Source organism: Erpetoichthys calabaricus, chromosome 4, assembly GCF_900747795.2.
Source record: "Erpetoichthys calabaricus chromosome 4, fErpCal1.3, whole genome shotgun sequence".
NCBI lineage: Eukaryota > Metazoa > Chordata > Cladistia > Polypteriformes > Polypteridae > Erpetoichthys > Erpetoichthys calabaricus.
Genome location: NC_041397.2, coordinates 114,877,850 through 114,999,767, shown reverse-complemented (window position 1 = coordinate 114,999,767; position 121,918 = coordinate 114,877,850). Strand labels below are relative to the sequence as shown.

The following is a 121,918-nucleotide window of genomic DNA, read 5'->3' as shown; positions in this document are numbered from 1 at the left end:
CATCATCTTTGAATGTTGCAAGACTTTCGCCTTGTATGTAGATCGGGGTAATTACATTCATTGCATTCCTAGTCTGAATCACAATCTGATTGTATGGGTGGTTACCTGGCACTGTAGGGTTGCCACCCGTCCTTTAAAATACGGAATCGTGCCGCATTTGAGAATGAAATTGCGCGTCCCGTTTTGAATCAATACGGGACGGGATTTGTCCCGTATTTTTTTTATCATTTTTTTTAAAGCAGCGTCTCATGCAAATCATCCCACACGCATTTTATGAAGATGCCTCCTTTCCTACTTATGATTGGGTAATACTTGATGTCATCGTTAGTTTGATTGGTCTTTTTAACTGTCCAGTGAGGAGGGCGGGTCTTTTAAGTACCAGTCTGCAAACTGTTGGCACTCAGATGTGGCACCCGCTGCAGTATGCGTCCCTTATTTTTTTGTATTAAAAGTGGTAACCCTACATGGCAGGTAACACTTAAGTTTGGTCATGAAGTCGTCTAAAATCCGCCACGTGCCCTCTTTTAATTGCGAGAAGCAGATATATATAGCCAAATTCTCGCGGTTCGTTGCGGCGAAGTACGGCTTTTAATTTTTTAATAAGAAAAGAAAACCTTTTTAAACGGATCGAAAATATACCAATAACAATTTGTTAAGGATCAGTTTTTTTGTGAATCTCGCTTTTCACAGCTGTCGCGCTACGGCGTGTGTTTAGTTTATTTGATAGTATGTAGATCGTGGTAATTACATTCATGGCATTCGTTTTCTGAATCACAATCTGACTGTATGGGTGGTTACCTGCCAGGTAACGCTTTTGGTTGGTCAGGAAGTCGCCTTACATCCGCCACGTGCCCTCTTTCTGTTTCCAGAAGCTGATCATAGAATGGATTTAATAGTTTACTTTCAAATAATGCAAAGAGTATGCGACATGTGTTTCTCCCTAATTCTGGGCTCATCAGGCATACACACTCACTGCATCACCTCTCGTGAATCAAATCTCTATCGTCAGCGCCAGAGTTGAAGCCCCTAACGTTGCGGTCAGCAAGTCGGCTAACATCCGCCATGTGCCGTCTTTCAGTTGCGAGAAGCAGATCATAGAATGGTTGAAACTGTTGCCCCTAACGTTGCGCCACGGCGTGTGGTTCGTTTATACCTCATGTCTTCTCATTAAACTATTATCTCGCGAATATGTTATTGCAATCCGCAGCGGGAGCGTTTCTATAAACTTAATTTAAACTTACGTTTTACACCGTGCTTTGTTTCCCTTATGAACATGCTTGTATGCTTCACTCACTCCCTTCTGAATTGTTTAATGAATTTTTTGCTCTTCGCTGTTTGCGGCCCTTCCGTCATTTCCCCCTACTTCGTTCTTTTATCTCGCGAATATGTTATTGCAATCCTTAACGGGAGCGTTTCAATAAACTGATTGAAAATAGTTTTGCATTTACCTTTTTAGTAAAAGGCGAGCTTTTAAGCCTGAGAAATCACCCCGTAAATGCACACGTTTAATTGCACATGTGTTAATATGTATGGTTACACAGTATTAAAAGACAGTGAACAACGTCAGTTACCTTTGTTCCCGCGTTTGATAAAAGGCGAGCTTTTAAGCCTGAGAAATCACCCCGTAAATGCACACGTTTAATTGCACGTGTTAATATGCATGCTTACACAGTATTAAAAGACAGTCAAAAATTAACGTCATTTACCTTCGTTCCCGCGTTTGACTCATGCTGTAAATCTCTTCCTTGTTTTTAGTTCACGTGATTACGTAGGAGGCGTGATGACGCGATACGTGACTCCGCCTCCTCCATTACAGTGTATGGACAAAAAATATGTTCCAGTTATGACCATTACGCGTAGAACTTCGAAATGAAACCTGCCTAACTTTTGTAAGTAAGCTGTAAGGAATGAGCCTGCCAAATTTCAGCCTTCCACCTACACGGGAAGTTCGAGAATTAGTGATGAGTGAGTCAGTCAGTCAGTCAGTCAATCAGTCAGTCAGTCAGTCAGTCAGTGAGTCAGTGAGGGCTTTGCCTTTTATTAATATGTATAGATATATGTATATATATGTAGATATGTATATTTATATGTGTATATATATGTAGATATGTAAATATGTATATGTATATATATATGTGTCTGTATGTGTTTATATATATATATATATATATATATATATATATATATATATATATATATATGTGTGTGTATGTATGTATGTATGTATGTATGTGTGTATATATATATGTATGTGTATGTATGTATGTATATATGTATATGTGTGTGTATGTATGTGTATATATATATGTTGATATGTGTATATGTAGATATGTATATATATATGTTTATGTATATGTGTATATATATGTTTACATAACCTCTTTAACACACTACTTCTCCGCTGCGAAGCACGGGTATTTTGCTAGTGTAAGATATTTTTGAAGATGTTATTTATGAAATTTGTATTTGTATTATTGGTGCTTGCAATTTATGTCTATTTGTGATATGGTGTTGCCAGCCTGTTGACTAGGAATGTGCCATGTGTGACTTTTATTACCAGAACGGTATAAAGGTCATCGTCACACACTATCTGTTTTTCAAAGTTAGTGGATTTGTCAAACAAATTAAAACTTAGGGTTTATAAATGTTTCAATTACATTCCTGATTATGAATTACTTTCTGTTTCCTGACTGTGAATATACAGTACCTCTGCTGATGATTCAGTATGGACATTTCATCAGTGATGCTCTTGGGATCAGCATCATTCAGTCTCCTCTTGGTGACGCCCACCAGGCTTGATCAGACCCCTGGGTGTGTCCAGACTGCTAGCTACACTGACCCAATGTCTCCCTCTCCTGAGCCACAGCCATCTTGAGGCTCTCTCTGCCCCTTCGATGGTGCATTGACAATGATTCATGTCTTTTGATGTGACCCTGTTTCTTGATCCTCACTGGTTTTTGACTCTCTCCACATTCTTTGATGGTCCTGTTACCTTCTAGTTAATTCATTACACAGAGATCTTTCTTTCCGGATCATTTTCATTTTTCATGTGAGTAAAGTTTTACAACAACCAAATTCAAAAGTAAAAATATTCAAAGCAAAAATTGCTAACTTTGGGTTATGTTTCTCAATTCAGAAACCACTTTTTCAAAATTCAAACTGAGCTCTGTCTTCAACACACCCCATAATCCTGTGCAGGGAGGATTTGAATCATATTCTCTCTCTCTCTCTGACAAACAGGTATTTTTTAGCTAACTAGTAATGGCATTGGTATGCAATGCAGTACATTTCAATACATGTTCACACAGAATGCATTCTTTTACCATCCACTAAGATGAACAATAAATGCCTGTATGTTAGTAACACTTGCACAACAAAATCTAGTCAAAATGATTTAGCACTGTCAACATTGACAGTCTGAACAAAGATTTTGCCTGCTTCTTTAATGAAGTTCACATATTTTATAATTAAAGGGATACTCAATAAAAAGCATACCCATAAACATTCCATTCAATGTCAGTGGGTTTGAACAATAAATGAGGAAATCTTCTCTTTAATTAAAGCTTTGTAGCACCTCTCTGATGTATGCTCATCTATGCCTCCAATCTTATGATAAATATTGTGAGAGCCTAAATATGCACAGGAATTCAGATTTAGTATTGCAGCATTTCCCAGGCTAAACTTTGGAAGGCAGACTGGAATCAGGTACCCTCATATGTGCTGTCTGAGTAGTTTCATTTTTCCTTCCCTGGGTAGCTTAATTAGAAGCAAATAACCAGCGTAAATGAAGATGTTAAATACTGTGTTATTATTGTTTCATTGAGGAATTCCCACTGTGATAAAAACAATTAAAAGAATGTTTCTGGTAAATGGACAAGAACAATAGTTTAAATTGCAGCATAGCACAAAAGGGTACTTGGCTTTAAAAATCTGTTTAATTAAATGACTGACTTTAATTATTGATTATCTTTCTGCCTGAAAAAAGGAGAAGTTTATAAACTGTCTGGCATTTTAATGTGAATTCTTCTATTGAAATTCAATAACAAAAGCAATAAATATAAATCAAAAACTAAAAAGGCACTTCTTGTTACTGATCAAAATCTGAACATTTTAGAACATTTCTACAGCACTGGTTCCTACTTCTGATGTTAAGTGTTACATGATGTATCATTATGACAGGATCTTCAAACATTTACCTCCTTTGACCATTTTAGCATGTTACCCTATGAAACCTTAATATATTAAATTTCCTTTTATTGTAAAGGATCCATAACCAAAAATGTTTTAAATTACAATACAATTTTACGGATGCACTACTTTTAAACTAAACTGTGTAAAATCCTAGTGTTTTTCTCCAGGTACTCATTTTTTTTGTTTCTTTTATGCAGGATAGGTTTATTAGCAGCTCTCTGATGCCATGGTTTGATTTGAATATTTTCTTTTTTTTTCCTCTCACTCTTCAGCTTACATAACATTTTTAGAAGTCAACATTTACTTCTATATATTGTGTCCAGGAAACCTGCATTATATCAATTGGACTAAAGAAATAAACCACCACAAACTTTTAGAACCTCACAGCACAGGATAATGAGGAGACCAAAACTAATTGAAAGTAGTATTATGATAAAGTCATATCAGTTTTGACGTTTGACTTACAGTAGTTCTTCTGTTTCCTATGCTGACAGACAGCATTTTATAAATCTATTCTGATATAATCTTAAATGTTCAAACATTGTACTTAATAGTTACTTTTTTGAAAATTTTAGTTTATACTGTATCATCTTGATGAAGTTGTTTATAATTTTAATATAAATTCTGGCAGTCACTAGTGTTTGTTATTACTATTTGAGGCAATGGTCCTCTCTGCTTCATACTTCCCAATCGCCTTCATTCTGATCTGCTTATCCAGGAAAGACTAGTGGAAAGGCAACCTGCAACCTCTATGGAGCAATAAGCCCATCATAGGATGGCTGTCTATTGCAAGGCATGCTCATTTTCATCAGGTTTACTGCACTTCTTTGAAATATGGGAAGAACACAAACAAGTTTGAAACACTACAAAGCCATAACACCCAGAAATATGAAATACTGTTAGGGGCAAAGCTACCATTGTGGACTAGCCACTATAAGTTAGCACAGATATATGAGTGTGCCCTACAGTGGCACAATACATCATCTAGAGGATTTCTATGTTGTGTTTAGGGTTCAGATACCCTGTGAAGAGAGCTGGGAAAATTCTGCATAAACAAGGGTTCAGGGCTGGATGGAATTAGCATCAGGGTACTAAAAACATGTGCCAGCCATCTCTACAGGGTCATTCAGTACTTGTTCTCCCTTTCCTAAAATTTGCAGATGGTTCCACATCTGTGGAAAACATCCCATGTGGTCCCGGTGCCAATGAAAGGGAATTAAAGTAATCTCAAGGACTTCAGACCAGTTGCTTTTACTTCATACATCATGAAGACCTTTGAGAGGCTGGTCCTAAAGCAGCTACAACATCAGGTTTTAGAACATCTGAATCTTCTGCAGTTTGACTATCAGACACATATAGGTGTGGAGGATACTCTCATCTACATGCTCCACTAAAACTACTCCCACTTGGACAAAGCCAGCACCACAGTGAGAATAATGTTCAGTGATATTTCCAGTGCTTTTAACACCATTCTGCCTCAATGACAGGCAAAAATCTCAAGGCTTTGCATCTTAAAGCCCCCATAATCTCATGAATCATGTGCTAAGTGACCTACAGACTGCAGTTTGTGAGGCTCAGGAACCACGTCAAAAATGGTAGTGTGTAATACTGGAGCACCTCAGGGAACTGTCCTGTTTACCCTCTACACAATAAATATCCCTAAGGGCATAGGGATCCCTGATACTGCAGCTGGCCCATATAAGGCCTTAGATGCCTTAGCCTAGTACTTTGTTATTAACTCCTGCACAGGTTGTTGTCGCGGAGCCAATGAAGGTTCTGATCAGGGTTCTTGAAAAACGGAGCGAAGAGTCTGAGTGTCTCGGCTTATGAGTGTCCTGGATAAAAACCAAGATCCAGATCTTTAATGCCCTCTTCGGCACAGCCATCAGCAGTATGTCTGTCTGCGGAAAGAATGCTGACTGTTTTAAGAAGTTTACTTACCTTGGCAGTGACATTCATGTCTCTGGTGACTCTTCCTATGAAGTCAGAAGATGGATTGGGAGAGCATGGGGGGTCATGAGGTCGCTAGAAAGGGGTGTGTGGCGCTCCTGATATCTTTGCAAAAGGACAAAAGTCCAAGTCTTTAGAGTTCTGGTGCATCCTGTCTTGCTATATGGTTGCAAGACATGGACACTATGCAGTGACCTGACACGAAGATTGGAGGCCTTGTGTTTCTTTGGAGAATCCTTGGGTACCATTGATTTGACTTTGTGTCAAACGGGCGGTTGCTCATAGGGTCCCAAATGAGTCACATTACTTGCATTGTGAGGAAGCGCCAGCTACAGCACTACTGCCATGTGCCGTGATTCCCCAAGGGTGATCCAGCTCGTAAGATTCCCATTGCTGAGGACTTGAGTGGCTGGACCAGGCCAAGGGGACTCCCATGTAACCCCTGACTGCAGCAGATAGACGGTCATTTATAGAGGGAGGGACTGGACAGCGTGTCTGCCTGGGGGGGCTGCCAACCAGAATCCCGAGCTGTTTCATCGTGTGGTGGGTGCGGCAACTCACTGTACCTGTGCATGCTCCCCAACCTGACCTGACCTGATGACTTATTTGGTTCTTTACTTTGTATCTCCTTTTCCCTTGTGGTTTCTGTAATTTATCCTTTGATTCATTAGTTAATGGTCTTTTCATTCTTGTTATGGAGTTCTGAATTTTGATATGGATTTTATTATTTTTTGGGATATAATTATTATTTGGATTTTGAATACTCATTTGAATAAACTTTATTATTATTACTAGAAAGACTGTTTTATTCTTTGAATCAAGAGTCTTGCAATTGCCCTCTCCTCTTTTGACCTTACACACTTGACTTTGAGTGTGCAGGTGAAAAGCCTGTTTTTTGAGTTTCAGGGCTGGGCCTACTTTGCATTTCATAACATTTTTTAGAGTTGCCTTCGCACAGTGAAGCAAGAACAGATTCTGGATCTATGCAATAGTGAAATGAATTAAAAAGGGACAACAATGGATAGGCCAATTTTGGACTTAAATAATCTTTTTATATGTGTGCCTTGATGCACCAACACCTACAGATGCCAACCCAGGAAGCACTGAAATGGCACATACACATACTCGGTTTTAATGATACATCATGGAGAACAATTTTAAGGCAACTGCATCCTTGTTATCTAATTGCTTTTCATCTGTGTAAACTTAAGAGTTTCCAACACAGTGATCAAATACTTAGACAAACGCAGTATTTTTTTTCTTCTTTAAACATGTTTTTGTCAAATAAAACAATGTCATATTCAATATTTGAGTTTCAGCAGTTTACAAAAATAGGACAAAGCACAAAATTTCACTTCAGGATTTTTTTTATTCTGTACAAATTGAAGAACTAGTCATGGGTCTTGATATTTTTGCAAGGTACTGTCAATATAACTGAATTATACCATTTACTTGTTACATATAAGTTGCCCTTGTTAAATAAAATACAGTTACTCTTATGTTTCCTCAGTTGTCATTGTACCATGGTGATATTCATGCTTTCTTTAACTATTCTGGTGTTGTTTCTTGCTTTCTGTTTTGTTTTTTTGTTGGAATTACAGTGTTTGCTTAAACACAGTGGTCAAAACAACAGATACATTCTCAACAAAGTCAACAACACAACATGCAAAACCATGATGTGTTTTGCTAAACGCTTCATTTTCACTGCTTAATTGACTTTGCCAATCATAATTACTGTATAAATACATGCTGCTAAACTGCATAATCCCCTCAAACAGTAGCACATACAAACATTCATTGGGTAATCAGAGGAGAAACACTAAGCATAGCCCTCACAAGCAGTGATCTGTTTCACATGGCCGTGCCTGTTTCTTACTGCTGTGCAATGCACTGTAATCCACCAAAAATACTGACAACAACTAAAATCATCAGTATGTAGGCAGATGGTCCAACTAACTGAAATGCAAGAATGAGAACAAATATCTTCACTGTAATACAAGCCATTTTATTGTACTGCATGCTGTAAAGGCACTCTAGACGTTTCAAGGCTTGATCAATCATTGATATAATGACAGTGTCGATGCTATGGAATACAGTGAAGTATGCAATGACAGTCGTCTTTATTTCATGCAGACATATTACATTGTTCTCCAGCATCACTGAAATGGTTTCCGATTCTTTTCACCATTAAATATCTTGTCTCATCTGCCAGCTCGGGATCTTCTTTCAAATCTGTAAAAGTGGTATGTTTCCACTGAGGTCATTTACTGTAGCACACAACTTAGGGAAGCAAAACAACACTGATTTTTCAGAATATGTATATGGGTGTCAAACTTGATGACTGTGTACTGTTCATGGGTGCAAATATTGTTTGTGTGCCTCATTGATTCTCCCTCTAATCAATGCCACACATGAATGTGGCACCCTTAAACCAGCCTCGTGCATTGAGAAGCCATGATTTATGACAGAGTCTGTAATGATTGCTCTGGTTTCATTGGAGACCTCATTTCTGTACACAACCTTCAGCAAAAAGTCTTCTTTTTTATCTTCCATGTCCTTTTGTCCTGGAGGCGGATTTTGTATGTTGCATTAGATTTTCCATATGCAATAAAGTAACACATTTCTTTTTACGCGTGTTATGGTGCTACTTGGAGCAAAGATAGATCTGCTGGAAGTCATTGCATGAACAAGCCAATTTTTGACTTAAGTTTACAATTGCATTATATCATGAATTGCTTTAATTGATACTTGCATTGGATGTTTCATCGGGTGTCTAGTGTGCCTAGTGTGGTGCAAATATTCATTAGCATTTGAGACGGACGTACGTACATACAATGAGAAACGGATTCATTCTTGTGCAAAACAAAATGTGGTTTTGTTCATCTGGTGTGTGTGCACCTGATTACATGCATAGCGGGTCTGATCAACTTATCAGTCAAGAAAAACTGTAAGAGGCCCAACGTAAACTTCCAATCCTCTCATTTTCTGCACCCGCTTATTAAAAATTATGACGGTATTTGTCAAAGCAGTGCAAGGGTGGACCGAGTCGAACATACATAACAAAAAAGGCACCGACTAACTAAAACTGTGAAAAATAGACCGTCCGCTTTAGACGGCGTCTTACGGCTGAAACTCTTTGTGGTGCAGCACGTGAAAGAGACAGGGACAAACACGGGCGCTGCAGTATTAACCGAGTAAGAAAGAGACAGGGACTGGCATACCTGCTGAAGAACAGACCGACCGCCACAGACTTGGCTTTGGCGTTTGCGGCGCGCGCTCGTGAGACTGGAGAAGCCCACGCAGCTCTTGAAGGCACGTGACTTTTACCCGTCAGGCTGCTTGCGCCCATAAATCATTTTTCTAGACTGTTAATTGTGAGTGTAGTAACGCCAGAGGTGACGGGTACAACATTTTCTTTAGCAAATTAAAGTCGTTACATTAATAACACTGAACACTGCTCCACTCAAATGCCTTTTTGTAACTTTCTTCCGTTAGAAAACATTACGTACTGTAGGCTACTGGGAAAATAATGCTGTTATCATAATCTCAAACACACCGAAGCTTCGACATGCTTTTCTTGTGGAGCTTTCTTAAACCACTTTAAAACGATTTCATCATGTATTTAAATGCCTTTTTTAGGCGCTAAATTTGCCAGGTATGTGAGTATGTGCGCTGCGTTGGATGCTTCCTTACGATCAATGCTGCCGGTATTGGGATTACTGACTGAGCAAAACGCATATAGAGGATGGGTGGAAGGATGGGCATTCAGGCGGTGAGCAACCTGCCTTTGAAAATCGACGGAGTGTCTTGTAAGTTGCGATCATTAATTACTCAAACATTCCTGAAAAACAGAGAAAGGTTTTTAGTCGAACGGAAATTGAAATGGAGCCGATTCAATTTCTTGCAAAAGTGTTGAAAGTGAAACAGACAGCAACATTTACAGCTGATGGCTCATCTGAAATGACGCTTTTGGTATGTTAATGTCAATATAGATTTTCCGAATGAACCAAACAATGCACACATACGTGAATACAGTACATACATTGTAAAACAGCATCGACTCGAGTTTTGAAAGTGTCACTCTCTACCACAATACTTGGGAATTTATTCACAAACTCCAGTTTAAGTCATTATTTTTACAGGGACAGGCTCCACCTTCTGTTCTAGATAAGCGGGTTTAGAATGCGGATGGATCTTAAAGATTTTAAATACTAAATAATTAATACATTGTTTCTCAGTTTCATTAGTTATTATCTTCTGTATTATATATTAGCAATTAATTTGGACCACTTTGCTTTAAAAAGTATTTTTCTGATGTTCAATACCAATTTAACTTCACTGTACCTTTTATGAGCATTGTGTGTGTGTGTGTATATATACAGTATATAGATTGATAGAGAGTTGAGCAAAAGTATGTTTACAGTTGTGAGTATGCAGAGTTTATTCTTGTATTATTATTTAGCTATTAATTATATTATTTGTATTATTTGTCTTATTATCATTGTTATTATTTTGCATTCTTACTTAGCAAGTAGACTACAAGAATGTGTAAATAATGAAGTCAGGCAATTTGAACACTTATGATATTGTACCTAAGTGCACTGTGCCATTGTGACATTCTGTTGAGTTAATAAAGATATTGTTATAATCATAACCTGCATGTCTTTTTCCATACAAACAATTGTAAACCTTTTGTCCACCCCTATATATATATATATATATATATATATATATATATATATATATTATATATATATACTGTATATACAATATAGAAACTCCAATTTCATACTAACACCTGCAACCTAAATAGAGTAGGGCACTATTATAGTACGTAATAAAGTGCTGCAATATTTTCTTTTTTGTCAGCTATACAGGCTAAAATATTGCAGTCCTTCAGTTCTGCAATTTGCACACTTTGTGAAGTTATAATACACAGAAATGTACAATGACTGACATGCATATACTCATATTTTCAGCCTGTTACTTTTCTGGTAGTATTGACCATAACACACAAGTTTTGATGACTGAACTTACAGTATATGATTTGTAAGATAATTAATGCTCGATATTATAAAGCACAATGAATTAAAAGCATTGATACAGTTTGGCTAGTTTTAGGTACTACTGTAAAGTCATGCCTATGAATCAAAGAAATTTTGTTGATAGATACTACATTGTTTTAAAGATTGGGGATGAAAAGCAAGACTTTCAAATTCTTTTGGAGAAGAGGCGGGACTTTGGCTTGGAGTGGGCCAAGCACGCCCTGCACAAATGGGGAGGGGTGTCACTTCACTGAAAAAGCCTTCAACTAGAGTAGGGCATTGAAGTCTGGATTCAGAGCTTCACAAGATCTTCTTTGCACCACAGGTGCACATAAGGTAAGCAGCATTGCTTTGTTCTCTAGGACTTCATTTTTAACACTCCAAGATTGTGAACAGTCTGTGCTAGGTCAAGTGCAGACAATTAATATTTTGCATTTCTTAATATGAAGTTAATAAATTATGTTTATACTGTCTAATCTGAGAAAAGTCAATGCTATGCATAATAAAATAATAAATCCCAATAGGTCAAATTACATCTACAAAGTGATTACTCAGTCCTAAAATACCAAAAGATGTATGCATAAATTAGTAATTTGAGTGAAAAAATTCGTCAATGATGCCCAAAATTTCAGTGACATTTGACTATCTGTTAGCGTAAGCATTTTCTTTTAAATAGTTGTTTTTGAAAACAAATTTAAATTAGCAAAGCAGGTTACAGAATATAAGAATTAATTTTCAAATCATCCCAAAGATGGCTGCACTTACAATTGTAGAACATGTACAGTTATAAAACATATTAATGTTTATCTACATCAAAAGCATATCGTGTTTGAAGGTCTGATTGTTTTACAGAATTGTGATCCCCAAATGCTGAATTGCTTTTAAGTTTCCAAATCCTTCCTGAAAAGTTTGCCATCTTCCTTCTGAACTTACAGCAGCTTGTAGGTACACCTGCTCTAAAATAACTGTGTGATTTAATGAATTATGTGTAATTTACTAGTTGACTAATGATGCAAGATGAGTTTTTCATGCAAGAATACTTCCAGCTATATATACACAAGTAAATACAGTTTTCCATTAAAGGCTTACAGAGAAAACACTGCATTTAACGGCTTAATTTGATTTTCAATATGTGTCTCTCATTTATTTCTAATTAGCTTTTAAAATGAGGTAATCTGCAATGAGCAGGCACACAGTGTACCATATTAGGCTGTATTTTGCAGGATACATTGTTATTTTTAATTTTATCTATTTATTAAAGTTTTTCTTCTGTATTAATACAGTACTGAGCAGTCCACATGATTATTGTATGTTAATTTTGAAACAAAAAACCATTAAGAGAAAAGACAACAGTTAAACAAACTATTTTATAAAATAAGGAGTCCAGTCAGTACAAAGAGCCTAACTATAAGGTATCCACTATAATAATGCAACCCAACAGACATAAATCCAAAAGCATGGTTATGCACCTCTCATGTACAGTCATTGTTTTTATTGCTAGCAAACCAAGACATAATGCCAAGTACATGGTAAACACAGTAACTTTAAATTTCATTCCTCAATATTTGGAAAGCACTTAATCCAATATCATTTGAATCTTAGTCATGGTCCCTGTCTGTGTGAGACTTTCTCTCCAAGTATAATGGATTTCTTTCCATATCTGGAGCAAGCGAATGTGATTGTGAGAGTAAGAGTGCCACATGAAACATTAACAGTGCTTCCAGGGTTGATTCCTTCTTTGTACTTGAAACTTGTAGTCAAACTACCCTGAGTTTTGAACACATAAGAAAATAACAGAATTGGTAATTAAAATATTTTATTTTTAGTAGTGAACACTTCTGCTGTGGACTGGCGCCCTGCCCGGGGTTTGTTTCCTGCCTTGCGCACTGTGTTGGCTGGGATTGGCTCCAGCAGACCCCCATGACCCTGTAGTTAGGATATAGCGGGTTGGATAATGGATGGATAGGGAACACTTACAAATGTCATCTTAAAATAATAAACTCTATTGCAATTAATAATTAGAATAAGAAGTGAACATTGAGCATTTGAGTTGATGTTGAGGCCAGTAGAGGGCGCTTACCCTGTGGTCTGTGTGTGGGTCCCAAGGCCCCAGTGCAGTGACAGGGACACTGTACTGTAAAAATGACACCGTCCTTCAGATGAGACATAAAACCGAGGTCCTGACTTTCTGTTGTCATTAAATGTCCCTGGGCATCCTTCATAAAGAGTAGAGTGTATCTTGATGTCCTGGCTAAATTGCCTTCCATGGCCTAATCATCCCCTCTCCCTAATTGGCTCTCTCACCCCTTAACCCCTTATTAGCTAATGTGTGATAAGCGTACTGGTGCAAAATGGCTGCTGTTGCATCATCCAGGTGGATGCTGCACATTGGTGGTTGTTGAAGTGACTCCCCACTCTCTGTATAAAGTGCTTTGAGTAGTGAGTGCTATATAAATGTAAAAAATTATTTTAAGTAGAAAGCATATTGTGCAGTAACATGAATAGAGCAATGAAAAAAGCACAGTGGAAATGAAAAATGTGCATTTGCTTCAATATAGGATTGCAGTTCTGGTTTTTGTTTAATTATAAAAGTATACATAGTGTGAAGTATATTGCAGGATAACATCCTCTGCCTCACTGGCAAACTAAGTAAATGCAGAGATGTTTTGCTTTCATTGCCCATGACAGACTTCACCGATCGCATACAACACTTTCTTTCATATTCTTTTTGAAGTCTCATTTTAAGGCTGGGTCTTACTTTAAGTCATTTCTTTATGATGTGCTTTTTTGCTGTCTGTAGAGGGAATCTAGGTTATAGCTTAAAGTACAGACAGCAAGGGCCCACCATACTGCATATAGGGGACTCTGCTGATTATTGGGCAAAAATGCCAGTCCATTTAAATGGGAGCTGAGGCTTAGGACTGCAGGGGCACCTGAGACACCAAAGAGAGATCTAGCAGGACTGCATCAAGGGTTCAACAAAGTATTCCACCGCAGAACTGATCCCTGGCTAGATCTTAAAAACTCCTTCTATAAAGACCACTGGAGAGTGTGAGTTGGGTAGAGGGGAATAACAAGTGCATAACACTTGAGTGGAAAAGAAGGAGGTCCTTGTAGGGTGGTACTTCCAGGTGGCAGATCACATTACTTTTCAGTCAGTGTTGAATAATACATTTTTAGGTAGGTCCAGAGGGCAGCAGGTTTTAGTTTTCTTAATGTTTGCTTGAATACATAACTGCCCTTTCTTTGTTTAACCCTCCCAATTATTTATTTGTATTCTTGGTATTCATTCTGGGTTCAGGAATGACACGAGAGCACCCGTTAGTTTTCACTTTTTCTCATTATAAAAATACATTTATATTTGAGGCAGTTTTTTGAGCCGGGTACCATAAGACCTTTGTTTGCTCATTTGTTATTTATTATTAACTAATTAGCTACACTAAATGTTATAGTTTTCAGAAATAAAACTACTAAATATGGGGCATGTGTGCTAATTTTGCTTTAAAATGAAGAGAAGGAAAACACTGGTGATGACTGAATTTAAGTCCTCTAAAAGGACAGTATGGTATACTAATTAGTTTTAATAATTTAATACAAAGAAAGGTTTACAGTTGTGCAGTTTTTTTTCTAACATTATAATCTTTTAAAATAATATATATTCAGCTCTCGGTTTTAATTCACATTCTTGTTTTTTTTTCTTTTCAGAGACTGCCTGCTTATTAACTTTGAACATTCATTGGGTTTGTGATGTGGCAAACAACTATGGCAAGACTAATTTTGTACCTCTGCATATTCAAGAAGGCAACTGGAGACCTCCAGGAGAAATTTAAAGAAATTAATATAGAATTCGCAATCAACTTCTATCAAATGTTAAAAGAAACTAAGAACAACTCCAATGTAATTATTTCTCCAGCTGGGATTTCTGTCTCAATGGGGCTTTTACAAATTGGGGCGAAACGAAATACATTCTCACAGCTGGAAGATGTTCTAGGCTATAATATTAATGGTAAGAATGAGCTTTTACACATTATCCAGCTATACTTTTACACATTATCTAACTATACTTCTTGTTCTTGATGTAATGTACGTGTCAGAATCCCTTGGATTACTGTTACTAAGTAGTTTACTGTTGTCTCATCTTGGAGCTTTTTATTATAAAGCAAAACATGAATATTGTGTAAGCTATTACTTTTTGATTGGCAAGTTTGGCAAGATGCTTTACTTCCTTATTTAACAGATATAAAACAGGAAGGTGCTTGGCAGCATGTTGATCAATCAATAATATTTCCCATACGTGAAGAGCAGCCACAAAAGATATTGAAATTAGAATCAAGTATAAAGGCAATCTCTAGTAAATATTGCTTTAAACTAACTGTAATAGTTTCTTTTTTTAACAGATCACAGAGTACTAGACTACTTGCAAAAGATGTATGATGGCTTGAATAACTCAAGTCAAGCAGGGATCCTACAACTGCTCTCTGCTGTCTTCATTCACAGGGATGCTGTGATCTCACCTGCCTTTGTTCAGCAGCTGTCATCCTGGGTAAACAGTAGTCTTCAGCGTACAGATTTCAGTCAACCTGACCAGACACATAGACAGATCAACCAATGGATGAAGAGTCATACTGGAGGTAAGCATCATCACATAAAAATCAGAAAGAGACTGCACAATGGTTTACTCCTTAATGCAACTTACTTAGAAACAAAGATGAGGAAAACACTGCAAATTCTAATGCATTACAAATAATTATCATGTTAATTCATTGAAATGTCATGTGCTTCTTATTTTATTAAAGTGTTTTCCTAATTTTAACAGACTACACTTTGCCTTTTGTAATTTAAGTCATTCTGTGACTTTATGTTAGACATTACCTTGTACTGTTGTAGGAGATGTGGGAAAAGAAGAAGAAGAGATTGATGTTAATGAATTAATTGTCAGTTTTGCTTTTGGCAATGGCAATAATTAATGAAACAAATAGGTAAGGTTTCCACATTATTTTCCAAACCTTCCTCTGAAGTTGGAGTTCAAAGCCATTAGGTATTGAAGTGCACTTGTTTTAAGAAACAGAATGCAATATATTGATATACTGTATACCCACATTAATTAATGATAGATTATGGGGTGGAGTCTAAATTCCAGATTTTGAAATGTTGCATTGAGCTTTTATTCTGCTTCCGATTTGGAGTGTGAGAGAGAGCTAAACTGCAATGTTGTGACTCAAGGCGATTTTTCTCCCGAATACCTTCTACAGTTGATCATTAGCTTGTTACACAGTAACAACCAAACCTGAGAAAGCAGGTCCTCTGATGGCCGTTTACCAGCTACTTACAGTTCTAATTTATCTTGGCACAGATCAAAGCCTTTAAAGGATGATGTCCAATGCCATGTGGTGCTGTGAGTCATTGCTGTGGGTTCAAGTGAAGGACTCTGCATGCAGTGGAAAGCACTCTTTGCCTTTGTCTGTGATGTGGCATTTTCATTGATGTGACTCATTACTGTGCAATTCGAAGGAAAACATACTAGATAAAAAAACCTTTTTGGTACAAATTACTTTGATTCCTTAATTACCAATAAGCTTTATCAATTAAGAAAAGTTCTCATTTCAATCCCATTATTCTTGGCATTCATTTTTTATTTTAAAGAACATCTTAAAAGTTTCTAATTTTCTGTTTAAGCAGAGTAATGCACTGTAAATGTAGTTCTCCTTCCTTAAGTGCTTAGTAGCTAATTTGGTATTTTTATTTTTACATTGCAGGTGAAGTAACAGATGTCATATCTTGTGAACACATAGGTTCCACTCTTGCACAGATTGCCATAGTCAGTGCTTTGCACTTCAAAAGTACTTGGCGAAGACAATTCTCTTTCACAAACACTCAGAACCTGCCTTTCATCACTGCAGATGGATCAACCATTAAAGTTCCAATGATGTACCAAGCAGCTGAAGTCAACTTTGGTAAAACAAATGTTTTTAATACAGGTGGATCATAAATTACGCACTATTTTACAGGAGCAATTTAAGGATTTACTAGCAAAAAAAAAAATCAGATGACAGTTCATAATACAAACGTAGTCTTTTTTTTATGTGTTGACTTTTATGAATGACAAATAGAACAATTAATTCTAAACTGTTAACATATGCCTACAACCAAATTGTACAGCTGTTTATTGGCAGCAGGTTTTTCACTACTATCAATTTCTAAGTTTACTCCTGACATTTCTTAAACTATTTGTTTAACTATACTTACCATTGAATAGTTTCTGCACTTCCCAGCTGAACTTAAAATGAATGGGTATAATTGAACAAGGGCTTAAATTTAAAGCAGGATATACAGGAGCCTCTACATAAAGATGGTTGAAGTAAAAGCCTGCTATTGTGGCCTCCTGATTTATATATTTATTAATATAAAAGGAATGCCATTAAAGCCATTACTACAAGGGGAGTAGAATTCACTGTTTTTAAAGGTCAAACTAAAGATAATTCTGTCAAGGCTCCCAGGAACATTTATGCTACAGTTCAGTGAATGTGTTGTACGCTGTATGCTTTATACAAGCAAAGCATCTAGCCCAGGTAGTGGTACACCCTGCACACTTAAAACCTTTACTTATCTATGAAACCCATGGACATTTGCCAACACAATGTGATCCTGTCTAAGTGCATACCAGTACCATGCAAAGATCTAGGCCCAGACATTGCCTTTGTGGAGCCTGCACAGGAACTACAAGTTAGGGTAAGTGGTGACATTCAGTTGGCTAAATAAGAGTGAGAGTGCCAAACAATGGATTGGTTGTCACATTGTACTCAGTGCTTTGAGGATAGGGCTTTGGTTCCTGGAAACTCTGTATTGGATTAAATTGTTCAGAAAATGAATAGATTTTGTTTTCTGCCATACATGTACACTTTAAAAAATACAAACAAGCATAGTGCCATTGACAAAGAAAATATGCCTAAAACATTCATCACCATAACGTACTTAAACAGGTTTATATTTTTTTACACATTAACAGCTCTGTTACAGTTGTCCTTGTCACACTTCAATTAGCTCAAAAAGTTGACAGGCCTATGGATAACATATTTTCTGTAGCCCACATGCTGCCTTTGAGGACAACCTTGGAAGTCACACAGTAGGATGTTATTCATTAATAATAGTTCTCTCTTCAACAAAATCATTGCATTCACATGTGCTTTAATAATTTGTAATTAAGTTTATAAAATGTCATGTATACCCTTATTCCAGATGGAGAAAATAGGATATTGGTCTCTGAGAAACCGGGTTAACACATATAAATTTCTCTGTGAGTTACCCGGTTATGTGGACATGTAAACACTTAACCACGTTGCAGTTAAGAATATTGTAGATGCACTTGTCCATTGCACTGTTAGTTTGCATTTGTTTAGCACATACATCTAGCAGCAATAGGGAGAAAAGGGTGGAAGCGTCCACAAAGATAAATCGTCTAGGTGATCACATTATTCCTTCTCCAGGTTGATATAATCTGTCTCAGTATTTCAAGAATTGATAACTTTATGTTGATGAACTGAACGTAGTGCTTAGATCAGCAGCACAATGTCGGGAGACACAGGTTCCATGCTTGTTTTTGGATTCACGGCAGCCATTAATGATGTTGAATCTTTTTTTAGCACATTTTTATGACAGTGGAGTGTTTTGCCAAAGAAGAACTCCATAAGTAGCCTTACACATGTAAACTGTTTTTTTAAAGAAACTAGGTTTCTGCCTTAACCAGGTTACTCACTTCATCCCAGATTTGTGTGTGCATGTAAACACACTCAATGGTTCATCCATCCATCCATCCATTTTCCAACCCGCTGAATCCGAACACAGGGTCACGGGGGTCTGCTGGAGCCAATCCCAGCCAACACAGGGCACAAGGCAGGGAACCAATCCTGGGCAGGGTGCCAACCCACCGCAGCACTCAATGGTTCACTTTAATCTAATCTTGTGTGGGCCTGTAGAACTCCACCTGCAACCTGGCACTAGATTTCTTAACATGTAAATATTATTTAATTAACTTAGGCAACATACCTTCATCTATGCAGATTTCAAACACCAGAAACTGTGCTAACTGAACATAATTTTCATAATTGATTGTGAAGTCAATATATACAATCTCTTATCCATAGCCAGTCAAAATACTGACAGATGTTGGTCTGATGCACAATTCTTTTAATCTTTCTTTAGAAGCTGGCAGTACATACAGTCAGTCATTTTACAACTTGAGCCTGTCCCAACTAGCACAGGGCGCAAAGGCAGGAACAAACCCCAGACAGGGTGCCAGTCCATCGTGGGGCAAAGACACAAACACACACACACACACCCCCAGCCACACACAAGGGCCAATTTAGGATTGCCAATGTCTTTGGACTGGGGGAGGAAACCAGAGCACCTGGAGAAAACCCAAGCAGACACGGGGAGGACCCGGAATTCGAACCCTGGTCTCCTTACTATGAGGAAGCAGCACTACCACTGCATCACCATGCCACTCGTACATACATATTTTATAAAATGCCTTAATAAAACAAAACTATGTGAAAACTCATTAATGAAAATGAAATGTGAAAACTCAATAATTATAGCAAGCCTAAAATTTCTCTTGGTCATTTGCAGGTCAATTTAAAACTCCAGCAGAGCAGAGACTGACAGTCTTGGAGCTTCCCTTTCTTACAAATGAAGTCAGTCTGTTTTTAGTGCTTCCCACTGAGAGGAAAATCTCCCTTACTCTTATTGAACCTTACATCACAGCACGAGCAATTTCACAATGGACAAGTGGCCTGAGTAAAATTAAGTTGGATGTTTTCCTGCCAAGGTTAGTATCACTAGCAGAAAAAAAGCAATCACCTTTTAAAATAGTACATGTATTTATAATTAAAATATTTCTAGGTCATCTTTTATTAAATATTAGTGTGAATCCTTTATTTTCAAATGCCCCACTTTTCAGATACTGAGGAAAATTATTTAACAATTGATCTTCAAATAAGAGACTAATATGATAAAATATCTGGTGAGAAAGTGTTATTTTGACTTTTTTTGTTAAACTAATGTGTTTCTAGTTATTTTTGCATTAATATTTCATTTCAACAGTTTCATAGTATACATTCAAGCATATAACATTTGCAGAACCAATACAACAAATTATTTCAAAATCAACCTATAAACACCTGAGCATTAATAAAACAAATAAAAAGAGAAACAACAAAACATAACAAAATCATAATTCAGCCCCTACCTGAGAGAAAGGAGAGCCAATTGCATAAAATCACAATAAATATCAATTACTGGATCTGAGAACTTTTGATGTTCATAAATATAACAGTGGGGTACTAGATGTATAGGAAAATGAACTACAAGTTCCTTTTAAGGCAGCAAAATCAATTCTGATATCATGCTAGTTGTTAGAATACGGTAATATAACCACCTAAAAACACATGCTTTTAGAGGACAATTGCACATTTGAACGATGACGGCAAAAAATCTCTCAACTTCCAATAATTTCTTTGTTTTAAGAAAAGATAGTTACATTGGGAAAACAACATTTTCAGGTTAGTAATAAGTAATACTGTGGTGGGTTGGCGCCCTGCCCGGGATTGGTTCCTGCCTTGTGCCCTGTGTTGGCTGGGATTGTCTCCAGCAGACCCCCGTGACCCTGTGTTCGGATTCAGCGGGTTGGAAAATGGATGGATGGATAATAAGTAATAATAATCACTTTATAACACAGTTTGCTTACCTGCAAAACATTACATATTATATAACTGAGAGGTTGTTATCTTCCTAGGTTGTTGAGTTATTAATACAAGTACTATATACTATATGCTGTAAATAAATTCTGACACTGCAGAATAATATTCAGCAGAAGCAGCCGAACATCTAAATACACATAACTTCAAAAAACAAAATTTATAAATTAAAATATTAGATGTGACTTATGGGGGGTGCCTGTGAACCAATCCCTGACTTAAAATGACCCACAGACACCACCCAATCAAGTCACAAGGTTTTTTGTTTATAGAACAAAAGGGTTCCTGGCAGATACAGATTTACATAAAGTTAAAACAATAAACACTTGCCACCTCAGGACCCGTCTCCACAATACATAATATTGTGCCCCTGGCCTACCTTTCTCCTCCGCTCTTCTGTCTCAGTAGTGATACTGACAGGTTTCTCTCCTGTTTCTCCACTTCCTTGCCAGGTGATCCCTTGCCTAACACTTCACTCGCAATTCCATGCTCACCTGGCCATAGCCCTTGACTACTTCCAGAGTCAAGGCCAATTGGTTGACCAACAGTTCCAGATCATCCATCTACTTAAACAGCCAGGCTCACCTAGATTTGGTTGCAACCTGGAAGTAGCTTTCTGCTGCTCCCTGGAGGACTGATAGACGGAGTCTAGTCCTCCTTTGGCCACCTTCATTACTCTACCTGTCTAAGCAGAGTTCCCGCCCAACCTGTGGATGGTACATTGGCCTACCTTCAGGAAAGCATTCCCAATGAGCTCTCGGATGGCACATTGGCTTTACCAACCAGCTCTCTGACCGCACAAAAAAACCTACAGCGCATCTCCACACCCTGCTGCCCTTCACAGAGACAAAGACAATTTTGTTGGTGTACACTGTAAATAAGGACTGTAGAACCCTTAAAATGTTATAAGCATTTTTTATTAAAAAGTACCTGCTGTTCAGGGGGAACATATTCATATCATTAATTTATAGTGAAAACATGTAAAACAGATAGCCTGTGACTAAATGGAATTAAAGATGATTAAGAATTTCATGTGTTTTCTTCTCAGGTTTAAAATAAAAAATAAATTCAACCTAAAGGCAGCCTTATTTGCTCTAGGAATCAAAGACCTTTTTGATCCCAATAAAGCTGACTTTGGAGGAATTTCAGGTACACTATTTTTTGTTTAACAGTTTAATTTATTTCATTGTATCTTTAGAAAAATAAAAAAACACACACATATCTGTGTTTTGCAGAACAAGACAGCCTTTATGTGTCAGAAGCTATACATGAAGCGGAAATTGAAATAACAGAACATGGAACCAAAGCATCATCTGCTACAGGTTATTTATGTAATCTTAACATTTTAAAATTAAATTAAATTAAATGTTTTTGAGGGTGTGCTGAAAAATGAAATATGCTATATGATTTACATTTGTAAAGTGAAAATAATGATCTGAATAAGTATCTTGTTGTGTTGCATTTTTGAAAAGAGTGATTTTTTTTTTTTTTTTTATAGTGACTTGTTGATTGTAGTATATTATGACAGCACCTTTATACTCGTGGTGCTTTTAGTTCTAGAATATCTTGAAAGTCACTTTGTCACATTGTTTCCTCATCAGCCATGGGCATTAGGCAGGAACCAACCCTGGGTAAGACACCATCCACTTCACAACATACTCATGCAAATGGCATCACACACTTCCAGTTATATTTTGATTTAACAAAATAATTTTGCCGCTAAATGTTTACTATCTTTTATTTACTAATCGCAGTCCTATGTTTTATAACACTAGGATATAATCTCTAAACACATGAAATCCTTAATTCCATTAAGCTTTGCGAACAAACAGAATTGATTACATCATGTAAAATTCTTCAAAAGGCACGTAAAACAGCTGGACTAGATTAGAGCACAAGATATGTTCTTCATAATTGGATACTACATTTGGTGCCAACTATGTACTTTGAAGCATAGAATAATTTTTTTTTTCTTTTTTCTGAAAGAATTCTAATTCCTTATACATTTCCACACACGTTTCCATCAGTTTTTCTTAACCATTTTAACAGACTTAATTAACAACCGTTTTAATGAAAGGTCAAGTTTCTTGCTTGTTGCTACTTTAGCTTTGCTTTGATAATTCTTACACATAAAGTATAATTAACAAAATGTGTGTTTTTCTGGTATTGTCACTAAATGTTTAAGCCCAATAAGAATGAACACACTAGGGTACAAACTGTACCAATTTTTGCACTTCACTGTGGACTGTCTTCTTGATTTCTGGTCGGTAAGGGTTCAAACTTTAAAAACAAGTGACCTAAAAATAGAAAAAAAATTAGGCTTTGTAGACACACATTAAAACCCTGGACTGTGTTCAGATACTGTAAAGAAACTTGCATTATTGACATTTTCTGTGTTTGAAGACAATGTGCCAGAACGAGGAAGCTAATGAAGTGATATAATCAGCTTACAGGACAGACAGGTTTACAATTGAGATAGTTTTTTTAGAAAACATAAAGCAGTCAAATGGGGGAACAGAGTGAAGAACCCCTAACTTAAGATAACCACAAATGTTTAAGCATCTGTTAAGAATACCTTTTACTGTTACTGTCTCTTGGGATTTTATAACAGCAAGAAAAAACATTTTAAAAATAGGATTTTTGGTCTCGTCCATTTCGGGAGATGAATGTCTGAGACAGAACTCCATTAGCAGCTGTGTTATTTTTCCTTTGTTTTGATCATCCCGAGTTATCCTGTATTTACTCAACCCGAGGGGCTTCAATTCAAGTATATGCAAGCATATACTGTATAAGCATGAGTGCAAGAAAAAAGGCTCAGAAAGAAAGCACAGATCTCTTTGGACCTGACGCTGCAGCATCGCCTCCCGCTGAGAGCAAAAGTGGCAGCAAATGTGCAAGTGAGTCAGACCAGGAGTACTTGCTGATTTCAGAAGGTTCATTGAAACTGAAAATGGCCTTACTTTCTGCACTGTCAACTACCCCCCGCGAGCCAGCAACACCAACTCCAACTGGGCTTGCTACTGCACCCGTGGAGCATGGAGAAGACCGTCCAAGCAGAAAATAACAATCGCTGGAGTGATCTTGTCTCTAAAGGAGCTAAAGAATAATATAAAGAAGGTTACAAATGATACAAATGATATAAGGATAGATGTAAAGGGCATACACAAGACAAAAAAGAAGCTGCTTCAGGATATTAAAGACCAGGAGAAACATTTAAGTAATCACTTTGAGGCATCCTTTAAAAGGTATGCTAGAAAAACATTAGGAAGAAAATACAGGAAAATGATTCTAAGTTTGAGAATAAATTTAGAGAACTTGGTGCTCAGTTTGAAGACAATAAACAAACATTTACGACTCATATTGAAATAGCTGAACAACTGGCATCTACCACTGACGGAAAAGCAACAACTCTGCAAATTCCGAATGCAAAGTGCTTGGAGACAGACTAACACTGGATAATGAATACAGAAGGAATAATATCAGAATCGAAGGTCTCCCTGAAAACCATGAAAGCCCAAACCCAGTGAAATTCACTGTTGAACTATTCTCTCAAATAATTAGGGAGGACTTCAAATCAGACACCGAGATATCAGCAGCTTACCGCATACTTGGATCGAATACCTCAAAACCGAGAAGCCTCATTGTGTGTTTTGACAAATTACACTCTAAATTAAATATAATGTTACTTCATAGGCAGAGACGAAGATTATATTTGAAAATAACTGCATTCATATCTTACCTAATTTCTCACTTTCAACAGCTGCTAAACATGCCACGTTTTACAGCATTAAACAAAGTTAACGGAAAGCCGAGATCAGATACACTCTTATATTCTGCTAAATTGAAAGTGGACATTCAAGGCAAGTTCTAGGTTTTTACTTTTCCTGAGGAAGCAGAAAAAGAGCTAAGAAAATTGATCCTGACACCTTTTGAAATACAACCGTGAGTTGCATCGTGTCCTGGCAACGCAAAGAAGATCTTACCTGCTGTTTGATCCATTCACAATAAGACTATATACATCCTATTTCCTTCTTGACCATTTTTTTACGTTTTAATTACCATTATATATTTTTTTCCCCCAAAGGGGACTATTTAACATCATACCCTTGGCTTATTGTATTAGGACTTACTATCACACGTTATCTGTTTATCCATGGCTGCTGTTTGACATCATTCCCTGGGTTTACTCTTTCAGGACTGTTTAAGATTATATTTTATGCTTATAGTATTTGGACTAATCTGTCTATATATAGCTCTATTTTAATCCTCATACACCGCTGCTGGTGGGCTTGTTTTGTTTTGGTTGTGTTCTGTCTCTAGATATGTCAGAGGATTGGGACTTTGTTTGGTCTGGCCTCATGTGGGGAGGCAGGTGGTAGAGAGAGAGCAAGCTATTTCTAATCTATCCTTTTAATCCTTACAATTGTAAGTGCCAACGTAACAATAGACTTCATCATGCCAATAACTCCTGGAAAAATTGGAAATTAAGGTCAAAGCTATCTTATGTAATAATGTACTACCTTAATTTAAGACTACAAAATGTTAACAAAAGTTCAGTAGCAATGTTTCCATGACCAAACAGTTAACTTTGTAAGCTGGAATGTTAAAGGTCTCAATCAAGAATTAAAGAGAAAAAGTATTCTGTCATCAAACATGTCTAAACTCTACAATAGTACGCTTAATAGGTGACCCAACTATTAAGCAAGGATCAGTTTCCTTGCACAGAGATTGGACTGGACAAATATTCCACTCCAACTCTACAAAGAAAACTAAAGGTGTGGGAATTCGTGGGAATTCTTATACATAGAACAATTTCATTTGTAGTATCAGATGTAGTATCTGATTCTATAGGGCTATATGTGATCGTCATGGGTAATTTATTTAACTGTAAAGTGATTTTGATAAATATCTATGCACCCAATGTGGATGATAGGCACTTCATCCAAAACGTATTTGCATCCATTCATAATGTGAACACTCATAAAATTATAATGGCTGGAGACTTTAATTGCGTTTTAAATCCAGACCTGGATAGGTCTCCTGCAACAGGGGCGATGACATCTAACACTGCAAAAACAATTATACAGTTTGTAATTGATCACAGCTTATCAGACCCATGGAGATTTGTAAACCCAAAAAGAGCATATTCCTTTTTCTCACCAGTACATCACTGTTACTCAAGAATTGATTATTTCTTTAAAGATAACAATTTCTTGCCCACAATTAAATCTTGCAAGTACGATGCTATTGTTATCTCCAACCATGCCCCTTTGACCATGGAGCTCAAATCATTATGCCCCACATACTCATCTTGCAGCTGGCAATTTAACCCACTTTTATTAGCAGGCAAGAACTGTACAGGGTTTATATCCAAGCAAATCTTTTTTTTTTTTTTTTTGAGAGACAAATACATCTTCAGAGGCCTCTCTGGAATACTCTGGGAAACTCTGAAGGCTTCCTTAAGAGGGCAGATTATTTCATATCTCTTCCACAAAAATAAATCGGAAACCAAGAAGGCATCAGAGTTAATGAGTGAAATTACCAGAATAAATCAAGAACACGCCATGTTTCCAAATTAGGCACTTTATAGGAAAAGACAAGCTTTGCATTCAGAACTCAACCTCTCGAAAACAACAGAAATGGAACAACTCATTTTTAAATCACAACATCATTATTATGAACACGGAGAGAAGGCTAATAAGATCTTAGCTCAACAAATCCACAAGCAGGTAGTTCGCAATGCAATACCAGTAATTACTAACACAGATGGAGACAAAATCATTAAAATAAAAATATAATGCATGCATTTAGAAACCACTATAAGTCCTTATATTCTACTCAGTTTAAAGAAAACAAGACACAACTTAATGTGTTTATGAAGCATTACAGATACTCTCAGTGCAGAGGAATTGGATAAACCTCTTGCACTCTCAGAATTACTAGATGCTATAAACTCACTTCAGAGTGGGAAAGCAGCAATCCCTGATGGCTACCCTGCCGAAATTTTATAAAAAAGTTTCAAATTAATTTAGCTCCTGGAGATATTATCGTTGAATGCAGAAAAAGCATTTGATATGGTTGAATGGGACTACCTTTTCACTACATTGGTGAAATTTGGGTTTGGTCGGAACATATATGTATGGATCAAACTACCGTATACCAGTCCAGAGGTTCAGTTTGTATTAACAACATTATTTCAAACTACTTCAAACTAGAATGTGGTACTAGACAAGGATGCCCCCTGTCACCACTGCTATTTGCAATCGCCATTGAGCCACTGGCAGTTCACTTTTTAACTGCTTATGAGATAAAGGGGCTTATAAGAGGACTTGAACAGAAAATATCACTATGTGCAGATGATATGGCACTATATATATATATATATCAGATCCACAAAATACTGTGCCTGCAGTCCTAACAGCACTAACAGAATTTCAAAAGATTTCTGGACTCAAAATTAATTTGAATAAAAGTGTGCTCTTTCCAGTGAACTGTCTAGCACACAATATTAGATTGGACACCTTCACTTTTATCATCACATATCAGTTTAAATATCTAAGGGTAAACATCACAAGTAAATATATCGCTCTTTATCAACAAGATTTTGCTATCTGCATGGAAAAACCTAAGCAAGACTTACATATAGTGTCTACCCTTCATCTCACTTTAGCTGGGAGAATTAACATTGTCAAGATGAATATCCTTTCTAAGCTTCTTTTTCTATTCAAAGCATTCCTATATACATAAATAAATCCTTTTTTAAGAAGTTAAATTCAATCATAACCTCTCGTTTGGAATTCAAAATATCCACGCATCCAAAGGGCGACCCTACAAAATCCTAAGGCAGAAGGTAGCATGGCTCTACCTAACTTTCAGTTTTATTAATGGGCGGTAAATATAGAAGCTATAAAAACCTGGACATTGACACAAGTAGATGAACACACACAGGCTTGGTCTGCAATAGAAGTAAAATCCTGCAGTACATCTTTGTGTTCTTTGCTTTGTACCCCAGTAAATACAAGTTATAGTATACTAACAACCCAATTGTGATTCATCAGATAGAATATGGAACCAATGAGGGAAGTACTTCAAGACAGAGAAGCTTTTATCTGTGGCACCTCTGCATGATACCAACCTTCTTCCACCCTCTCAAACGTACGCAGTATTTAATGTTTGGAAAACATGCAGGATTAAATCACTTAAGAGATTTGTATATAGATAATGTATTTGCATCCTACAAACAATTACACTCCAAATTTAATTTTCCATCAACACAATTCCTCTACTACCTCCAAATCAGAAACTTTGTTAAACAAAATCTGCCCAATTTTCCTCACCTCCCACCTACTTCTGTTCTGGAAGAATACTGATCAGTCTTGAGGACTCAGAGAGCATTTCTGTAATATATAAAAACAATTTAAAGTCCCTTCCTTTCAAAGATCCTAGAGTACAGGGGAAAAGGATATCTTACTCAACATTTCAGAAAAGAGATGGAAGACAGCCATGCAGAGAATTCACTCTAGCTCCATATGCGCAAAGCATACAATTATTCAACTTAAAATCTTTTATCGAGCACATCTGTCTAGTTTAAAATTGTCCACAATGTTTCCAAGGCAAGATCCAACAATGTGAACAAGCCATGATGAGCTATAGACTATACTAATGTTTAGTGTTGCTGTTTCAAAGTTCCAGGATACTGTGATTAAATACCAACCTGGTTGATGTCTTTGGGGACTTTCTATCCACCTGCCAAAGATGTACATGTTAGATGCGAGTTGTTGGGATTGTGACTGTACCCTCTCCAGGGCTGGTACATGCCTTGTGCCCAGTTCTGTAAGGATACAATGTCAATGTCAATTTATTTATATAGCACATTTAAACAAACATAGTAATGCTGTGGCCAAAGTGCTTTACAAAAATAGAACAAATTAACATAAAACATAAATAGAAATAAAATATATGAACATAAAATAAAATACATAATAAATAGAAGTAATGTTATATACATAAAAAATAGACGTAATGTAATATAATCACAGAGGAAGCCATCAGTATTACTGAAGGTCACTGAATGCAAGTGAGTAGAAATGAGTCTTTAGTCTTGTTTTAAACAGTTCAATTGTAGACGACTCCTTTATGTGATGAGGTAAAGAGTTCCACAGGCGAGGTGCGACAGCTGCAAAAGACCTGTCCCCCTTGGTTATACACTTGGTACAAAGGACAACCAGAGATGGCTGATGTAAAACGCACAGTTCAGATAAATAGGCAGGAGCAAGCCCATGTAAAGATTTAAAAACTAGCAGCAGGATTTTAAAATCAATTCGAAAACTGACAGGCAGCCAATGTAAAGAAGCTAAAATGGGAGAGACAGAGTCATACTTTCTTGCCCCAACCAGAAAGCGAGCGGCAGCATTTTGTACCAACTGCAACCTGTGTATCAAGGATTTGTTAATCCCAGAATACAGCGACTTGCAGTAATCGAGGCGAGAAAAAATAAACGCATGAGTAGCTATCTCAACATCCCTAGAAGATAAAAAAGGCTTTATCTTACCTAATAGACGAAGTTGGAAAAAGCAACTCTTGACTACAGAATTTATTTGTTTCTCAAAAGAGAGGTTACTGTCAAAGGTAACACCAAGATTGCGGACTTGAGGTTTGGAAAAGACAGAGAAAGAGCCGAGAAGACCAAGACCAATTTGGGCTTCAGCTGATGGACTCACTATAAGCACCTCCGTTTTATTTTGATTTAGATCAAGAAAATTATTAGCCATCCACAGATACACTCCAAATCCCTGCAGCCCTAAACCTGTTCTGCACTGTTTTAGCAAACGTAAGATGGATTTGAAGAGATTTAGGGAGATTTTATATTTGTATTCAACAGTAACATCCAGAACATATTTAGTATTATTAAGAAGAGGTGAACAACAAAGAAGCATTTAGAGTCTGTATTATGTTTCAAAGACAGAGATTATAGTATTTTGATTATGAATTAGAACTTACATTTATTTCTGGTACTGCTTGCAGCCATGGTGTTATTAAAAAGATCACGGGCTCCTTTATTTAAAGCAGATCGACCATTCTTCTTCCTTTTGAGACATGCAGGTACAGGTGAGTTCTTAATATTCTTTGTAGTTTGTAAATATTTTATGCCTATACAGTAGTAGAAGGAAGCCTCAATGTGTAATGTAAGGAGATCAGTTGTAGATGTATAATAATATCTTAAATACCTGGGAGAAACTGCAATTCCCTGATCTATCAGCACTACAACAGCATCATTCAATTCAGTAAAAATGTAACTGCTGAATTTGTAACACTAGTCTTTGAAGGCTGACTGGATACAGTTAAGCCAACTGAAGTCCATTAGTGTGAAAGAAAAATTGAATTATCGCATATACTTACAGAAAATCACAGAAAAGAGATTGGGGCAAGGTGATGTAAATAAAGCAACTGTAGGTAATGTACTGGGATTTTTTTAACAAATACTGTCTGTTTGCTTGAATTTTTAATACCAGTGAACAATGTGTGTTTGTATAATTTTCAGCCTTGCAACAGCGCCCTATTTTTTATGGGACGTTATATAATGTACGCTGCAATAATCTGGTAATAGTTCTGCATTACTTTAATGCACTGTTACTGAAGCAAAAGCTGTTAAAGAGTATACTTAGATTGATTTTTGCTTTCTCTGAAATTTCCACAAATGAAGTAAATAAGGATCCTACATTTGAACTTGTAAAATCACATTTGCTCCCAAACACTACCAATGTGCAGCCCTAAATGACAGTAATTCTGCTCCGTACTTGTAAAATTTTTATTTTTATACTGAATTGAGGATTTGTTCTGTTCTGTGTAGTGTATTGTATTGCCCCCTTCTTTTTGACACCCACTGCACGCCCAACCTACCTGGAAAGGGGTATCTCTTTGAACTGCCTTTCCCAGTGTTTCTTCCATTTTTTCCCTACAAAGGTTTTTTTGGGGAATTTTTTCTTGTCTTCTTAGAGAGTCAAGGCTGGGGGGCTGTCAAGAGGCAGGGCCTGTTAAAGCCCGTTGCGGCACTTCTTGTGTGATTTTGGGCTATACAAAAATAAATTGTATTGTATTGTATTGTAATGCTGAAGCATGTAATTGGATAACAATGAACTACCCAGATCCCCGTTACCCTGTGTTAGGATATAGCGTGTTGGATAATGGATGGATGGATGAACTACCCTTTTAAAGTGTATTATGACACATTTTGAATTAAGAAATATTTTAGCTTAAAAACTAGACATTTGGGCTCCCTCTCCAGTGGGCTTTAGTCAAGAAGCAAATAACAGAAAAAAGATGACACACTTTAAAGTATATGCTACAGAATAATATGGAGCAGACTCCACAGAACAAAGGAAATGCAGCTTTTGACAGTTCAGTATCACATCAGCATAAGCACAGTATTTGTTTTAAAATTTGATATGTTAAAATGTATACCATAAAAAAAACACAGCAACATTTTGGGAGTATCATTTTATAATTCATATCTTGTTAAAAAGTACACAGTACCATAAAATAATTTCATCATTGAGTTTTTTACATTTTTAAAGTTTTATATGTTTTGGTGAAAACATGCTTTTGTTTTTATAACTGTTTTGGCACTTTATTTTAAATAACATGCTTTCATGTGTAAATCAGACCTAGGAAAACAGAAGTACATTTGAATGACGGGGTGGCAGATACTGTATACTATTTAATATGACATCAGGCATTCCTGTTTATATAGTAATGTGTAAAAATGTTGAAAAAAATACATATAAATAAAAACTTGTAAATAATGACAACTAACTTTTCAAAATAATGTTTATGATAAATTCAGAAAGGAAATGTGTTTAATATAGGCAAATGCAAACAAAGTACACAAAAAAACACTAAAAGAGAACAAGACATTTGAAGTAAACTGACTTCACTGTATCTGTGCTTGTATGACACTAACGCCATGCTGAGTAGACACAGTAATGTGTACAGTGCACACACTGTATACACATGCTATGCAGTCCAAAATTCAGAGAACTACTTTAGTGACGTGTTTGTAAAAAAAATAATACCCAGACTGGAAAGCTTATCCATTACTGTAAATTTGGCCACTGACTTTGTCTACAATTTAATATTCAAAGCACAGGAAGGTTAAATGACTTGTTCAGGGTTACCTACAATCCAGTGGCAGACACCGAATCAGAAGCCTTGAGATTTACAGCCCAGTTCCTAACTGCAACACCACACTGCCTGATTAATGATTATTTTGTGGACTTTAAATGGCTTCACTGAGCCCCCAGACAATATTATTCAGTGACTTAAGATAACACCTATAATGCATTAAAGCAGAATGTAAAAACGTAAGGAAACAACTAGATACATTATAATATGTTGCCCTAATACTTTATATTTTACTTTTGAAGTGGTAAAGCAAGCAGCAGATAATACTACTTGCTAAAACAAAGTTGAAATATCAGAGGTTAGGCGAAGGTATGAAATATCACAAGTATTTTATATATAAACACTGTCGTCATTTCCCTACAGGTTCTGTTCTCTTTATTGGGAGGGTTCAAAATCCAGTGGAATCCACATTGTGAAGCACAACCATCATTGTAACAAAATTAATGGACTGTTGATGTGAAATTCTAAACCATTATTTATTTTGGCAACTAAGGAATATGGACAATAGGATATATTGTATATATTTGTAAATAAATTTTGATTACACTTTTTTACACAATGTTTTTATAATTTTACTTCATTTGGTTATATTTATTTTTAAACTCTATGCAGAAGCAATGATGTAAAGTTTGTTTTTATCGGGATATTCAAAAATAGAAAAACTATGTGCAGAGCAGACTATACTGCATAAGGCACATTGCTCAAAAATGCAATTCTAAGAAGTAATACAGTACATGTCTATCATGGATAACAACTGGGCTTTGATTATTACTGTAGCCAGCATAGTGTATATGCCATATCTACATTAATGGATTTGTGAAGACGGTAATTCAACAAAGTCACTGGTCTTACAGGTGAGTACAAACCTGTGCATAGAAGAGGCTTTGGTTAATGCCTATTCCTATGTATTATTTATTTTTTATGTTTTTGCATTTACATATACAGCTGCAAGCAGTATTTCTGTTTTGCCTGCAACTCGTTATGTAAGACAGCTGCCTGCTACATTTAAAGATGTGTAGAAATGATTGCTGCAATCTGGAACATAAATGATATAAACAGTGATATAAAGAAGGATATAAATAAAGAAATAATGGATATAAACAATAAGAATGAGAAACAACATCAAGATATAAAAGACCTAAGGAAACGTTTAAGTAATTAGCTTACTACAGCCTTTACAGAAATTCTATGAAAAATTGATGAAAAAAAATACAACAAAATACAGTTAGAGAGTAAAATTAAGAGTACTTGCTGTTCCATTTGAAGATGTTAAGGAAATATTTATGACTTGTATTGAAATAGTTGACAATCTGCCACTGACGAAAAGGCAATGGCTGCAAAATTAGAATGCAAAGTGTTCGTGCACAAACTGGCTGCGCTGATAAGTTATAGAAGGAACAACATCAGAATCAAAAGGTCTCCCTGAAAAATGTGAAATTCATAGCTGAACTACTACTCTCTAAGATAACTGGAGAAGACTTCAAATTGTACACTGAAATCTCAGCAACCTACCCTGTATGTGGATCGAATGTCTCAAAACTGAGAAACATTATTGTCCACTTCGACAAAGTACAGGCCAAACAAAAATTCATGTCCCTTCTTAAACAGAAGGTGGAGATTATACAGTATACGAAAATAACCGCATTCATATTCTCCCAGATTTCTGCACTGCAACAGCTGCTAAACTCGCCGTATACTACCGTATTAAACAGTGTCTGTGCAGTACTGATATCAGATACAGCCTCTTGTACCCTGCCAAATTAAAAGTGAATACATAAAGTGAGTTTTACATTTTAGCTCTCCGAATAAAGCAGAGAAAGCTGAGCAAACTGATCCAAACATCATTTTGAAACATGATCATGAGTCATACCATGTTCTGACAAGGCAAAGAAGTCTCTTCTTGGAACATTTGTTATTTGACATTTGCCATAACTATACATTGTTTTCTTTTCAGCTACCTTTCCCTTTTTTTAACTTCAATTATATATATATATATATATATATATCTTATATTGAAATCTCTTTCATTGAATATATGTACTTTTTGGTAACTACAAAGTAGTTAGTTATTTACAGTTTTTTTCCATTTCATATCCTGAATTTATTGTATTGGAAATTTGCTATTATAAGTTAACTCAGTCTCAGAACTGTTTAACATCATTCTCTATGTTTATTGTATTGGAACTGTACTTTCAAAAGATACCTCAATTTTAACTTTTCTACACCGCTGCAGAGGGATCATTTTGGCATGTTAGAGGATTAGTGTGTGGTCTGCCTCACTCATACAGGCAAAAAAAAGAGGTGGGGGTTGTGTTAGGGGAGATAAAGTAAGACAACTTTGCTATTTCTCATTTATCCTTTTTACCCCAATAACTGTTAATGCCAACACAAACACAAAAATAGGCTTCATAGCCGGAACACTCGGCAATAATAGGATATCAGGTCAAAGCTATCATATGCAAAAATGTAATTCCTTAAGAGTACAAAATGTCAACAAAAGGTTCAGAAGCAAGGTTTTTATGACCAAACAGTGAACTTTGTAAGCTTAAATGTCAAAGATCTCAATAATGAATTAATGAGAAAGAAAGTATTCACTCATTTAACAGGTTTAAATGCCAAGATAATCTTTTTACAGGAGACTCAACATAATAAGTAAGGTCCAGTTTTGGCTACAAAGGGATTGGATTGGCCACATTTTTCACTCCACCTATACAAAGAAAACTAGAGGTGTGGGAATGTTAATACACAGAACTATCCCTTTTGTACTGTCAGACATAATATGTGATACTAAAGGGCAATATGTCATGGTAATGGGCAATTTATTTAATATTAAAGTGATTCTGATGTTTATGTAACTTATGCAGATGATAGAGATTTCATGCAAAATATATTCACATCTATTCCTAATGTGAAGATTCAAAATTTATAATGGCCAGACCTGGATAATATCTAATGCTACAAAAATAATTACACAGTTTGTAATGGATCAGAACCCATGGAGGTTCTTAAATCCTAACCTGAGAGCATATTCCTTCTTCTCACAAGTTCATCATTACTCAAGAATTGATTATTTCTTTATAGACAATAATTTTTTGCTCATTATCAAATCGTGTAAGTATGACACTACTGTTATCTCCGACCACATCCCTCTGATCATGGAGCTCAACTTACAATGTCCTACATATTCATCTTGTAGCTGGTGTCTTAAACCCCCCCCCCATCATTAGCTGTTGAGCGTTGCACAGAATTCATATCCAAACAAACTGATTATTTTCTAGAGACAAGGCGTTTTTAAGAGGACAGATTATTTCATATCTTTCTCACAAAAATAAATTGAAAACCAAGAAGGCATCTGAGCTAATCTGCAAAATTACCAAAATAGATCTAAAATACACCAGTTCTGCAATCAGAATTTAACCTCTTGACTACTAACGAAATGGAACAGCTCATCTTTAACCCGCAACATCATTATTATGAACATGGAGAGAAGGGCAATAAGGTTTTAGCTCAACAAAATCCAAAATCAGTTAGTCTGCAATGCAAGATCAGCTATTATCAACACAGATGGAGATAAAAATTACTGACCATAAAAATGTAACCCACAGACTTGGGGCTTCATGTATAAACGGTGCGTACGCACAAAAAATTTGTGTACTCCCGTTTCCACGCTCAAATCACGGCATAAAGCCATGCACATTTTCACGCTAGCTAAAACCCCGGCGTACGCAAGTTCTCCACTCGGTTTTGCAAATTGGCAGCATCCAGCATCAAAACAGTGCTTTTGTTCCAGTGTGGTTTCCCTTTCTTTTTTAGATCCACATCCCTGACGTGGCTTTATAAATACACTGAAATTAACTGCATATTGTTTATTAGTTTAAGGCATCTGATTGTAATTAACCTGTAACAATATAATGGTCCACAGAATGGCCAAACAATTCCAAATACCACAGCTGCTTTAGCGTTGTTACTCTCACTGCACCTTCTTCTTCTTCTTTCAGCTGCTCCTGGTAGGGGTTGCCACAGCAGATCATCTTTTTCCATATTACTCTCACTGCACTACTCGGAGTATTTATATCACTGTATCTGAGTGGGGAATCACAGCTCTACAGCAGCTGATTAGAAAGAGAATTATCGGTATACAGCATCAAGCACACGCTGCCTCAGCCATGCTGTCTATTGAACTGCTCTCATACGGCAAACGCTTCAGAGCCTTTCCTCGCAGTTCAGAAACAGTTTCAACCCAAGAACTATAAACGCACTCAATCAGTCCATCAAGTGCTCCTTGTAGAACTGTTTGTACTTATTAGTACAATCACCTCACTGTAACTGTAAACTTGCAATACAGTTATAATATTGCACATCCTGAGCCACTTTATAAAGCACGTATTTACATATGATGACAATATCATTTTTAAGATGAAATGCAGCAAAATATGTTTATTAAACGGATAAAACTTTAACTTCATTTAAATAATCTATATTGTTAATAATTAAACATGTGAAGTTTAATGTGAAGTTGTGAAGTGTACATGTGAACACAGTGCCGCAGCGCTAGTGAGGAGCTGGCGCTCCATTCACGGATTGTTCCTGCCTTGCACTGTATTCTTGCTGGGGCTGGCACGACACTGGAAGGATAGATGGATAGAATAGTTAAACATGTACTACGAAGATATTTCAATGTTCCTTAAAAGTTTTGAAGAATCGACGTTCAAAGCTTACAGATGGCTTAACGTCTATTACAGAGCTGATTGTGTGGCGATTGGGTATTTGGAGAAAGTAAAGTAAGGACAGGGGTTAGTACGTTTGAAAGAGACAGTACTGCTGCAATAAATTATTTCATCGAAGGTTGCGCACGGCACAGCAAGCATCTTGCGTGAGGCATGAACAATCACTGCGCCACCGTGTTCCCATGTTTAATAACATGCTTTAACTCCTATCATCATGAAAATGATATCAAGTATACATCTCAGTATTTTAATTATTCAGAGAGCTGTAATATCACGAATGTAATGTATTCTGTGTCCTGTCGGAGGAAGAGAAAGCCCGTTTAAGAAGCACATAGTGATTCACACACATAGAGCACATAGAAGATCAAATACAAAACAAAGCATTTAACATGCTACTTTAGTTATGATGGGATTTGAGAAACTAGTAAATTAAATGATTTTAAGATGAAGTTTATGATGTTCTACTTTAATGACAAAATAAACTACGTGCTTAAAGTGCTTTTTTCCCCACTGTGTGCCTATTTTTTTTCTCTGTACCCTAATAAGCTTTCATATGACACTCAGATGGTGGGCTACGACTCTACTCCATCTCGAGTCTATTCCCCCCATGCTTTTGCCATTGTCTTTTCACAGAACGCTGAGCTTAAGGGCTATTTATATTGATTTGCATATTCAAAGAGGCATAATTCTGGAAATTTGGGGAGTCGCAGCAGGCACGTGCGTCACTTTTCACACTGACCGGGATTTATGGAGCAGAAGAACGTGGAAGTTGGCGAACGCACAGATTTATGCATCTGGATTTTTTTGTGCATACAAACATTTCCACTTTTGTCCTTACGCCATGTTTTAGTGTGAATTCTATACACGGTGTTATGCATGAGGCCCTTGGAGAGTACTATAAGTCCTTTTATCTTCTTTAGACTGAGTAGAATATGACACAATGTAATGAGATTTTTGACTCAATACAGACAACACAGCTAGATACTCGCAATGCTGAGGAACTGGATAAACCTCTGACGCTCTCAGAATTCCCAGACCCTATAAACTCAATTCAAAGTGGGAAAGCAGCTGGCTCTGATAAAGACCCAGTGGAATTTTATCAAAAAAAAAACCAAAAAAAACAAATAGGTTAGCTCCACTACTAATAGCAATGTTTACAGAAGCTAAAGACAACAAAATTCTACCAAAATTCTAACTTTTTGCCAAGCATTAATTTTAATCTCTCCTCAGAAAAATAAGGACTTACTACAATGTGCATCATTCAGATCAATCTCACTCTTGGAATAATAATGTTAAGATACAAAGTTCTAGCTAGAAGGCCTGAGAATGTGCTTTCTTTTGTAATATCACAAGATCAAACCAGATTTATTAAAGGCAGACACTTAGCTTCTAATCTTCGACAATATATTCACTCATTAAATCTAACACACCAGAGAACTTACCATCTTTGGATGCAGAAAAAGCATTTGACATAGTTGAATGGGACCACCTGTTCACCACATTGCACAAATCTGGGTTCAGCCCAAACATATGTGCATGGACCAAACTACTTTATATCAGTCCAGAAGCCTCAATTCGTATTAACAACATTATTTTGGACTACTTCAAACTAGAACACAGTACTTGACAAGGATGTCCCCTATCACCATTGCTCTTTGCAATCACCATTCAGCCATTGGTTGTTTACTTTTGAAATGCATCAAAGATAAAGGGGACTTTCAGAAAAGGACTTGAACAGAAAATATCAATATAAGCAGATGATATGGTACTGTATATATCTGACCCACAAAATTCAGTGGCAGCAGTCCTAAAAGCACTAGCAGAATTTCAAAAGATATCTGGACTCAAAATTAATTTGAATAAAATTGTGCTTTTTCCAACTCTCTAGCACATAATACTAGACTGGACATCTTCCCATTTATCTTAACAGATCAGCTTAAATATCTAGAGGATAAATATCATAAGTAAATATAAAGCTATTTTTCAACAAAATTTAGCTGTCAGCATGGAAAAAATGAAACAAGATGTGAATAGATGGTCCACCCTCCATCTCACATTAGTAGGGAGAATTAACATTGTTAACATGAACATCCTTCCCAAGCTTCTTTTTCTACTTCAAATCATCCCCATATACATTAATAAATCTTATTTTAATAAATTAGATTCATTCATAACCTCACTTATTTGGAATTCTAAACATCCACACATCCAAAGCACAAATCTACAATGACCTAAAGCAGAAGAGAACATGGCACTACCTAACTTTCAATTTTATTACTGGGTAGCAAATATACAGGCCATAAAGACCTGGACATCTACACAAATCAATTAACATATACAAGCCTGGTCTGCAACAGAATTAAAATCTTGCAATACTTCTTTATATTCCCTGTTCTGCGCCCCAGTAAATACAAATTATCAGCAATATTCTAATAATCCAATTGTCATTCATTCATTCAGAATATGGAACCAATGTAGGAAGCATTAAGACAAAGAAGCTCTTATCTGTTGCACCTCCACAAGATAATCACTGTTTTTCCGCCCTACCAAACATACACAGTATTTCATGTTTGGAAAATATGTCTGGGATTAAAACATTTAGAAACTTGTACATAGATAATGTTTTTTGTATCCAACGAGCAATTAAGCTTCAAATTTAACTTCTCATCAACACAATTTTCCCACTATTTTCAAGCTTGAAACTTTACTAAACAGAACCTGCCCAATTTTCCTCACCTTCTAACTATTTCTATTTCAGAAGAAATATTGATCAGTCTTGAAGAATCAGATAGCATCTCGACAATTTATAAAAACATTTTAAAGTTTCTTCCTTTCAAATATCTCAGGTACAATGGGAAAAGGATCTTTAATGTAATATTTCATCAAAGGAGTGAAAGGCAGCCATGCACAGAATTCATTCTAGCCCCATTTGTGCAAAGCACTCAATTATTCAACTTTTTTATCGAGTGCATTTACCTCGACTAAAACTATCCAAAATGTTTCCAGGGCAATATTCAACCTGTGAATGTTGCAATCTAGACCCAGCCTCACAGGGCCACATGTTTTGAGTGTGCATCAAATGAACGTTGTTTTGGACAAAAATCTTTGAATTTCTATCAGACAGCCTTGGTGTCACAATCCCTCCTAATCCATTAACAGCCGTGTTTCTTGTACTCCCAACAAACAAACAAACTGTGATTGCCTTCACTACACTTTTGGCACGCAGACTTATCTTGCTCAACTGGAAGAACTCCACTACACTACTTTTAAGTCAGTAGGTAACTGATGTCCTATACTATTTGAACTTGGAAAAAATCAAATTCTCATTCAAAGGATCTGTTCAATTTTTTTTAAAAATATGGCAGGATCTAATCAGTAATATTTTAGAATAAGGTTCTTATCGGAGAAAACAATACTTTTCCTTCCTTGCTGCTTTTAAAGATTTGCTTTTTTGGCTGGCTTTCCTCACTTTCTTTTGGGTGGGGGTTGAATTTTGGTTTTGTTACATTTAATTTGATTGTATGGATTGTTATTTGATTACCAATAATAAAAAAAGAGACGTGTGGATCTTCAGAGTGCCAGAATGATGGCTTTAACCATTTTACTAAAACGTCACTCACAATTTGTAGTAGAAAAATAAGCTTTAATTTTGTCTCAGTACAAAATGTTTCACTGCCCAGTTTTAAATAACAGAATGCAGTAATTAATTGTTACGTCAATAAAATTTCTCTACTACAAAATATTACATGTAGGACACTTGGGGACAATTGTTAAGTGTACGATGAGGAACTGCCATTAGAAGACACCTGAACTAATGACATATTACTTGAAGCCAGTATTGCTGACCTGGAATTTTTTTTTTTCCCCAGGGCCTGTCGATTCAGATGTTTGTAAAACAAGAAGGAATTTCATCAACATTTAAGTCACTGGTGAGACCAGACTGGGAAGACAGAACACCAGGTTACAACTGTTGCCACTAGTTATGTTAAAATTCAGGCCCTGTCAATAGTCTGAATAAGCCCAAAGTTGACTATTCTCTATGGCTCCAGCAATGCCTTTCAAGCATATAGGATTAAGAAAAGCTGAAAAATTCAAATTTCTACAAAAGAGGCACTTCTCAAATATAAAGAAACTATGGTATTATTTAAAGTAATTTTTCCAAAGGACTGGTAAGGAGTTTATGCTATATTTGATACATATTACCTAAATTACAATTTTAGTCTATATTTCATTTAGTGCTATCATTAAATACTTTTAACATTCACTTGAACACATATTAACATATCACACTTGCTAAATTAATCACAGTGCGTCGAGCAGATTTTAAAGTCTGGTCAAATTCTTACCTTGACAGTAGCTCATGTAATTCAAAGAGCTGTTGTAAAATACAGACAAATACAGTATCGGCCAACAAAACACTCTCGGTCTCTAGTCCTCTGTGAAAGAGCCAGGCATGCCAAGTAGTACTTACCTTTTCTATATCCTAGTCAGCAGGACCCCAGTACTGAAGGGCTCATGTGCTGCTACATAGGAAACTAAAACTGACGCTTTTCCAGGCAGCCAGTTTCCTTCTCTTTGTGGTCCCAATCCATGTGGTTTGTCATATGGTGGGTGCGGCAACGCTGCTCCCAACCTTGGTCCACTTCCCCTTTAAAAATTATTTTTAGGGCACTTGCTGTAACAAGTCATTACACCACATTTTAGATGCTTCTTACTGTCTGCTAAGATTACGTCACTGGTCTCTTCTCATAGAATTCAATACAATATTCAACAGTGGTATTTTACTAGATGGTGTTGTGGTAACATCTGGAAGAACCAGAAAACATCCAAATGTCACAGATTAACACTCCTTTGTTATCTGACCCAGTAACAGCATATTCAAAGAAGCAGTATAACAGAGATGCGGAAGAAAGTATATGAAAATTAAGAAAAGTGCATCATTGTGGGTGTGCTAACGGATAGGCCAACTACATTTCAGGAAGAGAAAAAAGACTTTTAGTTAGTGTTAGTTGTGTTGACAAGTTTCATTATTTTAATTTTATAGTCTATATTTTAAAACAAACAAACAAAAAAAAGTCTTTCTTGGACCGGAATATCTGGCGCCATCTGGTGCACAACCATTACCTATTTTTCCTTAAACAGATTTATGTGTACAAATGCTTGGGTTATTTTTTCTAACCGTTTTCAATGGAGAAACTTTACAGGTGTCACTAGGAAGAAAAAGTGACGGCCAAGAGGTTTTTGCTTAATTTTTGGACATTCTCTTGAAACTTCTAGCAAATAAAGTTCACAATCGATTCAGTTTAATAATTATCTCCTGTTGGCCAAGTAATTATAATTGTACAATTATTAAACTAAAGAAAAAGAGAAAAATGTGCAATACGGTGAGCATTCAAAACAACATGGTGTTTTAAGTTACATATTTCCAATAATTAAATAGATGTAAAAGGCTTATTTCCCCAAATACTTCCATCTGCTTTCCAATTCGACCTAACTCTGGGTCACAGAGTGCTGAAGCCTATCACTCTCACATTACACCAGTTAAGTTAACATGTACATGTTTGGGATGTGGGAGGAAAACAGGAGAAAAATACTTGGAGACATGGGAAGAATATGCACACTCCACACTGACAGTTACCTCACAAACTGTTAAGCTGCAGATCTCACTACTGTTCTACTTGAAAATGAGTGCAAAAAAGTGCAATAAATTATTTATCTGACACTGAATATGAAAATAATATGTACAGTGCATCCGGAAAGTATTCACAGCGCATCACTTTTTCCACATTTTGTTATGTTACAGCCTTATTCCAAAATGGATTAAATTCATTTTTTTCCTCAGAATTCTACACACAACACCCCATAATGACAACGTGAAAAATGTTTACTTGAGGTTTTTGCAAATTTATTAAAAATAAAAAAATTGAGAAAGCACGTGTACATAAGTATTCACAGCCTTTGCCATGAAGCTCAAAATTGAGCTCAGGTGCATCCTGTTTCCCCTGACCATCCTTGAGATGTTTCTGCAGCTTAATTGGAGTCCACCTGTGGTAAATTCAGTTGGTTGGACATGATTTGGAAAGGCACACACCTGTCTATACAAGGTCCCATAGTTGACAGTTCATATCAGAGCACAAACCAAGCATGAAGTCAAAGGAATTGTCTGTAGACCTCCGAGACAGGATTGTCTCGAGGCACAAATCTGGGGAAGGTTACAGAAAAATTTCTGCTGCTTTGAAGGTCCCAATGAGCACAGTGGCCTCCATCATCCGTAAGTGGAAGAAGTTCGAAACCAACAGGACTCTTCCTAAGAGCCTGCCGGCCATCTAAACTGAGCGATCGGGGGAGAAGGGCCTTAGTCAGGGAGGTGACCAAGAACCCGATGGTCACTCTGTCAGAGCTCCAGAGGTCCTCTGTGGAGAGAGGAGAACCTTCCAGAAGGACAACCATCTCTGCAGCAATTCATCAATCAGGCCTGTATGGTAGAGTGGCCAGACGGAAGCCACTCCTTAGTAAAAGGCACATGGCAGCCCGCCTGGAGTTTGCCAAAAGGCACCTGAAGGACTCTCAGACCATGAGAAAGAAAATTCTCTGGTCTGATGAGACAAAGATTGAACTCTTTGGTGTCTATGCCAGGCGTCACGTTTGGAGGAAACCTGGCACCATCCCTACAGTGAAGCATGGTGGTGGCAGCATCATGCTGTGGGGATGTTTTTCAGCGGCAGGGACTGGGAGACTAGTCAGGATAAAGGGAAAGATGACTACAGCAATGTACAGAGACATCCTAGATGAAAACCTGGTCCAGAGCGCTCTTGACCTCAGACTGAGGCGACGGTTCATCTTTCAGCAGGACAACGACCCTAAGCACACAGCCAAGATATCAAAGGAGTGGCTTCAGGACAACTCTGTGAATGTCCTTGAGTGGCCCAGCCAGAGCCCAGACTTGAATCCGATTGAACATCTCTGGAGAGATCTTAAAATGCCTGTGCACCGACGCTTCCCATCCAACCTGATGGAGCTTGAGAGGTGCTGCAAAGAGGAATGGGCGAAACTGGCCAAGGATAGGTGTGCCAAGCTTGTGGCATCATATTCAACAAGACTTGAGGCTGTAATTGCTGCCAAAGGTGCATCGACAAAGTATTGAGCAAAGGCTGTGAATACTTATGTACATGTGATTTCTCAATTTTTTTATTTGTAATAAATTTGCAAAAACCTCAAGTAAACTTTTTTCACGTTGTCATTATGGGGTGTTGTGTGTAGAATTCTGAGGAAAAAAATGAATTTAATCCATTTTGGAATAAGGCTGTAACATAACAAAATGTGGAAAAAGTGATGCGCTGTGAATACTCTCCGGATGCACTGTAACTGGCAATAGAAAAAAAGTCTCCAAACATACAGGTCACTCAAAAGGAAGCATGCAGAATTTGAAAAATTACTTTCTGTACATTTGAAATTCTAGGAGTATAAAATATATTATTGTACAGTATAATATACATACAAGTTCATTGGATGAATCTGTAGCATAATTATATTAATCTTATAAAATGCATTCTCTTTATGAATATTAGGTGAATATAAATACATGGTATAAAATAGAGGCTTTATTGACGTAAATAATTACAAAATGATGTTTCCTTATTTAAATAGTTTCCAAAATGTTATTTACAGTTTTACAATATATTCAAAATACCTTTACATACCTGTGTAACAATTTTCTCCTGTTGCTAACTAATTACAAAGTTTTAAGACAAAGGTTGCTATGAGTAGAAAAGATTATTTTGGCCACATCAGTAAAACCCAAGGGGCTCTGGCATACCATTAAATATGTAGTCCTTTCAAAAGAAGTGTTAAACCAGATAAAAAATAAAGAATACCGCTGCCAGGCTCTAATAAAAATGATTTTATATTTTATATATATATATATATATATATATATATATATATATATATATATATATATATATATATATATTACATTTGTTACAAAGCGGACACTAACCTGATGGACACTCAGCAAAAATTAGACAATGGCCCCACAACTGCCGCGCTTAGACGGCACAAGAATGGAGAATGCTTAGACTTCAGTTGAGAAGCTGTCGCTGTTCACAAAAGTGTATGTTGGCCTGATGCACTTGAATAATCTATTCAGCTCCACATACCTATACAACTATTTTCCTGACTATTAGTACAATCTTCTAAGTTTGTTTAAATTTTCCATCATTTAGAGATTAGAGCTACAAACATCAATAAAAATGTAACCATATATAACTTAGGTAATCTTAATAATGGCTAGCATTTTTTGCTTTGCACAAGTTTCCTCATAAACTTTTCCAACAGAGTAAACAGGTAAAGAGTTAAACTCAAGCATAAATAATATATTATAGGAGTAAAATGTGACCATAGGATTTCATAGAGGTGGACACTGAATTCAGGCTGTGGTAGATTCTTACACTGGAATTTAACAGAAATAATTATATTGCTACAAAAATGCAGTGAGCGAAGCGTTACACATGAGTCACTTATTTAGCATTTCCCACATGGTTTATTTGACTGTACCGCTGGTGGACTTCTTCCAAGAAGCCTTCCAACTGCTCTATCAGGACTTTCTTTTTAAACCTGAATAGAGAAAAAAAAGACAAAAAAAAAAGAGATGTTAACCATAGCGATATATCACTAATAAATATAATTAATAATTGGTTTTGTAAATGACTTGCTTGCTGTTCCAGTAATGAGTTTGGGGAGCCAGAAAAGATTTTGATTACTGAAAAATATTCAGGCTTTCCCTTTATAAAAGGAAAAACAATTTTAATGACGTGATGATTTGCTTTTAAACTAGCACATAAAGTAATTAGTTTGCCTCTAATCGATTACTCCCAGCCCTTTGCACTTCACCCTGTCTGCCAAACTATAGTCCGTCAGGGTCAGACGTGGTTCTCAAAACGAGAATATTTCAGGGGAAAACTTGTTTAGAAAGCTTGTCGTGAACACCACCACTGAAAAGGCTAAGCCTACAGGGTTTATTCCTAAAACACCCGCTATTAATTCCTCCAATCTGTACACTTTAAATCTCTGGTGTTTTACGGAAAGAGCAAAAGAAACTGAAAAGACTTGATGCTGGGAGAAAATAAAAACGCTAAAGTTGCCGTCATCAATTCAGCAGCTCAGCAGGACAATATAAATGAAGGGTAATGATTGATTTGTACATTGTAATGAGCGTGGTGATGGAAGACAGGCGCACACACACGCACGCACACACATACACACACACACACACATACACCAATGGACGATATCTTTCTGCCATTTTGACTGCTGCATCACTCAATGGCAGAACAACAATAGAGTTTAGAGAAGCATTGTGGTCTATGTGTATACTATGTTTTAAAATGCTGCAGCCATGTTCTGGCATTGTATGTTTGCATTTCCATTTAGACAGCAATGTTAACTTACTTTAAAAATAATAATTCTTTACATTTTTCTCAATACTCAAAGCACTTCATTGAATGGACAGCCACTTCAACCACAGACTAATGTGTAGCATCCACCTGGATGATGGGACAGCAGCCATTTTTGCGCCCGTACGCTCAACACCCATTAGCTGTTAGGTGGTGAAGTGGTGAGAGATAGTTAGTCAATTAGAGATAGTGGATGATTAGGAGGCCAAAATGAATAGGCTGTGGTGGGCAATTTAGCCTGGACATTGGGATACACCCTACTCTTTACGAAGGATGCCCAGGGAGCTTTTATGACCACAGACAGTGAGGACCTCGATTTTACATCTCATCCAGAGATTGGATCCACATTCAGACCACAGGGTAAGCACACCCTACTGGGCACAGCAACACCTCTTAGAGCAGCAACCCTAGATGGTCTCTCTCCCAAATACTGACCAGGCCTGAACATGCTTGGCTTCAGGTGGATTACCTGTTCTGAAGTGCATGTGGTACAGCTGTATTTAGTTATTCATTTAGACGTGCAGTCAGAAGGTGGATGCTGTGCAGCCATGTCTGTTGTTCTACTGGTGTTGTTGGACACATTTACAGATTTGGATGTTTTGAGTATCTGCATCTCCTGTGGTTCTTCATTATTAACTCTTTTGACATGGTTTGACACATCATTTACTTCAAATGCATATTTTGCAATTCATATTTTTATGAACACAGCTAGTGGTTCTTTAAACCTTACATTAACTCCTAAATTATTGTCATAAGTAAATAACAGAAACCCAACACAGTAACTGTGACAATGCATAATTTTTACCACTAGTCCACTAATGTCTTTAAACATTGAAATGAATGGCAGTTCAGTTCTGAATCCTTTTTGCTTTGCTTTTACTTTCACACCACCTCGTCACTCTCACCATCTTCGCACAAACTGCTGTTGAGGTACTATGAAACTTTGCTGTTTAGGTGCTCACAATCACAGCGCAAGTAGCTGATTACAGGAGTATTTAATACAACCCACTTTTATTTTCTCAGTGTTTCATATATATTCAGGTGCTCACAGGTGCAGATATAAGGTAGCCTTCTGGTCCTCTTTGTGACCCTTCCTAAGTTCACAGCCCATTTGAAGTGTAGTCAAGACAATGTTTGCGTTGAGTGCAGATCATCGGTAAATTTAAAATCCATTTATCCAATTTTTAGGGGCTACTATCAGTAACAAGCCAGAAGCCTGATCAAAATCAAATCTTAATCGAGACTAATAACTAGTAAAACAAGTTCAGAAACAAAACGAAAAACAGGACGCTTCTATAAAAAAGATATTGGTTGCACAGCACCCAGAAATAAGAGATTAACAGCCAGCATAATTTGTTTATTAAACACACGTTTAGTCTATTCATATCTGAAAAGAATATGAGAAATGTGCTTTCAATGCTACTATAATGAAGTCATTTTAAAATGTAGCATGAAGCCACACATTTGGGAGTTACAAGCTGAGTTCTGGTACAAAATGTACTTACAATCCTGCTCAAAGCAGATACTAGTAAAGCACCATATGCTTAAGTAACAACCCTTGACAGAAATAGAGGATCTGACTTACTGTGGCACTTGGCAGCCACAAAATAAAAAAGGCACGTGCAGCGAAAGACAGTGCAAATGAATATAATATCTATTTACAGCATTCCCCTATATTCTAAATTGGCTCTGTGTGAGTGGGCCCTGATATAGACTAGCACCCTATTCAGGATTACTTCCTGCCTTGTGTCTAGCGCTACTATAATAGTTTCCAGCTCCTATCGACAATAAAAACTCAGTAAAGTAAGTTTGAGAATGTTATGTTATTTACAATACGGAGTTATATGATTGTCCTAAGTATCTATGTACAGTAATCCCTCGCTATATCGCGCTTCGCCTTTCGCGGCTTCACTCTATCACGGATTTTATATGTAAGCATATTTAAATATATATCGCAGATTTTTTGCTGGTTCGCGGATTTCTGCGGACAATGGGTCTTTTAATTTCTGGTACATGCTCCCTCAGTTGGTTTGCCCAGTTGATTTCATACAAGGGACGCTATTGGCAGATGGCTGAGAAGCTACCCAACTTACTTTTCTCTCTCTCTGTCTTGCGCTGACTTTCTCTGCTCCTGACGTAGGGGGATTGAGCAGGGGGGCTGTTCGCACCCCTAGACGATACGGATGCTCATCTAAAAATGCTGAAATATAATCTTCACGTTGCTCCCTTCTGTGCAGCTGCTTCCTGAAGCGACATGCTGCACGGTGCTTCGCATACTTAAAAGCTCGAAGGGCACGTATTGATTTTTGATTGTTTGTTTTTCTGTCTCTCTCTCTCTCTCTTTCTCTGCTCCTGACGGAGGGGGTGTAAGCTGCCGCCTTCAACAGCTTTGTGCCATGTGGTGCTTCGCATACTTAAAAGCCAAACAGCCCTATTGATTTGTTTGCTTTTCTCTCTCTTTCTGACATCCTCTGCTCCTGATGCGCATTCCTTTGAAGAGGAAGATATGTTTGCATTCTTTTAATTGTGAGAATGAACTGTCATCTCTGTCTTGTCATGGAGCACAGTTTAAACTTTTGAAAAAGAGACAAATGTTTGTTTGCAGTGTTTGAATAACGTTCCTGTCTCTCTACAACCTCCTGTGTTTGTGTGCAAATCTGTGACCCAAGCATGACAATATAAAAATAACCATATAAACATATGGCTTCTACTTCGCGGATTTTCAACTTTCGCGGGGGGTTCTGGAACGCGACCCCCGCGATGGAGGAGGGATTACTGTAGTTTGTTCTTAATACCATAACAAAACAAAGGTTCCAACACTAAAATATTTATTTATTAATTTTCAACCCTTCTTCAGATTTTTGAACAGTTTTATCTAGTACTTGTTTACTAGAAGCTGAAGTTAATCCCATAGAAATCAAAAATAAATCTAATGGTTGAAGGCATCAAGTGCAATTCAGTGCCGATTTCTAATCAAGCTGCTCACAATGCCTTAAAGTGGTGACACGCATCATTATAATTTTATAAAATCCCATTATAGCCTATGATACTCTGCAGGAAAAAAGTAGCAAAACATCCTCAAAAACACCTATGTAAATGTAGTCAAGTTACATTTTATTGTACTCTGTTTTTATGTAAGCTATAAAAGCAGAGTTCTGATCTTACCTGGTTCATCGTTTTGCTTAGCAGTCATAATTATGACATTGATTCAACATACTTTGTCTCTTAAGTTAATCTAGACTAAGTTTCTGTGTGAAAAATTTAATCTGAACTCACTGGAGTTGGGCTGATCTTTGATATTAAAAGTGGGGTCTCTGTGAGCCTGAAATGCCTAAGAAGGTTGAAAAAAAATGAATGAATGAATGAATGACTTAATTTTTCAGCCTGGAAAATGGCTCATCTGTATGTACAGCCAAACTTATGATTTTGTGCTCAGAAGACCATCATGTTTAGTAATTTTGTGAGCAAAAATCTCATTACTCTTTTTATTTGTGTAAAAAAAAAAAAAACACACACACAACAAAGTTGACAGACTGTGACAAGCAAATATGTTTGTCCAAAAAGGAGTATTTACTGGCGGATATCATTTGACACAGGTCTGGAGGTAAGAACAAGCGAAAGAAAGCATTAAATAAGCTAATTTTTGTTTGGTGGAAGTATCTGTGCAAAATTGCTTCTAAACAGCTTAAAATTGCCACATGGTTCTTAAGAGCTTCTATTCATTAATTATTGTAAATTACAGTATACTTGCCATTATTATATGGATACATAACTGGATAATTAATGTAAACAAAAATTTTAATTCAGAGAATAGACTTATGACTGATCTTCATTGTTTTTTTTAATAATATTACCATCTCGACCTGTAATATTACATTACAATAAGAATCACCTCATCACTGCATCTCTTTGTTTCTTCCTCAAACTGATGAATAAAAGGATATTCTTCTTGTGGAAGGTGGACATGTGCATTAGCTTATAATAACAGTAAATTTCCTTCCCCAGCTTATTTGGAATTTAAGTGTGTTATGTTTACATCAGATACCCTGAACAAGGGGTGACAGGTTTGAGGGGATTAAGCCAGTACTAGAAATGCCAAAGCTGCTTTCTTCACAGCCCCCTGAGAACTATTTTTGACCTTACCCCCAACTCTAACCACCACTATCAAAACTGCTTTTTCAAAATTACAAAGTTAAGTACTCTTGATTCTGTTTATTTTTATACAGTATACCTACTGAAGACAGAATTTCTTTGGATTACTTTCTGTAACTGCCAAAGGTAACCAAATAATATAAACACAGGTACTGTATATAACTGTAGACACTTTGAGGGTTCTTGATGGGTCAAGTGTCATGTACTGTGTGACACAATAAATGTGCTAAAATGAGAATTAAAATCTAAACTCAAATGAGAATTCTTGACTTTCACAGACAGAAGAATGACTGGGCATTTAAAACAAACAGAAGCAGTGAATAAAGAATAGAGTTATTCGATTATAATGTTAAATTAAGTAGTTTAATTAATTTTAGCCTGGCAAGCGTCCTGAAGATCCTACAACAATTTCTGAATGTACCTTGCTGTAGGGCTGGGCAGTATGACCAAAATTCTATATCACGGTATTTTTCAAAATTATACCGGTTTCACGGTATTCAACTGTATTTTTTTCCTATGCATGAGTGGATGTTAACCACATTTTCCACTTCAATTACTGCAGTAGACTGACTAAGAATAACCTATTCCACTGTCATGAGAATTGTACATTGTACAAAAAAACATTTTAATGTTCACACAAGTATTAATACAGGTTTGCATGGCCCCATAAAGTGATAGTTTTCAAGGGAGAAACTAGAGAAGGAATCACATTGCATGACAGTTGCAGTCAAAATATAGAACCTTTTTTATTGAACAAATTTTGCAAACAACTTAAAACTATAATTCTGACAACATATTTTCAACCATCCAAAGAGGCATTTAGACTTAGTAAAATATCCAGAGGTGCTTGTCAAAAGTTGTATTGCACTGAACATATTTTAGAAAAGGAATAAATAGTAAATATTTTTTGTAAACCAGCTACACTTTCTGTTAATGTTAACAATCTCTGTCCACCGACATGTTAGCTATATGGATTGTAATGGCGCTGGTTATCTTGATCCACTGCTTGCTTTTTTTGTCATATCTAATACCTCTAGCAAACACGTCTACAAGTGACGTCTGACTCAAGTATCCTCGAGCTGTTTCAGTTTTACCCGAGGACGTGGAGGGTGCCAGTCTTAGTTGCATACATTCAGGGTACTCCAAAGCATGTTTGTGGCTAAGGTGGTGCAGCAAATTGCTCGTGATGCTGCCTCTGGTGACAACTTTAGCTCAACAGCATTTGCAGTAAATAGTTGTTTGGTCCACGTCCGACATTTTAAAGCCAAAGTATCTCCAGACAACAGACACGATTCCTTTTTTCGGCAAAAGTTCTTCTGTGTCATTATGTTCAACTTTATCGTCTGCTACAGCTTCAGTTTCGGAATGTTCTCTGTCCATTTTCACCGCGCAATACCTCCACTAGCACATGTACTCCGTTGCATGCGTGTTTAGCATTGTAGCAGTGATAAAGGTCCCCCCTTAAACAGTTTCCCGCTGCGCCACGTTCTGAACATTGTTTAGGCTATTTAAAACAGTATTGCGGTATAAGAAAAATCCATATCATAACAAAAATAATAAACGGTTTTCGGTATGAAACGGTATACCTCCCAGCACTACCTTGCTGTGAGAAAGTTTTTGCCCCTTCCTATTATCCTCTTTTTTTTTTTTGCATATTTTACACAATGAATAACCTCAGACCTTTAAACAAAATGCAATGTAAGCCATGATTGGCATTTGTTTAATTTTTTTTTCCTGCCTCAGTAAATTCTTTCTGGTTCTGATTCCTGATTATTATTTTTTTTAATTTCAAATAACATTTTGAGAAAGCTGTCTTTGGTATAATGTTGATTCTGAATAAGATTATTTCGTTTAATTTCTTGTTTTAATATATACTGCAACATTGCTTTTGTTTTGGTATGTACCCTGCTATATTTGCCATCCATTAGCCACAAGCAGCAGCTGGTTGTCAGGGACATGTTCAGGGGTTCACACCACATGACATCAAGAATATAATGCTTTATATTTATGCACAGTGAGCATGTCTGTATCTGAGATTCCAGATAATCATACTTAAGAATTGCTTGTGTGTTTTTAGTTTGCTTAATGGTGAAACAATCTTGCTCTCTACTTGACTTTGACCTTGTTTCACATTCAGGTACAAGCGTTCTATTTAGTTTTGACTTTCAGTTTAGATCTTCAGATGTTTACTGACTATGACTTTGTCTTGTTTATTTCTTGATCTCTCATATATATGAGGGTAAATCAAAAGGCAGGTTTTACTCCCTCTGCCCAAAATATTCTCACTATGGCATGTTTAACAATGCTGCATTTCCACATTGGAGCATCCATGTTCATTTAACCTTGGCTTCAACTAGACCAACGGCAGAATGCTATGCTTTGCGTGTTTGAACTACCCACTAGCCATCAGAAACATGTTCTGTTGTGTCTGCATCTATCCATTGCGGCTACCATGTTACTTTCAAATTGCCTTTACTTTCTGATTTACCCTTGTATTTCCTTTCTGCCTCTCTTCAGCCTGGCACTACAATATTAGAAAAAGTGAACCTAAGAAAACACACAATACAGTTTATAAATGGTTAATTATTTATTAAAAAAACAACATTATCAAATACTTCTAACAATAAAAACGTAATTGCCTCCATAGTTTCAATACTTGGTTGCAGCACCTTTAGAACCTATATTTACAACTAAGCACTTCCTATAACTTGATAACAGTTTTTCATATCAGTGTTAAAGGATTTTAGCCCACTCTTTGAAAAATGTATATAATCCAGACCAAATGGGAAGTTGGGGAGTCTCTTCTCAGGTTGTGTGGACCGCTCCCTATTGGGTTCAAAACTTTAATTTTCTTTCTTCTGAGCAATTCAGTTGTAGGCTTGCATTTGTGTTTTGGGTCACAGTCCTGCTACATAATTCAGTTACACTTCAGCTTCAGGCTATGGACAGATGACCAGACATTCTCCTTAAGAATATTTTGGTAAAGCGATGAACTCATGGTTCTGGTTTCTGTGACACCAAAGCATCCCCACATCATCATATGATGACCCCTATGTTTGGAACACTGTTTTAGATAGTTGGACCTGTATAATTCAATTTACTTTTAGGTTGTCTGTCCATTGAACATTATTCCAAAAGGCTTGAGGATCACCCGAGTGTTTTTTGCAAATATGACATGAGTACTGTTGTTACTCATGGACAGCAGACGTTTTTGCTCTGCTGCTTTCCCATTACTCCCATTTTTACTTCTTCACTCATTGTAGAGTCATGACCACTAACCTTAGCCAAGGCCAGTCAGGTCTGAGCACTTTTGATGTTCTTTTGGAATCATCTGTGAATTCCTGCATGAGTTATCAGTGTGCTTGAGGTTACTTTTCCTGGGAAGATTTACCACTGCTCTAAATGTTCTCCTTTTGGAGAAAATGGCTCACCTTGAGTCTTACAGATAGTCATTCATCTGTAAATTTCAACACCTTTTTTCCCTCATTTTCTCTGGAATTTCCTTTGATTCAGAAACAGCGTTCATCTAGAAAATTTGTGATGACTATTTAACTCTCATGGGAGCAGTCAATATAAGGTTTAGATTCAAAAACTCTGGCTGTAATAAGGCCTGGCTGTGTTCAGGTAGCCGAAATTCATTATCAATTAACTTTGACCTTGTGTTGAGTAAGTAGCTAAGGGGACAATTACCGTTTCTTATGGTAAATACAGGCGTTGGATCTCTTTATTACCTAAATACATATCTTAGCAACTTTGAAATTGTGTTACATGTGTATTTGGGTTCCCTTCATCTAATACAACATTTTGTCTAAAGATTAGATGGGAGTAACATTTTACTGCACTGTATATACAGTATTAGCACTGAAAATGTAATCATACAATAAAGAAGCGCTTACATACCTGGCTGCCTCTTTCATGATATTCTGCAGAAACATTATCCTGGTTTGTAATGTACCTTGGAGTTGCTCCAGAAAAAAGAAGATTTTCTCATATCCTTTAAAAAAGTGAAGAAAACTGGTAAGAAGACGATTTTTTTTATTTTCAACATACTGTAACAACTAGGCAGGTATCACAGTGGAACAAAAGTTACTGCTGCAATCCCATGTATCCAGGGTCTTGGGTACAGTTTTCAAAGGCAGTCATTGTTACTATTAATGCTGGTTCTCATTCCCTCAACTGTATAATGGATAATACATACTCATAAAATAGACATAAGGCTACAATTAACTTTTAATCCATTATGTAATAATTTATGCCATGGAAAAAGCCAGATATGAAAATAAACGGGTGGATGAATGGATGGATTAAATAATGAAATCATATGACCTTGAGATACTATTTTAAATCTTATCTTAAATCTAACTGAACAAATTAAATAATGACAGAGTTTAAAATGTCTTCAATAAAAAAACAAAAACAAAAAACAGTTCCCGTAATTGATACTTTTTTCCCAATCTGTTTTTTTAGGACGGATACCAATCTCCAATATTATTTTACTGGATCGGCTGATTCTGATACCCCTTGTCTGTTTAAAAAACATGTACACTAAGCTCCTGCATAACCAGATGTGGAAGAGCCTTATGTTCTATATTAAAGTATAGACCACAGGCATTACCTATTCATTTTTCTCTGACAAAATGAAATTCTGTAGTACTAAAATAAATAAAATTTGTTTAAAATACATATGTTTTAAACTAATACAATATGTACAGAAAATATACATATGGCATTGAAGAAAATAAAATGCTTCTCATAATTACAAGCTGTCATATGTTTAATTTCTTCCGCAATATACTTATTTGACATAAAGCTTAATTTAAAAAAAAGTAGTTTTCACCATTTGTCTAACATAAAAAAAATATTCTCATACATTGATTCAATTAATGGACATCTGCAGTTAAACACTGTAAAAAAAACTGTAAATATACATGCAATTATGTTTTGATCCCTTTTAAAAAATTGTACTACATCTTTTTTACTGTTAAAATATACATTTACTGTATTTATACAGGTGTTTTTTTTAATTTAATTTTTTTTAAAAGCCTACTAGCCAGACATACCAAATTCTTGAGGTGTAATTATAAATATGGATTACCAATTCAATTATGTATTTATTGTTTTTTTACCAAAACTTACACTTTATGACACATGGAAACAAATAATAAAAACAGTATAAACCTTTTAAAAGGTTTTAAATCAATCAAATGTTCATAAGTTGTTTATCAAGAAGATAAAAGGCTAACGTGCTTAACAAGTTTACTAGTAAAATGGATAAACATGCTGTTGATTCTATTGTTTACTAAGTACCAATGTCTAATTCTTCTTTATCTCTTCTTTTCCTAATTGGAAATGTGAGCTGTTGCACTTTCACAAGCAACAAAAGATGTACACTCGCTCAACTGCTGTAATACCTCATGTAAAGATGCACTACAACCAAATTACTGGAAAGCTTAAAAGAGCTGGTGAAAAAAAAATCTGTTCTTGTGATTAGCCAATTTACCGATCACTGATTGTAGTGAAAACTGGCCAATTTATCACAGTATCAGTACTATTCTATGTACGATAAAATAAAACATGGAAAAGGCATGCTATTCACAGTTCCCACAGTCAGGTTGTACTGGACTGTATAACATGAGAATGCTAACTGTGCCCTTGCAATATTTTCAATTTCAACATGTTTCTGGATCTAAATTGGGCCACAAAAAAATAATCTAAAAATAACAGTGAGATGGGCAGTTAAGATGCTAAAGATACATATATAATATATATATATCCAAAAATGAGAAAAACAAATAAAAACACAGCCACATTTATATTCCTGGGTTTTTATGAGAATAAATATCCATTCATATTTTAAATCTGTTTCATCCATTTCTAGATCATGCAAAACAGATTTTATTCCTAGCGGGATTTTGCCCAAGCAAGGCAGAAGTATACTGTAGACCAGATACTTCCTATCTAAGATCACACTCACTCATCCCAAGCAAATTTAGATTTGCCAGTTAACCTAACATGCAGGGTTTACAGCAACAAGGTCAACTAGACCAAGGAGGAGACAAAGACTAAGCAAAATTATCACAACTATATTACATAGAAAGAAGGAAACACCATACGTTGTTTCTAATTAGTAAATAATATGGAACATTGTAAGCAAAGCCTGTAACAAAAATTGGGATATTTTCTTAAAAAATGGAGTACCCTCCAGCAGTATTCTATCAAAAAATTGATAACTTCAAATAGTAAATTAGACAACAAAATACTGTGTATACTTTTTACATTTCGTAATGTTTACTGTATACTGACAGGTTATCTGGAAACTCTAATAGGTTCTGTGCAAGTATGTGGCCTTGGGGGATGCTAAATCTCATACCCACACTGTCACCTGTAGGGTCCCACAAGGATCAGTCCTTGGGCCGACCCTTTTTAATATCTATATGCTACCCCGGATCGCATCATCCACAAGCATGGAGTTTCATTCCATTGCTATGCAGAGGATACGCAGCTCTATGTGAGACTGGATTCGACTTCTTTTACACCTCCATCAACTCTTTCCTCTTGCTTGGATGAGACTGAGGCCTGGATGTCCAAGAACTTTCTTAAGCTCAACAGCACTAAAACTGAAGCTCTTTTAATTGGCACCCCCCATCAACTTCGTTCCTCTGTAAATTGTATTTCCTTTTCTGACCGTACCATTTCCCTCTCCTCTTCTGGGTGTCAAGTTAGACTCCCATCTGTCATTTGATACACATGTCCATCACCTTTGTAAAATTGCATTCCTTCATCTCCGAAACATAGCCAAACTCCGTCCCTATCTCTCCCTCTGTGATGCTGAAAAGCTGGTTCATGCCTTTGTCTCATCCAGGCTGGATTATTGTAAAGCACTCCTCATAGGGATCCCCAGCAAGAGCCTTCAAAAGCTCCAACAAATTCAAAATAGTGCTGCAAGAATCCTGATGAGAATCCTTTGGTCACTTCATTGGCTCCCTATTCACTTCCGTATTGAATACAAACTCTGTTTGTTTACTCACCATTGTATCCATGGAAATGCTCCACAATATCTTAAGGAACTCCTTATACTACAATCCACTACAAGAAACCTCCGTTTTGCAAATACCTACCACCTTCACCCCCCTGTGACCAAACTTTGTACAATGGGTGACCGAGCCTTTGCAGCCGCTGCGCCACGGCTCTGGAATGCCCTACCAGAGAGCCTAAGAACACAGCAGATTGTGGGCTGTTTTAAAAAACAGCTAAAGACTTTTCTGTTTAGGAAAGCTTATTAACAAGAATGCTACTAATTACTGTCGTCTTATCTCTGTTTTTTCTTGCTTTGCCTTTGTCTAAACCTTTTTATGTAGCACTTTGAGATTTACTACTAATGTAAAGTGCCCTATTAATAAAATGCATTATTATTATTATTATAGTATGGGTGAGGATGTGTGCTTGATCACACCACCCTGTGATGGTCTAGTGCCCTGTACTAAGCTGATTCATACATATGTTATAGCTTTCACAAATCTGAACTGTACTGAGCAAATTTTAATAGTGACTGAAAGAATGAGACTGCAAGTACAAGTGGTCAAAATGTGGTTTCTGTGCAGAGTTGCTGTGCTCCCTCATTCTACCATGAGATGTTGAGGAGCTTGGAAACACAAGACCTCAGAATAGAACAGCTGCTTCTCCAATCAAGAAGAGCTAGTTGAGGCGGTTTGGGAATGTAGTTAGAATACCTTGTGGCAACTCTTGTCAGGACATGTACCAGTCTTAGCCCAATAGGAAATGCCAAGGGATAGACCCAGGACACACTGGAGGGATTATATATTTTTAGAGGTCCATTACTGTCTGGATATTCCCCAAGAAAACCAGAGGATGTTACTGGAGATAGGGGTGCCTGGTCAGACCAGCTTAGTATGTTGCTTCAGTGCTGTTAACAGAGATGATTCTTGCCCATCTAAAACATTTGTGAAATGAAAAGACTTAATAGGTTTTGCAAAGTATATGTTAGTAATACAGAAGTTCCAGATTATAGAGGTACTAGCAAATAGAATGTCTGCAGCCGCATGGGGTTTTCTCCATGTACTCCAGTTCTCTTCTGACACTTTGATGATGGCCAGCTTAGGGTAACGGAGTCTTAAATGAGTGTGGCTGTGTGCATGATTGCACCCTAGGATAAGCTCTGCTCTAATGACTCTCTACTGCATGAAGCAGTTACAGATAATGGATACATGTTTAGAACAATAAATAACTCTCCCACCCAGTCAAATACTGCACTTACTTCTGCCAGGTTTTCTTATCTCTCTGATAATCAAAACTTTAAGTTCTGCATTATTTTCTTGACATCTTAATTCTTTCATCCTTTTAATTTTGCTTGGAGACTGTGCAAATTTTTGCTCGTCTTCCAGATTTTCAATGAACATATCTGGGTAGAGGTCAATGCAAACGTCCTCTATATGATTTTCCACTTCAGATGGAGACTCAAAAGATGAGTTTTCTGAGTTTATGGAGTCACATGTGTCATCCAGATCTTGCTTCTGTTCATTCTCAATGTTGTTTTCAGGCACGCTATTCAAATAAACAACAGGGCTTGTTTCCAAAACTGAAATATGATAAAACATATGTTAAAACATTGTTCATAAAACATAAAACTATACAAATATTCTATTATTTAATTTTTAATTCACTATTGCTACTTCCAAGTGGTCATGTGTTCCAGTATCATCTTAAGTAGCTAGTGGTTTTGAATTTTTTTTTTGAAAGATTCCCATGACCATATCTCACCAAAGGATTGTTTGTCACACATACATTTTGATATTTCCAGGAGAAACAAAATGTTTCAATGACTCTACTTAACCTCCTTAGCCAAAATAGTGAATGGTGTTTAGGAGGCAGATGTCTTTCTTTCATTTGCTTACAATCACTTTGCCTATCTGCCGCTCAGGTAGACACATTCACACAACAGGAGTCACCAAGCATATTATGGCGGTTTGGTTGTACAGTGCCACATGCATCAGTTTTCCTTTGAAGTTAAAAGCAGTTCAGGTGAGGTATTGAAACTGTCCATCTTGATCAAGCAAAGGGTCTGCCAGTGACAGCAGATGACATGGCAAAGCCATATTGACTGAACTTGCCATCCTTCTTGATACTTTACATTAATAGAGGGACCAAGTTCCAGAAGTACGGAAAGCATGCTTTCACACAGCATGTAGAACTTGATACTGGATTATGCCTGTTTAGATGCAATGTACTGTACTGTATCCAAGACAGCCTTCCCTTGTAACTCATGAGGCTTTCAGCAATACTTATCTCATGATTGTGAACTTGCACACCTTCTGCATATTTTTGATTTTTTCCTGACACTTATCCCACAGTTTGTACAGTGGTGCTGGGTGATTGGCTTCACAATGCTCATCGTTATTAGTTAAATGCAGGTATTTCATAATGAGTGAAAAACGACATTCACACATAAGTTTACCAAAATTGGGTGTCTACAACAACTGGTTTATGGACCGGTACCATCTCTGGACTGGTTTATCCACTATGGCCCACAGTATCAGTAGACTGAAAAACACCCATGTCATTGCAACAACTGGCAACCAGCGAATGTGACTTTTCCGATAGTACTCAGCATAGTGTTTCGTTTCAACAACTATTTTCTCCACTAGAATATATTTATCCAACCGTGAACATCACTAAAACTTAACAGGTCGAAATCTACAGGTGTCAGTTTCATTATCTATGTCAAATCTAATGACCAACTCATGTCATCATCACTATCGTTTTAGTTTCAATCTATTCTAAGACTGGCTTTACTGCCTTTTGTTTACCATTTTGTTTTTGTTTGAAGGCTCCACTCAACTCATGAATATTGATGAGTTACCATAAAAGAGGTAAAATGAATAAAAATATTCATGATTTTTTAAAGGAAAATGTTATTTCTTCCACTAGATGGCAGCAGAATACTGTCCTGAGAATTATTCCGATCATTAGCAGGTCATTAGATCATTCAGTGGATCATTAAACATTACCCTGCATCTGTTTCAGTCTTAACCGTACTTACAAGCCCAAGTCATGCTCAGGGTTAAAGCCAAGGAGGCTGCAGAGGTATCACAAACAAAACTTAAGATTATGGGAAAATGTTTTGTTCTGTTTAATTAGTAAATGAAGTCTACTAATACAAGACTAGTTATGAAAAACTTGAATAACACATTTAATTAGTCAATACTGCAAAAACAATTTGCACTGGGGCATTACAGTGGCTCAGCAGTTTGCACAGTTGCCTCGTAGCTTCAGAACACTAGCTTCAAATTATGTCATCAGTGTTACACTGGATTTTCACTTGACCCTCCAATATTCCTCCCACAGGTACAAAGTGATTCTAATTTTACCTAGTTTGAATGAGTGTTTTTGTGTTTGCTTTTAGAATGACTGCTGCCCCATTAACAAACTGGTTCTTACTTTGAAGCCAAGATACACACTGGTTTCCCATGACCCTGGCTTGGGATAATCATGGTCATAAAACTAATGGATGCATGATTCAAAGATTTAAATAATTTAATGTTAGATACAATTTGATCACAGGTATAATAGAGAAAAATTAATGTAGCACATTTTGTTCTACTGACACGGCATTATAGAAAATGTAGAAAATGCATTTTTAGAACACAATTTTACATGGGACATGACAATGGGGATAAAGAGACTACAGTACAAGCAGAATGCACAAACTAGCAACCAACCCTGAACCTGACATAACTGACATACACCATCTCATTTAATAATGTTTTTCTACATGCTGTCAATCATAATTATTTTAAATATAACATATTTGTAATAAAGTGGAGGCATTGAAGCTCATGGTAAGCCTGTGCAATTACAAAAAAGCATTTAACATTTCCATTGGAAAAAGTATTTGGTGCTGCTGCCTTATAGCCTCAGATACTCCTGATATGACGTCAGGTCTGGCTGCTCGTTCTGTGGAGTTTGGGGTTGCTTACATTTTCACTGCTAATTGTACATACAATCCCATACAAAAACATATATAAGGTTAAAAGACAACTCTAAATTGCAAAATATCCTGCACTCAAGTAAAAATACTACAGAGTTTTGTTATCTAATTTCTCTCTCACTTGTGAGTCAGACCTTATCTACTACACCTATGGGACTTTTGTATACCATACAGGTTATTATTGCTCCTCTTATATTCATAACCTACCTTTAGCGTTACATACAGAGTTTTCATTGTTTGTTTGAGTCGGTTTTGCAGGTGAAGCAAATGATAACTTTCCACCTGTGTGGTTAGTGACTCCTTGTGGAGAAACAAGGTTTGCTCCCCTTAATAAAGGAGACATGCACCTTCGCCTCTTCAGCATTCCCTGCATGTTTGAGTCTCCGGGTCGCTTATTTTTATTTTGAGGACCAGTCACAAACTCATCAGCTTCATCAATCATCATTCCCTGTACAAAGGCAATAAATGGAAAAATAATTTCAAACTATTGCATTAAGAATGCATTTAGGTCTAATGCACAACGGGGAGTGAAAACTGCCTACCCAAGGAGAGAAATCCACTGCAAATTTATAAAGATGAGGATTAAATTATTAATTGAAACATAAATAAATGTCTTTGCTGTATATAAATCCCGATTAAGTAAGCATTTGAGTATTCTGAACAATAATTCAATTCGACACAGAAAGGGAAGCATGTATTTATTATGCAACAAGTTTGCTGAATTACATTTAAAGTTTATAAATGTGGAGCTTGTTTTTTGTAGATTGTATGCTTGAGCCTGTGTTTCTATTTCTCTAATGACATCTTCACTATGCCAATTTATTAATCACAGACTTCGTTGAATTTCATTACTTACTCTACACCAACTGATAAAATGTTCCATTCAAAGTGACTCAAATATCCATTCTGACCACTCATCCGTTCTATGTTTCTGATTCATTTGCACTCACACTATCCATTTATTTTTCTACTAATGCTGTGGATACTCTGTGGATTTACATTTCTTGATCTTCAAAAGAAATTAATCAATACATATGAGACACAACATTATGACCCTTAAAAGTGTAGGTCTTTCATTTTGAGAGAGAAAAAAAAAAATCGAAGTGTCAGTGAATATGGTGTCCTACACAATCCAAAGGCAATTGGAAACTAGAAGAAACTCTGATTGGAAGAGATCTGGAAGACCCAAAGTCACAACCCAATCAGAAGACAAGTTTCTGAAGGTCACCTGCTTGCGTGATAGGCACCTCACAGTAAAACAGCTTCAAGCACAGCTTAACAGTGGTTGAAAAAAGCAAGCCTCAGTTTCTACTGTAAAGAGGAGACTTTATGCTGCAGGTTTGACAGGGCTAGTGGCGGTAAGAAAACCATTCAATAAATGACTAAATAAGAAATCGAGGCTTGCCAGGGCCATGAAATACCAGCTGTGGACTACTGCAGACTGAAAAAAATTCTTATGGGCAGATGAATCAAAATTTGAAATCTTTGGTTCATTACACATGGTGACTGTACGCCGTTGAATTAGGACCTCAGTGTGTGACACCAACTGTCAAACATGGTGGGGGAAGTATGATGGTCTGGGGTTCTTAGTGACTGGCATTCTGAATTGCGAGTGTTATCGCATCATTTTACAGCACCACGCAATACCTTCTGGTCTGCATCTAGTAGGTCAGGTGTTAATCCTACAGGAAGACAATGACCCAAACTATACCTCCAGGCAATGTTTGAACTAGACATTAAATTGTTTGCATTTCCATAAAAACTGAAAAAAATGAGGTGTTCTAAAACTTTTGACAGGTAGTATATATATATCATTGTGCTTACAGTGTTCCAATATTCAGGGCACTGATAGTCCATGCCACAGAGTTTGTATCACAAACTGATCTTTGAGACCTGGCAGCCACAGCCACAGCTCACACGCCAAGTCTGAATATAGAATATTTGCTATGAAAAAAAAAACTGCATATTTCACAGGTAATCACTACTCACCACTACCTTTTTCTCCACTGCCTTGTTTTCCTTCAATATGCTACATTTTGATATTCTCCCTACTTGTTCTCTTTCCCTCACACTTTTCTCCCCATGATTTCTTTGTGATATCACCAACCCTCCTTCTAAATCTAGGACAACTACTTGTGCCTTGATTCACCAACTACATCTCTTCTCAAACCTTGCAGTAGTGAAATTGCTCCTTTCAGCAAGTTCACAAATTTTTGCTGTAACTAATTTATGTAAGTCATTTGATCATACTTACTTTTAATATTTACAGTAATCCCTCGCTATATCGCGCTTCTACTTTCGCGGCTTCACTCTATCGCGGATTTTATATGTAAGCATATCTAAATATATAACGCGGATTTTTCGCTGCTTCGTGGGTTTCTACTTGGACAATGGGTCTTTTTACTTCTGGTACATGCTTCCTCAGTTGGTTTGCCCAGTTGATTTCATACATGGGATGCTATTGGCGGATGGCTGAGAAGCGACCCAATCAGAGCACACAGTTAAGTTCCTTTGTGCTGATTGGCTCAGCGACGGAGCACCAAATTCGATTCCACTGCGTTAACCAGGAAGTCTCGTCCCACTCATTCAGCATCAACGTGTTTTGCTGTGTAAAGAGTTAACTTTTGTGCTCTTTTGTGTTTATCTTTGTGCATAGTCAAGCCCTTCGTTATGAATCCAAAACGATCTGCTCCTGCTACTGCTTCAGGGGCCGTGCCCAAGCGCCAACGGAAGATGCTAATGATTGCCGAAAAGGTAAAAGTTTTGGATATGTTGAAGGAAGGGAACAGCTACACCGCTGTAGGATGCCATTACGGCATCAATGAGTCCACGATTCTTTTTATTTAAAAAGGAGGAAAAGAATATAAGATCTACGGCCGCAGTGTCCTTTAACCAGGGCACCAAACAAGTTGTAAGTGGACCTAATAAGGTGTTAATCCAGATGGAATCTGCTTTAGGGATTTGGATTGAAGACTGCTGGAAGAAGAACAATGGTGGTGCTACACAGTTGCCTGAAGAAGCTTCTTTAGAAGAGCTGTAACGCTCTCCTTTGTTGTGCAGTAAAATTAAACTCATCGCTATCAGACAAATCGTTGTGTCATTGTTGGTGAGTAGCCATAATTAATTTTCTACGTACAGCACTTAGTACATGTACATAGGTTTAGTGTCACTGTACACACATTTTACTGTATACAGTTTTTCTTGCTTTGTACGTATTTATTGCTGGTGGCCTGTCTATTGTAATGGCTGTAACATAACATGTAACATATGTGATATCGGAGACGCTCGATATCTTATCTATAATATTTAGGTTTTACTGTATATAAACAGTGTGTTTACATACATAATTTCAACAAATCTTACCTAATATCTAAGAGAATACAAAGGGTTTATGCGAAAAAACCCTGTGATGGGTATAACTGTGCTGGAAATGTTTATAAGAGTGTGGGAGAGTTTATAAGGGCTTAAAATATATAAAAATAACCATATAAACATGGTTTTTACTTCGCGGGTTTTCACCTTTCGCTGGGGGGTTCTGGAACGTAACCCCCGCGATAGGTGAGGGATGACTGTATTATATAATATGATGAGCAAGGGAGCATATAAGTTTGTGCTGCATTAATTAATTATACATTTTGTACCTTGTACTTTTTTTTTTTAACTGTTTAGTTCATATATTGATGCTGTACAGTAATCTTGTATGCTTTGCAAAGTCTCTTTTTTAAGGAATATTTCACCCAAAAATTATACTTTTTTATCTATTAATTACAACTTGTTTAAATTGTTTAATCTTATGTTTTCATGGAGAATAGAAATGACACATTTCCTGATACATTGGGCTTCTCCTCTCATTTGATGGTCCTTTAGCCACAGAACCACATTTCCAGGTTTTTCAATGGCATACTGTGAAACTGTAACAATGAATTGACCTTCTGCTTGTCAAAGCATCTCCAATATGCACAAATACAAGACATACTTTTTTATTTGATCATTCTATGATGGGTTTAAATAGCACTGTTCATTCATGTGAGCAGTTTCTTTGTCAGCAAAATTGATACTATCCGCTTTGGCATTGTTCAAACTGGCTATGAACTTCCTACTTTTAAACAGGGCACTGTCTTAGAATCCTCTGATCTAGTCTCACTTTCACAGTTAAAAAGAACTATTGACATCCTTAAACCAGCTCCCAGCCCTCTCGATATTGTTCCACCACATCTCTTAGTGGAAGCCTTTGATGTTTTGGGCCCATCTTTACTAGCCATTATCAATGATTCTATAAGTGCGGGGGTTGTACCCTCATTTCTTAAACATGCTGCGGTGCGTCCCTGTCTAAAAAAGGCAGAATTAGATCCTGGAGTTTTAGCCAATTTTCACCCAATTTCCCAACTGTCATTTCTGGCTAAAAATTCTAGAAAGAATTATTTATAATCAATTGGTCGATCACCTTAACTCCAATAATTTATTTGAAACCTACCAATCTGGCTTTAGGCATTTTCATGGTGTTGAAACGGCCCTCCTGAAAGTATGCAATGACATTTCTATTATTACAGACTCAGGTGACGCGGCAGTCCTTCTCCTCCTTGACCTGTCCGCTGCCTTTGACACTATTGACCATGAGATATTGCTGATGCAGCTTGAACATCTTGTGGGGCTTAAACTGGTTCAGGTCATATTTAACTGGTAGACACTTTCCAGTGACTTTAAATTCCTCTTTTTCGTCTACTGCTCCTCTTAAATATGGTGTTCCTCAGGGATTCATTTTGGGTCCTATTTTATTCTCTATATACCTTCATCCTATTGGAGCTATTTTTAGGAAATTTAACATTGCTTTTCACTGCTATGCTGATGACACAAAGGTTTATATTCCTGTCTGCAACTCTGCAATAAATCAACTACACAACTGTCTTTCTGAACTAAGGTCCTGAATGGCTAATAATTTTGTTGATCTGAATCAAAATAAAACGGGAGGTGCTTATAGTGGGTCCATCAGCTAAAGCCCAAATTGGTCTTGGACTTCTCGGCTCTTTCTCTGTCTTTTGCAAACCTCAAGTCTTTGACAGTAACCTCTCTTTTGAGAAACAAGTAAATTCTGTAGTCAAGAGTTGCTTTTTACAGCTTCGTCTATTAGGTAAGATCAAGCCTTTTTTATCTTCTAGGGATCTTGAGAAAGCTACTCATGCTTTTATTTTTTCTCGCCTCGATTACTGCAACTCGCTGTATTCTGGGATTAGCAAATCCCTGATACACAGGTTACAGTTGGTCCAAAATGCTGCCGCTCGCTTTCTGGTTGGGGCAAGAAAGTATGATTCTGTTTCTCCTATTTTAGCTTCTTTACACTGGCTGCCTATCAGTTTTTGAATTGATTTTAAAATCTTGTTGCTAGTTTTTAAATCTTTACATGGGTTTGCTCCTGCCTAATTATCCGAATTGTGTGTTTTACACCAGCCAGCCAGAGTGCTTAGATCTTCTGGTTAGTTGTCTCTTGTTGTCCCTCGTACCAAGTGTAAAACCAAGGGGGACAGGGCTTTTGCAGCTGCTGCTCCTTGCCTGTGGAACTCTTTACCTCATCATATAAAGAAGTCGTCTACAACTGAACTGTTTAAAACAAGATTAAAGACTCATTTCTATTCACTTGCATTCCGTGACCTTCAGTAATACTGATGATTTCCTCATTGTGATTATATAACATCACTTCTATTTATTATTTATCCATCCATCCATTTTCCAACCCACTGAATCCGAACACAGGGTCACGGGGGGTCTGCTGGAGCCAATCCCAGCCAACACAGGGCACAAGGCAGGAACCAATCCTGGGCAGGGTGCCAACCCACCGCAGGTATTTATTATTTATTTTATTTTTATTTATGTTCATATATTTTTATTTCTATTTATGTTATTTGTTTGTTTTTTCTTTTATTCTATTATTGTAAAGCACTTTGGCCACAGTATTCCTATGTTGTTTTAAATGTGCTATATACAGTTAGGTCCAAACAGCAACTGAAAGCCATTGCAGTAAAGGCCTGGCAGAGCATTAAAAATGGGAGGAAACCCAGCATCTGGTGATGTCCATGAGTTCAAGACTTCAGGCTGTCATTGCCAGCAAAGGGTTTTCAATCAATTATTAGAAATGAACATTTTATTTCCAGTTATTTAAATTGTCCAATTACTTTTGAGCCCCTGAAATGAATGGATTGTGTTAAAAAAATGCTTTAGTTGCCTCACATTTTTATGCAACCGTTTTGTTCACCCCACTGAATTAAAGCTGAAAGTCTGCACTTTAACTGCATCTGAGTTGTTTCATTTAAAATTTATTGTGGTAATGTACAGAACCAAAATTAGAAAAAAGTTGTCTCTGTCCAAATATTTATGGACCCAACTATAAATAAATTGACATTGACATGTCTTCAGTTGCTTCTCTTTTTTAATCTGTAGACCTCTCTCAGACCATACTCTGCAATGCTAATATCATATGAAGTGCCAGGGTAGCTAGTAAATAAGATATTACTGAGCAAAACTCCTGACCAATGAATGAAGGGGAAGGCAGGTCTTCAAGTCAAAAGTTGATTTTCATCTGTGCACTCTCCACTTTCATTTACAAGAGGAGTTTTCCAGAAATGGTTTATTTAATAATATTTTAGCAAAAACGCATGTATTTGGAACATTGTGAGCATACAGCTAGGCACTTATATGCGGATTATTCAACAAGGTAATCTGAGATTTTTCCATAAAGGTTTTTATATTGTTTGCTGTTGTACAACACTGGCCCTCATTGAAGGTCACTGAATCAGGAACCTTATTACCTCCACTTTCCAAGAAAACATGAAATTAAACATTTTACTCAACAATCACTATAAACTACATGAGGTAAATAACAGATAAATATCACTTTTGGGTGGGGTATTCCTTTAACAAATAAATGGCATTCATCTAGACATCTCTATGGTCTTGGAGATGCCTTACAGACTTAATATTTTACTTAAATTTGGACAAAGTTACATAATTAAAATTAGAAATCACTTTTGATTGTGCAAATATACACTTGCGTTCATCTCTATGAACAAATTATGAGAACTAGCTAACGTTCAAAAGTATAACAAGCTTTATTTTTTAACTGGCAAAGTTAATGACAATTGTAAATGGGGACAATTTCATCCAAAATATTTTTTTTACCTTTTTGTCTAATTTAAAAGGATTTCCAAATGTATGCAGTCTTTTTGGCTGATCAGGATCCACTTCACGCAATGGAGAAGGACAGCTCTTCAAGAATTCTTGATAATTTCCCATCTGTGCAATGGTGATACTATGTATTTGATCTGTTCAGCAAAAACATGAAAAGATAACACTTAAATTGGACATACTCAAGAATTCCTTGTTTTCTGTGGCTCCACCTTACACTGAATGTAGCCAAGTCCTTAGCACATTGAAATGTGAAAATTTTACTCTATATCTTCTGTGTTAAATTTATCCAATACTAACCACACAAAGGTATTTTAAATTTAAAAAATATCTTTAAATGTTTGATTTAATAAGAATTCTGAAGATACTAGCAATGTAATTCAATAAGCAAACAAAAATAAAGTAATTCCATGTTCAAACCTGACAAGTTGACAAGTGTGGGAATTTTTATTTTATTTTGATAATTGATAGTAGCTGTCACATCAAATTTATTCATGATGGGTTCACTAAACATTTGGGCCAATCAGTGTTTGCACCAGCGTTTTCCACAGGCAAGAGGCACACCCTATCCAGTCGTGACATGCACAGACTTCAACTTGTCCAAACACTAATAAACTGATGTTCAGATTTTTACATAACATATAACAATGCACTGAGGTAAAGAAATACTTACTGAAGCTTAATTTGTCAGAATGCATCAATGTAGGGTAAACATATTTTTAAAACTACAAATTAATAAGTAAACCTTTTATTATATGATGAATAGATTTTTTTCTCATTTATTTTTTCACAAAACTTTTATAATTTACCTAAATGCAATACATTTGGTAACTGAAATTGGTGATCCAACCTCAACTTATTCCTTCAATGGTTTTCATTGCAATGGACTGTTGCTTTGCACAAAGATGTGCTTGTGATCTCAACAGCCAGAAACTCATATTCATTAATGGAAGGCAAAGAGCAAAGACTTATTGGAAAAAATCCCCAAAAAGCACAAATATCAAGCTGATTTTCTCCAGTGTAGTTTTATAAGCTTGGTTATTGATGAGCCCAATTCACTACATGTGTTTTGTGCTCAGAATTCTTCACACATAGCATCTTAAAACCTGTTAAATTAATTTAGAAACAAGGCATCAAACACGGGCTAAAACAACTGAATTCTCCTGCTGTGAACATAACAAGTCAAACATGTAGTGGGAAATCAAAACTAAAAAAAGGAAAATTCCCAAAGTACAAATAGCATATTTAATAGACAAATGCCAAAAGCCTTACACGGTTAGTGAGGACTTTGTTTTTCTGGCCGTTACCATAAGTAAAATCATGCATGGTGATAAGCTTGATCACCAACTTGAAAAGAAAAATTATTCTGCTCTGTTTTACAGTTGCACGATGAATCAATACCTCGACACAAGACACTGAATTTCAGCTTACTGAACGAAAGAATTGCCACAATAAAAGTGCCAGTTATATTTGTTTAACAGAGCTGGTAATGTAGCATCAGAACTAAAAAAAAAGGCAGCTGCAAAGTACCTTTATTGTTTTAATACATGTGTGCTCAAGAACTAAAACATTTTTATTTATTTCAAAATGATGAAACTTCTTTTCCAGGTGAATAAAAGATAAAATTCACATTTATGTAATAATAGTAGTATTCTATTATTAGTGCCTATTGTATATGCATGAGAAGAGTTTGCTTTTTGTTAACCTATAATAAAAGTCCTGCTACACTTATTTAATTGCTCATTTACAATCTCAAACAGATGTACAAATGTAATTATAGCTCTTACTAATGAAATCTGATACTGTGGATTATAACAGCTAGTTTAATTGTAAATGATTTCATGCATCTTAAATATAATAGTTTATAATTTTTTAGTTGGCACAACTCTGTGTGGGGTTTTATGTTGCTGAATTTTTTATTTATAGCAGTGTTAATTTTGTAAGAGGATTTTAAAAACCATAGGATTGTATTGGCAGACTTCTGACCTTTTTGTAAACTATGGAAAAACAATTATATGATGATAAGAAAACAATGGCAAAATTTTGAAATTTTTAAGTTGTGCCAGCTTGTTGGTAACCACTGCTGCATCACAGGTGAAGAGACCCAAGTTAAAATCCTGACTTGAACATTGTCAATTGTACTGTTTGCATGTTCTTCCAGTATCTCCAAAGGGTTTTCTAATAGTACTTTATATCTCAATGATATACAATATATGATAGTTTGAGTGGCATTTCTAAACAGACCCTGTATAAGTGGGTAGTGAGTGTAGATGTGTGCAAGCTTAGGAAAGTGAACCAATGGACTGCTAAGAAAACTATTAATGATTCTTTCTCAAGTCAGCATGTCCCCCATCAAAGTCAAAGTACCTTCATCTTGTCCTTTTAGCAGTCCTCGAGCAGCTTTTAAAAGGTTTAATCTCATTCTTGTTAACTGATCCAAAAGATTTCTCCTTTGTATGTCATATGCATTCCGAAAACTCTGAGGCTTAAAGTCCTATCAAAGAGGCAAGAGAAAAGAACTGACAATTGATAGAAAAAAGTAACTGGTCAAAATGGACACAATTTTACAAATATGTATGTTAAACTTTTACTGGAACTGCAAGATTTATAGATACCTATACCATCAATGTATACTCTTTTTAACAAATCTAATGGTTATAAAAAGTATTCAGGCTCTTGTACTTAACATATATTTATTGCAGAATATATGAAATCATCTATATATCAATGTATCTATATAAATACATTCAATCATCAACAAAAACACTATTTTCCATTTTGTTAAAAAAAAATTGGCAAGATGGTACATCTAGGTCAGTAGGTATCAGCCAAGAAAGGACATCTGAACATATATCAATATTTAGGGATAAACACTCTCCCTCCCACAATAGAAAAAAAACTAAATATCCCAAATTCTCAAAAATGCCTTAACAGATTCTACTAAAATTTGGTAAAAAAAAGACAATTAACTGACATGTTTTTGTATTTGTTGATATTGGTCTATAGTAATGTTGTACTGAGGGGTCTATTCTATTTTCTCAGCCCAGCCACTAGCAGAAGAGCAGCACAAGCAGTAGAATGGAAGAAGTGAAGATGGTGAAGTGTTCTGCACAGGAAAGGACAGGAAGACCAGGGCTTGAAGGACCCTTCGATTTCATATACTAACTGCAACACACTCTGGTCTGAAGCCTCCCCACTCCTCGATGTCTTACTAAAATAAAATAAATTGCTCCAATCTCCAAGGAGGACCACTAGAGTAAAATGTCACGTAAAATTTATAACACATCACAATTGGGAAGAAGATGTTGACAACACAGACTATATTTGCTTTCAAATTTCACTTCAAACACTGGACAGGATGAAAAGTGATGTGAGCAGTTAAGTGAAAGTAGGAAGGTTTGGCGAAGCTCAGAGAAAACGTGTATAGCAATAAATCTAGAGTTGTGTTGCAAGATTGGGAGGAATACGGGAGAAGTGGTTTCCTCATGTCCAACAAAAGCAGGCAAGTACTGTGTCAGTTCAAATACTAGCACAGCTCAGTTAACACGTTCCACACAACCAAAAAGGAGAGGGGTGGACTGCTGTACATATCCAGTAGTTCATGAGATTATTTCTTTTTATCTATTCTCTTCTATACAATCTTTACTTCTCTCCTGTTTTGAGCCTCACTCCTTCATAAAATGTTCTTCCCTTTGTAGTTTACATTTCAGACTCCTGTGTCTTCTTTCCTCTACCCACAGAGGTGCCACAGAAATATATTTACTGGAAGAAAACCAGTGCTTGAAGTGAGCTGGTATGTATCCCCCAGTAATCACTTAAGAAGCCTCCACACCATAGTACTAGCTGTTATTTTGTTCTATTTCAACCACTACATAAAATAACCCCAAAATTAAAAGTGTTAATTGCACCAAAAAAATGTACAGCCGCTAAATAACATTGCCATTTGAAATAAGCTAAAGTACAACATGATTCAATGTTAAAACTTTATTGTCTAGCTATAGCTAGGGCAAAAAAAAATAGAAACTTGAACATAGAAATGATGCAAAAACACGAAAGTTAATACTCGTGCGAACGTCATAAACAAATGAAAATCATGAACATATAATAATCAAAAACCCAGATTCTTACTGATTAACTCTAAAATTTCTTTCTCTAAAATTGCATTTTGCAGTCACCACCAAAGAAAGGCAAAGTCAGTCACCATAAAAAGCAAGAGCTGATCAATGGCAGGAATGTTTTAGTTTGGTGCAATTGCACGTAGCATATTCAACAGTAAAAAGATCCATCCATCCATCCATTATCCACCCTGCTATATCCTAACACAGGGGTCTGCTGGAGCTAATCCCAGCCAACACAGGGCACAAGGCAGGAACAAACCCCGGGCAGGGCGCCAGCCCACCGCAGGGCACACACACACACCCACCCACACACCAGGCACAATTTAGGATCGCCAATGCACCTAACCTGCATGTCTTTGGACTGTGGGAGGAAACTGGAGCACCCGGAGGAAACCCACATAGACACGGGGAGAACATGCAAACTCCACGCAGGGAGGACCCGGGGAGTGAACCCAGGTCTCCTTACTGTGAGGCAGCAACGCTACCACTGCACCACCGTGCCACCCTAAAAAGATCCAGTTAACTAATATTATTCCCTGGTGTTTTTAAAACACTAAAACAAATATTATATTATATATATACACATACACACACACACAAAAATATATACAAAAAGTACTGAGTTACTTGAATAGAAATCCTGATACATCTAATTACCCAACAGCACAATAATCAAGGCCCTTTGTCTTTGAAAATGTCCTAGTAACATAGTTAGTTGCATATGATTTCAAATTATTTTGCTTCTGACCAGGTCAAATGTATTATAAACAAACTGAATTCAATGGAATCCACCTTTGTGCAGTGAATGCATTTAATCTCATTTGAGTTTACAGTGTAGCAATTCTTAATATTAACAGTGCAGGATAGTACAGCTTCAAGCAAAAATTAGAGTATAGTGTACTAAGTACACCCCGTAGACAAAATAATCAAAGCAGCACACCTAGTAAAGCTACTGAAAGGTGTAAATCGGGAGGATATTAGTAAATTTCCAAGGCACTAGAAATCCCGAAAGCCTAGTAAAAACTCCATTGTAAAGAGAATGTTTCATGTGTCAAAACAAATTATTCTTGGAAAGAAAATGTACTAATCCGAGACTCCATCAAGGTGCCTAAGGCAAATCTAAAAGATTAACAGTCTTTCATGGATGGAACAAGAGAAACGATGAATAGCATTGAATTGTGTAATTGTATAACAAATCTGAGTTTATAAAAGCATTATTTACAAAAGCTAAAATCCAATATAAACAGTAATATACAAGAGAAAAGGTGTTGGGCTATGAGACTAAGTGAAAGAAGAATGGTTTGATTAATGAAAACCTAAAATTTTGCCTCAGTGCTAAACACAAAGTACAGGTACTGTATGCTACAAATATAATGCCACATATGAGTCTAAGCTTTAAGAAAAGGAGTTGTGTATAATGATGCAGAGAACATTTCTTTATCAGAAAGCAAAATGTTAACAGGAAGTATACGGATAGTTTCTAAAGAAGAATATAATTGCTATTAACCTACAAAACTAGGAAGACTAAGCAATTTTGAAAAGATGATTGGGTAAAAAATTTAATATTGAGATGCACAAAGCTGATAGACAGTTATCCAAAAATTTTTTTTAACTGATTGATTCAAGGAGGCAGAGGGCAGATGTAAATACAGAATCAGTAATGTTTTTTATTTGTAATCAATTTACAAGGACCTTTAGAATTTTACTTTTACTTTAATGTTTTTTTCCAAAATGTAACATAATGAAATGTAAACATTTTCAGGGAAGGTGATTATTTTCATAAGCCCCTCTCAAAATGACCAAATTAGAAAATGTAGGCATTGCGTAACTTGCAGGTGTGTTTGCTGACTAAGTTAACTGATATAAACTTTGGAGCATTTCACATTTTTTATTTATTTCATCCAAGAATCAGTAATCTCATTTTTGTTTATTAAACATTTTTGTAACAATGAGTCATATTCAAAAATAATAGTTATAACAGAATGCAAAGACATATGTTAACAGACTCATCAAATAAGTAGTTTTTAACAGCACTTTACAATGGAGTTAAGAACGGATGGCAATTTATCTTATGGTGGCTCAACAGCTTTTACAGGCAACACATTCCAATTTGAGTGATTTAAAAACGGGATCAACTGACATGTGTTTTAACCAGATTGTTTAAATGGAATCTTGGAAAGTGAGAGGATGCCTGAGGAGTGGAGAAGAAGTGTACTGGTGCCGATATTTAAGAATAAGGGGGATGTGCAGGACTGCAGTAACTACAGGGGAATAAAATTGATGAGCCACAGCATGAAGTTATGGGAAAGAGTAGTGGAAGCTAGGTTAAGAAGTGAGGTGATGATTAGTGAGCAGCAGTATGGTTTCATGCCAAGAAAGAGCACCACAGATGCAATGTTTGCTCCGAGGATGTTGATGGAGAAGTATTGAGAAGGCCAGAAGGAGTTGCATTACGTCTTTGTGGACCTGGAGAAGGCAGGGTGCCTCGAGAGGAGTTGTGGTATTGTATGAGGAAGTCAGAAGTGGCAGAGAAGTATGTAAGAGTTGTACAGGATATGTGCGAGGGAAGTGTGACTGTGGTGAGGTCTGCAGTAGGAGTGACGGATGCATTCAAGGTGGAGGTGCGATTACATCAGGGATCGGCTCTGAGCCCTTTCTCATTTGCAATGGTGATGGACAGGTTGACAGACGAGATTAGACAGGAGTCCCCGTGGACTATGAAGTTTGCTGATGACATTGTGATCTGTAGCGATAGTAGGGAGCAGGTTGAGGAGACCCGGGAGAGGTGGAGATATGCTCTAGAGAGGAGAGGAATGAAGGTCAGTAGGAACAAGACAGAATACATGTGTGTAAATGAGTGGGAGGTCAGTGGAATGGTGAGGATGCAGGGAGTAGAGTTGACGAAGGTGGATGAGTTTAAATACTTGGGATCAACAGTACAGAGTAATTGGGATAATGTGGAAGAGAGGCAAAAAAGAGAGTGCAGGCAGGGTGGAATGGGTGGAGAAGAGTGTCAGGAGTAATTTGTGACAGACGGGTATCAGCAAGAGTGAAAGGGAAGGTCTACAGGACGGTAGTGAGACCAGCTATGTTATATGGGTTGGAGACGGTGGCACTGACCAGAAAGCAGGAGACAGAGCTGGAGGTAGCAGAGTTAAAGATGCTAAGATTTGCACTGGGTGTGACGAGGATGGATAGGATTAGAAATGAGTACATTAGCGGGTCAGCTCAAGTTGGACGGTTGGGAGACAAAGTCAGAGACGCGAGATTACGTTGGATTGGACATGTGCAGAGGAGAGATGCTGGGTATATTGGGAGAAGGATGCTAAGGATAGAACTGCCAGGCAAGAGAAAAAGAGGAAGGCCTAAGAGAAGGTTTATGGATGTGGTGATAGAGGACATGCAGGTGATGGGTGTAACAGAACAAGATGCAGAGGACAGAAAGATATGGAAGAAGATGATCTGCTGTGGCAACCCCTACCTAACCGGAGCAGCCGAAAGAAGAAGAAGAAGAAGATCAACTGTTGTTCCATTTTCTTAAACATAACATTTTTGAAAGTATACTCAATAGAGTTTACAGAATAATTAGCAAATGAAAAATAACTATTAATACAAAATGACCAATTCTAGCATAAATCACTATCAATATTACCATATTAAAGGAGAAAAACAACTGAAACAAGTTCCCCATCTAGCTATTAATATTAGTTAAAACACAGTTATTCATAAAAAGCATATAAATAAATAAGATTCTGGAAACAAACGGATTTATTGTATAACATAAATATTGTATAAACCATAATGTACAACCAGTCTGCTGTACATTATACTGGTGCAAACTGTAATCCTGCCCTATCCTTGCTGTTAGCAGCCAGCGTGGCCCTTGTAATATATGTAAAGCACACACAAGAACAGCAGTCAGCTGGATGCAATCTTTACTTCAAACACTGTACAAATAACACCTATACTTATCACAGTGCTATCTACTGACACCGCCAGGTATCATGTACAGTATGCTAATATCTTAAACACTTAACATACATAACAGTCCCTTTGAATGCCTAGCTGCTATACTCATCTGCTTACATATCAACTGCAGTTCTATTTCTAACCTTGTCCTATGGTTACTGTATATCAGTTGGGGTTTCTGCACCTTTCTCATGTAATCAATTAGTTCAAATTTTGCTTAGCTGCATGTTGATAACATCAGTTCTTTACATTAATCTGCATATATTAAAAGTTCAATCAATTCAGTCTTATACAAGTATATGCTAACATTATTGCATTTCCCCTTCCATTCATTTCTAAAACAACAACTTTTTTTTGTGGCAATTCTATGGTTAACTTACATAATCCAGTACGAGAAAGGTGATACTGTGTGAGCTGCTTGCTCACATTGCATATTCTCTCTGGCATAACTTGCATTGAGCATTAGATGAGTAAAAGAGGTAAATATACAAAATATATGTTCAAGCAACCTGCTCACAAGGTAAAATTTTAACAGTACACTAATTCATAGCTGAAGTTGTACAGAGCGTTTCTCTGTTTAAAGACAAATTTTTGCCAATGCTTTTAGGAGATTTAGAAATTTCAGAACTTTGTAGTATGATTGGTTGCCACATTTCAACAAAACTGATCTATTTGGTTGTTGGCCCAAGATGTCTCATGTGGACAGACAGACAGATCTCTCCCAAAATAAATTAAGAATATGATACTTTCTAGTGGCGGCACGGTGGCGCAGTGGGTAGCGCTGCTGCCTCGCAGTTGGGAGACCTGGGGACCTGGGTTTGTTTCCCGGGTCCTCCCTGCGTGGAGTTTGCATGTTCTCCCCGTGTCTGCGTGGGTTTCCTCCGGGCGCTCCGGTTTCCTCCCACAGTCCAAAGACATGCTGGTTAGGTGGATTGGTGATTCTAAATTGGCCCTAGTGTGTGCTTGGTGTGTGGGTGTGTTTGTGTGTGTCCTGCGGTGGGTTGGCACCCTGCCCAGGATTGGTTCCTGCCTTGTGCCCTGTGTTGGCTGGGATTGGCTCCAGCCGACCCCCGTGACCCTGTGTTCGGATTCAGCGGGTTGGAAAATGGATGGATGGATGGATGGATACTTTCTAGTCAAAGCATACCTTATTAAGGTTGGCTATTTGAAATCCAGAAAACTCTTTCATGTTGATCTCTAGTAGGTGGTGTTGAGCTTCAGCATCTATCCCCTGAAGAAGCTGTCTGAAGTTTCTGTGTTGAGCCAAAGATAAGACTGAGAATTTGTTTTTTACTCTAATTCCAGTTTCCTGCACAAGATTTTTTCCAACTGATGCAATGACACGATCAGATTCTATTTTAGCCTAGCAAAAAAAAAAAAGAAGAGAATACATCTTTAATTTATGATTATATAATCATTGTTATATAATGATATAATTGCCAACCTATAAAAAAACAAAAGAAAATGAAAAGGACAAAAACACAACAGTCATAATATCTGCCACTCTGTATTAAAAATGTTTACATTGCAGATATAAATTAAACATCAACTTAGCATATTAATGATATCCGCATATTAAACATGAAACATAAAACTTTATATCTAACAATTAAAAATTAATAACAGAGAGAAAACAAAATTACTTATTAAGATCAGCATAATTTTATAAATAGAGAAATTAATTTACAATATTTTGAGAAAGTGCCATCACTGCAAATAAGTATTGACACAGCAGTAAGTATTAATACAATTTTAAACAAAAGAAACAGGATTAAAAAGTACATTACAGTATAACTAAACCATCTGATATACGATTAAAATTGCATTTTAAATTATGTGTAAAATTGTTTATGAAATAATATAGGCTCTTAAATCTAAAAATTGAAAAACACATTAAATATGTATTTAGAGCTGGGTGTAGTGAAAAGTCAAGCAAAATGACACCTTTTATTGGCTAACTAAAAAGATTACAATATGCAAGCTTTCGAGGCAACTCAGGCCCCTTCTTCAGGCATTTTGCTTGACTTTTCACTACATTCATAATGGCTAACACGGTACAACACCCTAGTACTTTAGAGCTGGTGTAAGACTTACTGGCCAGCAAAGTACAAAAGTTCAGTCATTTCAGTGGCCATTTAATGTTGGTTTTAAGCTGTTTTTTTCTGTTAGTCCCCATGAATGGAAAGTGTGCATTGGTGGATGTACTAATATACTGTAAGTCATCAATTATTATTTAAAAACTATATTCTGTTACTTTTCCATTTACAGTATCTGCATTTGTCCCAATATTTTCTAAAATTTGGTTTCAGCTTTCACAATGAATTTTCATTTCATTGTATCACTAACTTACATGTATTTTTTCAATGGAAAATACCTTAAGTTTCCTTCAATAATAACTGAAGTGGCCTGTACATGTTTAGGGAGGTTTTACATGGATAAAATATAAAAGGTACTGGGAGCCATCAAAAATCTGAAATAATCATAATTAAATTGCATGATGGTGTTATCTGCAGGTACAACTACATTTGCGTATTCCCTGTGTAGAAGACGTGTAGGATTTAATGTTAAAGAAAAAATAAGTAAAAAGTAACTGCATAACATAGGTTTCACAGATGTACATTATCTTGCTGACATTTTCATTGCTCCTTTATTATTCACTTTTTTATTTGCCCTTATAAAAGTAGAGCTTTAAAAGTATATTGTTTACTAATTTTAAAGGTAATACTTATTTTAAAAACTGACTGTATGCTGGAACAATTTCTTAAATTTTTCTCATCATTTAACATATAACTTCATCTAAAATTATGTATAGTACACATTGGTAAAATTTTTATATTTAGCAATAATTTTATATTAAAATATGGGCATTTGCAATGTTTTTGGCTTCACCATTTGTGCAAGGCATACTGTAGGTTTCCCTTATTCCAGCAAAAAGCTCTACACTGAAAATTGGAATAGTGAGTGCACCGACTGCTTTTCATGCTCATATGATTTTTAAGAATCGATTCAATGAAGGGCCACCAGCAATAGATGTGTCTTCTTAGCAAAAAAAAAAAAAAAAAGACTCCTGCAACGTTATAGTGATGATATGCATAACCAGCAGATGGCACAGTGCTGCGTTTGTCCAAGCATATATTTCAGCTGAGCAACAATTGACAAAAATGCAAGCACTTCCACTTATCTCCTGATAACTCTTTGATAAGTAGCCTACATATTTATTTTTCCTTTTTAATAATCATTTACTTGAAGGAGTGCAGTTTAACTAAAAGAATTTTACCATTTTCAAAAACATTTTAACAACAATGTAAATAAATTATATACAGTAGAAGAGTTTATTTTGATGTCAGATATAAGTATTATTTTGCATGGGTAGTAATAAAAATATGTTGGCTGTTTTAACAAATTTAAATCTCACCCCTCAGGGAGAGAGATTGAGGTATGCTGCATTTGATGAATGGCCTAGTTTGCTAGGCACAAGTGCACAATAATAATTACTATTTGAAACCAATGAAGCTTTTGGGATTTTTATTTAGATTCTGATTAGAAAAGAAAAATGTTTGTACATGTGTAAATCCAAAAGAAAGCTGTAAACAGAGATTACACCGGATTTTTCCATTTTATGTTTGGAATTTAGGCATTTAAACAGGGAGTTTTAGCAAGTAATACAAAAAATGGCAGTTGCAGTTTTGCATTTAACGTTTTCCAAGTTTATGCACATGATTTTTTCAAACAAAATTTGAGAAAAAAAACATAGCCCTATTGAATTCATAGTTCAATTATTATTTTGTACTTCTATCAATAAAAATATGTGATCTTCTTTTATGACTTTATATCTAATTTCAATGGAGGGGTGTACAACATGCAGGTTCCTGTCAATCATGGAGAATCCTCTGCATCCACTAAACAGTATCATCTCCAGACAGAAGAGCGGCTTCAGCGAGAGACTGCTGTCACTGCCCTGCTCCACTGACAGACTAAGGAGATCGTTCCTCCCCCACGCTATGCGATTCTTCAATTCCACCTGGGGGGTAAACGTTAACATTATACAAAGTTATTGTCTGTTATACCTGCATTTTTATCACTCTTTAATTTATTGTTTTTTTTTATCAGTATGCTGCTGCTGGAGTATGTGAATTTCCCCTTGGGATTAATAAAGTATATCTATCTATGCTTTGTCAATGATCATAGACCCATTTTGCTAGAAGTGTACAATAATAATTAGAACTTAAAATCAATAAGGCTGTAGTTTGGTTTGTTTAGATGTACATACTAAATTTGTTTGAAATTTAATTGCCATGTATATATAGTACAACACACTGGCTCCCAAAGTGTATATGTGTGTGTGTGTGTATATATTATATATATAATATCTAGTACCTGTCAAAATCTATAAATCTATAGTATTGATATGTACATTTTGCTTACAGTTTCCAATGAACGGCATGGATATTTACAACTTTAGGTTAAGCTCTTCTTTAAAGTAACTAAATTATATTTTTAATTTTTTTCCCCCAAGTTTACTATACTTTTTTATTTTTCACTTAATTTTTACGTTTACTTAATAACATTTTTTAATAAGCAATAACATATTAGCTTAAGTGGATTTTATTAGTACTCTTTCACCTCTGTGCCCAAGATTTTGGAAAGTATAAACAGATTTGAAAGGAAATTAGTAAACCTGGGTTGACATCACAAATGGTTGTTAAACTGGTGATGTTAATGATGACCTATACTTCAATTATTTTGTAAAGGCTATATATTAAAGAGAAATTAAGTTATATTATTATATTGTATTTTATATTAACATACACTTGTTTTACAGTAATTTAATTTGAGCATTTAAATATTAATCTGACCTAAACTCTTAATAGGTTCAGGTTTGCTTGTTAGACTAGAGGATTCACTGAAGAGTAAAGCTGAGTTAAGAACAAGAACTACAGTATCACAAGGTTTCAGGCCTACAACATGTAACCAAACCTGCTCAGGGGTCTGCAGGCTGAGAGGTCCTGAGGACTCCCTGCCTTTCCATGTTTTCACTCCTAGGCCATAGAAAAGGAGATTGAAAACCTAAGTTCCCAGGCCACCCCCTTAGGCATGGCCCTATACAGTAAGACACAAGAGCCTGCAGAACACTTTGCAGCTTCAGTATGTAGTTCTGTGGTTTAATAATGGTAATAACTTCCAATAGACACCAGTATATACCTCTTTATCAATGTAATACCCTCACTGTGAAGAGTAGTAGTTTTTTCTTAAACCACAGTTGAATAGCAAAGTAAACACAAAAGCAGAAATAATTTGTGCTAAATGAAAACAAAATACAGAAAAACTATAAAATTGTGACTTTACCTGTTGACTTAATTTTTTGAGATAAGAAACAACACTATAACTTAAACCATATTCCATATTCTCAGCAATTACATTAGAAGCTCCCATCATCCTTAATGCCTTCTTTAAGGGCTACAGGAAAACATAAAATACAGAATATCATAAACACGTACAGTTCAATGACACAGATGTAGACATAGTCAGCTGCAAAACTAGTTAAGTTATACTTAATAAAACTTAAGCTACTGAAACATGGTTTATAGTTTTAGTGAATACTGGATTCCTAATTTTAAATTACAGTAGTGAGAACATTAAAGCAGGGAAGTGGTTAGCTGTTCAATCCAAAATTCACACTACGGTGTGATCAAGCACAAAAATTAATTTCTAGCATTTGTGGCTTGTTCACAGACACAAAGGACAATAAAAATGCTATAAAATAATTACTGCATTCCATAGCTCTTCTTTGTTTACACTGATATGCACTGTAACAATTTTAAGATCAGTTCATTTTGGAATGCCTTCATAAAGTAATAATTAAAGTAATGACCTAGATAATTGTTAAAAAACATGTAAAAACAAAAAAACTGAGAAAATTAAAATTTTTATTACATATTTTTTTCTGCTTTTTTATTAATGCTTGTGCTCACATATAATACATTTTCTTAAAAGGACACCTAGATATATTATTTGTTTTTCAATGCAGATATAAATTACCTGGCATTAAAATTATCTTGATCTGTTTGTTCTATAATGTATGCATATGTAATGCAACAAGTTAAATTGTTTCACAACACCCTCAACAAGAGGGCTATTTGTTTAACACATTAACTCCATTTCAAAATGCACTTAATTAACAGACCACAACATTTTCTAACACTAAGTAAAACTAATCATGTAGTAGAGATTTGGGTTAAAGTAAAGGCTTTCAAAAGCTTGTAAAGATCTATCAGCAGTTAGGAGGAATATTGTATTAGACAAAACTGAAAGTTAATTATTTCACTTTAGCTTCTCTTTGCAGGTGCATCAACTGACATTGTATTTCATTTGCCTATACTATAATCTACGGAATGTATTATTATGGATATCAAATTTATTACATGTTACTTGCATTTACTATTACTTTTACCTTTCTGGTTTTCTGCGGACATCCATGTAAATGTTGCTTACTGTTGATTAAAATTTTAAAGTCACAGAATCAGTTTATTTTGCAGATACTGCAATAATATTTCTTCAGTGACAATATGTGTGCACTGCATATACTGTAGGTCTTGCATTTTGACATTGGCTTACACGTTGTTTTTACTGATTTGCACTATGTCCATATGTACTTTATGTTCCGTGTTGCTGCTGTAGCATTGTAATTGTCCTTCTAGATTCAATAAAGTATGTATGCACTAACTTACCATTTATTTATCTACATATTAAATGAAAGTTACTTCGACACTTAGCATTGCAATAATCTGTGCTACACTCAGAGCCAAACTAATAGAAAGAGTGCCACACCAAATATTTAACCGAAATATTAATATTCAGTCTACTCTATCCTATTATGACATTATCTACAGCCATTTAAATGTCCATAGACATTTTCATATGCGCCTACTTAAAGTCCCTGTTTCATGGAAGTATCATGGAGAGAGACAAGCAGGAAAATCACATAGTTTGGGAACCATAAGACTTGAAACTTTTTCAAAATAAACTGCCTGAGGTTTTATGAAGCATTTCATGAACTCTGAGTATTTATTCTGAATAGCAACAAAGGTTTAGTATTAATAAATCAAAGAAACATGAGTTCCATCAATCTCCATTCATCTGGCATTTGTAGCTGCTTGCCTTTCTTCTGAATCAATTATACAAATCCCCAAAAATATCATTGCATACAATTTTACTTATTTTCTGTACAACTTAATACTAAATACTATTGGTGCTGTATAAAAAAATAATCTCTATTATGCTGATCTATTCATTTAGAAATTGGTTTTTATACAGTGACTTACCCCAATATAATATGGAGGCATGCTCTTCAAATAAGTCTCAAATGACTGACGCCATTTTAATGACGGCTTAAGTTTGTGAACCTTGAACAAATCATCTAAAATAAAACACATTTTCTGTGATCAAGATAATGTAGAACATATTTCCATAGGGATCAAATACAGTATTTTTTGCCACTTATATATATATATATATATAAAACCCCTTTATTCTGGTTTTTTTTTCCAGAACTGTTCCAGATTTTCTCACAATGACTTATACCAGGGGTGCCCAATATGTCAATCCGGTAGATCGGAAAGGTAGTGCAGGTAGATCGCGTTTCATTCAAAAAAAATTTTTTTAAATGTTATTCTATCATATATCCTCCCTATGGCATTTGCCACTTGATTGACATACAGGATGACCAGTCTGAGATCTCTTTTCTTCTAACACACTGGTCATCCCGCACGCACGATCAAATGCACGAGCTACTGCAAAACTCCGGCTATCTAAGTGATCTAGTTAGCATTCTAATTTTTACATCAACTAAAGAAGGGATTTAAAAAAAAAAAAGTGTTGTTTTAGGGGGAGAGGGTATGGGCTGGATGTGGAATTGGAAGACGATTTTTTTTTCTCACAATGTCACAATCAAAGTGCGTTTGTCTGATCTGTCAATCTATCACTGATATTCCAAAGAAGGAAAATGTGGAAAGGCACTTTCGAACTGTTCAAAAACTATGAAACTGACTTCCTTCCGAAAAGCAATCTGAGAAAGAGAAAGGAGAGGGAACTAAAATCAGTTAATCGGACAGCCGTCATTTTTCACTCGGCTGAATTCAAAAGCAAAGGCAGACACACCGATGCATTGTTCCGGGTGAGTCACTCAATCATTAAGCATAAGAAGTCCTTCCAAGATGGAGAGATGATAAAAGAGGCTTTCGTTGAGGCAGATGGCTAGGGAGAAATTCCTGCTGAGATTTCGAGACCCCTGGCTGGAGAAAAAGGAGTTTCTCCTTGTCATTAAATATGCAGAATACAAGCAACTTAATAACGATCAAAGGCTGCTAGATTTGGTATTTTTTTTCCCGATCTGACCAACATGTTGAATGAGCTTAATTTATAGCTACAAGGAAAAGACAAAACCATGGTCAATATGATTAACTCAGTTAATGCTTTCAAACGAAAAATGCAACATCTGTCCTCAAAGCTGCAGCGCCTTGATTTGGGGAACATCCAAAACCTCGCTTCAGAGCTGGAGATGCAATGGAAGGCGTGTGCACAACTTGACAGCATACGCTACACAGAGCACATTGAAAATCATCTGTCAGACTTTGACAGACAGTTTCAAGACTCAGCTTTACTTGAGCCAATCGCTACATTTAAGTGCTATCCATTTAGGGAAGATGTTGAGGGTGATTCACCCGCATCAAAAATTGCAACACTGTTTCACCTAAAACTCCTGTACAGTGAAGGATGAGATTTTGACACTACAGGATGACTTTCAGCTGGAGTATGTGGCTCATGGACAGTTTTGGAACTTACTCATAGAGGAAAAGTACCCAAACATGAGGAAATGTGCTGCCTCCTTGACTGCATTATTCAGCTCTACTTATTTATCCGAGTCAGCCTTTTCCCACATGAAGATTATTAAATCCAAATACTGTAGTGACCATAAACGTATTGAATTGTTATTATGCCATAAGGGTTATTCAGTTATGCAAGGTACGGCAACATATATTTTATGTATAAAGTATACTCAGTATATATATCATTTTTAATGTAGGTAGATCATTTCGACCTGGTCATTTTAAAAGTAGCTCGCAAGCCGAAAAAGTGTGGGCATCCCTGACTTATACTATTATGGTAATTTTTATCACTCCATTATATTCATACTATTATTTATGTACTCTTTCACAAATATACTAAATAATTCCACATCCCAAATCCTATAGAACAGTTTTAAAATTACACATCTCCGTTGTACACGTTCTCAAAATCTGCTCTTTGCCTTTTGTGGCCTAATATCATAAGGGTTAAAAGATAAGAGTTTTGTTAGTTGTATTTTTTATAGGTATACTATAATACAGTATAGCGAATAGATTATGATTACAAGCTGTTCATCCTATAAAAATCACTGGTTTATTAACCTGTTTACTCAGGTTAATACTTTCACTCCCCAAATTTTTCTCATCGCCTGTCATAAGATCCATTCTTAACATATCATTTGATATCACCATCAACCACATCTGCAGTGGGTCCCAGTGGGCCTCATTCCCTCAACTTCTCCATGGTGCACATGTTCACCCAGTCATTCTTTGCCTTTGGCACCACATGCCCAAACCGCCTCAGCCAGATTCTCCTCAACCAAACATCTATTGCCTCTATAACTCAGTGTTTATCTTCTCAGCTTCTGACACTCCACACAACCATCTGATTATGCTCATCTTTGTTCTTTCCAGATTTGTTTGATCTTCCACTTTTATCAACCATGTCTTATTCCCATACAGCATATGACTCATATTGCTGCTTTTATAGACTTTTTCCCTTTAATGCCAGAGAGACACCTTTAGAAGTTAGAATGGGGGACAACTTCCAGAATTTATTCCACACACCTCTCACACCATTGCCATCATTTACACCCCTGTCTGCACTCGACATATCATGTAAGTAGGACAACTTCATAGTTCATATCTAGGTTTACACTACCCACATCCAAATTCTGCACCCCTCACATACACTTTCCACATATCACTGAGGGTATCTGAGTTAAGAGTAGAAAGAGGAACAGACAGAGGAATGTTTTAGATCCTAACAAAATGGTCAGAGTAAAACAGTAGTTTTATATAAACAATGAAAATGGCAAGTTTAGACAGGAAGGTTATTGTCATGATTGTTTTAGACTATATTTACACTGCATGTGTAATCCTCCCAAATCTAATTTTTCTGATATCTTAACATATGTGATATGTGATACAGATTCTGAAGGCGGCAAAAAATAATTGAGCCCTTGAAAGGAAACTGAGGTCCACATTCATATGATACAGATTCTTATGACTGAACAGATATCTGAATTAATTTTCCCATTGTCATACTATGTGATACAGCAGGTAAGCCTTTCAAAGAATATTATACTGATAATAAAACGTATATACTTTGTCAACATTCTCCAGGGAACAATTAAAAGAAGAAGTAAAAGCAACTATAGGCCAGTAAGCTTAACATGCATCACAGGAAAATTAATGGAAGGAATCATTAAGGAAACAATTTAGCAAAACATAACAAGAACAAGAGGTTATTACTAACATGCTGGAAGAAAGCAGTAATAGAATATGAACAAAGTTGAGCATATGATATTATTTATCTTGACTTCAAATAGCATTTGATAAAGTGCCACATGAGAGGTTAAGTGTCAAACTAAAAGAAGTGGGAGTTCAGAGTGTAGTATGTAAATGGGTAGAAAATTGGCTCAGACACAGGAAGTAGAGGGTTATGGGTATGAGAAACCCTATTCAATTTGGCTGATATTAAGATTAGTGTCCCACAGGGTTAGTTCTCGGGGTGCTGCTTTTTTAATATATCTATATAAATGATTTAGACAGGAATATTAAGAGCAAGCTGGTTAAGTTTGCAGATGATACCAACCTAGATGGATTAGCACACAATCTAGAATCTGTTGAACCATTACAGAAAGACATGGCCAGCATATAGGCTTAGGTAGATTTGTGGTAGATGAAACTGAATGTCAGTAAATGCAAAGAATTACACATAGGAAATAAAAATGTTAGGTTTGAGTACACAATGGGAGGTCTGAAAATAAAAAATACACTTTATGAGAAGCATTTACGAGGCATAGAGTCTCATCACTATCCACTGCCAGACACTGTTCAGAAGCCATTAAGAAGACTAACAGAATGTTATGTTATATACTCCAGCATAATGTATAGGGTACAATTCCAAGGAGGTTATGCTCAAGCTTAATGACGGACTGGTTAGACCTCGCCTGAAGTACTTTGTGCAGTTTTGGTCTCTAGGCTACAAAAAGGACATAGCAGTGCTGGAAAAAGTTCAGAGAAGACCGGCTATGCTAATTGCAGGGCTACAGGGAAAGAATTATGAGGAAAGATTAAAAGAGCTGAGCCTTTTCAGTTTAAGCAAAATAAGATTAAGAGGAGACATGACTGAAGTGTTTAAAATTATGAAGGGAATTAGCATAGTAGATTGAGATTATTACTTTAAAAAAATGTCATCAAGAACATGGGGGCACAGTTGTTAAAGATAAATTTCACACTAACATTAGGACGTTTTTCTTTACAAAACGAACCATAGACACATGGAATAAGTTACCAAGTAGTGTGGTAAACAGTAGGATTTTATGGACTTTCAAAGCTAGACTTGAATGTTATTTTGGAAGAATTAAGTGGACAGGACTGCCAAGCTTTGTTGGGCTGAAGGGCTTATTCTCATTTAGACTGCTCTAATGTTCTAAAAAAAAAAAAAAGAACATTTCTACTGCTTTCATTATAGAAATAATGAATGCTGAAATCCTATTTTAAAAATGTAATCTAAAATAAAGTTGATTTTAAAGGTCTCATATAATATTTTTTATTTAACAATGCTACCATTAAATAATATTACAGATAAAGTAATAAATATAAACTCACCAAGAAGTGGAAGCAGCACTGGAAAATTATATGGCATGACAAATAGATTAACACAATTCAAAGCTGTGCTGGCCTTTAAATAACCAAAGGGCTGGCCAAGGTCAGTGTATTTTGCACTATTTCCAACAAATACCTTGCAGAAAAAATAGAAAGTTTAAGAACTATTCAAAATTATACTCAGTTTTGTTCAAGATAATAAAAAAGTACTTTAGAAAATTAATTTCATAATCTCATAAATAATATTATACCATATGTGGGTCTATTTTTCTCACATCATTTATTCATATAAAATTATAAAAATATCACAGTACAAGAATTAACAATTTCACTCTTACTAATTCTAGATATTGAGTTGGTTCATGTTTGTTTTGAATACTAATTGCATTTAATCTCATGGTTTAGGATTATACTAGGTTGTGTTCCAGTTAAGAAAATACTCTATTTCCTCAATTCAGCCTTAAATAGAAAAAAAGCAAACAATTCACATTTAGACACAGATACAAAAAAACTGGTAGCTGTATGCATGATTTCTATCTATCTATCTATCTATCTATCTACTTAAAAAAGTCTTACCCTTCACTGTATATGTAGTTGCTGATGAAATTCAAAGATGCCCCAATATTAGTTTTCCTGTTCCCTCTCCTTGCTCACTCTCATGATGTTTTTATAAGCATAATGAGAAGTGTGCACTGTGATTGAGGGAGCAACAGAACGGGGAGGTTAAGTTTGATTAGGACAAACACCTGGCCTTTTCAATTCTGCCTAGAGTAGTCTTAATTCAATGAGTATCAGACTAAACCTCTATTTCAAATTAAACAGTAAATGACCCTTTAAATAAGCTTTGCATTTTCGCATTACGAAGTGGAAAATGTGCATGACTGATTACTCCATCGCAGAATTTGTTTTTGAGGGGATTGCACCAACTACATACCTGCCAGCAAGTATGTGGGGATTTCCTTTCCAAAATGTACTGTGTGAGCGGAGATGGTTCAAGTTCATATTTATCAAAAGGAAGCTTGTCAATTACCATAGGCTCTGAATCCACACAAGAGAATCTTACCAAAGGGTGGGCGCTACGAGGTGGCTAAAAAGAAACAAGACAAAACACATTTTATGATTTTTTAAATTTCTATTCCGCTTCCATTTTTCAGTTTTAAACATTTTTATAAATGACCTGTGCATGAAGATCACAATACATTTAGGACACATGAGCAGGACAAGTCTATTAAACATTAATAAGTTAGAGAAATGTTAAAGATTTTGAACTGCTGAATTACTGCTCTAGCACCATTATTTCTTACAAGATTAACAAGTTAAAACTTTTTCTTAAAAAAAGTTATGTACAACATTTCTGGTGTGTATATTCCTGCTGTCTTTTCAGTGGTGTCCCTAACCCTTCTCTAATTTTAGTTTCATTCAGTGACAAACTTTTTTATGTTTTCTCTATATAGTTCTTCACGGCTCACTTTCTGCATTTGCTTTTCTACATGCCATATAATGCTATGATATTAGCTAAATGCAGGCTCTAATTACCTAAAATGTGAATTATAGTAAAACACATATTAAGTGAGCATTGGCAGGAGTAGGGCTAAGAATAATGTTATGTTAATTTTTTTACCTAGTGTTACAAACAATTTTGGTTTAAGATTTCATTCTTGGTAATTATACACATACACAATGGTATTTATTTTTCTACAAACAGACAATTGCCATGCCTTTACCTTCATGTAGAAAATATATTGAAATCAGCATGAAGATAATAATTTTAAAACAATTTTAAGTACTCACCAGTGTTGGCGAATTTTGGTCTGGCCAGAAAGACTCAGGGATTGGCCAGTGACCAATAGGTAACCCTGTTTTAGGATTTGGGCGAACATAAATTAGCCGGTGACAGCTATGCCAAGGCTGAAGATTAACTTTAGTGACATCTAGTGACCCATCTGATAGGGAAGAAAAAGAAATGCAAAATGAATCAACATAGATAGATAGATAGATAGATAGATAGATAGATAGATAGATAGATAGATAGATAGATAGATAGATAGATAGATAGATAGATAGATAGATAGATAGATAGATAGATAGATAGATAGATAGATAGATAGATAGATAGATAGATAGATACTTTATTAATCCCGATGGGAAATTCATCCAATGCACAATAGCACAGACGCTGAAAACAAGTTCCAAAGGTTTTTGTCTATTTATTTATTTAAGTCCAACAATTATTCTATAACAGGCTAAGCCCTTCACTATGTTTTGGAGAGCTGTTTTCTATCCCAACTGTACTGGGCAGAAGGCAAGACCTAGCAACAGTGGGAAGACAGTCCATTGCATAATACATTCAATACAAACACACACACACAAAATACCAAACTTATATGCACATCTCTGTAGTAAAATGGTTTATGAGAAGATAACCTAGATGTGTATAGGAGAATGTGCAAAACTTCAACAAGCAACTAGGAAAGGACTAAGTCTAATGATTACACAACCAGAAAAGGACAGAACCTAAAACAAATTTACAAGGTTTAGAATGAAACCAATAATAGTAATAGTTGATCATAAGCATGTTATTATTAGATGAAACATAAACTACAATGTGTAAGCAAGCTGTAAATCTATTGACTTATAACTAGCAATTAGGGAATCCATTCCCGGGAATGAAACTGCTGTAATTCCCGGGAAAACGGGAATGGCCAAGCTCACATATATAGCGTGTAATAGTGTAAAAATCGATCAAGAAATAACAGAGTTACAGTTGAAAATATTTAAGGTGGCGCCATTGCTGCAGCTTGCACTTCTTCAGACAACAGCTTTAAACAGCAACTTGGACTTGCAACGTGTCAGTCTGTTGCATCCGCATTATCTGTGCCAAGAAACTTGCCATCACAGAATGATGACAAGAAACTGGATGCATCAGTAAAAGCTGAAATGGCGGCGTTTCAGAGCAACGGCAAGCGCGGGCGTTGTTTAGAACAAGTGTATCAGTATTTGAGGATTGTGCCGCCTACTTCAGTGGAGGTAGAGCGTGCTGTCTCAGCGGCTGGTGTACTTCTGCACGAAGGTGCGCTCTTGCCTGGACGACCGCACGCTCTACACATTAATAATAATAATAATTCATTACATTTATATAGCGCTTTTCTCAGTACAGTAATCCCTCCTCCATCGCGGGGGTTGCGTTCCAGAGCCACCCGCGAAATAAGAAAATCCGCGAAGTAGAAACAATATGTTTATATAATTATTTTTATATTGTCATGCTTGGGTCACAGATTTGCGCAGAAACACAGGAGGTTGTAGAGAGACAGGAACGTTATTCAAACACTGCAAACAAACATTTGTCTCTTTTTCAAAAGTTTAAACTGTGCTCCATAACAAGACAGAGATGACAGTTCCGTCTCACAATTAAAAGAATGCAAACATATCTTCCTCTTCAAAGGAGTGCGCGTCAGGAGCAGTGACTGTCACAGAGATAGAGAAAAGCAAACAAATCAATAGGGCTGTTTGGCTTTTAAGTATGCAAAGCACCACGGCACAAAGCTGTTGAAGGCGGCAGCTCACACCCCCTCCGTCAGGAGCAGAGAAAGAGAGAGAGACAGAGAGATAGAGAGAGACAGAGTTTGTTTTTCAATCAAAAATCAATACGTACCCTTCGAGCTTTTAAGTATGTGAAGCACCGTGCAGCATGTCGTTTCAGGAAGCAGCTGCACAAAAGATAGCAACATGAAGATAATCTTTCAGCATTTTTAGACGAGCGTCCGTATCGTCTAGGTGTGCGAACAGCCCCCCTGCTCAATCCCCCTACGTCAGGATCAGAGAAAGTCAGCGCAAGAGAGAGAGAAAAGTAAGCTGGGTAGCTTCTTAGCCATCTTCCAATAGCGTCCCTTGTATGAAATCAACTGGGCAAACCAACTGAGGAAGCATGTACCAGAAATTAAAAGACCCATTGTCCGCAGAAATCCGCGAACCAGCAAAAAATCCGCGATATATATTTAAATATGCTTACATATAAAATCCGCGATGGAGTGAAGCCGCGAAAGGTGAAGCGCGATATAGCGAGGGATTACTGTACTCAAAGCGCTATCCACACAAGAGGAACCGGGAAGTGAACCCACAATCTTCCACAGTCTCCTTACTGCAAAGCAGCAGCACTACCACTGCGCCACCTGTTAGGACGTTGTGCTTTCTACGCTCTTATTACCACAACTAAAGATATATGTACTTATATGACAGCATGAACTGCTAGATAAGGTTAGTCTTTTATTTGTGTCAACATATTGCAGTAGTTTTATTAAAAATAAGTGTCGGTCATTCTAATACCGTTCACATGTGAGATGCCCGTGCACTGTGTCATCCCTGGGAGCCCAGGATTCCCGGGAATGAAATGCGGGATTCCCGAATTCCTGGGAATGAATTCCCTACTACAGGCATGTCAAACTCACTACCATTGGTGGGCCGCTTCGACTGCCATACGTGTGTCAGCGGGCTGTACTGTAACAAATACTATTATACTATTATACAAAGTTACTGTAGCTTTCTTTCCAATACTGAAAACTTTAAAAAATGTAACACTTAAAGTTTAAAGTTTAAAGAAAAGCAATTTATTTCCATGCAGTCTCCATACAAGAGTGTAGAATTAGAGTCTTAACCTCTTAGCTAGGTCCTTATTATATTACTAGGCTCACCCGCCTTTTAAGGCGACCGACTTTTATCCTCAATTTGTGTGCGCTCCATGTATACAGGCATGTAAGTGTAGGGAATGAGAACATCAAAGTGCCCATTCATAACATCTCCCGAAAACCTACGTTTTTTTATCCCCTGAAGTGCCTGTCCAAACTTGGAGTGTAGGACTCCATAATAATATACTTGAAACTCATTGAGGAACAACTCTCCCGCTGCCATTAGCTCAGAAATGGTACCATAAGTTTGAGACTTTGACATTTCAGTGAGATACTGAAGCTCATTTGTATAAGAGATTCCTGACCGCATCATTGTAAATGACTGAAACCTTGACCAATTACTTAAAACATGTCGTACAATGTCAGCCCGAATCTGTACCGCTAAAGACGGAGTTTCATGCACTAAATAAGCTATAGTTGAGAATAAGCATGCACCATCTCCCCTAATATTTACTACGCGGTGAGGCATTTGTACTCCATCAACATTAATTATTTCCTGAGACATAATTTTGTCTATTTTTCCAGCGCATCGTGCACAAAAGCAAGGGAACGATGGGAGCACCAAAACTCTGCTCACATCGCGTCGCTTCGTACCGCAAGCCGCAAGTAGTAAGTCTGTGATAAGCAGAATACCGCTACGCTTTGCACTCACGGGACGGAAGGACAATCCCGACCGCTTTTATATAGTGTCTTGATGATTGATATTCATTATATTATATTCATTGCTTATATAGGAGCCTTACAGTGTGAGATTTATTTCTTTTGTCCCAACACTTGGCATCTCTTGTTAGTAACCAGTTCGTCAATATCAGGCTTGAAATCTTGTGCAGCTGCAACTTTTATGAGGGATGAAAGGTGCTCAACGGTAAGTCTTGAGCGATATGGGGTTTTGGTAGCTTTCTTTAACAAAAACAATTGCTCACAAATGTAAGTGCTTCCGAACACTGACAGTACTCTTGATGCCAACTTACGGATCTGCACATATGAGGGTGGCAGGTAAGCATACAAGCCTGGCACACCAACTTCGTTGGATTTTGCCTTCAGAATAGAATCTGACTGCACTTCAGTCAATTCCATTTGGATATTCTCAGGCGCATTCTCAATGTTGTAAGAGAACAGCACAATGCCGTTTGTGTGAACTGATATCACGAAAATGCTCACTGAATTCATTGCTCAGTAATTCAAGTTGGAAAACCAATCCTCCAAAAATCTAATTTTACTTTACTAAGTTTACTTCAAAGTTTAAATTGTAAAATAAGCCGATATGCAAAAAGCCACCTGACCTACAATAATTTTACAAACTCAAAATCACAAAAATATGTTAATAAACAACTCACCAACTTCTCGCGTCCACTTCAGATCTTCAGCTGTAGTCTGCACTAACTGTTCGTTACAATACTAGCACAAAATTACATGAAACTAGAGCAAAAAAACGTGAAAATATGTGGGCTATTACTACTCGTGATGGTCAGTTCTGCCCAGTGGCCAGTCTCAACAGCCCAGTCAGTAGTGTAGCCTTAGATGGGGCGGCTCTAGGCTCGTGGAGGCCCTGGGCAGAGAAAGAATCGGTGGCCCCTTCGCCTGGCAATGTCAATACGGTATCTTATGCATGGCGGATGGACACATCCGTTGCGGACACTGCATAGCCGCCTCGTGCTCAGGACACGCTTCTATATACGCGTGTTAGTAACTTGAAAACCAAGTGGCGGCCCATGATATTCTCATTAAGGCAAAATATTATAATACTACATATAGCTTACTGCTCCAACTCTAGTGACATTAGTAAATACAGCGTACTAATTAACAAGAAACACAATGTTTTTCGGTCACATTGTCGTCAGCTGTGTCGTTATTTTCCCTTTCTGTTTTATATTCAATATATATTGGTGTGGTGGCCCTGTGCAGGTGCACAGTTTGCACATGCCTAAGGCCACCCCTGCTGCAGCCTAGCACTTCAGTTGTGACGCTGCGGCTCATTAACTTTGGTCAAGGCTCGTGGCTATACTAGCAGATGACGTTTCCGGTACCGTAATGCCATGGGAAAACGCGCTTTTGTCAGAAGGCAGAAGTAAGAAAAGTCAATAAGTAAAACCGAAGATGCAGAATGACTCAATCACAAACGATAGTAATCATTTTGTACAAGTTCAGTGCTAACTAGGATCTGTCATGCGGGCCGCACAGATTTCTGCTGCGGGCCGCATGCGGCCCGGGGGCCGCGTGTTTGACATGCCTGCCCTACTAGCAATACAAGCAGTACAAAAGTATTACATTTCAAATTGCCCTTTTCTTACTACTCATGGTGTGCTGATATTAGCGGCATCTCTAATGTAATTTTGAGTAATTAAAGCTGCATTACTGAGGTCTAAAATTAAAAATCACTGATATATTGAAATACATTAGAAATATCTCTAATTGCAATTCTAAACATTCAAAATATAACTACATTTCTACTTGAAGGCTCACTAGAAGTTAATAGAAAAAGGCTTTCAGTTTTAAGTATTAAAAGTAAATTACAGGTTTTTTTTTTAATTTGACCAGTCAAAATATAATGGGAGAAAGTTAAAATGGTTTTGCATGGCAAGTGTTACTTGGCATGTGCAATGATTTTTATATTTTAGCTAATGTAATTTTATTTGGCTAAATAAAATATAGGTTTTTCTAGCAGAAGAAAACAATTAGTAGGATCCTTGAGAAAATATCTACTGTATAAATATAAAACTAACTTAACATTATCTTGAGCTAAAAGTCCACATTAATTTACCTTCTAAATTTTGTAGATCAGGTCCTGTCTTCTCAAAGTGTACCACTACCCCACTCTGAATTTTTTGTACTAGCGACTCCAGACATTGATTTAACATTTTCTGTGAACAAATGCTATATGAGCGACCTGTAGAAAACATTGGAAAAGGATGATTGTATTTCAATTTTAAATAACTGGATTTGCACAGTACTGTGTAGTGACAATAAAAAAGAAAAATAAAGGTTTAAACAGTTTATGTATGAAAATCAGAAGCTATAAAAGCAGAAACAAATACATTATAACCATGGTTTGCAAAACAACAAAAATGCAATATTGTATATTGTAATTTTATTATAAAACAAACTTTGAGACATCTTGCAAAGGTTGGAGCTAGTGCAATTTTAAACCTAGGCCAAAAACCAGGCTGATTCTCATGGCTATCATGTTTGAATTTCTTTCTGGAGACTCTAATCCAGTGCCGGAACACAGACCTCCCCAGGGAGGATCCTAAGGTCACCCTCCCTATTCACCTTTATTATGCAGACCTTAAAAGAATACCCCAAATCTCATTTTCGTATCACATTGTCAGGAATGTATGACGTAGTTCAATACTTCCTTCCGCCTTTCTTTTACATCTGTAACCCAAGGCAATTAGACACAGTACTAGAATAGGCAGGAGAAAAAGTTATACAATTATTGAACATTACTCAAATTGATAGTTCCAAAATGAAAAGCTAAATAACACCATATAACCTGGTATTGCTAGATGTATAGTCTTTCCAGGCAGCCCATTTCTTGCATGCCTTGAAGTGTCAGCAGTAACTCAGCTCTTCTTGGCTTCATTTCTCCTTTCTTCTGTCTTTTCTCAGATTAGTGTTTTTTTAAGTATGCACCCAGCATGTCTGCAGCCAATCCTGGTCAGACAATTCTCCCAATACACCACCAAGTTCAGTGTAATCACAAATCCTCTCATGCATGCATGCACGCACGCAGAAAAGATCCATGGTGCGGCCTCCACTTCTGAAACCCCACCCCCAAGTAAAACCACTCCCTGAACTTTCTCTGGGCCCTTACATGGTGTGGCGGACAGCCAGCAGCTCAGGGGCCAGGACGCCCCTAAGATGGATGGAGGGGGGAAGGCAACTTTTCCAGGATACTGCCTCCCCCAAAACACTAGAATGCAGCTCCCCTGGAGAGTAACAGTGCCCCAGACTCCTGCAGGGCATACTGGGACTTGGAGTGCAGTTTCTCAGCCCTGTTGGGTACCAGGAGGATCAGTGAGAGGACCGGAGGAGGCATGTCTCATCCAAAGCCTGGAAGTACTCCTAAGTCATGAGGACATCTGACCAAAGACTATATAAAGGACTGCTGATAACTCAGCAAGCGAGCCGGAGTCAGGACGTGTAGGACAGAGCTTGCTGGGAGGTGTGGAGGACAGAACTTTTGTTATTATTATTATTGAGAATATTATTGTGTATTCACTTGCCTGTTTATTGTGGCTGGGATGCATTGGAGGAACTGTTTAAAATAAGAAAAATGTATATACTTCAGAGTGCTTTTATCCTGTGTCCTGAGTGTCTGGCTGTTGGGTTTAATTGGCAACTAGCGACCCCTAGCGCCTTACAATGGCTAACTACCATCTCACCTGTCACTGTTCTCAATAGGCAACAGAGCACAGCCAGAATGTTGACACCTCCCACAGACACTTGCAAACCACTCACGCTCACACACACTCGTCTGTGAAGCTGTCCGGCCTCTCACGCTGGCACACCATGCTGCACCTGTACAGTCATTAAGTGTTCTTTGCCAACATTCTGCTCTGCACAGTACCCCCTCTTCCATTGAATTTCTTTCCACTTCTCAAAAATATTCTTAGTCAAAGTCAACACTTTCCCTTTCATATCAAGTACTGCCTACACAATATCCCACCTGCACTTGCTGAGGTATGGAACAATTTACCAGAATCATTTTAAGGCTACTAATAAAAAAAGAACCATTCATTATTATATTATGTATTGTATACAGTATATAAATACAAACATAGTTAAACACAACTAACTCTGCTTGATTAACAACAAATTACAAAGTAGAACCATATGTTTCAGGTAGAATATAAATTTAGATTGAAAAAATCTGTCTCACCTCCTGTGACATCACACATTGGTGTAATAGGCGAATCATCCAGGGGTACACCAAACACTTGCTCCTGTTCTACTGTCATTTTACCGGGGATCCTGAGCACAAGTGCAAAAAGACGCTGGTCCCAGCGAAAGGGTTCTTTTGTTAACTCACTTCCAGGTAACGGTGTGTTCAAAGGAAGGTGCAGCTTTATTAAAAAACAAACAAAAAAAAAATTTTTTTTTTTTTTTTTTCAAATCTGTGAATAATGTTAAGGTAGAATTATTTTTGTGTAATTATTCTGAAACCACCAAACTGTACTTGATTTTATTTCCTAGAAATTAGGAGAACATGATTGGAAAGCTTTCAAGAATTGTGAAAATATGAATTAAGTCCTCACTTAGCCACCTTCTTTCAAAATATTTCCTATAGATCAGCGTGATGTATGGTTCATACATGATGAGGAAAGGAAGTTGGGAGGAAAAGGAAATGAGGAAAGGAAAGAAAGATCTGCAAAAAAAACAATTCAATTCATCTGCCAAACCTCCATCCATATGCAAATTTGCCAAGAACTAGCACAAGCTTTGGTTTGCATGCTGAACCAGGACAATAATTTTACTGAAGCCATAAACCATTTTGCTAAACATTAATTTAAGTTGTAAGGGTAAATTATGAAACATTTCTCTGTCAAACTAGATTTGTGGTTTCTTTCTAACACAAATATATACATAGTAGCAAGCCAGACAGTGTATTTTTGCACAATTTGAATTCCTCAGGTTTGGGGTGGTTTAGTCTTCAAATGAGACATTTCAGGTGGCTGAAGTGAAATATGGAGAGTCCTCCTTGAAATATAAAACAAAAGCGAATCTCCAATAACAAGTCAACTAAACTGAAAACCACAACACCTATTCCCTTTTTTCAAATACATGTTATGTTTAATAAAAATTCTGTTCAGCTGGCCTACTTTTTCATTACGGCCCAGGAGGTGAAAGGCTTACGAGATAACCTTACATATGTTACAGTTTTATTTGACATTGAACCCATTATTCCTGTGTTTACTCTGTAATACTTAATTTCATTACCCTACTGTCCTGCTGATATAGTTTGATGTAATATTTGCATATATTGGGATTTATTTACTAATCTTGCACACACATTTCTGGAGAACACACGCAGATTCAGTGATCCTATCTCACTGAAAACCAGAAATTAAGAGTTTTCACAGAAGTGCAAACAGTTACATTTGCATTTTATTTACTAATTAGCTGTTCTTAGAGATAGAGTTTAGAGAGATACACAATATGATCTTTTAATTCATAGTATGAACTTTTATGGAAGACCTGCTTGATAATATATTCCAACAGGACAATGCCCAAACATATACAGGTGCTGGTCATAAAATTAGAATATCATTATCATGACAAAGTTGATTTATTTCAGTAATTCCATTCAAAAAGTGAAACTTGTATATTAGATTCATTCATTACACACAGACTGATGTATTTCAAATGTTTATTTCTTTTAATGTTGAAGATTATAACTGACAACTAATGAAAGTCCCAAATTCAGTATCTCGGAAAATTAGAATATCAATTAAGACCAATGCAAAAAAAGGATTTTTAGAAATGTTGGCCAACTGAAAGGTATGAACATGAAAAGTATGAGCATGTACAGCACTCAATATTTAGTTAGGGGCTCCTTTGGCCTGAATTACTGCAGCAATGTGGCATGGCATGGAGTCGATCAGTCTGTGGCACTGCTCAGGTGTTATGAGAGCCCATGTTGCTCGGATAGTGGCCTTCAGCTCTTCTGAATTGTTGGGTCTGGCGTATTGCATCTTCCTCTTCACAATACCCCATTGATTTTCTATGGGGTTAAGGTCAGGCGAGTTTGCTGGCCAATCAAGAACAGGGATACCATGGTCCTTAAACCAGGTACTGGTAGCTTTGGCACTGTGTGCAGATGCCAGGTCCTGTTGGAAAATGAAATCTGCATCTTCATAAAGTTTGTCAGCAGCAGGAAGCATGAAGTGCTCTAAAACTTCCTGGTAGACGGCTGCATTGACCTTGGACCTCAGAAAATACAATGGACCAACACCAGCAGATGACATGGCACCCCAAACCATCACTGACTGGGGAAACTTTACACTGGACCTCACACAATGTGGATTCTGTGCCTCTCCTCTTTTCCTCCAGACTCTGGGACCTTGATTTCCAAAGGAAATGCAAAATTTACTTTCATCAGAGAACATAACCTTGGACCACTCAGCAGCAGTCCAGTTCTTTTTGTCTTTAGCCGAGGCAAGACGCTTCTGACGCTGTCTCTTGTTCAAGAGTGGCTTGACACAAGGAATGCGATGGCTGAAACCCATGTCTTGCATACGTCTGTGCGTGGTGGTTCTTGAAGCACAAGTTTCAGCTGCAGTCCACTCTTTGTGAATCTCTCCCACATTTTTGAATGGGTTTAGTTTCACAATCCTCTCCGGGGTGCGGTTATCCCTATTGCTAGTACACTTTTTTCTACCACATCTTGTCCTTCCCTTCGCCTCTCTATTAATGTGCTTGGACACAGAGCTCTGTGAACAGCCAGCCTCTTTAGCAATGACCTTTTGTGTCTTGCCCTCCTTGTGCAAGGTGTCAATGGTCGTCTTTTGGACAACTGTCAAGTCAGCAGTCTTCCCCATGATTGTGTAGCCTACAGAACTAGACTGAGAGACCATTTAAAGGCTTTTGCAGGTGTTTTGAGTTAATTAGATGATTAGAGTGTGGCACCAGGCGTCTTCAATATTGAACCTTTTCACAATATTCTAATTTTCCGAGATACTGAATTCGGGACTTTCATTAGTTGTCAGTTATAATCATCAACATTAAAAGAAATAAACATTTGAAATACATCAGTCTGTGTGTAATGAATGAATCTAATATACAAGTTTCACTTTTTGAATGGAATTACTGAAATAAATCAACTTTGTCATGATATTCTAATTTTATGACCAGCACCTGTATGGTCATTATTTTTGGGGGTGTCTATTTAACAAAAACAATGCAACAATAACACCATTTCTGCCCTGATGTGTCCCTGGACTGATAAAGCATGTGCGTTGTTGGTTATACCACAGAACACCAGGTATGGGTATAGATCCAATGTACAATGCATAACAATCTCTGTTGCCAACAAAGGAAGTTTCAGTCCTTGTTCAGTTTTGTAATTGTGATGGATAAAAATACTTTGTGGCAGGTGACAGCCAAATGGCAGTAGCTGTTATCAGCAAGAATGTCTGTGTCATATTGTATATGGTGGCTCTAACAAATAAGAAATAAAATTTTAAAAAAACTCCAGTACAAAAACTGCAGGATACACAACTTCTGATGGACTGAACTAAATGTAAGAGGTATGTGAAGAGGTATCAAGGACAGTACAATAAATGATAAGCAACAATAGTCAAAACTAAATTTAGCCAGAGTAAATAAATCAATAAAATAAAAGCAATAAGTATAAGATGACACTGGACATTGAGAGTTGGTCTTGTGTATAAAACTCTGAAGCATCATGAAATGTGTTTACTTGGTTTTTGGTCAAGCAGGCAATTGCCATATCTTCCCTCACCTGTGACTTTGCATTTATAATTATTCTCTGCAAAAGTAACAGCTTTTTCTGAATTTTTCTCTTCCTTCATGCCATGCCAAGAATTTACCCACTCTGAAGGTTACTTCTACTGTAGTTTTACTTAAGTGCATTCTTCCATATGTTACAATTTCTTTCAAAAAGCCAAGCAAAATGACACCTTTTATTGGCTAACTAAAATAATATGCAAGCTTTCGAGGCAACTCAGGCCTCAAAACAGGAAAAGATTTACTTAATTTCCTGAATTAGCTTAATCCAATTTTATCACAACACATCCAATTTTTTAACGCAACTAATATGAATTTGGGTTGTGGAAAAAAAAAGGTATTCACATATGCAATATAAAATACAAAGAGGTTAAAATAAAATTCTGAGTTTAGATATATAAATAATCGTGACTGAACAATCTGATGTTTAAACTTAAACAACCTATGGTGAGCAGGGCAGGAGTCCGCTTTATTGTACAGAATTGTACCATGTATGTATTCAAGGAGTATACCAATGTATTAAAGATGCTTACCTCATCCTGAACTCCACTGGTACTTGCGAGTTTATTCCCATCTGTGATTGTAACAATAATTGCAGGCTCGAGAAAGAAAGGATTTCGACCCTTGATAATGGGGAAAAAAAAGTGTTAAGTGACAGCTAAAAAAATCAACAAGTCAATTTGAGGATAACAAACTATTACAAGCTTATGTAAATAATTTGTAATGTAAACAATACACCATCTGTCACTGCAAAGGTGCCAACAACAAACAAATAATGTATGTGCAAAACAAGGTCAAACTGCTCAAACTCCTACCTCCTTTGGCATATAAAGTTACATTTTTTTTCCAGTCTAAATATTGACTGAATTTAAAGTGTGGGGGTGGCTATTTAGCTACATTTTCAAAATACGTGGCATGTTTCAATTTAAGCGCCTTTTCACTGCAGTTTAGTGAAAGTTGCTTGCTGTACGCTGACAATGGACCATCTGTCTGATGGTCCATTGTGGCCAATGAAATCCCCAGAATAAGTCATTGACAAGTGAGGGAAGGGAAAGCTGACTAAAGGATGAAATGATCATTGAAATCCACAGATTCAACCGCCTACAACGAGAGGTTCTTGCACATGCGCATGAAACAAAGCACATTCCTAATCAAATTTATGACCATGAAGTTTAATAAATATACCGGCAAATACACGTTTACATGTAAATTATGTACAGAGCCTTGTGTGGTGAAAATCAAAATTAAAACTAGATTTTTTTTCTCTAATTTTTGCTTAGTTTACAGATATTTTTTCATTTTAGGTTAAGTTAACAAAATGAATATTTTTTCATTAACAAATATTTAAAATTAGTTTTTTTTAAGTGAAATGACAGTGATTTGAACAAAAACATACACTACAACATCCACAAAAGTCCATAAACATACAACCTCATATGAAGTATGATTGAACTTTTAATCTATTTGGAGGTTATAAAGTCCAGTCCTGATTACCATGGAGGTTTCACATTGTATCCAGGGCAAGGTGGATTTTTTCTAGGCATTCACCTTACCTCCTCTATCCTAAAGATCTGCAAATTAGATTAATTTACATATCTCTAAACTGGCTCCTGATAAGAGAGTAGGTGTATTCTACAATAGACATATACCTGGCATGAAGAAAACCACATAAAGAACAGAAAGAAGAAAGAAAAACTTTAACAGTAACTGGACTGGAGTTCAATCTTAGGACTTTAATGTTGTGAGGTTGAAACACTTTCTTTTGCTTCAAAAACACCCTGCACAGCAGAAAGGATGCATCTTACATTACAAACACACTATTCTACAGCCATCCTGAATTTCTGATTATTTGAAATGATGACTATTGTGTAAAGAAAATGTGTGTCATGGGTACTTAACACAACAATTGTAATCAATAAGTGTACTGTTAAATAAGGAAAGCTGGCATCTTTATAGGTTCTAGCAGCATTAAAACCTTTGATGGGACAGACAAAACTGTTTAAGAATCAGAGTGATCAAACCAAATGTTGTGGCAAATTATCAAGAACCCTGCATTATCACAACTCTGTGGGCAAATAAATAGATTATTTTCCAACAGGACACATTAACAACTTGCTTCTAAACTGTGCTATAATTGTTAAGTGGCCTGTTTTTGACAATCAAGATGTGTCCCCAAGGTCTTAGCTAGAATGACACAAATAACAAGTGAACGTGTGGAGCAATAAGAAGGCCTCATGTTATTGGTTGTCAGAAAAAAAGGCAAACATGCAATACTTGGAAATGTGAAACTGTGCTGGAAAAGTCAACACAGTGTTGTGTACTGTATTTGACTTGTCCATCACACACCTACCTGCACATTACACTTTATACTTCTATTCTGTTTTTATACTTTATAGTGCCTTTGTTACTTATTATCTATTTGCTACTTATTATTTATGTTGGTTTGTTAACCATTGGCATTTGGTGTGGACAGCAAAGAAAGAATTTATTTGAACAGGGAAACGTGTTTCCTTACTGTGCACATGGCAATAAACTTTGAACGTGAACTAATTTGTTGTGTGATACCTAGTGCTGTAAACTGACATCATCTTGCAGAAAGATTAGCAATTGCAGCCATCAAGTCTGACATCCCCTCGGACTAGAAGTAATGTAATGTGCCACCAGCTTAAGTATAAAAGTTTTACATTTTTGCAAAATTCTTAGTAAATCAGCAAGTGATACACTTACATACAGTATATTATGGCAGGAACATAGTGACCAATCAAATGTTTCATATGATTTGACATACAAATTGTCACAGAAGATCTCAACATATCAAATGTCATGTTCTGTCATATTATGTCAACCTATCTGTCACGTTATAGTTACAGCTAAGATACTCTTATTTGTAATATAGATGTGCTGATGGTTTGCAATAACAGCAATGCCACTTAGTGGTCAGTCTACATTATGACTGCACCTCATACATGTACTTCTTTGATCATACTATTTTAAATTATTTTATGTTATATTTTAACTGTACTGTATTATTAAATGTGTACAGCGCTCCCAGCTTGAAAAGTTGTGTATGATATAGAAATGCATTGAATTAACTTACTGCATATGCACACAGTATACATTAGGTCTAAATTGTGTGTGTGTATATATATTATGTTTCTAGAATATGCTTGAATTTCATCTGTCGATACAAATCCCTTACAGTACAATACAACTATCATGTCTTCTTTCAAAGGGATATTTACCTAAATTTTTAAGCTTACAAAAAACTTCCAAGGCACTCTTTGCCTGCTGCATTTAAAAAAAACATACGATTTTAAAAATACATTGTATATCCTATTAAATGTTCATTTATGAAGTGATTTTATGTGGCTTAATGACTATTTGTAGTAGATGATAGATGTGCCAGATGGATACTGCTTTAAGTTTACAATAATTGGACTCAAGAGACTTGAGTTTACCTCTCATCTTGCATGCACTCTCTGGAGGAGCAAATATAGCTGACACCAGTCGCTTGTAACTAAACAAAACAACCTTGATCAAGGCACACTACAGCTCTGAACCTAATACCCCATGGGGAATCATCTATAAATGTATTTTCATAAATATGAAGCCAAGTTTAAATACAGTAAATAATTAAATGCGTTCCTGACTATTTAAATTAATTTAACACAATTTATTATTTTGATTTGTTTCACAAAAATCAGGTACATTCTTATCATAAAAACTACATATACAAACCTTTTCAAGCTTATAATTAAGGCTTCTTTGAAATCATCGTCTATGTATATATATATAATTCTAACAGGAAATACATTACAAGCAAAGAATGAAATTATTATATTTGGAAATCTGACGAGCTCTTTGATCATTAAATTAAAGATAACAAGTGACACTGGTAACAAAGCCAAACAAACAGTTAGCTCCAAGCTGATAGGGCCTATGCAAAAAAGCATTTACGTACTCCCCAGTATAGTACTAGGATTATAAGCACTAAAAAATAAATTAACTTGTAACAAACAAAATAATCAATACCACTAACAAACAGTTAAATAAGAGGTAAATTGTAGTCTGCTTTTCCCACTAACAACAGATAAAGCATAACTGAAAAAGACAGCAGCTTGTCAAGATGTGTCTTTTGTAATTTTCTTCTTTAATGACTCAATTATTCCAGATAATTTACTTTACTATTTATTGGCAGAGTACTCAACAATTAATGGGTTGCTAAGTCAAGACAGAACGGTTACATTCTGCTTCATTTGCATTAAATCTCTGCATTTCCTTCAAGTGCTCAAAGTTATTGTGTGAATTAAATACGAAAAACAGACAAAATCAGTTTTCTGGTATTTTAGTGACAAATTTGATGCACACAGTACATTTGTAATTAATCAATTACACAGTCGCACCATCTTACAATGATGAGAACCTCCAGTTGTCTAGTGTTTCGTTGCTTAGCATTGCCATCTGATAGCTTCAGGAGAATGAATTTCAATTCTACTAACTGTCTACATGGGGTTTACGTTTTTACTCACATCCCAAACATTAAAAATTGGACGTGAGTTTCAGTAAGATTTGCGCCCTATGAACCAACTTACCCAAACTATTCTATAACATTTCAGTAATTATTAACCACTCTGATGCTGATCTTTCTGATCATAAAATAGGTCCTCATGATAGCAATTGACTAGAAGAATTCATAAGTAATTGCAGAATTGTGGTATTTGAGGGTTCCTCTACAGTGCCCCTTTCTCTTGCATGATTTGACTCAAAAACAGCACATCATCATCTCATAACAGGCTTAATTTTCAAGTGTGTTATTTTTCTGTCTAGCCATTTTAGCAAAAGACCATACTCAAGAAGTTGTGACACACAGACAGACACACACCCACCATCAAGATATCGATGTTTTCAATATCAGGGGACCCTAAAACGTTGAGATCTGTCAAAAACCAGACATCGAAATTTTTGACAAATCTAAAACTTTCTCTCCTCCCCCATAGACAATAGGTTATGGTGGAGGGTGCAAAGCAATATACTAGAACAATTGGACTTTACACTAGCCCAGTATGACTAAGTGCAGGTATATGTACAGTATGTATATGTCCTGCGATATAGTGTTTCAACCTCAGTACTTAGTTCTTTCATTGTGACTGCTGCAGGTGGGATAGGCTCCTCCTCAATAACCCTATCATTGGATTGTGTGATTAAACAACTGATGGATGAATTATAAGACCTACAGATTATCTTGTATTCAAGCAAGTATATGCTTCAATAGAGAGGACATCAAAATAAACATTAGTATGGTAGCATATATTGTATGTGAAAAAAGAAAAGCAATTTAAGGAGGTACTGTATATAATAAATATGTAGAATGTGTACAGCTCAGATCTTTGAAAAGGCTAACAAATGGAGAAATAATTAAAATACAGTGTTTACATCTAAAACCAATTTAAACTTCAAAGATCCAGAGTTTATTAGGATAATTCCTGGAATTTACTGCAAAGAAATGTTGTACGTCCAACACAGACTGGACCTGAGGTTAATTTTAAGCTGAAAGAAGACATGAGCTATTGGTCATGACTCATGAACCAGAAACACACATGGCATTCTTATTGGAGTTCAAATGCTACTTCTGTAATAAAGCAGCTTACATTATAAGATACAACAAAGATATCAGCTTCCGTTAAGTGTCATTACCAGCTAGGTAAATGACACTGATTTACAGTGAAGCAACATTATGCACAATAGATAAAACATCTGGGAAATGATCTGGCGGCTGAGTGCCTCAGGGCATTCTCGACAAACAGAAGAACTGTAACGTTTGCTGTAAATCTAAGGAAAAATCTGAATTAATTGCATGTATAATATTTACTTTCAGTTTCATATGTACTTTACATCATCCCATCTTTGAAATATCTCTACCCTCCACTATATTGTGCATGTTGGGTTGGTTGGACATTCTAATATACTAACAAATATTTTAAATAGTCATCCATAAATTATATATTATAAAAGTCTTCTTAAATTTTATATTTTATATAAGACTATAATTATCAATCAGATCTGGATACACTCTTGCTAACAGTAGACAGAGGGCCCAATTTTTTTAACAGTGTCCGTTACTGCTACTATTCACTAAATGGCTATCGTTGTGACAGCAACATTTTGGCTACAGATCCTTGCAGGTGCCTACTCTACTAAAAAACATGGTCCATTCAGACTCAATATTCCTGGCCTTTCCTGAGACGCACGAGATGTTCTGCTGGAGAGGACAGCTGAACTCATCCTGAATGGTGGCAATGAATAATTTCTCCCTGCATACCCTTACAATCCATTTGGGTCTTCCAGATATGTCCAGCACTCACTCTATCAATCTCAGCCATCTCACCACCATGTTGTGATAAGATGATAGATCAGCATCCCTCTTTATCCAAGAGTACAGAACATATGGCCACAGATCAGATGACACAACTCTGCCACGGGGTAAACTGGTAACAGGTACACTTGCAAATAATGTAAGTACAGAGTCAGAAGAAGGTATCTTTTGAAGCACTCACTCCAAAGTCTTTTAGAAACACCAAATACTCAGACCGACTGTTGTTGATGTGTATGTGCCAAACAAGTAAAGTTTTCCTTACTGTAAATCAAAGTTGCACTAAGGAAAATCTATTATTCAGTGAAGTAAAACTACAACTGTATGACATCTAATCAAGAGTTTATAAGTATCCCTCACATGCCTGGTGTGCTTTGTCAAGGTGGCAAATCCTGAGTAGGGGGTTTGGGGGGGAAACAACTCTTGAACAAGAAATCTATTTAAGTGTCAATGCTAAACATATTTATTACAATATTTGTAAAAAATGTATTTATAGTGATGAGAAGAACAATCACCAATGAAGTTGTTTTGAGAAAGCATGGACGTTAGGGGACATGTTGAGAGTAGAAGGAGGTATGATAGAGAGGACAGGGAAGATCAAGAGGTGTATGGAAGAAATTCTAGGTGCAGGAACCTACTGTGACTTCTAAAGGTGCCTCTCTGCCTCTGAAAGGGGGACTTTATGAAACCTGTGCGATAAACAGTACTTCTATGGAAATGAGATGTGTCTGATGAAGACATTACGTGAAGCAAAGGTGGAAAGAAAAGTGATAGGAGGGCTCAGGTGCATATGTAAAGTGTCAAGAGAGTGAGAGGAATATGAATGCCGAGTTAAAAGATAGACTTAGTGTGTTGGCAATAGTTGTTGTGCGGAGGACAAACACACTATGGTGGTGTGGATTGAAAGGCAGGTGACAAGTGACTGAAGATGTGCACCTGGTTGGAGGTGTAGTGGATGTGGCCCTCAAGGATGGCAAAGATGACGTGGCTGGAGATGGCCTCAGATGATTTAAAAAGAAACTGTATTAATTCAGAACAATCAATAAACTTTGCAAGCTGAAATGTTAAAGGTCTCAATTACAATCTTTAGGCATAACATAGTATTTTTACAGGAGACTCACCTATCAGTCTTGTCAGAAAATAGATCAGGTTGGTTGAATTTTTCTTATTAATCTAACCCACATATTTAAAAAATCCATAGACTACTAGAATTCTCTTACAATAACTGTTAAAATCCTTTCTTGCCATTCATACTGATGCATTGTATGATTTAAACAACTTTCTCTTTACTAAACATTAATACTGCTATAGTATTAACGGGCCTTAACTGAAGAAATTAAAAACAGATCATTCATAAAAGCTATAGACACAAACAGAATGCCAACTTTCATCACCAAATTTTATATAACAAATTTTCATTGCATCTAAACTTTTAAACATTTTTGTATACTATTTTGAACATTTCAGTCTACATTTGACATTGTACAGGATTAGTGTTTGTAAAATGTGTTCATACTGCTAAGTGTTAATTCAAGAACTTATACAGCTATTATAATTCTTTAGTCAAGTACACCTTTTGATACAGGTGTATCATACCATAAGGCACTAACTTTACAGTAGTGCTTTTATAATGAAGTTAATCTTAGTTATCAAATTGTTTGTAGTATGTTTATAAATATGGTCACAGTAAACATTCAGTCCTGTCACATACCATACATAGAAACTTATAAAGATCAGTTCTAATGTGGATATTTTATCTGCATAATGATTATCATCATCAAACGATTTCATAGGTCCAGAAGATTAACATTTGCATTTGTATGTCGAAAGGAAACATAACTTTGCAGCTCTAGAGTTTTAGTCTTTAAATCCCAGCCAAGTCACTATTTGTGTTGAATATTCATATTTTCTGTGGCATCCTGAGCTTTTCTCTAAGCACAGCACTCCAATATTTTTCCCACATCCCAAATATATGAATGTCATATAAAATGTAACTTTAAAATTGGCTCCGCACAAGTTGAGTGTAATTATGATGACAAGTACGGTTTGCAATGGACTAATGTCTTCTCCAGAATTATTTATGCTCTTCCAACCAGTGTTGCTAGAATAGGCTACAGCTTTTACATACCTAAATTAGATTAGGAAATGGATATATGTACAGATATCTGTGCTGATGAAAAATAGTTCTAAATATTTATGAAACATTTACAACTTGAGAAAATTTACATTATATTTAGTAGGAAGAAATTCTATAGTTGAAAATGTTGAAAACTGTGGGCATAAACATTTAATAAATCTGTAGGAAATTAGAAGGATGTTTTTGACTTGGGTCTATTACATTAAACTCCTAGTTTTCAATCTATTGCTTATAACCATAACAAATTAATCAACAAAACATTTACTGTTGTAATGATCTACTTTCAAAATGTTAAAATTTCCACCCTACAGCTGACCTAATACTTGTAAGGGCAAGATGACACCTCAAATTATTTTATATCTACTGTTGGTACAAAATCATATAGTTTCATAAGTGGAGTCTAAGTCACACACAATTCACAGAAACCCATTCAACATTAAAAGTCATGTAACATAACCTTGCAAATATAACCCATTCCATTCAGTAGCTGTATTACTCCTTGAGAATTATTTTCTAATGTATTACATCAGTAATTTAGTCACATTCTTTCTTATTTACATTTAGGAAATGTAGGAAATAACTATATGTATTTACAGTATATACAACTTTCAAAGCAAATGAGTCATCTGAAGAGACAAAAACAAAAGGTGCTACTTTGTCCAACTTCCTGAGAGTATGAAATGCATTAGCTAAAGAGAATATGGTAAATAATTTTTGTGCAAACAACCCCTGCCATTTTCAAACCAATTTTAAATGTTAAGGTAGTGCTGAGTGTTTAGCATCACTGCTGCACAGATCCAGGGTTCTATTTTCAAATTCCATGCCCAGTCATTGTCCGTGTGAAGTTTGTATGTCGTCAGTGTCTATGTGTGTTTTCTTTTTTCGCACTTTGGTCATCCTTCCACATCCCCAAAGATGTGCTGGTTAAATTATTAAAACAAATTTGTCACCGGGTTGGAATGTGCATGAGCAGTCTAAGCAATGGACTGGCACCCTTATCCAATCAACATATACAAAAAAGTGTTGTAATGGGCTAATACCTCAAAAAAGTTGAGATTTGCCTTTACTTCTTTTATGGATATTCAGTCAATTTTATTATTAAATAAATAAATTTTACTTTAGACCTATAAATATCTGAATGGTTTAGTTGCAATGGACCGACACCCTGTCCAGGGTTTGTTCTTGCTTTGACCCTATGCTAGCTGGGATAGGCTCCAGCACCCCCTGCAGCCCTGTTCATAACTAAGCATGTTAGACGATGATTGACTATTAACTGTCTTTAATCTGCATCTCCATGTTCTTGTTGAATAATCTCTATATATAATCTTCATTTGGATCTTGATCTTTGTTTGTCCGCGAATGAATTAGAAGAAGAAACACTAGATGGCTGTAGAGAGACAGCTAAAACATAGGATACTACTGAAGACTGTAATACTCCAGTCACACCTCAAAACAGACATTCAAACTAAACAAATTGTTGTGCTTTAAATTAACTAATCCATATTACTAACCGAGAATGGTAAACCGGATGGCATGGACGCAGGGACACGGCAATGGGACCATGAGACGTACTGCGCAGGCGCGTACAGCACGCATCTCATAAACCGCACGCGAAGTTGTATCCACCGCGCACAAAGGAGTCACGGCCCAAAAACGAAAGAGCTCAACTGACGTGAATGAGAAATGAAGTGACAACGTGCCCATGGCTAACGACTACCGACAGCCACACAAAAAAGAAGACTCTGCGCTGCAGCCCAGATTCAAACGAAAGAGGCTACGGAGGGTCCATAAAGTACGGAAGGTGCAGAAGTCAGTGCCATATTGTGAGTGGCACTACTGCGGAGTGAAGGCACAGGCGTCACCGCCATATTGTGAGTGGCACTACTGTGGAGTGAAGTTAGGAATAATGTGCTGCTTGGGTCGACTAATGTATTTCAGGATACCCAACGCCGGGGGTAGGCGAGCAAAGCGAGCAGGGGGCGGAGCCCCCTTGTCTTTATATATAATCTTCATTTGGATCTTAATCTTTGTTTGTCCACGAATTCCACACATGAGTAGACCACCTTCCAGTTTAGTACGTTGTTGTTACTCACGGATGTCAACAACTTGCCGGAATAACGAAAGGGGTGGTGGACAGTGTTACGCTGGTTAGCTCCTGAGGCCTGGTTAGAGAATGAGATTGCCGAAGATAAAAGGTACGTGCCTACGTAACATATGAATGAAAGAAAGACAGTGGGTAAAATGAATGACAACGTAACAGCACATTCCGGAAATTATTATTGTTACGTTGTAGCCGGCGAGTGCTGCGCGTCTCACAGTTGTACCGTGGCTTGCTCACATGTCAGTGAAGTGATCCCTATTTATACTTTAAAGAGCCTGGATACCTATGTGTCCCCCTTTTATAACCATTGCTCCGTGTATATTGCCTTACTCTTTGGATTGCCACAAAGCAACCTGCGAGATTGGAGAAAGAGATTGGTTGAGAAGAGATTGTGAGAGGAAACGACAGTGTCGTGAAAACAAGACGGACTGAACGGAGAGAAGCAGAAATGCTCCTACACCACCACATAATTACTATTCGGACAGTGATTCCGAGTAGGCCGTTCCTATCGAATCAATGTCCAAGGGTTTTCTTTTGTAATTTTGTTTCTCTTATAAAAAATCATAATGCTGTGCGACGAAGGGCCCAGTTCACGACTGGCAGCCGTGTTTAAACAGGGAGCCCTTCACAGACAACTTTAACACGCGCAACGTAGTTGGGCGCACATGGCTAGTTTATTATAACATTCAGTGTCTATTCCACTAGCTGTCTTCATAATTTTGAGCACTTCCGTTAGGTCACCCCTGCTTAAACTGAAAATATTTAATTCCTCGAGTAAGTGTTTCCTGAAGTTTCTCTCAGGCTGTTATGTCCTTTTACAATACAATGACCAAAACTTCACACATTTTAGACAAGACCTATCAACTGCATTATAAGTCTAAGAAAAATCTTTGCTCACTTGTACTCTGCAAAGCATGCTATGTAACCAAATATCCTACTGGGTTTCTGTACATTATCCTGGTTATGTACAGTGGTGAATACATTTTCACACCTAAATCTTTCTCATATGGTGTATTTTCAAGTTTCAAAACCACAGAGTAATCATATTTGTTATTGTATTCTGTATGCAAAACTGATTTAGCTAATATTAGACCTAATAATCCACCTAATTTAGAGGTAAACCAGATTGTTCGTTACATTGTATTTATTGATGTAAATTAAAAACATTAGTTGTCCCACATCTAATCCACAAATACTAAATTTACCTTTGTTACTTGAACTAATGTTGAAGAATATACTGAGATTTAATTCACCCATCATTTACCAAAACCACTTTTCATTTTCAATTATGAAACACTCATTTATCCACTTCACTACAAACATATTGTCCCACTTTTTTCAGACATAAGAGGATAACTGTCACATTAGGATCACTGTTCACCTAAAAGGAATAAAATGTGTACTTTCTGATACTTCCATCAAGTATTCTAGTGCCTTTTCTTTTCCATCTTGGTTTCTGCATGCAGAAAACAACTGTTCTCCTTCCAGGCAGCAATTCCACCATTTTGCCGAATTTTTAAAATCACTCTCTCATATTTCAAGAACACGTTGAAAAATGTTTCTATTTCTACAGTCTGTCCTACACATTTTTTTCTTACTTACTACTTCTTCTTGCCACAAACCGAACTACTCACAATGAATATTTTAAACATGACTTGCCCAAATTGTAATGCAACAGTTTTTCCCTTACTTTGTCTTAAACAGGGGCATCTGTGTAGTACTTTGGAATTTATCCTTATCGTTTTTATATTAGTATTTGTTTTAAAGGATATTTTATTTAAGACTGTCAATAGTTTACATAGACTATAATCTATGCTGCAATGGCTTACAGTGTAAAAGTTGAATTTAACAACATGCAGAAGCAGATCTCACCTTTCTATAGCTTTAACTTATCACTTGTTTGTTTGGAATTCAGTAGATCCACAAATATGACCATTAGTTCATCTGAGAAAATTCAATTTTTTACTCACTTAAACAACGCACTTCTTTCAATTTGCCAACTACCATATATACACATGTACATATAAGACTATGAGAAAATATATTGTTGTGATAGTGCATGTTTTTACCATTTCTGGATTGTCCAACTATGGTGAAATCAGGAAGCTGGAACATTAGCCTGCAAACATACTCTTTTCGGACTAGGAAATCAGAACACTTTTATATATTTAGTTTACAAAATGGATGGAAAAGAAGACCTCAGAAAATTGTGGATTATAGCAGAAAGGGGTCTGATTTTAAGAAACAAATTTAGTCTACAGTTGCTCTTAAGACTTTAAAATTTCCTGAAAAATGAAATCCAAAATGTTACAGCTATCAAAAGTACAAGAATATAACTTGAGTAATGAGTTGTATATACTATATGGTTAAATAATATTAAAATGTGTATCCTGTGGGCATATAATGCTAATTCACCTTACAAAGAATGCCAGAAGAATGAAATGTATATAATTTATCATTATAGATTTACAAAGCCAAATTTTATGTTTAATGAAATGTTTTGTGTTGGTCTTGCTTGTTTGAACAGATTTGAAAATTAAATACAAATATACAGTTGATGGATTATGTATGTTGGGGAGGGAAATGCTTGTAAAAACTGTAGGCTTTGAAGGGACTTGTCAGAAAATGCTTGACCTCACTGTGTATGACCTACCTGGCCATAGTTGTCTATTCCAGAAACTAATCTATTTAGATTTAATAAATCAAAAGCTGTCCTGAGAGATTGACCAATAGTTGTGAGTCCCACAGCCTGGAGGTTTTTCAGTTCATTCATGAATGTTGCATGGTTTTCCTTCCATCCAGCCTGAAAATAAAATAAAAGTTTGTTACAATGTCAAATGTAAATAAAAAAGGACACTGAAAAGTAAAATGATACATTTTTGTGACTTGATGTCAAAAATTACGATTTTAAAGCACAATTTCACAGGTTCAGTACCCACCACTGACTTCCTGTGTATGGCTGTGACAACTTTTAACACGTGCAATACTTGTTTAAATCTTAAGAGATGACTCGAGCTTTTTGGGGAACTCCACTTTCCTATCATATCCCAAACTGTTTATACAGTATTAAGATTAAGTTAACTGCCAAGCTAAACCGGTCCATTGTGGATAACATGGATTGTGGCATCTAACAGGGAGCTGATTCCTACATTTTGTCCAATGCTGTTGGGACAGGCTTCTACATCATGAATACCATTTAACAGAAAAGTCAGGAAATGGATGGTGAACAGGTAAATTGGAAAAATATCCGATCATTCACTTCTTGAACCCGTTATATCCACCACAGGGCTGCAGGAAGATGCTTACCTTGAAAGCATGCCAGTCCACAGACAATTTACCTGGTATGATGGAATATATGTGTGTGTGTTAAATTGGCATATGCAAAAAAGTGCCGTATGCATGAAGAAAACAATGTTACAGTAGTTGCCATGAAAATCCTGATATAAAGAATTGGTCTTCAATGCAATGATTTTACGTAAAACCTGTACGTCTTATTACACACACAGAATTGGGTGCCTTATAGTGTCTGCTCCTTTAACAGTCTTCCCCTTTAATGCAAAGTAAGCAGCTCACTGGCTTTGACATTTCCGTCTGTATAAATACCACCCATAGTTCAGTGCGGTGCAGTTTAACAAAATGTCGGCCATATTTATTTACCGCTTGGTGGTGTGCTGGTCGTTGCCAAATTAAGAAGCGTAATCGCGCCAGATCCCGATTATAAAATGTGCGATTAAAATAAGATCCGATCAGTAATCACGATTACCTTGATGCCGTAAGGCGGATCCTCAAACGTGACGAGCATGTACCTGTCTCCTCTACTGGCTGGATCCCTGGATCTGAGCTGTTGGAAACAAATAAACAAAATAAGACAGCTATGTTACACTTAGAAACATTTGCGAAACAATGAAAGGTTCGGTTCTTCGTGTAGGCTGATCGGACTGGATTCGCCTTTGTGCCGACATCCTTTACTGTACCTTCATAAAAGTCTCAACAGCGCCTTTAGCTATGTCCAGATAGGTAGTGCCCAGATAGGTGCGCTGATTCATAGAGGCGGACGTGTCTATCAAGAAAAGTAAAATGGGCATTGTGGTGGTAGTGAAACGTACTGCATGGACAAAAGGAGAAAAAGAAGCAATAAAGCCCACAGACAGACAAACTTGTCTTTTGTTCGCCCCCTGCTGCTTCAGGAATCATGCAGGTTACACTTTTTAATTGGAGAAAAAAGTGAATATAGATGCCCCAAATCCCTCTCTCTAAAAAGAAAACGCTGAACCCCTGGGGGGTGTTGGTTTATAAAGGGTTTGTTATTGTTGTTTGCAGCTGCTTTACAAAACTTTCCTGGATTATCTGACGTACTTTCCCCCTCTATCTCTACCTCTCCCTGTACTGAAGGCTTGGTGCCTCACTCAGTGCTTTTAATCCCAGTTCGAGTTTTCGCACCGCCTTTGCTGGCCCGTGGGGATATCATGTGACGTAAATCTCTTAACTCTATTGGCCACCGTGATTTGTCTTCATTAACATACCTAAATAAGGCCTCTCCTCTGAGCTGTGAAGTGTTCAGATGGGTCTGACTGAAAAAGGCGCGCACGCGCTGCTATAAAGGGCGAAGGGGTGGGGGCGGTTGTAAACGGATAACTTTTTTGTTTGCTGGCATTCTTTGAATGTTTTGTGCAAGCCTTAAAACCGTTAAAATACACAAAACCAAATTCTTCCGATAACGACATGAGCTTTCAAAGGGGAGGAAACAAACAATGCGCTGAAACAGACTGGGTAAACAGCCACCTGCGATCGAGTAGGCCCTCGCACCTTCAGCCGCGGACTAGACATTCAACATCTGTAACCTGAGCAGACAGCATCGATGTCACAAGGCAGCAGAGCGAGAGTCAACAACAATTTTTCGAGAGTGGCTCATAAACCAGTGGTAATGGCGTGTGAAGTACAGTAATTGAACTTAACACTATAGCGTTTTTGTGTTAGTTTTTTTTTTAGACGCGTCAACTTTGTTATCCGGTAAATCATGTATTTCTGAAGCTAACACCAAAGACTGAACGGTTTCATCCGGCACGTTACCTGCAATGGACTGGCGCCATGTCCAGGAATTGATTGTGCCTTTTGGTCTATGCTTGCTGGGAAAGACCCCAGCTTCCTACCGCCTTGTTCAAGATTCAGCTGTCGAAAAAATGATATGGCATGTTACCAAACATTCAAAAAACATGCACATTGAGAATTTAATTTCACCATTTCATTAAGTGCCAAGTGCGGAGAAAACACAGTGAGCATCCATTTCCCCAGTTTCCCTTTTGTTCATCATGAAAGTACATTGATTAAACCGGGAGTATCACAAAATAAAAAAATCCCATCCCGATTAGATCCCAGACATCGTTGTATTAACTAGCGCCCATGATAGTGAACCAGTTCACTTTTACGTGAACCTCCTCAAACTGTTCTAAGGTAACGCTGTCAGACCCACTTAATCGTATTCATGGTTACAGTGGGCCAGAATCTATCCTGCTTTTCCTAGGTGCGAGGCCACTTCTGGGCTCACTCACGCTTACACATGCACGGGTTTCAGCTTCAGGCTGCCAATTAAATTAACCAATATATGTTTGGGGATTTGGGAGGAAAACTATACAGACACGGAGAAGGTGGCAACTTCAAACAGACAGCGACTGGGAGTGAGAAAATGTTTTATTTGAGAGGTGACCTTGCTACCCACTGTGCTGCCTCTAAATTATTGTTTATCACTCAAATAGTTGTCAGTTTAGCAGGAAAATATTGTTTTAAATGGACTGATTTCAGAATGATAAGTTTGATTTGGGAATTATAGACTGCCACAAGCTAGGTAAGTGTCAGTGGGACTTGGAGGACTATTAAGAGTCAATTGATCTGTACTAAATGTCAAATGCACTCATTGACAGCTGCAAGTATATGGAGCATGCTACAGCCCAGGGACCGGGGGTGAATCTGGATTGGTGCTGCCTTTTATTTAATTCAAGCAGAAAGTTAACATGCTTTAAATTAAGTACTGCTTCCCTGGTGCCATTTTTTACTTCTGATTTATTCATTAAAAGGCAGCCATCATAGAAAAGAAAACATCGATTAGAAAGGACTGATGCAATGTCTAGGATTGTTTCTTTTTATGTGCCCAATGCAGCTGGGATAAGCTTTGGTCGTCTGCAACCCTGACGTGGATTAAGTGAAGGGAATATTCTGTTATAAAAATGTATGGATGTATGAACGCCAAAGGGGCAGCATTAAAATGTAATGGTTAGCGCTGCTCCCTCACAACACCAAGAGACTGTCTTCAAATCCTGGCACAACTACAGTGCATTTGGAATTTGCACATTCATCACATTTTTTTAACGTGGATTTCTCCTGGTAGTCCAGTCTTCCTTCCTTTATTACAAAAGCACTGAGGTTAAGTTAGTTGGTTAGTCTGGGTTGGTCCCGTATGAATGTCTGAGTGTACATATGTGATAGACTTTGCCTGGGGGTAGTCAATACACACTTTAATTGCCAACATGAAGTGGTTTTAACAAGATCTAGGAAATGGATGAAGGGATGGGAGGAGAACAAAATTCAGACGAGGTACTAATTTACTCCAGTATATAAAAAAAAACTTGAAATTTCTAAGAAACTTAAAATACACATTGGATGAACCTTCTTTTTAGCAGCATGAACAAGGAGCCTATTAAATGACAGATTACCTTTACTGCCACAATTTGGGTCTAACTAAGGGATACTGCATTTTTAAATAAAAAATCTTCATCCTTGATGACTTTTCAGGGACAGAATTGGCTAACATACTGTATGTTTAAATGCTATGAACGTGTATCACTAAGGTGCCTAGTCAAGCTCTGTTAAGAACTAGGTCACATTGATATAATCTCGAGCAAGACTGTTCATTTTCTGAGAGCAATGCTAATTTTTTTGTTTGTTCATGATTATGTAATGCGGTTTATTAATGTTTCAAGCATTATGCTATGCACGATTGCTATGCAGAATTTGTTGGATGTTCTAGGAAAATGCATTAATTCAAATATCCCATCAGTCTATTTCAAAACATTATTTATCAATGTATTTATAAAAATGTGAGTGTTAAGTATGATATCTAAAGCTTTTAAGGTTTATTAGATCATTTAGTAATATTTTTTGCTAAATCAAGGTAAAGTCACATGTTTTTATTTGCAACTTCGTGGTCTCATGTTTTAATTAAATTTGATTAAAACATGTTCAGCTATTAAGAGCTATACTTGTGAAAGTACAGTGGAACTATGGATATTCATATATTGCCTTTTGTCCTTTTTCTATATGTTAAACTCTGTTTCCTTTCTAAATTCTGAACATTACATAAAAAGCAATTAATAGTCTGAAGCAAGGAATTGGTTGCATAAGTGTCTCAAATCCATTCTAGTAGAAATGGCTCTTGTCTCTTGGATTAATTTTTCTTACCAATTAAACTTTTTTGTTTTTAAGATTAATATAAGATTATATGGCTGTGAAGTGCAAACTACAAAACAGTAAAAATTTACCAGTAGTTGTTTACTTTTTTAAAAGGCTTTTATGCTTAATTTATTTATTAACAGGTCCACATAACCTTTTAATAATTTGATAGGCAGTGTAAATAATTAAATATTTCAGCACACTAGTAATTTCTTTGAATAGAAGTATCTCTAATCAGCTTTATTAAAACATATACAGTATTTTGATCACTGTATATGACCATGAGAAAATCAAGAAAGAAGCTGTGGGTTTGAGATTGAAAACATATATAATGTGGTCTTCAGATTTACAACCAAAAAATATGTCAGTCTTATATACTGTAACATTTCAGCAATAATATTATGACAAAATATTTTACAAGGGAGTTCATTAAGTGTGTGTAACAGTAGTTTCTACATATAATAGTAATCACCACATAAACCTATATTTTCCAGTGTATCCATACAGTTCTCATTACCTTCATTTAGTGCTGCAATACTCGTGATTCTAAACTGAAATTTGATGACAAGCACACACTGTATGAGTAGATTTCTCAGGGTTAAATTATGAGAACTATGTTTTCTAATTAAATACTTTTAGATCAGTAAGGTACAAATGTTTATGCCAAATATTAGTATTGTTTAGAATAAACTCATATTATTAAATTGCTTTAGGTTTCACTATATCATAAAGTGATATAGTACTTAAACTTACAAATGTTATTTGGAATCCTGTTAAGTGAAGCATTGGTGACTATCTGAAAAAGCAATAGTCATGATTAATTCAACTGCTTTTCTTTGATCATACAAACTTCGGATTGTTTGGAATTAGGATAATAAAATTTTCCTGACAAGGTGGCTGTTTGCTAGCTATAAAACTGGTCATTTTGACAAATATTAAAATAGCATAAAATCCAGCTTTACTGTATTGACCCATTCATCAATTGCATGTATCTGGCGTATGTTCAGGCATGAGAAGTAGGTGAAATACAGGACTGTTTATCTCATTTTGTTTATATGAATGACCTCTAGTGGCTAGACAGTGATTTCTTTCTGAGATATATTTATTAGATACAACTGTTATTGAAGTGTTGTTCCTGAAACAAGTCAACTGGCAATAGATAACAGAAGACTATACTATGAAATCTGTAAAAAGAAATTTGTTCAGCATGTATAACGCTGTGCAAAAATATTTAGTAAATAAGACATTGCAGGAGAAATCCTGTACTACTTTTTAAAACTCTACAGCAACTGTTGGATTAATTTCTGTTATCTTTCAGGTCACTGTTCATTTCGCTTTATTCCTACATCTCAATCAGGAAAGCAGTGTAATAATTTACCACAGAATTGCTTCAACATCTGAAATGTTTTGAAAACACTGATAAATGTTGTGTGTTGCATCTTACTGTATACAGCTTTTTTTTAACAATTTCACATATTTTTGTCGACATCCAGCCAGTTTTGTCTTCCATTTTCTGTAATATATTTAGCTGTACTTACTCCAAGTGATGAAAGGAAATTAATTAAAAAAATAAACTTTTGTGATTTTGCTTTATTGTTAACCCTGATTAAATAATGAGATATGGAGGTTATTTATTTTCATACAAGTTAATATCTAATATAGCAACAAAAGGCAGCAGACATCTTGCACTCACACATTGGCCTTTAACAGTCTCAAAAATAACAAGTCACAAAATGGTTCATTATCTCTTAATCTGTGAAAGAGAATTAGGCCAACTTAATCTACATCCATAGCCCTTCACATATTTATGGAAGGGTAACATTGGGCTCTGTGAGTGTGAGGTTCAGCTTTTCAATTTTGTATTCATTTTACTGGATAGATATGGATTGTCATAGAGTGGGTGAAACAATAGCCCTGGACTATTACTGCCTTTCTTTTAATAAAGCAGAGGTGTGTGTCATGCACAGTGCATTACAAACATCTTCATCAAGATTTTACTCATCTCTCAAATCTGAAATGTACAGCATCATCAAACCAC

At 36.5% G+C, this 121,918-nt stretch overlaps 2 protein-coding genes across 4 annotated transcripts; one reads left to right on the top strand and one right to left on the bottom strand.

Annotated features, from left to right (window-relative positions):
- The first annotated feature begins 11,264 nt into the window (after positions 1 to 11,264).
- On the top strand, positions 11,265 to 32,679 carry serpine3 (serpin peptidase inhibitor, clade E (nexin, plasminogen activator inhibitor type 1), member 3). Of its 2 annotated transcripts, XM_028801274.2 has the most exons (9): positions 11,265 to 11,522; positions 14,892 to 15,192; positions 15,584 to 15,817; positions 16,943 to 17,140; positions 19,812 to 20,010; positions 21,987 to 22,087; positions 22,174 to 22,260; positions 29,963 to 30,046; positions 32,483 to 32,679. In XM_028801274.2, exons 2-9 carry the CDS (start codon positions 14,934 to 14,936, stop codon positions 32,533 to 32,535), a joined length of 1,215 nt encoding a protein of 404 aa, XP_028657107.1. In that variant the 5' UTR covers positions 11,265 to 11,522; positions 14,892 to 14,933; the 3' UTR covers positions 32,536 to 32,679. The 2 variants fall into 2 exon arrangements, with proteins under 2 accessions (XP_028657107.1, XP_051782221.1); XM_051926261.1 differs by lacking the exon at positions 11,265 to 11,522 and having other exon boundaries at positions 13,994 to 15,192.
- An 11,748-nt stretch (positions 32,680 to 44,427) lies between these two features.
- On the bottom strand, positions 44,428 to 116,829 carry ints6 (integrator complex subunit 6). Of its 2 annotated transcripts, XM_051926254.1 has the most exons (18): positions 116,412 to 116,829; positions 116,201 to 116,278; positions 115,091 to 115,240; positions 102,363 to 102,452; positions 98,243 to 98,426; positions 96,122 to 96,247; positions 90,470 to 90,621; positions 89,613 to 89,765; positions 88,682 to 88,814; positions 84,044 to 84,138; positions 82,068 to 82,178; positions 77,869 to 78,084; positions 71,002 to 71,128; positions 68,629 to 68,771; positions 61,666 to 61,906; positions 58,729 to 59,049; positions 54,354 to 54,447; positions 44,428 to 45,462 (listed from the first exon to the last, which is right to left on the bottom strand). In XM_051926254.1, the coding sequence occupies exons 1-18, from the start codon at positions 116,520 to 116,522 to the stop codon at positions 45,366 to 45,368; spliced, it is 2,622 nt and encodes an 873-aa protein (XP_051782214.1). In that variant the 5' UTR covers positions 116,523 to 116,829; the 3' UTR covers positions 44,428 to 45,365. The 2 variants fall into 2 exon arrangements, 1 of the variants encoding a protein (XP_051782214.1); XR_007934750.1 differs by lacking the exons at positions 44,428 to 45,462; positions 54,354 to 54,447; positions 58,729 to 59,049; ... (4 more) ...; positions 82,068 to 82,178; positions 84,044 to 84,138 and adding an exon at positions 89,255 to 89,370 and having other exon boundaries at positions 88,697 to 88,814.
- Between the last annotated feature and the right edge of the window lie 5,089 nt (positions 116,830 to 121,918).

What these genes read in the sequence shown, in the direction of transcription:
- serpine3 (XM_028801274.2), top strand. Translation starts at nt 14,934, where the DNA reads ATGTGGCAAACAACTATGGCAAGACTAATTTTGTACCTCTGCATATTC. An exon ending in GATGAAGAGTCATACTGGAG is followed by an intron (nt 15,818 to 16,942) that starts GTAAGCATCATC and finishes TTTACATTGCAG; the next exon opens with GTGAAGTAACAGATGTCATA. An exon ending in TTTGAGACATGCAGGTACAG is followed by an intron (nt 30,047 to 32,482) that starts GTGAGTTCTTAA and finishes ATTTCCCTACAG; the next exon opens with GTTCTGTTCTCTTTATTGGG.
- ints6 (XM_051926254.1), bottom strand. Translation starts at nt 116,522, where the DNA reads ATGCCCATTTTACTTTTCTTGATAGACACGTCCGCCTCTATGAATCAG. An exon ending in CTGTTGAGACTTTTATGAAG is followed by an intron (nt 116,279 to 116,411) that starts GTACAGTAAAGG and finishes TGTTTCCAACAG; the next exon opens with CTCAGATCCAGGGATCCAGC. An exon ending in TCAAAAAATTAAGTCAACAG is followed by an intron (nt 78,085 to 82,067) that starts GTAAAGTCACAA and finishes TTTTTTTGCTAG; the next exon opens with GCTAAAATAGAATCTGATCG.